At 44.0% G+C, this 144,179-nt stretch overlaps 1 protein-coding gene across 2 annotated transcripts; it reads right to left on the reverse strand.

Annotated features, from left to right (window-relative positions):
• Positions 1-7,626: 7,626 nt before the first annotated feature.
• On the reverse strand, positions 7,627-76,591 carry LOC122926676 (insulin-like growth factor III). Of its 2 annotated transcripts, XM_044278128.1 has the most exons (4): positions 76,371-76,581; positions 45,899-46,073; positions 9,296-9,424; positions 7,628-8,160 (listed from the first exon to the last, which is right to left on the reverse strand). In XM_044278128.1, exons 1-4 carry the CDS (start codon positions 76,419-76,421, stop codon positions 8,147-8,149), a joined length of 369 nt encoding a protein of 122 aa, XP_044134063.1. In that variant the 5' UTR covers positions 76,422-76,581; the 3' UTR covers positions 7,628-8,146. The 2 variants fall into 2 exon arrangements, with proteins under 2 accessions (XP_044134064.1, XP_044134063.1); XM_044278129.1 differs by lacking the exon at positions 45,899-46,073 and having other exon boundaries at positions 7,627-8,160; positions 76,371-76,591.
• Between the last annotated feature and the right edge of the window lie 67,588 nt (positions 76,592-144,179).

Below are 144,179 nucleotides of genomic sequence, written 5' to 3' on the forward strand. Positions count from 1 at the left end.
AATCCTGTGCACTATTCCTAATCCTCAGAACTCCTGTCTGTCTTGATCCCAAGGCCCGTATGCCCTAATGCTGGCTTTATCCTTGGTAGAAAACATCCTCAGGTATATATCCTTGCTTTAAGTAAAGTCCTTCTGCCCTTCAGCCTTCAGGGTGGCTGGTTCCTCTTCTGCTCTGCTCTGCACTTTGCTTTGGGAACTGCAGGTTTCTCAGGAGGTAAACTCTTCCCCTGGTGATCAGCTAGAAGCCTGGGCTGTCTAGCTGCATGTCAGAGTCTACACCTCAGCTCCACTCTGGCTAAAGTGTCCTCTTGCTTCTGACTCTGCACACAGACTAAATCTTCACTGTCTGGGCCTAACTATATGTATTGGGGGTTCCCTAGCTCCCTCTAGTGTCTAGGAGGGGGAACTACACCCTAACAGGCCTGATACAAAGATAAACAGGGGAAATGAACATAAAAACATATAAAAGTACACTAAAATGGACTGTTAAATACAATGCCACTGTTCCACAGGAGGTGGAGAACAACGTGGCCCAATTGACCCTTGTGTAGTGCCCACATTTACCTAGTGGGACACTACAATGACTCCTCTAGTAAACATGGTGGTAAAGCTTGGTAAAGCTTGTATGTTTATGACCATGGAGAGGGATAAACCACTGGCAGACATAAAATGATCATGTGTGTTGAAATTAAACTTATCCACCATCTTTGTTTGCATTGGCAGAAAACGTCAGGCTCCACTCCATGCACTATAGATCCCACCAAGATCTTTTTTTTTTTTTTTGCAAAAATCATTACATCAATAGAAATTCAAAGCTAAAACAAATGACTAACAGCCTCCACCCCTCCCTCCCATTACTGCTGCTGGACCATTCCAGCTAATAAGTCTCACATGGGAGCCCGATCTTGAAAGGTGACTACGCTATACACCAGAGAAAAAATCATCTAGCCTCCTCATGGCACTGCTCACCAGCTATGTCCTCATAGATCTTTAAAGTATTAAGGACTTGCATTCTAGCAAGGTAATAGTTTTTTTTCAGATCCCCAATATTTCACTATAAGTGCCTTTGGTGCCATAAAATACCTTAGACAGATCTTTCTGGATTGAATGGGTAGATTTGTGGTAGAGAAATTCCCCAGAATTGCTTGCACTAAATTTGGTTCCAATCCGATATTATGGATTTTTCGCAAATCTGTATAGATCCTGCACCAGAGGTTCCTGGATCCCCTGAGCAGTACCACAATCGATGTGTAAATCCGGCCCCCTCTCTGCGGCACTTCCAACATCTGTTGTTCATTCCTATTTTCGCTAGGAGAGCTGGAGAATAGTAAAGTCTGTATTTATACGAGTATGATGCTAATTTAATATTCTTGTATATCGTTCCCCAATTCATATTACATTCTTCCCCCAGTTCCTCTCTCCATTTTAATCTACTCCTGAACTCTGTGACCCTGGTTAGAGCTTGTCGGATCTTATCATATATCTGTAAAGGAGAAATCCTGGACCCATAACATTTAAAACAGAAATCAACAAAAATATTTTCCCTAATATCCAATACTTTCTTATCTACTGTGTGAATAAATGTGTGATAGATTTGTGCATATCTGAACTTACTTATAAAAGATACTTCAGTGCCGTGTATTAATTTATCTAATGGTAATATTTTCCCATTCTACTATAATGTGAGAAAGTCTATTATTCCCCTCGATTCCAGTATTCATAATCAGAAAATATTAAAAATTATTTTAAGTTCATATTGGGCCACAAGGGCGTATGTTGAGTAGAATAAGTGATCCTCAAAATACTTTTAATTTTATTCCAAACCTTGTGAAGTGTATTACTTAAAATGCAGTGCTTCCCTTTATTCCCTAAAAATCCTGTATCCAAAATAGTGAAGATATCCCTATATGGTCCCGGAAAGTCTCTCAAAATAAACAAAAGATGGTGGTCACTCCCATCGTCCATACACCAACGTATCCGAAATGCCAAGTAATATCCTTGAAAGAAGGGAGGGATTAATCCTCCATCCTTCTCCGGTAGCCATTGAAATTTTTGCTTAATTCTCACCCTTTTCCTCCCCCAAATCAAATCCTTTATCGTTCTTTCCAAAAGGTGAAACAAAGAATCATCTATCCATACCGGGCAGGCTGTAATTGTATACAGAACCATTGGGAGGACCACCATCTTCACTAGTGCTATCCTTTCTGCTTGTAAGATAGGCAACTTCTGTCAAATACACGTTTTTTCTCTAATACCGTTAATCATCGGGACGGTATTCAAAACATTATATTGTGTTAGGTCGACACTGATTTTAATTCTGAAATACCTTATTGAGTCATCAGGGGTAAGGATTTTGATTTTGAAGATGCAGCTGGGGGGCGGCCGGACCAGAGGTAAAAATTCTGACTTACTCCAATTAACTTTATATCCTGATGCCGAACAGCATGTCAGTATGATACTCATCACTGAGGGGAGCACTCTCCATCACTCCCTCAAAAATAAGAGAACGTCTTCAGCATATAAACAGAGTTTGTCTCCCAATCCCTTCCCTCCAAAACCCTTAATATTGTCATTCTGTCTAAGATTACATGCTAAAGGTTCCAATGCTAAAGTAAACAACAAAGGGGAAAGGGGGCAGCCATGTCTAGTTCCCCGATAAAGGGAGAACTGCTCCGAATCTATCCCACCAAGATCTTTAAGATCTGTGGCCGGTATCAGACAACACAGAGACTCAAGTGTTAATACTGGGTGTGATATTTTAGTCTTTTCAAAGCACCACCTCGGGAACAATGTCAGTTCCATGTACAATATTTGCTGTGGCTATTTTTATCTAAAACAAATTTTGCTGTGTGTGCAGTTTGACCGTTACCTCGAATCTTTGTACTGACCTGTCTGAGTAAATAAACCCTCGGCAGATACAAAAATGGTCTCAACGCTTATATATGATGGATTTCAGTGGCCTCAATACCTCAGTGTGGAGAGGTGCAAGCTGCTACTGGTTCAGTCATCCCAACAATTAAGTCTAAAATCATGTAACAGGTTAAGCCCCACCCCTATTGCTTAAAATGAATGGTCCTGCCACTTTCAAGTCCCAGTTTAAATGAAAGTTCCACCAACAACAAACAAAGCAAAAAAAGGATTGTTGGGAGGTATGCAACTTTGCAATATCAGAAAATAGAAATTTACCATAGTCTGTCTCCAAATTCGTAAAAAGCATTTCCCCTTAAAATAAGAAAATCACCAGTAAACAGTAATGGGAAAGTGATCAAAACTTGTTCAAAGGAAAAAAGAGAAGAGACGTTCCTCAACCAGTAGATTCAAGTTTTCGTTTCTCAATGGTCCCTTATAAGAAGTAATATGTACAGAATGTACACAGTTTAAGCCTCTGGATGGAAAGAAGAAGGCACCCATTCACTTACATCAAATTCAAAATCTGAAAACCTCACCAATCCTACACTGCAGCCATTCTAGGTCCACGTTGCCCTACGTTTCCCGGTCCCGGCCCATTGGTTGAGGCGAGTCAATGGTATGAGCAGAGATTGGTTGAGCAGGCATATCATGCAACTTCTTGTGTGTTGATCTGGGACCATGAAATTGCAAGCAGCAGGGACTTTGCTGAATAGCAGGGGATTGGTCAGACTAGTAGTGCTTCTTTTTTTAACCATTCAATTCTATATGTCAAAAATGTAATCCCCCTGTTCAGGGGCACAGATCTGGGCTCCAAGGCTGGACAACCCCTTTAAGGCCAAGTTCAGATAACAAAATACTTGAATGTTGCAATTCCTAACACAGCTACTTTTTTTATTAAAAACAACAGGCTCCACAGCCCCTTTCATCTGAAGTCCTGGTGGTCAGACCCCCAGTGATCAGATGCTGATGTAATATTTTGTTAATGTCATCAATGTCATGCCACAAAAAACTTAAAAGTAAACCTTTTAAGTACTAAAGAGTAGTTGACAGTGGACAATGATGTACAGGACATAGACCCGCATAATAGCTGGGCAGACATGTTGCATCCCTCTACCGTTATCTTAGGTGACAGTCGTGACCTTGCTGGCGTCAGGCTTTTCAGAAAAGTTAAACACGCAAGGACAATGATTACATAATAAGGCTGCAAATCTAAAAATTCTGGCCGCTTTCCAAAGTGTGGTGTAAGGATCACAGGTCACTGGGAATATATTTTCTGATGTTACAGTGATGTCTAAATGACTTACAAAACTTATGTGGTATTGTTAAAAATATCCAAATTTTCAACAGCAGTAAAACATGACATGAGAAAAAATGTGCTAAAATTATAGTGGATGCTATGTTTCCCCACCGAGGACTCCAAGGTTGCTGCTAATGCAATACTCCATGAACACCTGTCAGACCACAATGCAACAGCATTCTGCAAACACTGAATATATAAACTAATGCTATACTCACTCGATAAATGAATATGAGGTACTTAGCAAATATGCCTGAGCATTCACTTCATTTTACAGGATGTGCTGACTTAGTATTTTGGTTTTTGTAGTGCATTTGAGGCCAGTTGGCACAAGGAGAGCTATCATATAGAATGTGTTCTGTGTGCATGTGGAGCCTGCTCTCCCTGAATTAATTTGAGGTTAGTGGCACAAGGAGAGGTATCACATAGAGTAGGTTCCCATCTAAAAAAGGTCACCTTGCTGTGGTGGATAGGCACAAATGATTTTGATCAAAATATTTTCTAAGTACTTCACATGCATTTATATAGTTGGAGTATAGCATTAGTCCATATATCCTACCTTTGTAGAGTGCTGTTGTATTGTGTTGTTTTGTATTTTCAGCCATTCGCCTGTGCATTAACGTCATTTTACAGGATGTGCTTACTATATTTTGCAATGACCACTTGTCAATGTATTACATAAAAATAGTCACTAAGTAGTATTGTGGCCAGTCAAACATTTCCCCTGCAGTGGTCACAGCAGGAAAACATTAAGTATTAAACAGTGGCTATGCATTTCATAGATGGGCTGGGTCCACCAGTGCAGGAAAACTCCTTTAAAGGGGTGATCCACATTATTTGGTTATTGCATTATCAGTAAGTTCCCAATATAAAAGGTGTATTAGACGATTCTCAGTCATATCAATTCACAGAAAAAGTAAATATTCTGCTGCACCTACCTGATATCATGTGTTAGCTTTCCACCCCCTGTCCAGGGGAAGGACAGTTTCCCTAAAGGTCTTCTCCTTTTGGGTTTTTTTCCTCTGCTGAGTTTTGAAGGGTGACACTGCGAGTCAGGGGTCAGCAATCAAGAGGGCTATCACCCCTGCAGATAAGGTTTTGGCTTGGCTATAGTCTAAGTTATGTCTCAATGCTTGTTTAAAAGGTCAAACATTGACCTTATAGCAGGGATGCTCAACCTGCGTCCCTCCAGCTGCTGTAAAACTACAACTCCCACCTATGCCCTGCTGTAGGGCTGATAGCTGTAGGCTGTCCGAGTATTCTGGGAGTTGTAGTTTTGCAACAGCTGGAGGGCCGCGAGTTGAGCATCCCTGCCTTGCGAAATGTGATGCCAAAGGTAGAGCTTTCTTTTGCCTTGTTTTTTGGAAAGATAATTAATTTGCATGAGCATTATAAATAATGAATCTTTGTAGAACTTCTAGAGGGTTGTGAAACATATGCACATAGGTTATATCTGTGAGACTGGTGCCCTGCAATGACCAATAAGCACTTTCCCTTACTAGCGGGGAAGGCGCTCATTGGTTCTTACTGCTACCTGTCTACAGTTTCATGTGAATGGGTTGATAATAGCGATGGTTTTGGTTGGTGTGGGTGTTTTTTTCTTTTATTTGTATTTAATTTTTTTACCATTTTTTTACAAACATCATTATTGAAGATTTTTAAACATTTTATATAAGTAAGAGCCAACAGAGAATATGACAAAGTGAACTAGTAATGTGTGGTAAGAACAATTCTGTCCATCAGAGTATAACTATGAGGAGATAAAATCTGAAGGCACTAACAGTGCATAATGTCTCTTCACACTATGCGGCCAATCGAAAATGGTCATTATGGCCAACTAATGAAGAATAATGAAAAGAAACATGGATAACCGACAAATGTGACAAACAGGGGAAGTAGACAAGAGAAAAACTGAAGGGGATGGGAGGGCCTTCTGTCGGATTGCAGTCACCATGACTGGTATTTGGTTGATTGTAAGTTACAGTTTGCAGTATTCCATCACATGGCTCAGCCAATGAACTAATAGCAAAACAGTACTGAGGTAGTAGAATTATAGGCCTGTGTCCTACCATTACCACTATTTAATCATATTGGGGTGGTGCTGGACAAGCTGCAGGGGAGGGAAAGGGATCTCCCACGGCGTGGCAGACTCAAGGTAGGCACTCACCAACATGTATAGGTAGACAGCAGAGGTCTGTTAGGAGGAGCAGAAAGAGTTTTCCACTGAAGGTGCCCATATTTTTAAGAATTGATCATGGTGATCAGCTAAAATGGAGGTCAACTTTTCATTGACCATACAAAAATCTAGTCTACGCTACACTTCAGAGAAGTCCAGAGAGGGTTTTTGCCCAGCCTATCCAAATGTTTGCTTGGTGGACTGGAAAAAGAAACCTAATACCCAGCAGGAGAGCGGGGGATTCTCAGGTCCTTTCAAATATTATATCCTGTTACTGAGTTAATGAGGTTCTGATCCAATTTTCACCCAAGGGCTTGCTCACCAGATATGCAGTACGTCACCTAGAGATTAACAACCCCTCAAAAAGTTGGGAGAGTAGCCCGGATTTTTCCTTTTTTAAATTACGCTTTTTTAACTAATTTTTTTAATATATTTTTGAGACATAATGTGTCCTCCAAGTGGTCAGTGAAAGATCTCTGGGGACACCCTTTTTTTGTATTTTGCACCATTTCTACTGCAACTGGGGCATCCAAATGAACAGCCCCCTGTGGGGGTTTTGTACAAGGCAGAGCTCATCAGGGTCTATTAAGACCCTGCAGCTCTGCACCCAAGACACCCCTGAATCACTTGATTGTCGGGTCCAATAGAAGAAGCAGCATAGTCAATTCCTCTTTTCACTGCATAGCACTCTTTGACTGCTGTGCACCTATCTGAGATGAATGCAGAAGCGATAATAAGCCACTTCTCCTCAGGCTCCTGGCTGTCACTGACCAGAGTGCAGGAGCAGGATTTTTATTCCAGTGCTGTGCAGCGCTCTGGTCAGGAACACAGCTGATTACATGATCAGCTGTGCTTCTGTCCAGCAGAATGGGGGCTGCAAGCTATGGCTCTGCAGGCCACACGCAAGTCACTGGTTGTACACCCCTGGATTAACGGGTGAAAACCAGAGGACTGCCAAAATAGCACACTTAGGATTAGCCCAAAGTCAAATTGGCTGGTTGATGCTGGTTCCACACCCACTGATCATTATTACAGCAATGTGGCACTTTATCTCCTGTTAGCTCTCCTCGACTATCTCCAGGTGGCTGATGAAGGCCATTCTAGTGTTTCACTGCAGTGACTGGCAAGGTTCACATGAATCAGACACCAACTAGTCAACACTGGTGGTATATCTTAGCAATATGCCACCGAGGTCTGTGGTTAGCCAACTTCTAAGTACATGGGTGGGTATCAGTTAATTTCAACAGAAAAAAATCAAACATAATTTATGGAAAACCTAAATTTAATGGGAGCAGTTAAATGTATTTTGGGAATAGAAAGATACTATGGCAGAGGTTAAGAAGGGAGGGGTTAAAAGGCAGTTGCACCTTACAACATGACAAAATAATGGAGAACAATATTCTATAGAAATTCCATATATTAAACTAGGACAGTATAAGGAAGAACAATATTCCATAGACATTACACATATTAAACTAGGAAGGAAGCCAAATTTTATATGGGCTAGCCTAATAACTGGGGCACAGCCTACACATCACAAGTCCGTAGCAGCATTCATTATATTCACAGCATGGCCAACACATCTTCATCACACGGGGTGGCACGGGCTCAGGAGAATTCTCTTTTCCCTTTATTTTGTGAGATTTTCTTCCCAGTTGTTTCCCATTTATTGCACTTATCCGTGGCAGCTACAAGTCCCTATAGACTGGATTTCCATGATCATTCCGGAATCAATGTCAAATGCAAGGAAAACCAATAGGTCTTTAAGATTTTTGTTCTGCAAAACAGTAAAATAAAAACAAAAAAATAAATTAATAGGATTTAATTGAAGTCGTCTTGCGTCATATTCTGTAGAAATGTTGAAGTAGTTGTTTCGATTTTCCAAAAGTGACAACCACTAATAGATGTCCATTCTTAAAAGGTTTACGGACTTAGAGCTCATTCACACGACCATATAAATAAGTCCACATCCGGACCCATTCATTTAAAAAAATGCAGACAGCACATCATGTGCTGTTGCATCCGTAGTTCTGTTCCGCGGCCCCACAAAAAATATAAAGCATGTCCTAATCTTGTTCGCAATTGCGGACAAGAATAGGCATTTTCTATGATAGAGGTGGCCATGTGCGGTCCGCAAATTGCAGAAAGCACACGGACCAGTATCCGTGTATTGCGGATCCGCAATTTGCAGATGTGCAAAACACTACAGTTGTGTGAATGTAGCCTTAACATGCTCAAAACTGATCAGATGACCATCAATCGAACTGTCTAGTTTCGGCAGGACCTGCTGCTCAGCACCCGATATGTCCCAACTGCAAATGTTGAGGGAAAGAAGAATGTAAGGTGTATGCCCACCTTTATATTACTGGTGGTGGCAAAACTTTATCTTTGAATATTATTTTACAAATAAGAACCAGAGCATAGATCGAACATTGTGCCTTTGGACAGCCTGAAAATTCATCATTTGGCACATAGTGTTCAAATATGCTGTATAAATAATTACTTTGGTTTAACTTGGCAAGAGGCAACTAATATGTTATTCTGATCCAGGTGCCAAAGAGCAAACAGGTCTCAAGTAAATATATAAGTATAAGTATTGTTCTGGTTGTGATGCCATATTGCCGCATATGGTGCTATTTTGTCCCGAAAACCTGGTCATGCTGCTCTAAAATAGAGATATCTGATATACAGTCTGGGAGATGACAAGGATAAATTTGTTCTTACTTGAGTGGACCTCTCCCATTGTCAGACTATAGTTTCCAGCTCCTACTAGAGTTGGGTTTCTTTATTGTGACAAGCCTGAGCTCACTAGAGAATCCTCTTGTACTCTGGAGGGCCAATCCATCCCTGAACTCACATCAGTTCAGGGTGAGCCTACCTCCATCAAATTCATTATGGGATTGTAAACTAACCTTCTTTATTAGTAGTATTAGAAATGGGAGCAGCACAGTACGATTCCAGTATAGCAAAATTACACCCACAGAAGCAACATTCCTCCACTATCCCAGGCCGGGATCTGCTGCGGACTGTACCAGGTCTACCTAAAAAAAATTAGAAGATAAAATTAAACATAAAGTAATCAAACACAAGAGGTCATACATTAATGGTACAGCCAAATATGATCAGAACAACCTCATTCATTTTCAAGGCAGCCATTTTGTGATTGAAGTAAAACATATGCAAAAGCTGCTTTTAAAGGGCAATTTTTTTATGTTTGAATTTTACTTATGTTGGGTTAAAAATCATTTTTTATTAACATCATCTTTATTAAAAATATTGAACTGTTCTGTCGCAAAGGCTTAACTGTTTGTCTTGCTGTGTGAATGGTACTATTATTTTGTGCCAAAACCTTTTCTCTAACTTACTAAAAGGTCATAAACACTTATTTAAGCCACTTCCTTATCAATAAGATAAGAATTCAGCTGTAATAAGTCTTTAGGAGGTCAGAGATAGGGAGTCATCAGCTGCCTGATGGAACAGAGTCAAAAAATACAAAGCCTGCTACTAGAGAAACTCAAGGCTGCACTGAGACAAGGGGGTCAACATTTTTAATAAAGACCAATTGAAAAAAATATTTTTAGCTCAAAATGTGTACAATGCAATAATAAAAAAAAAATACCCACAAAGGTGTACATAGCTTTTAAATGGGTTTTCTGGGATCTCAACATTGATAACCTTTTCTCAGGATACACTGATGAGCAAAAGGGTAACAATGTTTTGAACTTTTGACTTTCAGGCTCCATATCTCACCATCCACTACAGCTTCAAACATGAGACTACCATCATTTTATAGACAATCATCTTGGCTATCTCATATAAAAATTGCAACTATTTAGCATATGATTAGTTATTCAGATTCTTGTCTTGTAACTGCATTGTTACTGTTTTGCTCCTGGTGGTGTAACCACTTTTTCTTCTTATAACAAAACAGAAATAGAGGGCTCAACACCCTGTCTCTTCCATCATAGATGGTCATAGGAAATATGGATTTTGAGAGTCTTATTTGCATTGTGTCTCTTACCAATTAGGTGCTAGAGCCGAGTTTTTGGTAACCAATTTTTTTTCCTACCAGCAGTTTATTTTGTCTGTCTTTTTGGCTAATCTATTCTGATTATTTTAAATATCTATTTTATTATGTACTTTTATTGCGCTTTGATTTGATAGTATTGTGCCTTTTTATAGACCGATTCTGTACTAATAAATAGTGTTCTGATCCAATACCAGTTACGAAAGGTGGTGTACCTGCCCATGTGTACAGTACAGACCAAAAGTTTGGACACACCTTCTCATTCAAAGAGTTTTCTTTATTTTCATGACTATGAAAATTGTAGATTCACACTGGAGGCATCAAAACTATGAATTAACACATTTGGAATTATATACATAACAAAAAAGTGTGAAACAACTGAAAATATGTAATATTCTAGGTTCTTCAAAGTAGCCACCTTTTGCTTTGATTACTGCTTTGCACACTCTTGGCATTCTCTTGATGAGCTTCAAGAGGTAGTCACCTGAAATGGTTTTCACTTCACAGGTGTGCCCTGTCAGGTTTAATAAGTAGGATTTCTTGCCTTATAAATGGGGTTGGGACCATCAGTTGCGTTGTGGAGAAGTCAGGTGGATACACAGCTGATAGTCCTACTGAATAGACTGTTAGAATTTGTATTATGGCAAGAAAAAATCAGCTAAGTAAAGAAAAACGAGTGGCCATCATTACTTTAAGAAATGAAGGTCAGTCAGTCCGAAAAATTGGAAAAACTTTGAAAGTGTCCCCAAGTGCAGTCACAAAAACCATCAAGCGCTACAAAGAAACTGGCTCACTGTCACGGAAGGTGTACAGGAAACTAGAAGACACAAAATGAAGATCCGACTGACTGGATCCAAAACTAAGGAACAAAAGGGAGAGCCCTGCATCAGACCTGGCTCTCTCCCTAACTGCTCAGCCTATGCGAAAATCCCAATGGTAGATGATCGCATATCCTCGTACCTCGACTGTATAACACCTGAACACCCTATAATAGTGAGGGGACACGACCACCAGCTCCCTACACTTGATACGGAGGGAGTCAGGGTCACCTGGGATCCAGAAAACAGGAAAACACAAATGAACGAACAAAACTTATCTGTAGAAGACTCAGTAGTAGCATCAGCATGCACACACTCCAGGAAGTAATATAAAACGCAAAGTGATGCAGTATGGGAAGGGATTTAAAGGGATGCAATCAGTGCAACTACATGACAGCTGAGAGAGGCTAACTAGATGAGAAAATGAAAGCAAAACAAAAGGAACCTCAAGGAGGAGGTTCTGAAGGATGTCTGTCAGAGCTTCTCAGATGTCTGGTGGTGACACTCACGTGCGGACCGCCCCAGGAAAGGAAGACCAAGAGTCACCTCTGCTGCGGAGGATAAGTTCATCCGAGTCACCAGCCTCAGAAATCGCAGGTTAACAGCAGCTCAGATTAGAGACCAAGTCAATGCCACACAGAGTTCTAGCAGCAGACACATCTCTAGAACAACTGTTAAGAGGAGACTCTGTGAATCAGGCCTTCATGGTAGAATATCTGCTAGGAAACCACTGCTAAGGACAGGCAACAAGCAGAAGAGACTTGTTTGGGCTAAAGAACACAAGGAATCATATTCCATCCGGTTTGCGTTTAGTTGGACCATCATTTATTTTTCAACAGGACAATGACCCCAAACACACCTCCAGGCTGTGTAAGGGCTATTTGACCATGAAGGAGAGTGATGGGGTGCTGTGCCAGATGACCTGGCCTCCACAGTCACCGTACCTGAACCCAATCGAGATAGTTTCGGGGTGAGCTGGACTGCAGAGTGAAGGCAAAAGGGCCAACAAGTGCTAAGCATCTCTGGGAACTCCTTCAAGACTGTTGGAAGACCATTTCAGGTGACTACCTCTTAAAGCTCATCAAGAGAATGCCAAGAGTGTGCAAAGCAGTAATCAAAGCAAAAGGTGACTACTTTGAAGAACCTAGAATATGACATATTTTCAGTTTTCACACTTTTTTGTTATGTATATAATTCCACATGTGTTAATTCATAGTTTTGCTGCCTTCAGTGGGAATCTACAATTATGTATATAATTCCACATGTGTTAATGCATAGTTTTGATGCCTTCAGTGTGAATCTACAATTTTCATAGTTATGAAAATAAAGAAGACTCTTGGAATGAGAAGGTGTGTCCAAACTTTTGGTCTGTACTGTATATTTAACTTTTTCTTCTTGTATACTACAAATTACAACCTGTTTGCAACCTACCATGAAGAAGATTTCCCAAGAAAAGAGAGACAACATCATCCAGCTCATCGATAGTGGTATCTCAGCCCAAAAAATTGCCAAACTGCATCATGTGTGTGCCATGACAGTTGGAAGAATACAAAATGAAGTCCATCAATCCATTCCAAAGCCAAGAGGTGGACGTCCAGGCAAAATATCAGATTCAACAAGTCAGCTTATTAAAGGTCTATCAGTTCTGGATCAACAACAAGGCAGTGGAAGTGGCTTGTATGATTCGTAATACTGAGATCACAGACATCCATGCAAGCACCATGCGACGCGCATTACAAAAGTCTGGAATGGTGGCCCGAAATAAGGTGAAAAAAGGTGAAGGAGACTTGACTTCAATATCATTATAAGAAGCGTTAGCTCAAGTTTGGAAAAAAAAAGTACGAATAGTGGACAGTAGAAGATTGGAAACGTGTGATTTGGAGCAATGAGACAAAATTGAATAGACTCGGCTCTGATGGGTCTGGAAGAAACAAGGGAAAAGGGGGCTAATGGATCGAGAAATTTAAGGAACTACCAAGTTCAGTGAAGGAAGCCTGATGATATGGGGTTGTTTTCACAGCCAAAGGCGTTGGATACTTGACCAGGATCGATGGTGGTCTCAATGCTGAGCTTGATGTGAATATCCTAGAAGGCAAGTTACTTTGTACTATGAAAAGGACGACATAGTGTTCTAGCAGGACAACCACCCAAAGCATACGTCACAATTGGCAAAGAAATTATTCAATGACAATGAAGTAGAGGTGCTGGATTGGTCCCCACAGTCCCCAGACCCCAACTCAATCGAATACTTGTGAGTAGAGTTGAAGAGAAAGCTGTATTCATACCCAAGTGAGTCGACCAGTATGCACCTACATTGGGAACGCGTAGAAGAGACCTAGGGACAGATTTTAGTCAAGACATGCTTGAATATGATCCAGAGCATGACCAGAAGAATTTAGGCAAGGTTGAGAGCCAAAGTTGGATTTACAAAATACTAACAAAATAATAAAAAAATTAATTTAGCATTTTAGGAGCAAAATATGCATAACTAATCATATGCTCAGTAGTTACAGGTCGAGTTTATATATGATATAGCCAATATGATTGTCTATAAAATGATGGTAGTCTCACGTTCAAAACTGTAGTGGATGGTGAGATATGGAGCCTGAAAGTCAAAAGTTTAAAACATTGTTACTAGGGATCGACCGATATAGATTTTTTTTTTTTTAGAGCCGATACCGATAATCTGTGAACTTTCAGGCCGATAGCTAATAATTTATACCGATATTTTATATCTCATAATATAGATTATATTAGTTGGTAGTCACTGAGGTGGTGGAAATCTGCATTTGGCTCTAGTATATTATAAATTTTAATTATAAATCAATAAAGCCCTTAGTTGGTAGTCAATTTATAATTTACATTTATAATATACTAGTGCCAAATGTCAATTTCCATACCATCCCCCCTCCTCACTGACTTTATTAACCCCATATCAGACCTCAGATCAGATCTTTATTAACCCCTATCATACCTCAGATCAGGCCTTTATTAACCCCTATCAGATCTCAGATCAGACCTTTATTAGCCCCCATCAGACCTCAGATCAGACCTTTATTAACCCCCATCAGACCTCAGATCAGACCATTATTAAAGGGCTTCTGTCACCCCCCAACCCCCAATTTTCAGTTTTTGACTTATTATATTTGTTAATGTAACCAGATTCCATATATGCCCCTCTTACCTCGGGCAGTGCAGTAATTACAGTAAAAATCATACTTTTATTATATGTAAATTTCTTCACTACCAGCAAGTTGGGCGGACTTTCTGGTAGCCGCCGCATCCTCTGTTTGAAAAAACGCCCCCTTCTCCACTTGATTGACAGGGCCAGCGAGCGCTCTCCTCCTCTCGCTGGCCCTGCCTGCAGCCTCAAATCCCGTGCCAGCGCCGTACCTGTCATCATTCGGCGCAGGTGCTCTGACAGAAGGACGGCCGCTCCTTTCTCAGTGCGCCTGGGGTTTGAGGCTGCAGGTAGGGCCAGCAAGAAAACTACAACTCCCATCATTCCAGGACAGCCTACAGCTATCAGCCTACAGAAGGGCATAGTGGGTGTTGTAGTTTTACAACAGCTGGAAGGCTGCAGGTTAAGCATCCCTGATCTAAAGTGATCGTTCATTGTTAAATTCCAACCAACAATTGTTTCTTTTGGTTGAAATCATCTATTTTGATCAAAGTTAGATTAATGTGTATGGCCACCTTAAAGGGGTTGGCCACTTTCAGGTTGCTGTTGGCCAATGTGTTTGTACGATGATTATATGGCACTTGCTAATATAGTCTAGTGTTAAAATTATGCACCATTTTCTATATTTCATAAGGTATGCCCCCTTGTTTGTCATATCTTTTGTGCTGTCCACACAGAGCTCCTGTCCATAAAATGTCTGCTGATGGAGGGTCATGTGACCAGGCAAATCATCTCCATGTGATTTCTCCTCCATTCAAACACACAGCACCTGCACTAAACTCCGAACAGAATAAGTACAGATGGCAGGTGCAGTGTACTTAAATGGAGGAGACATCACATGGAGGTGATTTGCCTGGTCACATGACCTCCATCAGCAGACATTTTATGGACAGGAGCTCTGTGTGGACAGCACAAAAGATATGGCAAATAAGAGGCCATATGGCTATACTAGCAAATCCAATATAATCATCTCACAAATACATTGGTCAACGATAACCATAAAGTGGCCAACCCCTTTAAGACTATCACTGACTGATGGCAGCCACTTATCTCTGCAGGAACAAGGGATCAAGCATGCTGGCTACCTGCAGCTGCCACTAGAGGGAGTTTACTACATAAGCTTCCTCCCCTATACAAGATATAGTGAAAGCTCTTACAGATGCACACCCAATATTACACTACAAATAGTCTTCTGGGTGAGTGGTCTTCTGAAAGAAGATGGCGATGGCCAGTATGCATATAAATATGATGGAACTGAAGATGTGTTACAAAAAATCTGGTCTGGATTAGGGGATGTTCTCAAAGAGATGGTCTTTGGAGAGGTTTCACTGTATATTAAAAAATTAAACAGCATAAAATTGTGAACCTACAAACCGGATTCCCAAAAAGTTGGGACACTATACAAATCGTGAATAAAAACTGAATGCAATGATGTGGAGGTGCCAACTTTTAATATTTTATTCAGAATAAAACATAAATCACAGAACAAAAGTTTAAACTGAGAAAAAGTACAATTTTAAGGGAAAAATATGTTGAATCAGAATTTCATGGTGTCAACAAATCCCAAAGAAGTTGGGACAAGGCCATTTTCACCACTGTGTGGCATCTCCTCTTCTTCTTACAACACTCAACAGACGTCTGGGGACCGAGGAGACCAGTTTCTCAAGTTTAGAAATAGGGATGCTCTCCCATTCTTGTCTAATACAGGCCTCTAACTGTTCAATCGTCTTGGGCCTTCTTTGTTGCACCTTCCTCTTTATGATGCGCTAAATGTTCTCTATAGGTGAAAGATCTGGACTGCAGACTGGCCATTTCCTTACCCGGATCCTTCTCCTACGCAGCCATGATGTTGTGATTGATGCAGAATGTGGTCTGGCATTATCTTGTTGAAAAATGCAGAGTCTTCCCTGAAAGAGATGACGTCTGGATGGGAGCATATGTTGTTCTAGAACCTGAATATATTTTTCTGCATTGATGGTGCCTTTCCAGACATGCAAGCTGCCCATGCCACACGCACTCATGCAACCCTTATACCATCAGAGATGCAGGCTTCTGAACTGAGCGTTGATAACAACTTGGGTTGTCCTTGTCCTCTTTGGTCCGGATGACATGGTGTCTCAGATTTCCAAAAAGAACTTTGAATCGTGACTCATCTGACCACAGAACAGTCTTCCATTTTGCCACACTCCATTTTAAATGATCCCTGGCCCAGTGAAAATGCCTGAGCTTCTGTATCTTGCTTAGAAATGGCTTCTTCTTTGCACTGTAGAGTTTCAGCTGGCAACGGCGGATGGCACGGTGGATTGTGTTCACTGACAATGGTTTCTGGAAGTATTCCTGAGCCCATTCTGTGATTTCCTTTACAGTAGCATTCCTGTTTGTGGTGCAGTGTTGTTTAAGGGCCCGGAGATCACGGGCATCCAGTATGGTTATACGGCCTTGACCCTTACGCACAGAGATTGTTCCAGATTCTCGGAATCTTCGTCTGATGTTTTGCACAGTTGATGATAGATGCAAAGTCTTTGCAATTTTTCGCTGGGTAACACCTTTCTGATATTGCTCCACTATCTTTCTGCGCAACATTGTGGGAATTGGTGATCCTCTACCCATCTTCTGGAAGACACTGCCACTCTGAGAAGCTCTTTTTATACCCAATCACCTTGCCAATTGACCTAATTAGTGTTAATTGGTCTTCCAGCTCTTCGGTATGCTCAAATTTACTTTTTCCAGCCTCTTATTGCTACTTGTCCCAACTTTTTCGGGATTTGTTGACACCGTGAAAATTTGAATCAACGTATTTTCCCTTTAAAATTATACATTTACTCGGATTAAACGTTTGATCTGTCATCTACGTTCTATTACAAATAAAATATTGACATTTGCCATCTCCACATCATTGCATTCAGTTTTTATTCACAATTTATTTAGTGTCCCAACTTTTTTGGAATCCGGTTTGTACATCCATTTTAAGCAGTGCTATCTACCTGAATATAATTATATATGTGTGAAGGCTGTGTACAGCCTGTAATTGTGGGAGGGGCTGCCTCCTCTACTTATAGCCAGCGGACGGGAGTCAGGGGGCAGTCGTTCTGTGCATTAGGTTCCTTCCGGTTTTGATCCCCCAGCGTGCAGCCCGGCGGTGAGTAAGGATTGCGGTGTCTCCTGTCTGCACCAACCTCCCCGTAGCTAAACGGCTGCATCGTTCCCCAGCTGGTTCGAGTCCGCGGCAGGACTCTCTGCGGCCTGGCAGGGGGCTCCCGACGCTGGACAGTCCGTCCCGGTCCAGCGCTCCCAAATATATATATCGTGGTTGGTGGTGCCTAGCACTAATAGCTATGTGAAATCTGCTATACCTACCTGTCTCAACATCTATTTGGTCCCACAATGTATATCATTGCCTCTAGCCTAGGTTCGGTTGCTCCCATTCCGCAGCCATTCACCATACTATTGTAGTGCCACTTGCTTGTTTTCCTTTCAAGACTCCTTGAAATACTGGTATCATGCCCTCATGGGAGCTTTATAGGCAGTCGTGTTGTCATCCAGTGCCTTAAAATAGCTAACTTAGGGACTTTGTTAGTGCCACTTGTTATTTGCTTTTAGGGTAAAAGTACTTTTCCCCAGAGACCTCCTGCTGCATGTTTTTATATAGGGCACGTGTTCATCCATTATGATGCGACGCACGGAGTCGCTCAGGTCAGGGCCATTTGCATCGCCCAGGCGTTCAGGTCATCATTTAGGTGTAACGTTGACTATTGACGTTCTCAAATCACGTATTGTTGCCTGGATCCCCCAGGTTATCCGCCTTACAGGCCAACGCATTTGTTTGTTTCGCTCACATTTGTCTTCCGGCAGGGGTTTGGTGGTTCCTAATGCCATTCATGCCAGGTGTCGGTCATGTCTGTTGCCTGATGCACGCAGTTGCAGGTTTTAAATGTCACGTTGAATCCTGATTAGCTCAGGCTATATGCAGTTGCCTGAATCGCTCAGGTCTTTTTCTTACAGGGTGACGCAGGCTCCGGTGCTCTAAGGTCAGGTAACAATTCCTTTTTGGTTGTTCAAATTCGCTCAGGTGGTCTGTTTCATTTGGTACATTCATTCTGGAGTTTCTCAGGTTTTATGTAATTGCCTGAAGCACTCAGGTTTCATGTAAATGGACTGAATCGCTCAGGGTTATGTCCTTGCTTGAATCGCTCCGGTTTTGGTAACTTCCTGAATCGCTCAGGCCTATTTTTTCCCGCAATGCCCTGTTGGTTCCTGGTTAACCAAATTCATGTATCCTCATGTACAATTACCTGAATCGCTTCGGTGCCGGACGATTTCAAGTCAGGGGCCTTTTGTTAGTTTGTCATAGCACCCAGGCTGCATTCTGGTCTCTGTGGGGCTGGTTCGGTTCCGTCAGGCCGCGCATTGCTGGCTTGGTCTTCCTGATCCTCAGGCCATACGGTTATCTTCATACGGTCATTTCTGTTACTATGCTCGCCTCTCCAGGTCACGTGTCAATGCAGCTTGTTTTTGTTTAAGCAGGTCCCCAGGCCCGGAAATCCCGGTCCAGCTTCATTCATTTTCGCGATATTTCTCCATTACCGATCATTCCTCGGTGTCAGGTTCCAAGTAAGTTTAGAAACTAGGTTACGGCATGCGGTCTCACCACGGCTTAGGGGTCTTTCCCCCTTTTTTCATCGCGAGCTTTCATTTCTAGGTCTCCGGTCCCATCAAAGAAATTAGTCAGGGCTGACTGTTGGTCCGGGTAGGTTTGTTTCATTTCTATGCCTCGTTTTTCCTGTTTTCCTCACCACACCCGCCCGGTCATTCTGTCACAACTCAAAAAATATATATAATTGTTATAAAAGGGGAAAAAATTAAATATGTATGTATATGCTTACCTCTTTCCTATGCAGCCTGAAAGATGTCTCAAGCGTCAGACGTGGATAACAACATGTCATTACCTGGTTCTTCAATGTCAGGACACGCCAGTAACCAATCCCTTCGCAACTGGACAATACCGAAACTTATTTCGGAGCTTAATAGGAGAGGAATCCATCACCCGCATCAGCAAGGAAGGCGGAGCTTTACCGGCTCCTGATGACGGAGTCGGGGGTGCAAACGAACAGCCCTCTCTCTCTTCCATCCAGCTGTCCCTGTTGCAGATGCAGTCCACCATCGGCAGCTTGGCCGGGTCGGTGGCCAATATTCAGTCCAGAATGGGGGAGTTGGAGTCTCGGCCGCAGGTGGCGCCACTGTCACCATCCCCGCCGCCTATCCCGTCCACTTCCCGCGACGCAGCTCCAGGTACGGCCTGTGCCAGCCCCCAGATCGCTCCTTCACATTTTATCCCGGAGAACTTAAAAAGGAATATCCTAGCAGGAAAGGATGTTAATCTAGCATCCATTCTCATTGCGTCCCAGGACGTTTCAGAGAACAAAATTATCAATTGTGGGGAGGTTTCGGTTGTGCTCAGAGCCAAGGACGCTCGCCTGAACCGAAAGCTGTCAATTCCGGAATTTGTCCTGGCGTTTAGCCTGTACAGGGACACTATTTGCTTGGTACAACCCCACAGGCGCAAGGAGTTGGATTCATATTTGTACCGCATCACGGACTTGGGTTACAAGTACGGTGGCACAAATTTTTACGACTATCATAGGTCGTTCTCGGCCAAGGCAGCCGCAGCACTCTCCCAGTTCCAGTTTATTACTGACTGGGCGAACCTCAACATGGAGCTCTTCTGTCGGCATTTCGCCGGTCTGAGGGCTCCTGCTTGTGCTGCTTGCCAGTCAATCTTACATACAGCAGACTGGTGCCCCAACCTGCCTACCCTGGCTCGGGAAGGGTCCCTCCCAGGCCCCTCTAGCGCCCAGCGGTACCAGGCCTCCACAGATAAGCTGGGGAGACCAATCACTTATCTGGGTCAGGGTCAAATCTGCAACAATTTCAATGCAGGGGGTTGCGGATTCAACAGTTGCAAAGCGTTGCATATCTGCTCCCTCTGTTTCAGGGCCCACCCTCACGCTAGCTGTCCTGAAAAACAACACAGGACGCTATGACTAGCCGACATCAACATTGAACTTTTAGGCGTTCTGTTGCAGGACCACCCTGATCGCCAAATGGTTCAGTTCCTTCTCTCGGGCTCGAGAGGGGTTTCCACACGGGTTTCATTGCCCTCCCTCAAGTTTCCTGGGAGGGAAGGAACTTGCTGTCGGCTACTCAGGAGCCAGCTGCAGTAGATACCCTGCTGCAGGCGGAGGTCCAGAAGGGTTTCCTGTTGGGTCCGTTCCGGTCGATCCCCTTCACAAATTGGAGGGTGAACCCGATTGGTCTGGTAACCAAGCAGTCCTCCAATAAAAAAAGGATTGATTTACGACTTGTCTGCTCCTCACATGGCAGCCATTCCCAGCTTAAATTCGTTAATTCCATCCGAAGAATTCGCCATGAGGTACTCATCCATCAATGAGGCTATCCAGTATATCTTGCAAGCCGGGGAAGGGGCTTGGTTGGCTAAGGCCGACATAGCAGATGCGTTCAAGTTGCTCCCTATTCTTCCCCAGTTGTGGAAGTACTACGGCTTGCAGTGGGCGCATATGTATTACTTTGCCAACCGGCTCACTTTTGGATCCATGGCTGTTTGATCGTCTTGCGTGGGCCTTGCACTGGATCCTGGTTCACCATGGGGGGCTGGACATGGTCATCCATTATCTCGATGACTTTCTCATCATCGAGAGCCCCCAGGGTGAACCTACGGGTTTAGGAAGTTTGCTGCAACTTTTTGCCAAGCTAGAGGTTCCCGTGGCTACTGCAAAGACTGAGGGGTCAGGTACCAGGTTTACCTTCTTGGGCATCATCCTTGATTCTGTCTGCATGGAGGCCAGCCTCCCCGCAGCAAAGCTTTCCAAGATTCAGGCCGCTGTCTCCTCTGCGGCTTTGTCCAGGGTCCTGTCCAAGTGGGAGCTCCAGTCCCTGTTAGGTTCCCTGAATTTCGCTTTTAGGATCATGCCCCAGGGTAGATCTTTCACGTCCAGGCTCCTCAGTCTCCTCCCTTCTGCGGCGGATCAGGATTCCGCCATCCAACTGGACAATCACGCTGTGGCCAACTTACAAATGTGTCAATCATTCCTTTCTAGGTGGAAAGGCATTTCTCTGTTTGTGCCTTCCCCGGATTCGGAGTCACCCACTGTCTTTACCGACGCCGCAGCCTCTCGCGGGTTTGCGGCGATTTTCCATCCCCACTGGTTTCGTTGGCAGTTGGCCAGGTGGAATTCCTCTCCGACGCCGGTTCTCTGAGGTCATCCCCATTATTAGAGCTGTACCCGATCGTGGCAGCCGCCCAAGTCTGGGGCTCTCTCTGGGCCAATAAATCTGTGATATTTAGGACAGACAGCCAGGTATTGGTAGATGTCGTCACGAAAGGGAGGGCAAAGTCCCAGAAAATCATGTCCCTCTTGCGTAAGTTAGTCTGGCTTTCCTTGCAGTTTAATTTTCATTTCTTTGCATTTCACATTCAGGGGGCTAAGAATGTCGCGGCGGATGCATTGTCCCGTTTTAATTACGCCATCTTTTTCCAGGAACTACCAGACGCAGACCCTGTCGGTTCTCCAGCTCCACCGTTCAGCTCCCTACTGATGGACTAGGGTCCCTGGTAGCCTCTGCACGGATCTTAGTTCAGCATTCTTTAGCAGCTAATACTGCCAGGAACTACAAAGCAGGATTTAAGATCTTTCTTCAGTTTGTAGACACCCATCCACAGGGTGACTTGGACGAGGTCACCTTCCTCATGGCTTTCATAGCTTATTCCCATTCTCATCGCCACCTTTCTTTCAATACCATCAAGCTGTATCTCGCAGGGATTCAGCACCATAGGATGCTCAGGAACCCCTCTGGCAAGTCCACCATGGCAAACCAGGCCATCAAAGCCACACTTAGGGGTATTCAAAAGAATAGCGTAGGTGTTCAGGTCCGCAGGCAACAGGTCTCAAGCAAACTGTTTTGAAAGTTGTCTCTAGCCCTGGACGGTCTTCCTTTTGGGCACTCAGCCAGCATCACCATCAAGGAGGCCATGTACCTCTGGTTCTATGGGTTTCTTAGTCCTGGGGAGTTCACCTGTGGCTCTCTCAGCCGTACCACTCTCCTCAAGCGGCATCTCATCTGGCATGACAACCATTTCACGCTATACATTCCATCCACCAAAACTAACCAGACGGGTCCTCCCACTGAGGTCGAGTTTTTCACCACGGCCAATTGCTGGTGTCCTGTCAAGGTTCTCAAGGAACTTCTTTCCCTTCCTCAGTCAGCTGCCTTAGACGGCCCGTTGCTCCCGTTAGATGGCAGGCCCCTTTCCTCTGCCCATTTCATCACTAACGGCCGCATACTCGCGGCAGGTTTGGGCTACAATCCTAGCTCAATATCCGGGCATTCCTTCAGAATAGGATCGGCTTCCGCAGCTTCCAGGCATCAGGTTCCGGCCCATGTGATGCGTAAGATGGGTCGCTGGCGGTCGTCATGTTACGCACGATATATTCCCAATCCACAGGTTGAAATATACAGAGCCTTTTGTTCTTTAGCTTTCTAAATCTTATTTTGGTCAATAAATTATTTGCACCCTTCACAGTGCCGGCTATCATCTTTTTGCCCACATAGTTAGGCCTTACCTCGTACCTGGCTCCGGGCACACTCCAGCCAGATAGGTCAGGGCAGTGTACAGGCATGCCTCTTCTGTCCCGCTCTCAGCTCGTACCACAAATATAAATATATATATATATAAATATATATATATACAGACGTGGACAAAATTGTTGGTACCCTTTGGTCAATGAAAGAAAAAGTCACAATGGTCACAGAAATAACTTTAATCTGACAAAAGTAATAATAAATTAAAATTCTATAAATGTTAACCAATGAAAGTCAGACATTGTTTTTCAACCATGCTTCAACAGAATTATGTAAAAAAATAAACTCATGAAACAGGCATGGACAAAAATGATGGTACCCCTAGAAAACACAGAACATAATGTGACCAAAGGGACATGTTAATTCAAGGTGTGTCCACTAATTAGCATCACAGGTGTCTACAACCTTGTAATCAGCCATTGGGCCTATATATATGGCTCCAGGTAATCACTGTGTTGTTTGGTGATATGGTGTGTACCACACTCGACATGGACCAGAGGAAGCAAAGGAAAGAGCTGTCTCAAGAGATCAGAAAGAAAATTATAGACAAGCATGTTAAAGGTAAAGGCTATAAGACCATCTCCAAGCAACTAGATGTTCCTGTGAGTACAGTTGCACATATTATTCATAAGTTTAAGATCCATGGGACTGTAGCCAACCTCCCTGGACGTGGCCGCAGGAGGAAAATTGATGACAAATCTAAGAGACGGATAATCCGAATGGTAACAAAAGAGCCTAGAAAGACTTCTAAAGAGATTCAAGGTGAACTTCATGCTCAAGGAACATCAGTGTCAGATCGCACCATCCGTCGTTGTTTGAGCCAAAGTGGACTACATGGGAGACGACCAAGGAGGACACCATTGTTGAAAACGAATCATAAAAAAGCAAGACTGGAATATGCCAAACTACATGTTGACAAGCCACAAAGCTTCTGGGAGAATGTCCTGTGGACAGATGAGACAAAAATCGAAGTTTTTGCCAAGGCACATCAGCTGTATGTTCACAGACGAAAAAATGAAGCATATCAAGAAAAGAACACTGTCCCTACTGTGAAACATGGAGGAGGCTCTGTTATGTTCTGGGGCTGCTTTGCTGCGTCTGGCACAGGGTGTCTTGAATCTGTGCAGGGTACAATGAAATCTCAAGACTATCAAGGAATTCTAGAGAGAAATGTACTAGCCAGTGTCAGAAAGCTTGGTCTCAGTCGCAGGTCATGGGTCTTGCAACAGGACAATGACCCAAAACACACCGCTAAAAACACCCAAGAATGGCTAAGAGGAAAAAATTGGACTATTCTAAAGTGGCCTTCTATGAGCCCTGACCTCAATCCTATTGAGCATCTTTGGAAGGAGCTGAAACATGCAGTCTGGAAAAGGCACCCTTCAAACCGGACACAACTGGAGCAGTTTGCTCATGAGGAGTGGGCCAAAATACCTGCTGAGAGGTGCAGATGTCTCATTGACAGTTACAGGAAGCGTTTGATTGCAGTGATTGCCTCAAAAGGTTGCGCAACAAAATATTAAGTTAGGGGTACCATCATTTTTGTCCATGCCTGTTTCATGAGTTTATTTTTTTACATAATTCTGTTGAAGCATGGTTGAAAAACAATGTCTGACTTTCATTGGTTAACATTTATAGAATTTTAATTTATTATTACTTTTGTCAGATTAAAGTTATTTCTGTGACCATTGTGACTTTTTCTTTCATTGACCAAAGGGTACCAACAATTTTGTCCACGTCTGTATATATATATATATATATATATATATATATATATATATACAGGGGTCAAGTCCTGGGAAAAAAAGTGTGGGAACTCACCCAAGATCCACTGCAACCCCCCCCCCCCCCTCCAAAAAATAAAAAAGCACAGAAAATCTAGCATGCTGTAATTTGTGTCGCTGCGGACTAAAAAATAAATTAAAAAAATAGCACTTTTAGAAAAGTTTGTCCTGGGATTCGATCTCATGACCTCTACACAGCAGAAGCAAGGCATATGCCCTCACAGCTATGAAAGCTGTCTAGCTTGCTACTTAAAAAAAAATATATATAAGACTTCTACTGTAGGTAACTTTGCCCACTGTGTATGGATGTAGCAGAGCTGGGTGTGTTGGGGCAGCTGTCATGTGTATGGTTGTACACTAGGTATCAGTACACTAGGTATAAGTAGAAGTCTTAGTTTTTTTTTTTTAAGCAACTACCTCAACAGCTTTTATGGCTGTGAGGGTAAATGCCTTGCCTGTAATGTGTAGAGGTCATGAGTTCGAATCCCAGGACAAACTAAAAGTGTTTTTTTTTCTTTTTCTGATACTTCTACTGATACCTTGTGTACTGATACCTAGTGTACAACCATACACATGACAGCTGCCCCAACACACCCAGCTCTGCTACATCCATACACAGTGGGCAGCTGTCATGTGTATGGTTGTACACTAGATATCAGTACACTAGGTATAATTAGAAGTCTTATATTTTTTTTTTTTAAGCATTTACCTAGACGGCTTTCATGGCTGTGAGGGTAAATGCCTTCCTCTGATGTGTAGAGGTCGTGAGTTCGAATCCCAGGACAAACTTTTCTAAAAGACATTCTAAATGATCTCGTAGTGAAGGAGATGATGTCATTAGGGGGCGGGGCGCCATGAGAGGAGTCGCAGGCAGCGGCACCGCACAGACAGCTTCCTCTCAACTGAAGCCGCCCCTCCTCCCTTAACCTGCCCTGCACAGTGCGCTCCGTCTCCCCCTGTGAATCTGATTCAGCTGTGTTCTCCTGGCTTGAGGCTGAAAGGGAACGGCGTTCCTGCCATGAAAAAAGTGCAGGAACGCCGTTCCCATGCGTTCCCCCTCCACTCGACCCCTGTATATATATATATAATTGACGGTACCCTTCCGTTAAAGAAAGAAAAACTCACAATGGTCACTGAAATAACTTGAAACTGACAATTGTCACTAAACTAATTAAAATCACACATTGCCTTTGAATTGTGGTTCAGAATAACTTTTAAAAACAAACTAATGAAAGTGGCCTGGACAAAAACAATTGTATCCCTAGGAAAAAATTTAAAATAATTTGATCATAGAGACACGTTAAACTAAGGTGTGACATCACAGGTGTCTTCAAACTTGTAATCAGTCTGCATATTTAAAGGATAAAAATTAGTCAATGTGTTGTTCTATATCATGGTGGGTACCACGCTGAACATGGACCAAAGAAAGCTAAGGAGAGAGTTGTCTCAGTAGATAAAAAAGAAAATTATAAACAAATATGTTAAAGGTAAAGGCTATAAGACCATCTCCAAACAGCTTGATGTTCCTGATACTACATTTGCACATATTATTCAAATGTTTAAGGTCTACAGGACTGTAGCCAATCTCCCTGGATGTGGCCGCAAGAGGAAAATTGTTAACAAATTAAGGAGGCAGATGATATGAATAGTAACCAAAGAGCCCAGAACAACTTCAAAAAGAGATTAGAGGTGAACTCCAAGGTCAAGGTACATCAGTGTCAGATTGCACCATCCATATTGATAAACCACAAAGGAGAATGTCCTTTGAACAGAAGAGACAAAACTGGAGCTTTTTGGCAAGTATCATCAGCTCTATGTTCACAGATGCAAAAATAAACCATAGAAAGAAAAGAACATTGTACCGACTGTGAAACATGCAAGAGGCTTGGTTATGTTTTAGGGCTGCTATGCTGCATATGGCACAGGGCGTCTTGAATCTGTGCAGGGTACAATGAAATCTCAAAAATATCAAGGCATTCTGGAGCCAAATGTGCTGCCCAGTGTCAGAAAGCTTGGTCTCAGTATAATGACCCAATACAGCTAAAAACTCAAAGCATTGGACTATTCTGAAGTGGCCGTCTTTGAGCCCTAATCTAAATCTTATTAAACATCTGTGGAAGGATCTGAAACATGCAGTGTGGAGAAGGCCCCCTTCAAACCTGAGACAGGTGGAGCAGTTTGCTCACCTCGGAATGAGACAAAATACCTGTGGACAGGTATAGGAATCTCATTGAGAGTTACAGAAATCGCTTGATTGCAGTGATTGCCTTAAAGGGAGTCTGTCACCTCTATATGGCCATATACAGTGTTTATATTGTCCCATAGCACACCTGTACATGAATGTAATAGTACCTTTGTCTTTTTCTTTACACTTGGAGAAGCTGGAAAAAAGAAGTTTAACTTATATGCAAATGAGCACTCGAAAGTGCCCAGGGGCGGCGTTCACTGTGTTGCAGCACAGACTGCGCTGCCTTTTTCATGTTTCCCTCTGCCTATGCCCGCCCTCCTATTCCCTTGCGTCATCTTTCGGTCCGGCTGAGAACCTGGGGTGGGGAAACAATGAAAAAAGGCAGAGCAGCCTGGGCTCCAACACAGTGAATGCCGCACCTGGGCACTTGCAAGTTCCCATTTGCATACGAATTAAACGTCGTTTTTCCAGCTTCTGCAAGTGTAAAGAAAAAGACAAAGGTACTATTACATTTATATATAGGTGTGCTATAGGACAATGTAAGCACTGTATATGGCCATATGGAGGTGACAGACTCCCTTTAAAAGGTTGTGCAACAAAATATTAAGCTGAAGGTACCATAATTTTTGTCCATGCCAGTTTCATTAGTTTGTTTTATAAATTATTTTGTTGAACTACAATTCAAAATCAATTTCTGATTTGTATTAGTTGATTTTCAGTAAATGTTTTATTTATTATTACTTTTGTCAGTTTCAAGTTATTTTAGTAACCACTGTGGGCTTTTCTTACTTTAACAGAAGGGTACCAACAATTTTGTCCACATGTGTATATATACGTATATCTATTAGATATTAATTATTCAATTATACAATATATCAGTGTCAGAGGTACAAAACATGTAGTAAAATCATACAAAATCTAAAAATATACACCTCTATACAGTATAAAGCATTAAAGAGGTTTTCCCAAGACAGATAAAACTGACCTACCCTCAGGATGGGTCATCAATATCAGATCAGTGGGGGTCTGACAACTATGGCACAGGGTGTCAATAAACTGGGGAGTTACTTAAATATTCTACCCAGTTTTTTTATATGAACTTAGGCTGGTTGAGGTGCTTTACACTGCTTATCTATATGTAGTGCAGTAAGTCTACTGAGTTATGTGCCACTTGTGCAGCAGATGGAAGACAAAGGGTTCACCTTGCTCAAGTGCCCTGCAGAGATTCAACTGTACCCCTGTGGGCCAGTCCAAGCCTGTTCAGAGGGACAGTCAGGGACAAGCTTACTCTTATAACAAGTACACACATACACATCTTATAAACACACAAATATACAGCCTTTACACACAAATAAAGTATATAGCATATACACTGTAGAAAGGCACAAGGGTCCTTCTTTGACGGAAGGTAAGTGTCACCGAGGTTCCTGGCCTCAGTAAGATAGGAAACTGTAATTTTGTGTATCAGCAGCAGCTAGTGCTGGCTGACACTGTTTTATTTAGTATGGATGAAAAGCCTATCTGGGCCGGTTCTTATTGGGAGCAGCCAATAAGCAGGGTGGGTGGCTGTTCCCCACGTTTCCAGGCCGGGTTTTGGGCTGGGCTATAAAAACCCAGCCAGCAGTCTCAGCTGGGTGGAATGTATCCTCCATCTGACAGTGGAGCTTGGTCAGGCTCTGTTTTGGGACCTAAACATTTGGTACTGTGCTGGAGTGACACTGCTGGGAAACAGGGGCCCTAAAGCCTGCTGTGGACGGCTGTGGACAAATCAGGCTGCCAGGTGACATCTTTGTTCTGTGGACTTTGTGCAGTGTGAATTAACACCAGGACTCTGCAAAGTGTTTGTGTAACTTTTCCTTTGGTGTGAATAAACACTGAACTTTTTTCTTTACTACCGTGTTCTTGCCTCTGTACTGCAACCGCTTACCCTGCCTACCAGAGCAAATCCCTACAACACATACAACATATACATACATACAGTACATATCGCATTTTACACACACAATATATACACAAATACATACAGCATATAAGCACACATCTAGCATATACACATACTGTGGAGGAGATTGCTACAGGAACTCTTCCTTCCTGACAATCGCTTGCAAAATTGGCTCATGTAAAGGGCCCTTTAATAACAAGTACTGATCACAATTCCATTATCACACCACACCCCAAATAAATGTAGATCACAGACCAAACCCTAAAGTGTGTTCAGACACAAACTGCAGCATAAATGCAGAGAGCAGACCCCCAAATCAGTATAATCATTAAAGGGGTATTCCCATTTGAGACAAGGGGGGCATATCACAGTGCCTGGTTTCCTCCAAACATGACGCTTAGGATTGAGGCCAAAAAAGTTCAATCTCGGTTTCATCATACCAAAGAATCTTGTTTCTCACAGTCTGAGGGTCCTTAAGGTGCTTTTTTGCACTTACATGTGTCTTACTGACCAAAGGCTTCTTTCTGACCACTCTGCCATCAAGCCCAGATTAGAATATGACAGTGATATGACCTTCTGGAGGTTTCTCCAGTCTTCACAAAGGACCTTTGGAGCTCATTTAGAGTGACCATTGGGTTCTTAGTAACCTCCCTTACCAAGGCCCTTTTCCCTGATTACTTCGTTTGGTGGGGCAGTCTGCACTGGGAAGGGTCCTGATTGTTCCAAAGTTCTTCCATTTAAAAATCATGGAGGCCACTGTACTGTTGGGAACTTTCAGTGGAGCACATAATTTTTTTGTACCCTTCTCCAGGTCTGTGCCTCTACACAATCCTGTCTCTACAGACAGTTCTTTCCACCTCGTGGCTGTTTTTTGCTCTGATATGCATTGTCAGCTGTGAGGCCCTGTATAGACAGGGGTGTGTCTTTCTAAATTATGTCCAATCAAATGAATTTACCACAGGTGGACTACAATCAAGGTGTAGAAACATCTCAAAGATGATCAAGAGAAATGGGAGGCCTCCATAGCAAAATGTGTAATATTATAGCAAAGTTTCTGAATATTTATGTGCATTCGAAATTTTAGTTTTCCCTTTTTAAGAAATTTGCTAACATTTCTGTTTTCACTTTTCCATTTTGGGGTATTGAGTGCAGACTGATGAGGGAAAACTTGATTTCATTTAAATTTTAACACAAGGCCGCAACATAATAAAATGTGGAAAAAGGGAAAGGGTCCATCAGGTGTAGAGCTGAGCAGGATAAGAGCTGACATACACACATTTATACACTTACAGGCTGCTGTTTCTCCATGCTTATCTCCATTACTCCCTTGAATCTTCTATTTTGATCATGTGATAATGTACAAAGATCGTCTAGCATCTCCTGATTGTAGTGATGTTGGGATTATTGTATATATAACTGTATTTAGGGCTGTGCAGTATTGCAGGGCTGTGGGTTAAATTTCTGCCCCCTGCAGTCCTAGCAGAGCACCTCCTCACTTTGGCTTATCAGTGGTGCTCTCCTGGCTCCCCCCATTCATTGTTCCAATTAGGCCGAATGCACATGGCCATGTTCCACAGCCGTGAGCGGTCTGTGGTAACCCGGCCTGGATTCCTGCTGAGAGCAGGCGCGCACGGTATCATTGGTTGCTATGACGCCGTGCGCTTCATGCCGTCGCTGAACTTCAGTAATACACTGAAGTTGACCAGTGAAATAATTATGGCCGAGTACCGGCTGTTTAGCTAACCATTGAAAAAATTATGAGTGAGGGCCTGCCTGTGAGCTGACCCTGTAAAACATTATGGTTGAGGGCATGCAAGTGAGCTGACCCTCAAAAGCATATATGCAAGGGCCTGCTGGTGAGCTGACCCTCTGAAAGATTGTAGGCGAGGGCCTTATGGTGAGCTGACCCTGTAAAACATTATAGTTGAGGGCCTGCTGGTGATCTGACCCTCTAAAACATTATATGCGAGGGCTTGTAGGTGAGCTGACCCTCTAAAAGATTGTAGGTGAGGGCCTGCTGGTGAGCTCATTCTGTAAAACATTATGGTTTAGGGCCTGCTGGTGATCTGACCCTCAAAAACATTATGTGCGAGGGCCTACAGGTTAGCTGACCCTCTAAAACATTACATGCGCGCGCTTGCAGGTGAGCTGACCCTCTAAAAGATTGTAGGTGAGGGCCTGCTGGTGAGCTGACCCTCTAAAACATTATATGCGAGGGCCTGCAGGTGAGCTGACCCTCTACAACATTAGGAGCAAGGGCAGACTAATAAGCATAAAATGTATATAGGGCGGCTCACTAAAGCCCTAAAAATTGAATAAGGTGCAAATCCAAACGGAGCGTACCCAGCGCTTGTTTTGAGAGTAAGAAGTGAAGGGATGGCACTCTGATCATAGGTAATGTATGGAATAGAATATTTATTATGGGATGGCTTGATAAGCCAAATAACAACAATGTAAAATAATAAGAGCAGGATTTAGAAATATAGATATTTAAATAGGGATATATAAATAAAAAGAATTAAAATATATGAAGAATGTAAGGATAAAAATGGTGATACTTCAATTGAATGGTAAATCCTAGGAAAATAAGGTATACATAATATTGTAGCAATAATATAGAAGTAGTTGAATAAATAAATAAATAAAAAGCCGCAGGTAGTGATATTATATAAGTCTTATGGACCTACTGGAGGTAGGTGTAAGTATCCAGTCCAATAGTATCCAGAAAATGAATAAATTGGGTAAGGGGTGGGTACCTCCTTTAGGGAGTTTGATAGCGTTCAGTTTAAATTGATTTGCCCTCTTAACCCAAAAAATAATAAATGAGATATCCAGAGGTTGGATTAGAGGTGGGTACCTATTGTATGAGGTATAATCACATCCGGTTATAATTTGCTTATTCTCATAATAATAGTCCAGTAATGGTAGGTTGTGATGTATAATACTGCTGTGTTAGCAGGTATGTTACCCTCCTGATGATCAGAGGTAGGCTGGTGAGCGGCTCCTGACAGGCGGACAGCGTCCACGTGTGGTGTTCCCGCTCGCAGGGCTGTTTGCTCTGCCTATTTGCTGCTGTTGCTTTTCGTCACTTCCGGTGACGTCACTTGTGTTCGCTGGCTCTCCCGCTCGATTTTCATCGGCATTCCACGTGGAGGCTGATGGCGGGAAAACGCAGCTGCTTTCAAAGAAATGAAGTTTGCTCCGGAGCTTTTTAACTTTGGGATCCTTTTGGTTTAGCTAGCTGGTTTGAGTATGGCTAACTCCGAGACTAATAAGCATGTTGATAAGATGGAAGAGGAGGAGGATGAGAAAAGGAAGTTTGAACCATATACCCTTTTTTGTGGTGGAAGGTGTGCATGGGAATACAGTGTATTCAGTACATTATAAAAAACACCTTTAAAGTGCCTTTATGTACAGCCACTTTCCTCGGGTGGAGTAGAGACGTCGGGGCAATCCAGGCCATTTTTAAAAGAGTCAACCTGTCAGCATTTTCAGTTGACAGTTCATGCCACGTGTCCAACTTGGACACCCAGTAATTGTAAGGCACAGAGGGATCATTGAGGACGCTGACACTGTCTGCTACATACTCCTTCACCTTCTTCCAAAAAATGTCCCTCCTTGTGACACTAGGCCACGCATCAGGGTGAGAGTGCTGTCCCAGGCTTTTAAGAGTGTTGCCCTGCCTATGTTGGAACTGCTGTGTGTTCCCCTCATCTCCCCTCCTCGGTTGCCCAAGGAACTACGTACTCTGCTGCCAGCGTTGTCAACTGGAAGTTTTTGGAGCAATTTTTCCACAAGGACCTTCTGGTATTGCACCATTTTGCTCGTCCTCTCCACCACAGGAATGAGAGATGAGAAGTTCTCTTTGTAGCGGGGGTCGAGAAGGGTGAACAACCAATAATCGGCGTTGTCCAAAATGCGTAAAATGTGTGGGTCACGGGAAAGGCAGCCTAACATAAAGTCAGCCATGCGTGCCAGAGTCCCAACAGGCAAGATTTCGTGGTCGTCATCAGGTGGATGACTCAATCTCCTCATCCTCTTCCTCCTCTTCTGCCCATCCACAGTGAACAGATGGAATTAAACTTCCATGGGTACTACCCTCTGTAGCGGAAGCAACCGTCTCCTGCTCCTCATCATCAATCATTATCATCCAATTTGCGCTGAGAAGACGAACTGAGGGTGGTCTGGCTATCACCCTGTGTAATGTCTTCCCCCATTTGCACCTCTTCCACATGCAAAGCGTCGGCCTTAATTGTGAGCAGCAAGCTTTTGAGTAGACACAGAAGTGGGATGGTGACGCTGATAATAGCGTTATCGCCACTCACCATCTGTGTTGATTCCTCAAAGTTTCTTAAAACATCACAGAGGTCAGACATCCATGCCCACTCCTCGCTTGTGAAGAGCGGAAGCTGACTGGAAAGGCGACGACCATGTTGCAGCTGGTATTCCACAACTGCCCTCTGCTGCTCACAAAGCCTGGCCAACATGTGGAACGTGGAGTTCCAGCGCGTGCTCACGTCGCACAACAGACGGTAAGCTGGCAATTGTAAGCGCTGCTGCAGCATTGACAGACCGGCGGAAGCTGTCGATGACTTGCGGAAATGGGCACACACGCAGTGCACCTTCACCAGTGGGTAAGGCAAATTGGGGTAGGTTTTGAGAAACCGCTAAAACACTAAGTTGAAGACGTGGGCTAGGCATGGGATGTGTGTGAGCTTGGTCTCCTATCCCCTGTCACAGCTCTGCGGTAGTGTGCTGTTTGTCACCTAAGCAGATCAGCTTAAGCACGGCCTGTTGACGCTTCCCCACTGCAGTGCTACACTGCTTACAGCTACCAACTGATGGCTCACTGGTGCTGCAATAGGATCATTCTAAGGTGGAAGTGGAGGAGGAGAAGTGGGGGTTGGAGTCACTAACAGTGGTGGTAGCGGTAGCACCTGTGCCATCCCAGGGTACGACTCGCTCAGTGATACAGTCCTAACCTCAGTATCTGAGGAAAGGGATTTAGGGGTCATTATTTCAGAAGACTTAAAGGTAGGCAGACAATGTCATAGAGCAGCAGGAAATGCTAGCAGAATGCTTGAGTGTATAGGGAGAGGCATTACTAGTAGAAAGAGGGAGGTGCTCATGCCGCTCTACAGAGCACTAGTGAGACCTAATTTGGAGTATTGTGCTCAGTACTGGAGACCATATCTCCAGAAGGATATTGATACTTTGGAGAGAGTTCAGAGAAGAGCTACTAAACTGGTACATGGATTGCAGGATAAAACTTATCAGGAAAGATTAAAGGACCTTAACATGTAAAGTTTGGAAGAAAGACGAGACAGAGGGGATATGATAGAAACTTTTAAATACATAAAGGGAATCAACAAGGTAAAAGAGGAGAGAATATTTAAAAGAAGAAAAACGGCTACAAGAGGACATAGTTTTAAAGGGATTCTGTCACCTCCCCTCAGCCAAAAAACGATTTAAAAGCAGCCATGCAGCACAGCTTACCTGGATTAAGCTGTGCTGTTTAATCTTGAAATCCGTCCAGCAGTTACTTTAAAAAACGACTTTGATCAATAAGGAAATGCGTCCTGAAGGTGCCCAGAGGGGCGTTTTTTTCTTCCTACTGAGCCCAGTACCGCCCCTCTTTCAGTGCCCAGCCCGCCTTCCTTGTATTTTCTAACTGCCGCCCCCAGCCTGCCACAGCCTCTCCTGCCTCTCCTCCCCCTCCCTCACGCCGAACGAAGTCTCGCACAGGCGCAGTACCCACTGAGGGCTGCGCCTGTGCGATCATCAGGAGACTGAGGGCGGCAGCTTCATCTTCGTCACTGGGCATGCGCCGAGCCCAGTGACGTCCGATGCTCGCTCTTCCCTCAGTCAGCAGGGAAGAGCAAGCATCGGACGTCACTGGGCTCTGCGCATGCCCAGTGACGAAGATGAAGCTGCCGCCCTCAGTCTCCTGATGATCGCACAGGCGCAGCCCTCAGTGGGTACTGCGCCTGTGCGAGACTTCGTTCGGCGTGAGGGAGGGGGAGGAGGGGGAGGAGAGGCTGTGGGAGGCTGGGGGCGGCAGTTAGAAAATACAAGGAAGGCGGGCTGGGCACTGAAAGAGGGGCGGTACTGGGCTCACTAGGAAGAAAAAAACGCCCCTCTGGGCACCTTCAGGACGCATTTCCTTATTGATCAAAGTCGTTTTTTAAAGTAACTGCTGGACGGATTTCAAGATTAAACAGCACAGCTTAATCCAGGTAAGCTGTGCTGCATGGCTGCTTTTAAATCGTTTTTTGGCTGAGGGGAGGTGACAGAATCCCTTTAAATTAGCGGGGCAAAGGTTTAAAAGTAATATCAGTAGGTATTACTTCACTGAGAGAGTAGTGGATGCATGGAATAGCCTTCCTGCAGAAGTGGTAGCTGCAAATACAGTGAAGGAGTTTAAGCATGCATGGGATAGGCATAAGGCCATCCTTCATATAAGATAGGGCCAGGGGCTAGCCGTAGTACTTAGTATATTGGGCAGACTAGATGGGAAAAATGGTTCTTATCTGCCGACACATTCTATGTTTCCCGGCCTCCACAACGTTCACCCAGTCTGCCGTCAGCAAAATTTGGCGTCCCTGGCTGAAAGCACTTGTCCATGGTGTCAGTGGTTAAGTGGACCTTCCCAGTAACTGCGTTGGTCAGGGCACGGGTGATGTTACTGGACACATGCTGGTGTAAGGCGGGCACAGCACACCGTGAAAAATAATGGTGGCTGGGGACTGCGAAATGAACGAATGGCCGCTGACATCAGGCTGCGGAAGGCCTCAGTGTCCACAAGCCTAAAAGGCAACATTTCCAGGGCCAGTAATTTGGAAAGTTGCGCATTTAGTGCTATGGCCTTTGAGTGGGTGACTAGGTAGTTGCGCTTGCGTTCAAATGCCTTGGTTAAGGACATTTGTACGCTGCGCTGGGACACGGAAGTGGATGTGGTCGCTGATTGTGCTTGCGAAGGGTCAGGTGCAGGGTGGGAGGGATCCGGGCCTGTGCCTTCCACAGGGGATTGGCCAGAACGTAACACAGGGGAAGAGGAGGCAGTGGTGTGACCAGCAGACACAGATTGTGGACCCAGGTGTTCGGCCCTTCTATTACTTGATGCTAATTTTTTCATGGCACAGGTTGCAAATTACAATTCTTTTGTCGTCCGCACTTTCCTAAAAAACACCTACCCCTTGGCAAGGAAGATTTCCACAAGGGTGTGCTCCGGGGAACAGTTGCAGGCCTGTTTGGTGTGGCCCACCTTCTCCCTTTTGCCACCCCACTGCCTCTTCCAGCCTGTTGCGGTACTGTGGATCCCTCCCCCTCTGTACTGCTGTCCCCGCTCGGCTTGCAACCTTCCCAAGTAGGGCCAGTGACTTCATCGTCACCACCTCCTCTTCCACTTTCTCACTCTGCTCATCCTCCTGACTTATTGACCTAACAACAACCTCAGTTATTGACAACTGTGTCTCATCCTCATCATCAGCCTCTTGAGACACTAATTGCGTTGACTTATTGGCAACTGTGTCTCATCATCATCCTCCACCTCGTTAAACACTAATTGCCGTTCCCCACCGTCACCTTTTTCTGACTGTTGATGCTCAAGAGTTTGGGAATCAGTGTGCAAGATCTCCTCATGTCCCTCTTCAAGCGGGCTTGGCAAGAGGGCCAAATCAAGGAATGGCGATGAAAAGAGCTCCTCGGAATATCCGAGTGTGGGATCACTTGTTAAGAATCTCCATGGTGGGAGGAAGGAGGATCAGGGTGAGGATTGTGTTGATCAGACTCTTGGCTACTGAGATTTGACTTGATGGAAGACATGGTGGTGCTTAACTGACTGGAAGCATTATCTGCTGCAATCCAACCGACCACCTGGTCGAACTGATCTGACTTCTAGAGCGTTGTCCTGCGCCGCCCTGCAAACTGGGACATGAAGCTTGGCATCGTGGATAATTGTTTTTCTTGTGCTCTGGCAGCAGGCACAGTTTCAACACACCCAGGGCCACAGCCTCTGAGTGCACAATCAGCATCACGGCCTCTTCCCTGTCCTTTACTGCTCGCCTTCTTCATATTAAATGTTATATATGCTTGAAAGTATATCACACGTACAGTAGCGTAGGATTTGTAAGTGTATGCGCAAAAAAATTTAAAAAGGTATTTGGGATGTGAAAACGTCACACAGGAGATATACCGCTGATAATGTCGCTGATGTCAGCAGCGGCTAAAATAAAATTGCAGGGAATGTCCCAGGTTTTTGGGAATCAGGGCACAAGATCTCATGTCCCTCTTTAAGCGGGCTTGTCGAGAGACCCAAATGAAGGAATGGCGCTGAAAAGAGCTCCTCGGAATATCTGAGTGTGGGATTGCTTGTTAGCCAAGACTCTCCATGGTAGGAGGAATGAGGATTGTGTTGACCAGACTCTTGGCTACTGACACTGGACTTGGTGGAAGACAGGGTGGTGCCTAACCGACTGGAAACATTATCTGCTGCAATCCAACTGACCACCTGGTCACACTGGTCTGACTTCGAGAGCGTTGTCCTGCACCGCCCTGCAAACTGGAACATTAAGCTAGGTATTGTGGATGATTGTTTTCCTTATGCTCTGGCAGCGGGCACAGTTTAAACGGGGGCAGGGTCACGGCCTGTGCGTGCACAATCAGCATCATGGCCACTTCGCTGTCCTTTACTGCTCACCTTCTTCATATTAAATGTTATATATGCTTGAAAGTATGTCACATGTACAGTGATGTATGATTTGTAAGTGTATGCGCAAAAAAAATTAAAAAAGGTATTTAGGATGTGGAAACGTCACACAGGAGATATACCGCAGATAATGTCGCTGATAGCAGCAGTGGCTAATATAAAATTACAGGGAATGTAACAGGTTTTTGGGAATCAGGGCACAAGATCTCATGTCCCTCTTCAAGCGGGCTTGTCGAGAGGCCCAAATGAATGAATGGTGCTGAAAAGAGCTCCTCGGAATAGGTATTTGGGATGTGGAAACGTTACACAGGAGAAATACCACAGATAATGTTGCTGATGTCAGCTGCGGCTAATATAAAATTACAGAGAATGTCACAGGTACTTGGGATGTGGAAACGTTAACAATTTTTATTTTTTGTTATTTACAGTGTTCATCTGACAGATGTGCTATTTTTAGATCATGTGGTATTTTTATAGACCAGGTTGTTACAGACGCAACAATACCAACTTTACATAATAAAGTATTTTGGAAAAAAAATATTTTTTAGTGTCTCCATATTCTGAAAGCCATAGTTTTCTTTTTTTGGGCGACTGTCTTATGTAGGGGCTCATTTTTTTCGGGATCAGATGTCTGTTTGATTGGTACTATTTTAGGGTGCATATGACTTTTTGACGGCTTGCTATTACACTTTTTGTGATGTAAGGTGACAAAAAATGGCTTTTTCTACACATTTTTTTTTACGATGTTCACCTGAGGGGTTAGTTCATGTGATATTTTTATACAACAGGTTCTTATGTACGCGGCGATACTTACTATGTATACCTTTTTTTAGTTATTTATGTTTTACACAATAACAGCATTTTTGAATAAAAAAAATTCATATTTCAGTGTCTCCATATTCTGAGAGGCATAGTTTTTTTTATTTTTTGGGGCGATTGTCTTAGGTAGGGTCTCAGTTTTTGCGGAATGAGATGATGGTTTGATTGGTACTATTTTGGGGTGCGTATTACTTTTTTATCGCTTGCTATTACACTTTTTGTGATTTAAGGTGAGAAAAAAATTGCTTTTTTGACACCGTTTTAATTTTTTTTTTTTTTACGGTGTTCACCTGAGGGGTTAGGTCATGTGATATTTTTATAGAGCAGGTCATTACGGATGTAGCAATACCTAATATGTATACTTTTTTCTATTATTTTTTTATTATTTATAATAAATAAAAATAAATCATGTTTTAGTGTCTCCATAGTCTGAGAGCCATAGTTTTTTCTGATTTTGGGAGATTGTCTTAGGTAGGGTATCATTTTTGCAGGATGAGATGACGGTTTGATTGGCACTATTTTGGGTTGCATATGACTTTTTGATCACTTGGTATTACACTTTTGTGATGTAAGGTGACAATTTTTTTTTTATTACACCGTTTCTATTTAAAAAAATTTACGCTGTTCACCCGAGGGGTTAGGTCATGTTGTATTTTTAGAGAGCAGATTGTTACGGAAGTGATGATACCTAATATGTCTACATATTTATATTTTTTTACATTTAACACAATAAAAGCATTTATGAAACAAAAATATAATGTCTCCATAGTCTGAGAGCCATAGTTATTTTTTTTTTTGGGGGGGGGGGCGATTGTCTTAGGTTGAGGCTCATTTTTTTTCGGGATGAGGTGACGGTTAGATTGCTACTATTATGGGGGGCATACGCCTTTTTGATCGCTTGGTGTTGCACTTTTATGGATGTAAGGTGACAAAAAAAAAATGTATTTTATTTTTTGGACGGTGTTCACCTGAGGGGTTAGGTCATGTGATATTTTTATAGAGCCGGTTGATACGGACGCAGCGATACCTAATATGTCTCCTTTTCTTTTTTTCTCTATTTTTTTTTTTTTTTTTACTTGACTTTGTGAAAAGGAAGTTTTTTTCTTTTTCCTTGAAACTTTAACTTTTTTTTTACTTTTTTTGTCCCACTCTGTAAATTCAACTTTTGGGGGTCTGATCCCCTTTACAATGCATCACAATACTTCTGTATTGTGATACATTGGCTGTAAGTGTATTACAGATTGTAATACACTTACAGCCTGCTTCCTGTGAGATCCAGGGTGCTGGATCTCACAGGCTTTCCCGGAAGGCAGCTACGATGCCTTCCCTGCCATGGGGTCCCTGTCACAGCAGCGCGGGCACCTCATAGACACCAGCACCCGTGAGGATATCGCATGTGTCGCGGTCAGCACTGACAGCGGCTGTGCAAGGGTTAATGCGCTGGAATCAGTGTTTTCACCGGTGCTGGGGCATACTGCAGGGGTCCGGCTATCAGTGACAGCTGGACCCATGCCACTGATCGAGCTGGTGTAGCTCCTGCACCCGCCCGATCAGCGCGCCGTACCTGCACTGCGCTGGGATTTCTGTCCCGCATTTCTGCGCCATACATGTACGGGGCTGGTATCCTAAGGGTTAATGGTGACAATAATTCCTTAAAGGAGACATTTGCATCGGATAGGAGTACTCACTCGTCGTAGAAAATAATTTTTTGCAGTTTTGCCTGTTTCTCTTTTCTGCAGCAGTATACCATTAAAATTTAAATACAAAATATTCTCCTTCTGTAGCAGTCAAAGCAGATGATAGACATGAAAACTTTTTCAGTTTACTGCTGCTGTGAGGGAAAAATGTTACCTGAAGGATTAGCCTCATTATGACAGTGGGTATAGAATTGGGATAAAATTATGACAGCTATGTTGCTCTCTTGATAGACCTAAATAAAGATGTCCACAGAGGAACATTGTATTGATTAGTGTAATGTAAAGTGTATCACTACGGGTGTGGACAGGGGCGATCTTTCTGGTCACATTAGTGGTCTGACCAAAAAGTTAAGCGAGACATGTCTGTTGCGCTAAAGGTTCAAACAAACATAGTAAGTTAGAGCTAAAACTAGGGGAGAAAATATAATACCAGTAAATAGAGTGATTTCACAAAATGATATCCAGAAAACCATCCACCCACAGATTAGTCACATATAGGTTGTTCATGTCTTAGTTATGTGTGACCTGTGCAGTTGTACAAGACGCATCCGCCATCCCTACTAAAGGGGGCACCACCATAAATCTTAATAATAATTGGATAATAGTACTATTTATTGTATAGCACCATTACATATTAGTGCCCCCACAATGTAGTTATACTCCCTTAGTGACCCGCACACAGTAGTTATGCTCCCTTTGTGCCCCCTCACAGTATTTATGCTCCCTTAGTGCCTCCACACAGTAGAGTGCCCTCTTATTGCCCCCACGCAGTGCCTCCTGATAGTGGTGCTGACTCCTCCTTAGTCATCCACTTACAGTAATGCTGGCCCCTCAGTGCTGCTCTTACAATAGTGAAGCCCCTGTAGTATTAATTAAGATTTTAAAAAGCACTGTGATACTCAACCAACCAAACACCCCTGATGAACGGAGCACATCATGCTCTCCTCAGCACCAGGTATGATGCCGTGATGTCATAGCGCCTTCTGAGCTGAGCAGGAGAATAGACAAGCCTGGTGGTAATACCCGTTGGATAACATCCAACAAGTCCTGATAACCCATCTCGACAGGGGCACTATTGACTATTGACAAAGAAACAGTATCCTATCTATCTAAAAAACACCCAATAACGCCAGGTACTGTACATATTACCAAAAGTCCACAAATGTCTTAACAAACCCCCGGGACGCCCTATAGTCTCATCCTCTGACTCCATCCTATCTCCCCTCTCGGAATTCCTAGAGAAGGTCCTTACACCCAAAGTTAAAACCACCAAGTCATTCCTTCTCGACACATCCACATTCCTACAACTCATAAGGGACATCAAACAGGTTCAGCCAGATTCCATTCTGGCCACCCTCGATGTAGTAAGCCTGTATACATCAATAACACACAGCAAGGGCCTAGCTGCCACTAAGAGATTCTTGAGACAACGGGCACCAAACCTGAAGTCTCATCACTATGCATGGACCTCCTCCACCTTGTCCTTACCCAAAACTACTTTTTGTTTGAAGACAACTTCTTCATTCAGAAACAAGGGACCGCGATGGGGGCACACATGGCGCCCCCTTGCGCTAATTGTTACATGGCCACGCTAGAAGAAGATTACATCTACACAAACACAGAGTTCCAACAACATGTAGTAACCTGGAAAAGATACATCGATGATGTTTTCTGCATATGGAACAGCACGATAGAATCACTACAAGATTTCCTCACCTACTTAAATTCCATTTGGCCTGAACTCCAATTCACCCTACACCACAGCAGCACATCAATAAATTTCCTCGACACCATAGTCTCTAAAGATCCAATGGCTATCTGCATACTGACCTATACACAAAGCCCACAGACCGCAATAGTCTACAACACTATTCTAGCTTTCACCCCACCAGCATGAAAAAGTCCCTCCCACGATCACAGTTCCAAAGAATATCCCGCATAGTTGACAACACGGAAACAAAGGAAATGAGATTAAACGAAATGTCCACACGATTTCTAAATAGGGGCTATCCTAACACTGTGATCAAAGAATGCCTACAACCCAGCCAGAAAGTCAGGGTTAAACAGGCCCAGAGGGTACCTTTCGTGCATACATTCCACCCCTTTGCTCACAAGATCCAACACATCTTACGTAAACACTGGCACCTCTTACACCAGGCGTACCCACATATCGAAGCATTCTCACTTCCCTACCTACCATGTAATAGACGCCCCAAGAACCTAAAAGATATGCTTGTAAGGGCAGATGTGGGCTCCAATATCAAGATACCAAGACAAATGCTCCTACAAACACAAAGTAAAGGCACATTTCCCTGCCTACATTGCACGCAATGTTCACATGTCACAAATGGTGACAAGATCTTCCACCCCCTAACAGGGAAAGGGATCCCAATACGGGTTTTTTTCACATGCGATTCCACCAATGTTATTTATGTCATCAAATGCCCTTGCGGCCTGACTTATGTGGGCGAAACAACACAGACCATTAGGGACAGAATATGTCAGCATAAGTCCAACATCCGCTGTGAAAACAATCACCTGCCCATTCCCGCACATTTCGCAGCTAAACGTCATACTATTGCCCAACTGCGATTCCAGGTAGTTGAACAGGTAACAGTTCCCAGAAGAGGCGGAGATTTATCACGCCTCCTCATGAACAGGGAAGCCATGTGGATCCACCGTCTACAAACGCTGGAACCCAAGGGACTCAACCGGGAATATGAAATAGGAGGCTTCATATAGCTCCTACTGTACAGCAACTGATTCCCCCCTTCTCTCCGTTCATAAAAGATACGATATTCACCCATATCCAAAATGGACACCGTCGGCGGATGATATGTACAATAATATATTTATAATATATTCAAAATCGAGTGCTTTTGAATTATGAGCGACGGTGACACTGGTGTCAACAGGCTTTCATTCAAATATAACATACAACATGTACATTTATTTCATGTTCCTGTATATATGACTTGTTTGAGTGTACATCAACCACATGTATTACTCTATGAGCAAGATTATAATTTGCAGATATTGACCATTTGCCATAACCAAAACAGTACTAACGGCACCTCTATTCCTATTCTAGAGCAGATATTGAATCTTATACAAGTCCCATCAAGAACTGAATAGATCATATCCTTTTTATGGCTCATTCCCCTGGTGGTCATCCTAGGTAAATATGGCAGATATTGCACCCTTAACTCTCCCAGTCTCAGCGCCTCCCCACCACCCTACTAGACAGCAACTGGCAGCAACAGCGAGCCCCGGCGCATGCGCAATCACACTTAGTGGTCAGACTCAACCGGCCGCTCCAACGCCCGCCCAGACGCTACGCGCGCATGCGCAATCTCTCCTGAAGAACTCCGGGCGCCATCTTGGTTCTCCCGGAAGTGCGTCAGCCAGTACCCGCCCCTCCAGCTACGCCGCTAAGCCGAGCCTCCTCATAAGGGGAACGGAGACACAACCACCACTATGGCAATCCGGAATACAGGCCTCAGCCTCCCGGACCGCATGCCAAACAGGGACATAGAGCCCACGTGAGAAGCAGCATTCCTGCCACCCACTGAGGGAACCTCATCCTTTATTCAGCTTTGCACTATATGCGGCCACAATCCGGGTAAGAACTAATCAGTTGTACTCCTTTACTCCTATGAGCCATGTTTTCTGATGCCACTATCACCAATGCCTCTCAGCCTGTACAATGTAATATCTTGACTGCAACCCATACTATACCGGACTCTGCACTTAGCCAGATCCCTAACTTGTCTGATGAAGTAACATGTTTTTGACTCCACAGCATGCGTGTTATAGATATTAGATAGTATACGCTATGTCATATTCCCTACTATTCATTCCTTAATTCCACCAACTGATGCCTTTTGCCCTACTTTAACCCCGGTGAAACACCAAAGTGATTCACTTCAGAATGAACCCACCACCTAAAGCCACCTACTTGCCGCAGACTACTCCGATGAAGATGATCCCACAGGGTCCCCAGATGACAGACGACGCTCTCTTAATGTGCCATATCGACACGTCTTCTTCTTCTGTATATAATTTAATCGATATGTCATGTGCTGTATGTCTATTGCGCACCTATTTGCAACACTATGTATACTGTACGACTATTCTATACCTATTGTGATACTTTAGATACCGTAAGATTTTTTTGTACACGTATTGTGACACTTTATATACCCAAGATTACTGTACATTTATTGTGATACTTTATATGCCTTTCCAGTTGAAGAAGGCTATTCAGACGAAAACGTTCTTTGACTGGAACCGCACAAAATAAAAGCTTTATACTGAAACTCAAGTGGAGTACAGGAGTCTTTCTAAATTGCATGTATCTGGTTTGGGAACCATCTCCTAACACCCACGCAATCCAATTGGAGAACTATCCAACCTTATATCACCAATACCCGGGGGATGTCACTGCATCACGTCTCCTGCTGGGAAGCACACTGGCTAGTGAATGGTGGAGTATGGAGCTGAAGTCTCCCTACTTCACCATTGCATACAATCGTATCTACATCCTCAGGATGCAGATATAATTGAAATGGGGATGTACTACAGCTCTCCCGAAACCACAGGACAGCCACCAGAGCCTGGGACTGTCCCACCATATATGAGACATTTGGGAGGTATGTCATAATTAGATTACTTTATGCCTGAAGCTGTTATTTGGTATTATTCATATGCCACTCTGTTGGTGCTGACAATTTACTTGTCCCATATACTAAACTGATAAAGAGCATGGAGGGGCTTAGTTATGAAGAAAGATAAAAATAACTAAATTAATTTAGTCTTGAGAAGAGACGTCTAAGGGGACCCTCCGCTGGACTTGGAGAGATAGTGTCGGCTTGTAGATGTCTCACAGCCGTCCTCTGGTTGGCGTCCCACGTATGCAAGATTCGCCGTCCCTTTCTTTGCTGCGCTGTCTGTAAGTCAGGGATGATCATCCACTATCATGATCGAGTTTCTATCTTGATGCATTATAGTAATACAGTTTACGGTATGTCCATAAATTTGTATACTGTCTTTATTTGTACCAAACGCGTTTTAGGACTACGTCCCTTCCTCAGTGGTAGACAGTATACTGATACTAATTCCTTTTTATAGTGAGGCTGATATTGAGGGGAGGTAAAACCTTGGAGGAACATAACATATGGAGGGGATTCCAATGGATCAGCTAAATTAATTTAGTCTTGAGAAGAGACGTCTAAGGGGGGACATGATTAACCTATACAAATATATAAATGGGCCATACATATAATACGGTGAAAAGCTGTTCCATGTAAAATGCGCTCAAAAGACAAGGGGGCACTGCCTCCGATTGGAGAAGAAAAAGTTCTCTGTCCGGAAGCGTCAAAGCTTCTATACTGTAAGAACTGTGAAGCTGTGCAATAGACTTCCTCAGGACGTTGTCACAGCAGGAACAGTGGACAGTTTTAAAAACGGTTTAGATGAATTCTTAATAGTAAATGACATAAATGCTTATGAAAACGTGTAGAAATCTGAGTCTCAATTCCTTCTGGTATTCGCGTCACCACCTTTCTCTTGGTTGAACTGTATTAACTATGTAACTAAATAGTTCCTAGTCATTTTAGCAACTACATAGATGCTTCAAGTTGCAGGTTTAACAATTAAATCAATCAATGTAGGTCATATCAAAGAAATACATACTGACATGGAAGCCTCTGGTATCACAGATGAATTGTAGCATGTCCACCAGTTCTGAGCCACAGAGCATCTCCCTAGAGCGAGGCCTTAAGCAACGAGCGTTGGCGGTTCCCACATACAGCGTAAACACCAGAGAAAGACAAAGTATCATCTGACTGATAGTGATCGGTGCTGCCTTCTAGGAAAGGTGAAAAAAGTCAATGTTATAGGCAAACATAATAAGGCAAAGGTTATCCAATAATTACTTTCATTGTCTTCATCATGTCGCTGACACTTGTCCTACTTATATTATTCACATTTGATACTAACATCAATGGTAGAGTGAATTTCACTCTGGTCATGCCTCAGGATGGACTACTTACACTAACTAATGCTCACATTTTATTTGACCTGTCAAAAGGTGTGAGGAAAGGAAATGACAACTGTTCTGGGTAGGGTTGAGCAAATTAGGTTTGGATTGCTGTATCCAAAGCCGATTCTTTTAAAAACTACTTTGTTACTGTATAGTATTTTATGCGAATAAACAAAGTGACACGTGAATCGAGACTAAGTTTCGCGATATTTGCTGAAACTTTAGAAAGATCTTCATGGAAGGCAATACATTTTACAGTAGGACAGAGCAGATACTCTTAACTAAGTTCTTAAAATAATCGGCTTCAGATACAGCAATCCGAACCAGATTCGCTCAACCCTAGTTCCGGGCACAATTATTTTGTTCAGTCAAAGTTTTGTCTTGATTTAATGCCATTGAGTCCTGGGACTGAAGCCCATAATTATGGCAGTGGATGTGGAAGCATTGTGGTTTTGGGTTATTCCTAAGGGCGTTATCTTGGCATTCCCCTGGTTTTCACCCTTTACAGAGATCTGGACTTTGCTGCAGGGGAACCGCCAGGTTGCTACCGCCTGGAGTAATGTGTGATTGACAGCTGACCCACAGGGGTCAGAGACACCAGTGTGTGGCACTAGGGGATCAATTTGTCAGGGACAGGCCAAGGTGAGAGTGTGCAGAAAACAAGCTATCTGATAAAGAGTCAGTATGACACAGATCAGGTCAGGCAGCAGAGGGGCAGAATCCAGGAAACTGCCAGAAGTCTGTACATGTGCAGACAAACAAATACATTAGCAGAGAAAAGTATGTCAAAAGACTGATGCAAAAAATGTATGAAAAATAATAAGACTTTATTGGACCATATATTAAAACCAAATAGAAATGAAGATTGGAGGGCACTCAAAATATCAGATCAAAAGGAGTTTTAGTACATTATATAACTATATTTATTATAAAAAAAATTGTATTAAAAGACACCCTAATAAAGTTACTAAAAATTGATAAGTCAATAAACCAGAAAAGTTAATATGATACAGTAGACTGCAGTCTCAATATGGTAATTCCTTCAGGGAGACTCTCCTGTGGATCCCTGTGTCAATGATCCATGTGGATATCAGTGCTCCGCCCCCTGTAATTAGGATAAGATTGTATTTATGGTGCTGAGCACTGTCTCCACCTAGGCCAGTGATGGCTAATCTCCGACACCCCAGCTGTGGTCAAACTACGACTCCCAGCATGCTCCATTCATTTCTATGGAGTTCTGAGAACAGCCAAGCAAGTGTACATCTTGGGAGTTGTAGCTTTACCACAGCTGGAGTGCCGGGGGTTAGCCATCACAGACCTAGGGCATCGACCCCCACTGGTAGAAACTATGAAATGATTGTAATGAAACAACAATAAAAATTGTGATTATAAAGGATGAGAGCCTCAGCAAAATACAGATATCAATTCAGGATCCCTCCCCAAAAAATCGGATAGATATAGGATCCTTCTAAAATACAGTACAATGGTCCACTTTATTGAGAATGTCAATCAGTGATCCTTGATTTTTCCAGATCAATACACAAGCCCCTTATCTGTTTTATCAATACAACCTTGATTGCTGCATTGACAAGGGTTTAGATGTGATATCCGGACCTCACTTGCGGTTACCTTATGTATTTCCGCAGTCAGCTTGTAGGGAATGCCGTTTTTAATGTAATGATCCGTTTGCAGACAATGCCATATTGAAACAGTATGTCTCTTTATCTAATTGATTGCCACAAGGGCTACATTACCCTCCGCTGGACTTGGAGAGATAGTGCCGGCTTGTAGATGTCTCACAGCCGTCCTCTGGTTGGCGTCCCACGTATGCAAGATTCGCCGTCCCTTTCTTTGCTGCGCTGTCTGTAAGTCAGGGATGATCATCCACTATCATGATCGAGTTTCTATCTTGATGCATTATAGTAATACAGTTTACGGTATGTCCATAAATTTGTATACTGTCTTTGGTTCGTATACTGTCTTTATTTGTACCAAACGCCTTTTAGGACTACGTCCCTTCCTCAGTGGTAGACAGTATACTGATACTAATTCCTTTTTATAGTGAGGCTGATATTGAGGGGAGGTAAAACCTTGGAGGAACCTAACATATGGAGTGGATTCCAATGGATCAGCAGATGGTGACACACTCCAGCAAGGTTATGCAGATACTGTGCGTCTCTCATACGATAGTAATTCAAGATGTGAAACATAATAAATAGACAAATACATAAATAGATACTTATATAGATCGACTTACTCCATATATTACATCCAGAAATAATAAAAAAATAATAAATAATATACTAAATAATATGAACTACATGAGGTGAATTCAAACTGAATATTACTATGGGACTATTTATGTCCCTGATTTCCTTATTTTTTATGGTACAAACTGATTTATACTATACAGAGGCAGAGCTATATCATATTACAAATAAAATGACCCTAATATAAATAATTAATTATAAAATGACCATACATTTGATAAGTATGAAAATGATTATACAATTGGTGACTAGAATACTTCCCTATGTCCTAAAATTAGCAGTGTAGTAAAATTGATAGTGTAATAAAATTGATAGTGTGATAAATGAATAAAATAAAATAAGATAGTCGTAGTCTAAGAGACGGGGGCCGATGAGGAAGAGGAGGTCGGGACGCTGGTAAACAGCCTGGCCCCGTTCCCCCATCCCCCACCGGCAGCCGCCCCACCAGGTAGAACTTAAATTACAGGAAACCGAATAATTCCATCTCCGCATTAAGGCCAAATTCATAAAACTTTCTTGCCTCTGCTCTGGACATTTTTGCAACAGAGTTCCCCCCTCGCCACGATCTTCTAATTTTCTCTAGGGCTGCAAACTTGAGTGTACTGGGATATTGATTATGGAATAGTTTGTAGTGTTGTGAGACCAAGTGATTTTCAAACCCTTTTTTGATATTATTAATATGCTTGGCTATACATTTTGTCAATGCTCTTTTTATCCGTCCGATGTACTGCTTTCTACATGGGCATTCCAAAATATAAATCCCTTCTGTCGTATTACATGACAAACTATCCTTAATTTTATGACAGAAAGAATTTTGAGTCGAGTGGATTTCCATGGTCTTTTTTGGGAAATTGGTAATTCTACAGTTGTTACAAACTCCACACTTGTGAAAACCTTTTAACAAAAGCCAATTCGAGTTGGCCCCTAATGTTGTTCTCTTCCTTATAGATGGTGCAACCAATAGGCCCAGATTCGGTGCCCTAGTATATGTTAGAAGTTGTTTAGGGGTCAATAGAGGGCCTACAACTTTTTCCCTCAATAGATGATACCACTGTTTATTTATAATCCTCTCTATTGTTTATATTGTGCATGAAATGGAAGTATAATTCTTGTGTGATAACCTTTTCTTTAGTTTTGAAGAAATTTTCTCTATCTAGACCTATCTCCTTGTTAAGTGACATCTCCACTAACTTTTCTGGATATTCTTTAGTTACAAACTGTTCTAAAGAATATCCAGAAAAGTTAGTGGAGACGTCACTTAACAAGGAGAGAGGTCTAGATAGAGAAAATTTCCTCAAAACTAAAGAAAAGGTTATCACACAAGATAGTGACTTAAGAATTATACTTCCATTTAATGCACAATATAAAACAATAGAGAGGATTATAAATAAACAGTGGCATCATCTATTGAGGGAAAAAGTTGTAGGCCCTCTATTGACCCCCAAACCACTTATAACATATACTAGGGCACCGAATCTGGACCTATTGGTCACACCATCTATAAGAAAGAGAACAACATTAGGGGCCAACTCGAATTGGCTTTTGTTAAAAGGTTTTCACAGGTGTGTGGAGTTTGTAACAACTGTAGAATTACCAATTTCTCGAAAAAGACCGTGGAAATCCACTTGACTCAAAATTCTTTCCGTTTTAAAATTAAGGCTAGTTTGTCATGTAATACGACAGAAGGGATTTATATTTTGGAATGCCCATGTAGAAAGCAGTACATCGGACGGACGAAAAGAACATTGAAAAAACATATTATTAATATCAAAAAAGTGTTTAAAAATCACTCGGTCTCACAACACTACAAACTATTCCATAATCAAGATCCCAGTACACTCAAGTTTGCAGCCCTAGAGAAAATTAGAAGATCGTGGCGAGGGGGGAACTCTGTTGCAAAAATGTCCAGAGCAGAGGCAAGGAAGATTTATGAATTTGATACATTATCCCCCACTGGCCTTAATGCAGAGATGGAATTATTCGGTTTCCTCTAATTTAAGTTCTACCTGGTGGGGCGGGTGACGGGAGATCGGGGCTAGGCTGTTTACCAGCGTCCCAACCTCCTCTTCCACATCGGCCCCAGTCTCTTAGACTACGACTATCTATTTTATTATTTTATAAATTTATCACACTATCAATTTTATTACACTATCAATTATACTACACTACCAATTTTAGGACATAGGGAAGTATTATAGTCACCAATTGTATAATCACTTTCATACTTATCAAATGTATGGTCATTTTATAATTAATTATTTATATTAGGGTCATTTTATTTGTAATATGATATACCTCCGCCTCTGTATAGTATAAATCAGTTTGTACCATAAAAAATAAGGAAATCAGGGACATAAATCGTCCCATAGTAGTAATCAGTTTGAATTCACCTCATGTAGTTCATAATATTTAGTATATTATTTATTGTTTTTTATTATTTCTGGATGTAAGGCATCTATTTATGTATTTATCAAATTATTTATTTGTCTATTTATTATGTTGCACATCTTGAATTACTATCGCATGAGAGACGCACAGTATCTGCATAACCTTGCTGGAGTGTGTCACCATCTGCTGATCCATTGGAATCCACTCCATATGTTATGTTCCTCCAAGGTTTTACCTCCCCGCAATATGAGCCTCACTATAAAACGGAATTACCGGTAGTATCAGTATACTGTCTACCACTGAGGAAGGGACCGTAGTCCGTTTGGTACAAATAAAGACAGTATACGTACCAAAGACAGTATATGAATTTATGGAAATACCGTAAACTGTATTACTGGAATGCATCAAGATAGAAACTCGATCATGATAGTGGATGATCATCCCTGACTTACAGATAGTGCAGCAAAGAAAGGGATGGTGATTCTTGCATTTGTGGGACGCCACATGGGACCCCAACCGGAGCGCAATCTTTCGGGATGGCTGTGAGACATCTACAAGCCGGCACGATCTCTCCAAGTCCAGCGGAGGGTAACGTAGCCCTTGTGGCAATCAATTAGATAAAGAGACATACTGTTTCAATATGGCATTGTCTGCAAATCGATCATTACATTAAAAACGGCATTCCCTGCAAGCTGACTGCGGAAATACATAAGGTAACCGCAAGTGAGGTCCGGATATCATATCTAAACCCTTGTCAATGCAGCAATCAAGGTTGTATTGATAAAACAGATAAGGGGCTTGTGTATTGATCGGGAAACATCACAATTTGTATTGTTGTTTTATTACAATCATTTCATAGTTTCTACCAGTGGGGGTTGATGCCCTAGGTGGAGACAGTGCTCAGCACCATAAATATGATCCTATCCTATATACAGGGGCAGAGCACTGATATCCACATGGATCCACAGGAGAGTCTCCCTGAAATAAGGAATAACCATATTGAGACTGCAGTCTACTGTATTATATTAACTTTTTCTGGTTTATTGACCTATCATTTTTTTGTAACTTTATCAGGGTGTCCTTTAATACAAATTTTATTATAATAAATATAGTTATAGAGTGTACTAAAACTCCTTTTGATCTCCTGATATTTTAAATTGCCCTCCAATCTTCATTTCTATTTGTCGCACAGTATCTATTTACGGGCTTGGGGTGTTGCCCTTGGAGCGAGCACTGTTTTCATGGTAGCACTTGCCGGTGAGCCACTGAAATTTTCATATTTTCCAATTCAATATATTAAAACCAATTAAAAACTTGGAAAATTGCTAGGAGCCGGTTGCACTCACCACAGCTCAGGTGAGCGGGTCGGCTCCCTGAAACAACTGATCGGTGGGGTCCTGAGGATAGGTCATCAGTATCTTTATCTGGATAACCCCTTTAATGTGACATCACATGAACAGAACACAATTCATATAAAGAAAGTGCCAGTGTTAGTGTCCAGGTAATAATAAGTCAGTATATCACAATACAACTTCATATGAAATAGAAGTACCTCTTGCAATGGGCTGTAGGACTAAACCCCAAGCATATTGCCAGCATGCAATATGCAGCTTCATTAGTAGTGCCCAAAAATAGGCTAGTGAGAATTAGGGTGCATTCACTAGCCCTTTGAGAGCCACGGGAGTAGTCAAGCTCCAGGGGTGGAGGAGAGGTGCCCAGCCAGCAAGCTTGCGGCCTGCAGCATCACAGACAGCATAGGAGCGCTGCAACTAAGAGGATTGCAAGTTCAGTAAGTGTTCTCTCCTCCCCTAATTTCCTTCTGCTTTCTACCCCATAAATAATGCTGGACCACTAATAACTAAGTGAGGCATAGCACAAGCATTATTAGACAGGACTATTTAGCCCTGTCAATTAAATAGGAGGGGAGAGTATACGGAACACTGAGGGGAATACTAGTGGTGCTCCAAGACCTACACCAGCCCCTCGGTACTCAAAATACCTAATTTGCATAAATATAAAATATAAGAGACTGCTGCATGACTTGGGGCTCAGACTGCTTTACTGATTTGCAAGGTGGTGAGGTGAAAGACAGATGCCCATGGGCGGAAGGTGCTAATTCTCCGCTTTCAGCTGGGGACCGGGTGGGAGACAATGTGAAGGAACTCGAGGCACTGTCAGCTACCCAATCTATTACCACCGCTACTTGTTCTGGCCTCACTGGTATTCTGGCCTACAAAATAATGCTGAAGTTTTTGTTGTGTACGTGCATCTACGTCTACGAGGAAGGTGTATCATTTGGGCTTGTAGCTGGCACAGATTGACCATGACCTCTCCCTGCAACAGGAGCTCCACCAACACCAGCAGCCGGGATCCAACAAGGCAAGTGTGAAAGTACCCTTACACAAAGAATGCTATCAATCACTGATAACACCTCCCCCTGTACAACTATCAGTGACTGACAGCTATCTATGTATATACACTTACACAAAGAATGCTATCAATCACTGACACCTCTGTGTACAACTGACTTGAAAAAAGCAGAGATTTAAAGAGGACCTTTCACCTGGAAAAACATTGTGAACCAAGTATCCTTACATATACAGCAGCGCCCAGGGATCTCACTGCACTTACTATTATCCCTGGGCGCCGCTCCGTTCTCCTGCTATGTCCTCCGGTATCATCGGTCAGTAAGTTATAGTAGGCGGAGTTTGCCCTTGTTCTGCTGGGCGTCTCCTCCTCCTAGGCTGTAGCACTGGCCAATCACAGCGCACAGCTCACAGCCTGGGAGAAAAAAAAAACTCCAAGGCTGTGGGCTGTGAGCTGTGCGCTGCGATTGGCCAGCACTACAGCCTAGGAGGAGGAGACGCCCAGCAGAACAAGGGCAGTCTCCGCCTACTATAACTTACTGAGCGAAGATACCGGAGGACATAACGGGAGAACGGAGCGGCGCCCAGGGATAATAGTAAGTGCAGTGAGATCCCTGGGCGCCGCTGTATATGTAAGGACACTTAGTACACAATGTTTTTCCAGGTGAAAGGTTCTCTTTAAAGGTATACATTTTACTGATTCTTTTCCCACAAAACTATATATCTATCTGCTCAGCTCCTCCTGCTCTATAACTTGCTGTCCAAAGAAGTTGTGCCAAGTTTGCAAGTCATCCTCGATCCTTAGGATAGGGGCTAACATTCTCTATGGAACTGACAGAAATAACTGAGTACAGCACTGAATTTAGCAAAACATGAAAATCTGTCCATGTTTGCCATAACCCATCACAATGCAGCTTTCATTTTTTCCACGGCAGTTTCACAATCAAAAACGCACCAAAGTGGCTCACTAGTTAGCACTGGTGCCTTGGGTCCAAATCTGACCAAGGTCAACATCTGCTTGGAGTTTATATGTTCCCTCTGTGTTTATGTAAGTTTCCTCCAGCTATTCTGTTTTACTCCCACACATAAAAAATACCAGATGTGACCCAACCCTAAGGCTAAATTCACATGGCAAAATCCGCAGCAGAAAAATCAGTAGCAGATCAGTAGCTTAAAACTGGTAATCTTTGGTGGCAGATTTCTAATTTGGTGGAGTATTACAGGTGTTTTAGAAGACTTTTTGGTTTAGAAAAGGTTTTAGAAAAGGTTTTCCCAGTGTATTTTTTTAATCCAGGATTACAGCCCTTGGTTGGGATAATTCAGAAACGTTCACTTGAAAGTTACTAGTGCTTCTTTCTGCTTCCCTATTGACTTAAATACAAAATCCACCAACAATCCGCTTCTAAGTAGTTATGTGCCTCTTCAGAAGTGGATCTCAATTTAGTGGTGGAAAAAATGCCACCATGTGCACGTGTTGACCTTTTTTCCACTGAAGTTAATAGAAAGCTGCTATTGGCTTTTTGATTGCAGATTTTGCGATGGAAAAGGATGCTCTTTAGTCTTCAGCCATATAAAGTACTGCAGATCTATTGCAACTAGCATCTGAATAGAAGGTGCCTTCCACCGCTATGGGAGTTCCAAACATAGCCAAATGCTGGCTCGGCCATTTTTGGGTGTACCATAGCGGTGAATGGAGAGAACACAGTGCAAGTGTGGTGTACTCTCCTTCACTTTGAGGGCCACGTTCTGGAGATAGGGGCGGGTCCTAGAGGTGAGACTCACACCTATTGGGAATTTGTGGCATATCCTAGACTTATGCCATCTACCTTAAGATGGGAAGACTATAGTCTTTTATATACAGTAGGAGTTATATATGGGGATTTTTTGCTTTATTTTCACACTAATTCAAAAACTTACCAAACATACCAAGAATCTAAACAGCTCTCATATCTTTGAAACTTACTTGTTGTTTTGCACTTGGTTAAAGGAGTTATCCAACGTGTAAAACATGCCCCTCAATGCCCAGGCACCTCATATAGATTATATTTACCCCGCTCCCTGGCACTCGCGTAGCTCCTGCACGGCCGCTGCTGCATCTCCGCTGTGCTAGGGAGGCTCGTCCCCGTCCCAGCCTGCTATTGCCTAACCCCACCCCACCCCCGTTGCCGGATGTTTTGATCCACGCAATTGGGAAATGCGGGGAGCAGGAACAATGCCTTTTACAAGCAGGGTAAGTATAATCTATATGTGGGTCCCGGGCATTGGGGGCATGTTTTACACATTGGATAACCCCTTTAATGCCTCACTAAAAACATGGTACTGAAAGATACAGCATGGCTGCCAGCGATGTGATATCCACGGCCAATCGACAATCTGCATCTCTTAGTCTCTAGACAAATATTGAAATGTTTGTTTGGCTGTGTGAGGAGTGGGAGTTATGGCTGCACAGCTGTTCATAGGTAGAGAAGACAAGATAATAGATCCTCAAACAGAGGTAAAAAAAAAAAAACTTTCAGCAGGCAGACCAAAACACAAACATTGGTGTGTCTATTACTTTTCTGAAAAAAAAACAAAAAAAACAAGGCAGCTGTAAAAGGTTCACATCACCAGTTAGTTTTCCGTTCTTCTGATCCATCAAACAGAAAAAGAAAAAAATATTTTTTTTAGCATCCGTTGTGCTCATTTTGCATTCATCTGAGGTCCGTTTTTTTTACTGGGGAGGGGAAGGGGGGCATTGGGGGCAGTGGTGAAGCCCTTAATGGAAGACTTTTCCTTCATCAAAAACAACAGATCTTAGAAGGAAATAACTAAAACAGATGTCAAATAAGCAAACGATGCTCAAAATAAAAAAATCTGTTTTTTTTCTGTTCTTCTGAGGGAGAAGAAAATTAAACAGTGATGTGAACCTAGCCTAACTCTCTGTAAACTTGTAGCTGGGCATTTCAATTGTGAAAACCATAACTGCATGATATATTAATTGGCCACTGCTAAAGGGCAAGATTGGAGAGAGACTTCTCTCCAATCACTTCTTCCGGTCTCCAGCCTGAACACATCCAGACAGGCTCAGGTTTACCGCTCCAGTCAATCACTGGCCTCAGTAGTGACTGGCAACAGTTGGCTGCCGAGTGCATGTAGCCCCTTCTGAAAGTTTACAAGCCAGGGACTGGAAGGAGCTGGACTGGACACTCAGCACTGGAACATAGTAGCGGTGAGCAGGTGACTTTTTTACTTTAGAACTTGAGCACTTTACTAGTCAAGCTGAAAATTTACATAAAATCTGGAATAAGTGATCGTTGTGGTCTGACTCCCTGCACTCACGCTGATCAGCTGTTTGGAGAGACCACAGCACTCCATAAGCGCCACAGCCTCTTCGTAGGCCTATAACGTCCCTTTCATCAATCGCATTGCGTAGGCACAGCTCAGTCCCATTCAATTGAATAGGGCTGAGCTGCAATACTAAGCAAATCCACTATCCAAAGGACACCGCTGTGCTTAGTAAGATGTGAGGAAGCCAGGGCGCTCACAGATGCACTGCAGACTCTTCAAACAGCTAATCAGGAGATACTGATGATCAATCCTGAGGATAGGTCATCAGTATTAAACACTCAGACAAATTCTTTAAGGTTAAATCATCCAACACCCAAATCACTCTTGTGAAAAAAGTAATTTCACAATTAATTTAAAGTTTTGGATTGGCCTACTGATATTCTTCTCAACCATACAGCTGTAGACATGTTTTTTTGTTTTAGATCATTGTCTAGCCCAGAAACCCAATTAAAGAGGATCTGTCACCACTCCTAACATGTCTATTTTAGTAAATACTAAACTATCATATCAATTCCGGAGCATTTTTTCTGAGAACTTTGTGCTGTGATTCTAATATTCCTCATGGAAATTAATACATTTAGTTGTTAGCATTCCCTTGTCAATGGAGTGTGTTCTTGCACACTCACAATCAGCACTTGCAGTTTATGGATACAGTCACACAGCTTTATGTCTCTTCAAATGCGATATGGTGCTCAAAAACCATTCCACATGTTGCTCCTTCCTTTCTGAGCCCTGTGGTATGCCCATACATGCCCACAGTTATAACCACATATGGGGTTCTGCCATATTCAGAATAAAATTTATAACAAATTGCGCAGTGACTTTTGACCTGGTGTCCTGTTGAAAAATCTTTGGCTAAAGCAGCATAAAAAATAAAAAAAAAGGAATTTTTCATTTTCACAGCCAAGTGTTTCTAAATTCTATGAAACGTCTGTGGGGTCAAAGCACTCATTGCACCCCTCAATAAATTCCTTGAAGGGTGTAGTTCTCAAAATGGGGTCACTTTTTTCTACTGTTTCTACTGTAGGGGTGCCTCAGAGTCTCTTCAAATAGGACAAGGCCCAGAAAACATTTCAGCAAAATGTGCCGTCCAAAAACAATATGGCGCTCCTTCCTTTCTGATTCATTCAGTGTACCCATACAGCAGTTTACAACCACATATGAAATGTTTCTGTAAACTGTATATTGAAGTTTGATTTATTGTTAACCCTTGCTGTGTTACAGGAAAAAAAATTATTAAAATTGAAAATTAGCAAAAAAGGGAAATCTTGAAATTTCTTGTGGAACACCTAAAGGGTTAACAAAGTTTTTTAAATAATTTGAGGTGTGTAGTTTCTAAAATGGTTTCTATTATAGAAGCCCCTTAGTCTAGTCAGCAAAGAAGGCAATATGGATAATATCAATACATTAGTAAGCGCATTGTATTAACTTTCTGTACATGATAAATGCTTATTTGCTGAAGTGAGACAACCCCTTAAAAGGGAATTTATCATCAGAAAATGACCTATTGCTTAAATTATGTTTTCATGTTAAATAAATATTTTAATAATTTTTGGTGTTTATTTTTTATTTTTCATGTCAATATGCAGTGAGCCCCTGAGGAGTCGGCACAGAGGATGGGAGCGGTAGTGGACATAATAATGATGTGTCACAGTGTACTCCCTCAGGCCATTGCTCACAGGGGTTGGTGCAGTGAAGGAGATGCACCTTTTTTCCCTCAGGATACACCCTGTTGTTGTGGGTTCCCTGCCTGTTGGTATTTCGGGGATGTCCTTGATGTTAAATGTCCATGTGGCTGCAGGGCAGGGCACATGATGGAAATGCAATGGCCACTATGTACTGTTAAGAGTCAGAGATCAGGCCAAGTTGAACTTAAAGAGGACCTTTAACCGATTATGACACTGTGAACTAAGAATACAGACATGGAGAGCTGCGCCCGGGGATCTCACTGCACTTACTATTATCCCTGGGCGCCGCTCCGTTCTCCCGGTATACGCTCCGGTATCTCTGGCCACTAAGTTATAGTAGGCAGAGATTTCAGTCACTAAGTTATGGTAGGCGGAGTCTGCCCTTGTTCTGCTCTAGCGCTGGCCAATCGCAGCGCAGAGCTCACAGCGTGGGAGGTTATTTTCTCCCAGGCTGTGAGCTCTGCAATGCGATTGGCCAGCACTACAGAAGAACAAGGGCAGACTCCGCCTACCATAACTTTGTGACCGGAGATACCGGAGGGCATAGCAGGAGAACGGAGCGGCGCCAGGGGATAATAGTAAGTGCAGTGAGATCCTCGGGCGCCGCTCTCCATGTCTGTATTCTTAGTTCACAGTGTCATAATCGGTGAAAGGTCCTCTTTAACAAAAGTTTGTTTTTAATATGTGCATAATAGGAGTTGTAGTACATCTAGCAATTATGTATACACAATGCACATTTTCTAGATGTCCAAGCATGAGCTAAACAGATGTTTACAGCAATTGCCCTCAGATTACTCTTTCTTTTTCTACAGTCTCTAGTACTGGGATCTCTGGTTAGCAACCACAATCTGTCAGAACGTCCACATTTCACATGATGGCATGTAGTTCCAATAATACAACTGGCCAAGATTGTACCTGAAGTGTGCATTATCCCTCCATGCAGAAGTCTGAAATGTTGTACGCTGATCACTTTGCTGACTAAAATGTTGCAGCCTCTATGTCCACTACTCTGGGATGCATAGGGTGTATTAACTTGTTCCCCCTTTGCTGAAGTAAAGTCTGTAATGCATTATACTGATTACCTTGCTGACACTCGTTGTAGCCATGCAAATTCTCCAAAATCTTTCTTCTCTGTCTTTGTGATGGTAGCAGAGGACACATGAGAATCTGTTAGCCTCTGGAAGTATTGAAGCTGAATGCCTGATAAGAGGAGCACATAATGTCTGATTCCTGCATCCTCCAGGCCTATCTTCACACTCTCTACTCCCATTAGCATCTCTTAGCTTTCAAATTTTGGGGGGGCACACTGGGGGCCAGGACAAAAGTATGGGGGGGGGGGGGGCAGCTCTAACAACGATACATTTACACAAGTATGCTTAGAAATGCTGTGAAACTTTACCCAATACCTAAAACCACAAAAAGGGAAGAAAAGTCCTGCTGTCTGTGGTTTAAAAAATAAATAAAAAAAATCACTCAGATTTCAACATGTCCTAGTTGCCTGTGGATGACACTTTTATAGGGAGGGGGATCTGTGGATGACACTGCTATGGGGGGGGGATCTGTGGATGACACATACCGTATATAGCATCTTATGCTATATGTGTCATCCACTGATCCACCCCATGACAGTGTCATCCCCATTTCCCCCTTCATAACAGTGTCATCCACAGATCCCCCTCCCTATAACAGTGTCATCCACAGATCCCCCTCCCTATAACGGTGTCATCCACAGATCCCCCTCCCTATAACGGTGTCATCCACAGATCCCCCTCCCTATAACGGTGTCATCCACAGATCCCCCTCCCCGCCTCTCACAGAAGTGTACATTTGACATTTCTAAACTGTAATCCATATCCTGCAGTAACATTAACTTTAAATCAGGATTAAGCGGCTGCTCATCTCTACTAGTACCTTAACCTTACACCACACGGCTAGCTTCAGTGACAGGGCCAGGCAACAGCCTACAGGCACTGCCTGTTAGTTGTTACCGAACGAGTGCTGATTTCTGCAGGTCAGAGGATACGGATTACAGTTTAGAAGAAATGTACAATACACTCCTGTGAGCGGTCCAGTGGCGGATCCAGAGCCTGGTCTCGGGAGGGGCACTTCCAGATAATTTTTGTCCGCCGCCACAGAACAAGGGTGCTTATAGAACAGACTCCACAGTGTAGAGGTATACTGTATATTGTGTGGCACAGTGTAGAGGTATACTCTATATTGTGGGGCACAGTGTAGAGGTATACTGTATATTGTGTGGCACAATGTAGAGGTATACTGTATATTGTGGGGCACAGTGTATGCTATATGTGTATAACAAACATATTTCACATGAAAACTTACAATTACTTGACTTGGCCCTTGGGGATCTCGGACACCACTTCAACACTTGGCCCCCCATCATGTGCCAGTAATAAGCCCCCCATCATAAGCCAGTAATAAGCCCTCCATCATCTGCCAGTAATAAGCCCTCCATCATCTGCCAGTAATAAGCCCTCCATCATGTGCCAGTAACAAGAGCCCCTCTAATGTGCCTGTAAAACTATTGTAAAAAAAACAAACAAAAAAAAACCACTTATACTTACCTCTATGTTAGCGATGCGACGCAGGCCTCTTCCAGCCTGTGTACAGCGCTGTACGGCTCAGGCGGCGCGATGATGCCTAGTGCCTGCAGCCTATCAAAGGAAGTGGAAGGGACACACCTCTCCCTCATCTGCCCCGCCGCAGCACAGGCAGATGACTATAGAGATGAGCGCAATGGAAGCGCTCATCTCCCTGTGCCTGGCTGCAGCCGCTCAGTTGGGGGGGCATTTTAGTTGGGGGGGGACAGCGTGATGTAGGGGGGCCGTGGCCCCCTCTGACCCCCCCCTTCCCCCCGGCGACGCCACTGCCTACTCCTAGCACAACTACAATCTCCTGGTACTAGGGGGTGTGGCCAGCCCACACCCTCAGCTCCAGAGTAGGCTGGGGCAAGATGTTAGTCCTAGCAACATCTAGCTCATGCTGTAACATTCTGAGCATACAGTGCATTAAATTACATGAAGTGCAGAACATTACCTTAACAGTACATTATCAAACAGTTGCAGATACGCCTGGTACTGGGGTACTGCAAATAATAGAAATAAAACAAAATCCTGCAGTTTTCACATTGGCCACTAAGTCTAAAACTGGTCAAACATTTTATACTTTTGTCAGCCGAACCCGCCGAGAACTAAGGTGTGTGGGGAGCTTCGGACTCTCCATTGACAGATGATGTTGGGGAAGAGAAGAATATGGCAAAATGAATATTTTCGCCTGATCCTTTTGTTCTCTGGGGAGATAAGCTGCTGCCAGAACTGCCTTGGAAGCTGTTTTTCTAGTATATGCAGACACGTTCAACTGAGCTGAGCATGTATATGTATGTTGCAGCCAGTAGGGAGACGGGAGTGATAGCTGTCTGCCAAAAATTCAGCCGAATGTGTATGGTCTGCTTTATAATAGGTGCAACTTCTTGGTCTGTACAGATCACTTTACTGCAGTTATCTGCTTAACATTACAAGCAGGATTAGAATGATATATATCACCTCTATATATACACAACACAGGATCCACCACTCACAACAGGTGATTGTCAAAGCTTATCTCCTCCCATCTGACTTCTGCACAGGTCATCGAGCAAGCCTAGAGAACTCTCCTATAGAAGTCAACGAGGTCCACTCCTGTACCTTGTGTTTATGGCTCATGGTTACTGTAAGACCCCTTGCAGACGAACGTCGTGGATTAGGTCCGGATGTGTTGCGGGTGCGTTCCGGGAAAATCGTGCGATTCTGAAAGCAAGTTCAGTGAGTTTTGTCTACGATTGCGTTCCGTTGTTCAGTTTTTTCTGCGCGAGTGCAATGCATTTTAATGTGTTTTGCACGCGCGTGATAAAAAAACTGAATGTATACAAACAACATCTCTTAGCAGATGCAATGCATTTTTCACACAGTCCTATTCACTTCTATGGGGTCAGCGTTGCGTTGCGTAAAAAATGTAGAATATAGAACATGCTGCGATTTTAATACAACGCACAAGTGATGCGTGAAAAACAACGCTCATGTACACAGCCCTATTGAAATGCATGGGTCAGGATTCAGTGTGGGTGCTATGTGTTCACGTCACGCATTGTACCTGCGCGGAAAACTTGCTCGTGTGAAAAGGGCCTAATGCAATTCTCTAAATGGTGACTATTTCTGAACATGATTATGGCAGTCCCCATAATCATGTTCAGGAAATTAAATAAAAAAATCTGCAATCAAAAAATGCTAAAAGATTATTTTAAAAAAGGATATGTGTCGCCATCTGGTTTTAACCTCTTCAGTGAAATTTATTTTAAAGAATCAGGGTTTGTTTTTTGTGGGGCAAGTTGTATTTTTAGTGTCACCATTTTAGGATACATCAAACATACTGGATTAAAAAACACTGCAATTCCGCCATTGTTTTAGGGGTTAATGTTGTTCACAGAACAGGAAAAATTTAGTTAAATTGGTTATCTAACCCCTAAAATGCCTCCCTAAATTCCCGGGCCCCTTACACAGGTTATACTTACCTCGCTCCCTGGCATCCACATTACTTCTGACACATGCAGGACTTTCGTCTCCGCTCAAAAATCATATTCTGAGCGGACACCGAACGGACCCCATTATAGTCTATGGGGTCTTTGGGCTCTGTTACGCTGAGTTGGGTTTCAGCTATCTGCAGAATCTGTCCTTTCCGTTCTCAGGCTCCTCAACGGAGCCGGAGAACGGAAAGGAGAAACGGTGATGTGAAAGGAGCCTAAGGCAGAAGAAACTTTATTGCTCTGATAAGGGTTAAAGACAAGCTACTGTATGTACAGTCGTGGCCAAAAGTTTTGAGAATGACACAAATATTAGTTTTCACAAAGTTTGCTGCTAAACTGCTTTTAGATCTTTGTTTCAGTTGTTTCTGTGATGTAGTGAAATATAATTACACGCACTTCATATGTTTCAAAGGCTTTTATCGACAATTACATGACATTTATGCAAAGAGTCAGTATTTGCAGTGTTGGCCCTTCTTTTTCAGGACCTCTGCAATTCGACTGGGCATGCTCTCAATCAACTTCTGGGCCAATTCCTGACTGATAGCAACCCATTCTTTCATAATCACTTCTTGGAGTTTGTCAGAATTAGTGGGTTTTTGTTTGTCCACCCGCCTCTTGAGGATTGACCACAAGTTCTCAATGAGATTAAGATCTGGGGAGTTTCCAGACCATGGACCCAAAATGTCAACGTTTTGGTCACTGTTGATCACCATTTGATCACCATTTTCCAGCACGGTGCTCCATCGTGCTGGAAAATGCATTGTTCTTCACCAAACTGTTGTTGGATTGTTGGAAGAAGTTGCTGTTGGAGGGTGTTTTGGTACCATTCTTTATTCATGGCTGTGTTTTTGGGTAAAATTGTGAGTGAGCCCACTCCCTTGGATGAGAAGCAACCCCACACATGAATGGTCTCAAGGTGCTTTACTGTTGGCATGACACAGGACTGATGGTAGCGCTCACCTTTTCTTCTCCAGACAAGCCTTTTTCCTTATGCCCCAAACAATCGGAAAGAGGCTTCATCGGAGAATATTACTTTGCCCCAGTCCTCAGCAGTCCATTCACCATATTTTATGCAGAAGATCAATCTGTCCCTGATGTTTTTTTTTGAAGAGAAGTGGCTTCTTTGCTGCCCTTCTTGACACCAGGCCCTCTTCCAAAAATCTTCGCCTCACTGTGCGTGCAGATGCGCTCACACCTGCCTGCTGCCATTCGCCTGAGCAAGCTCTGCACTGGTGGCACTCCGATCCCGCAGCTGAATCCTCTTTAGGAGAAGATCCTGGCGCTTGCTGGACTTTCTTGGACGCCCTGAAGCCTTCTTAACAAGAATTGAACCTCTTTCCTTGAAGTTCTTGATGATCCTATAAATTGTTGATTGATGTGCAATCTTAGTAGCCACAATATCCTTGCCTGTGAAGCCATTTTTATGCAACGCAATGATGGCTGCACGCGTTTCTTTGCAGGTCACTATGGTTAACAATGGAAGAACAATGATTTCAAGCATCACCCTCCTTTTAACAGGTCAAGTCTGCCACTTTAACCCAATCAGCCTGACATAATGATCTCCAGCTTTGTGCTTGTCAACATTCTCACCTGAGTTAACAAGACGATTACTGAAATGATCTCAGCAGGTCCTTTAATGACAGCAATGAGATGCAGTGGAAAGTTTTTTTTGGGATTAAGTTAATTTTCATGGCAAAGAAGGACTATGCAATTCATCTGATCACTCTTCATAACATTCTGGAGTATATGCAAATTGCTATTATAAAAACTTAAGCAGCAACTTTTCCAATTTCCAATATTTATGTAATTCTCAAAACGTTTGGCCACGACTGTACAAATCAGCAAACAGCAAACAGCAAACATTTTATTATTTGGAATTTTGGGTTCTAAAAATGTAGCAGTTACTAACGTTATTACCAAAAGAGTATTTAGTACCTTAGTAAGGTCACTTTGTTATTTGGTGATGCTAGGAAAGGGGGGGGGGGGGGGGACCATGATAACCTCGCTGCATTTCTGTTAAAAATAATTTTTGTACCTTTAGGGTATGTCCAAGTGTGACTGAACATACATTTGAAATATCTGTGCTTTTTGCATCAGTTCTGTGGCAAAAACCTCCACAAAAAACACAGCAAAAACTGCATGTATTTTATTCCACATGCATTCCATGTGACTTTCGCCAAATGGAGTTCATCCTCTGTATTGCAAACGGTGGAGATCTGCAGTCAATTTACGCTTTGAATTTTTTATGCAGCATGTGGAGGGGATTTTAAATGTCACCCACTTTGCTGGTACTAGGCAACACTGCAAATTTACTGCATGAAAATCAACAGCGTTTCAGTCACATGTGGACATACTCTCAGGGTCCCACTGTCATTACACTGGCATAGAGGGTAAAGCTGGCTGGATACAATTCTGCTGGTTTAAAGTGACACTTCTGTCAAAAAGGGGTATTTTTTGTAACTCAATGGGGTGGATTTATCCGACCCTGCATTCCAGCATTCTGTCTTCAAAAGGTCTCAAAATAGGGCTTTTGCGAGGCTACTTTCACACTAGCGTTTTGGCTTTCCGTTTGTGAGATTCATCTGATTTAGAAAATTGCACGTTGCACTGTTTGCCTACTGATACAAGACGATTGGTAAAAATTAACTTCACATTATAGTTGAATGTTGGCATTCCATGATATTTATTTCAGTAAAGTGGGAACAGCAGGTAAATGAGGCAATGGCCTGCTTTGTATAAATAAAATTTAACCTGTCTAAAAGTGTTCAGTGTGGCTAATTGATATATGTAGGATTTGGGGCTGTATGTATCACATTAGTAGAGCTGTAAAATGTCAGTGTTGCTAAGATACAGATATTTTTACTTTATGCAACATTTTAGGCATTGTGTGTAGAGATGAGTGAACTTCTTGAGATTTCGTCAAATATATATATATTTTTTTATCAGTTTGTGTCCGAACTGACTGTACATTAATCAAATATGCTCCAATTAGTCTGAAAATTGGTATACTATACTCGGAGGTCTCCTGGGACCCAGATTTTGTATATCTTTTTGTAATTTTTTTTTTTTACAAATTTTCAAAAAATTGGCCCTCATAGGAGGCAGATTGTGTTCAAATGCACACAGTGTTATCAGAAAAAAAAACAGTGGCTTGTTGGGACCAAGTGTAAAAAGTTGTGCCTTATTGGCGCAGATACCTGCCCTTGTTTATACACACACACACACATGTTAATGTCATAAGAAACAGTGGCTTGTTCTGCACAAGATTCTAAAAATTATGCATTAACGAGGCAGTATGCTTGTCCATATTTATACAAAAATGTGCTACTAGTCAGAAGAAACAGTGGTTTGTTCTGAAGTTGAACAAGCCTGGAAAATGTAGGGGTAATAGTCAGATATGTAGGGGAAATGGTAGTACCTGAGGGGTAATAGAAGTGACAGCAATAGCGTGATGGGACCGGCAATCAATAGCTGAGTAAATTTAATGCTGGCAATCAATAGCCATTGTCATCATCAGTGTGGAAATCCTCACGGATCCATGCCTGATTCATTTTGGCAAATGTGACGTTATGTATAATGGTGGAGGACAAGTTTGTTCATTTGAGTGTGATGACGCCACCTGCCAAGCAGAAACCCTCTCTAAGAGGATACTGGAAGCAGGACAAGACAGTAGACAAGCTGGACCAGTTCCACCCACTGTTCTAATCTGCCTGCCCAGAGGTCCATAGGGTTAGGAAAAAGGGCATGTATGGGGAAAAGACCACAATAATTTAGAAAATAATACAATTTTATATAATTTAAAAAAGAAAAGCTGGGCTGAAGTATAATTATCATACAGCAAAATTACATTTTGGTGAAGCGGCAGAACTGCAACATATTTCCATGATGACAATACAATTTTTATGGATGCCTGTTTGGCAAAAAGTCCAAACTGACGGCATAGAGAAGAATAAAATTTTAGAAAGGAATGAAATTTTGGGGAAGGAATGCAACTGCTCCACTACAGAACTTGGCCAAAAGTCTGACATGGGATATTGCAAAAACTGAGGCTGATGGCATAGAAAATAATTCAATTTTAGACAAGAACTACATTTTGGAAAGTTCTCATGGCCACACATTTCATTACAGATGTCTCATAATCGGGTGGAGGACAATGAGAAGTAGGAGTCTGAGCAGGAGACTTAGCAGCTGATGATGATACAAATTACATTACACTGCTTGGGGAAGTGGACCACAAAGAAGACTAGGAAAAGGAGGACAGACTTGTTCTGATTTGGAATGCTTGCTCATTCTATTTTCCCACAGGATCAGTTGATGGCACCTCATGTGCTGCAGTAGAGCCCTGTTACCTATGTTTGTGTCTGAATGCCCATCTTGCAGCTTTTGCATAGGGCTGTGGTTTTGTTTTCGATCTTGTACCCACCCTATCATCACCAGTTCACAACCTGATCACAATAGAAGCAGATCTGGCTTTTGCTTCTGCTCTTTATTGCCACCACATCCACCACCCTTCTTCTCTGATGTTTCCTTCTTTAGAACCTTGATCTGGCTCCCAGGTCCTGTCCAACATAGAGTCATTATCATAGTTCTCACCCTCCCTACCACTTTTATCAGACTGTGATATGTCATTGTGGGCTCCTTTGTCCCCTCCCAGTCCTTTGCTCTGTATTCCTCAGAGTGTCACTGTCGCTATCACTGTTCCTACTGCCACCACCATGGCTACAAGTGCCACTACTACTACTACCACCACCAACACAGCTATCTACCAACACAGCCTCTGCCTGGACTTCCTCCTCATTGCAGTCCAAATGCTGAAGCTTCTTACACATATCATCAACAGAAAGACTATATTGAGTATCTTCTATAGAACGTGGGGTTTTGTAGCCTCTTGTCAGAAAAAAAAAAAAAAAGCTCCCCACAAGGAGGGGGCAGGGAAGACAAAAGATGATGCAACTGAAAGGCTTTTCTGGAGCCGCAAGGAGAAGGACCAGGAGGAATGCTATGAACCCTGTCTCCAAGGCACGGTGTCAGACTCAAAGCAGGATGATGTGGATGTCACTTCTGAGAGGAGTGATCTATCCAGTCCACAGGTTTGGTGCACAGATTATTAAATTGTACTAGCAAAATTGCAAGTGTTTTTGCTGTAATTAAAAAACAGGGGCACAATGAAATGCTCTCCCACCTTCCACAAACACAATGCACACTGGTATTGACAATTTCCAGTGGTAACAATAAAGCTTTTGCAGTAACATGAATTTGCTATATAACACTTGGAATCTTGCAGTAATATGCAATGTGTTTAATAACATGTGTATAATATTGGCATTATTGCAGTAAAATGTGTTTACTGTAATGCTGAAAGTTATCTTGCAGTGATATGCAAATGCACTAAATAACAAGGGTATAATGCACTGAAATGCCAAATTACAAACAGTAAATGAAAACCATTTTTTAGAAAAAGGGACAATTCCTCAGTGTTTGCAGAAGATTATATGCCGTTGGGGTGCTGGCAATAAGTCTATGAACTGTAGAAACTTTTTTTTTTACAAAACAAAATGCTGTCTTATTGTTCATATAATAAAAAAAAAATATAAGAGTTTCTTGCAGGATTTTGTTATACAAAAGTTTCCAACAAGCTCTATGAAACACCTTGGGTTGTGACCAGTACCTCACGCTTTCCCTGATAAAACCCTAAAATCTTCACAATTATATTTCCATATGCTCTCCCTATAGTGTCCCTAGTAACTGGCTTGTTTTTGCAATTGTCTTTTGCCAGACATTGCCATACTTTTACAAGTCTAGCTTGGAACAGAATGGTGCTTCCTGCTTCTGAGCAGAAGGACCCCCTGATTGGCTAATTAGGCTGTCTGCCAGCATGTAAGCAAATCAGGGCAAGCTCCCCCACTTCCTCCCACTTGTTTTCCCTGCCAATTTGCACTGGGGCCATTTGTACGCGATTTGTCTGAAACTAATCACCCACTCCCAGACCAGGCCATTTACCCCCTTTCCTAGCCAAATCTAATTTTGTGAAACTAACATGTGTCACTTTATATGGTAATAACTTTGGAATGCTAAGATTGTTTATTTGTGACACATTGTTAATGGTAAATTTGGTAAATTTGAGTCAGCATGTTTTATCTTTATGTATAAAAAAAATCCAAAATTTACCAAAACTTTGGAAAAATGTACTATTTTCTAAATTTGAACCTCTTTTAAGGCATGTAGTGATATCTCATAAAATAGTTATCAATTTACATTCATATGTGATAAATTTAGATTTTGATGGAATGGTATTTGGGCAACATGTTGCATTTAAAGAGATCTACAATGGAAACCTCCAAAAAGTTACCACACTTTGGAAACTACACCACCCAATTAATTTTTAAGGGGTGGAGTGAGCACTTTGACCCAACAGGCGTTTCATAGAATTCATAACATTTGGCTGTGAAACTGAAAAATGACATTTGCTAAGAAAGTGGAACTTTAGGCCAAAACTTTCTTTCTCACAAGGGATAACAGGAGAATATCACCCCACAATGTGCTATCCGTTTTTTCCAGAATATTGTAACACCAATTTGTTGTCGTAAACTGCTGTTTGGGGATACACCAGTGTTCAGAAGGGAAGGAGCATCATCTGGATTTTCTAACATGGAATTTGCTGAAATGGTTTTTAAGACCCATAACTTTTTTATTTTTTGTTGACTTTGCTCTGTGAGGGCTTTTTTTTTGTGGGACAAACTGTAGTTTTTATTGGCACCATTTGGATTTCTGATCACTTTTTATCAAATTTTTTTAGTTTTAGTTTTTATGAGGTTTATCATCTGGTATATATGATAACTTTATTCTGCATGTGAATATGATTATGGCGATAAATTTATATAGATTTTTTCATGTTTTACTACTTTTGCATAATAAAATCACTCTTTATTAAAAATATGTTATATTTGGCATTGCATTATACTAACATCCATAACGTTTTTATTTTTCTGCCAACATAGATATCTGAGGGATTCCCTTTTACAGGACAGACTGTACTTTTTATCAATACAATATTGGGGTACATAAAACTTTTTGATGACTTGATATAATGTATTGTGGGAGCCGAGGTGACAAAAAAAGCTGTTTTGGCATAATTTTTATTTACTTTTTTTACGGCATTCACCTGATAGTATAGATCAGGGGTAGGCAACCTCCGTCTCCCAGATGTTGTGAAACTACAACTCCCAGTATGCATACTTGCTCTGCTCTTCTAAGAACTCTCATAGAAATGAATGGAGCATGCTGGGAATTGTAGTTTCACAACAGCTGGGAGCCAGAGGTTGCCTACCCCTGGTATAGATCTTATGATATTTTTACAGAGCCATTCGTTACGGACGCAACACTACCAAATATGTCAATTCTTTTCTATTTTTAACAATTTTTTAATTACTTAATGGGGAAATGGGAGCTTTTCATATACAGTATGTGAAACCTTTTTATTTTTATCCATTTTTTTATACTTTTATTTTACACTTTGTGTCCCCCATAAGGTCATATAAGACCTCTGGGGGATATTTAACATCAATTTTTTTTTATGTTGATCTCTACAGTAACTCAGGCTGTCAGGGGAAATGCAATCACCACAAAGGCTGTACAGCCTCACTGCAGGGCTGATTGGGGTCTCAGGAAGTCCTGGCAGCTGCTGTAGTCTTGCGGCCCCGGCAGTCACATGACCGTCGGGCCAGAACAGAAAGTGGCATATCGCTTCCTCAGCTGTACATACAGTGCTCATTCAGCGCTGTGTAAACGTTTCTTTGTGTTCTTATCCTCTCTATGGGTTGCCCTGCTGCCACTGACAGCAGTCCCCCCACTCAGCATCTGTATGAGTATGCAGCTGCAATTTTGAACCCCTAGGATGCTTATAGTCTATGGGTGGTCAGCAACAGGTTAAAAAAAACTTTGTATTCTTTTGGCAGACTAATTTTTGTGAAATTCGTAACAAATCTAATTAATTTAAGTGTGCTCAGTTTTAACTTTCTTTTTGAAAAATGGATTTATTTGAGGAGTGTGATTCATTCTGAGCCTGATTTATGAAGTAGATTCATTCTGCATCTCTTTTTTTAATAATCACATCTAACAAAATTATAACACCAAATTACCAATGCCATATTATATACAGTTTTCTCCACACAATGTAGGGTTTATGTGCAGTCATTTTAGCTTTTTATCCTTTTTTATTTAGCCTTTTATCCTTTTGTAGGCCTGTAGTGTTTGTGATAAATGTTTCTTACATTTATTTCAGTGAAAAAAAAGAAAATGTTACCGAAAAAAAAGGTAAATAATTTTATTTGGTTTTGAAACAGTAGAATCAAATTTTCTCGATACTAGTTCCTTGAAGGGGTTGTCCGGGTTCAGAGCTGAACCCAGACATAACCCCTTCTGCCCCCATTCAGCCCCTCTCCGTTTTTAAGGCTACTTTCACACTAGTATTTTTTTGCGGATCCATCATGGATCTGCAAAAATGCTTTTGTTACAATAATAAAACCGCATGCATCCGTCATGAACGGATCCGGTTGTATTATGTCTTACAGTTGCAAGAAAAAGTATGTGAACCCTTTGGAATTATATGGATTTCTTCACAAATTGGTCATAAAATGTGATCTGATCTTCATCTAAGTCACAACAATAGACAATCACAAGTCTGCTTAAACTAATAACACATAAAGAATTACATGTTACCATGTTTTTATTGAACACACCATGTAAACATTCACAGTGTAGGTGGAAAAAGTATGTGAACCCCTAGACTAATGACATCTCAAAGAGCTAATTGGAGTGAGGTGTCAGCCAACTGGAGTCTAATCGATGAGATGAGATTGGAGGTGTTGGTTACAGCTGCCCTGCCCTATAAAAAAAACACACACCAGTTCTGGGTTTGCTTTTCACAAAAAGCATTGCCTGATGTGAATTATGCCTCGCACAAAAGAGCTCTCAGAAGACTTACGATAAAAAATTGTTGACTTGCATAAAGCTGGAAAGCGTTATAAAAGTATCTCCAAAAGCCTTGCTGTTCATCAGTCCATGGTAAGAAAAATTGTCTACAAATGGAGAAAGTTCAGCACTGCTGCTACTCTCCCTAGGAATGTCTGTCCTGTAAAGATGACTGCAAGAGCACAGCGCAGACTGCTCAATGAGGTAAAGAAGAATCCTAGAGTATCAGCTAAAGACTTACAAAAGTCTCTGGTATAGGCTAACTTCCCTATTAGCAAATCTACGATACGTAAAACACTAAACAAGAATGGATTTCATGGGAGGATACCACAGAGGAAGCCACTGCTGTCCAAAAAACCATTGCTGCACGTTTACAGTTTGCACAAGAGCACCTGGATGTTCCACAGAAGTACTGGCAAAATATTCTGTGGACAGATGAAACCAAAGTTGAGTTGTTTGGAAGAAACACACAACACTATGTGTGGAGAAAAGGAAGCACAGCACACCAACATGAAAACCTCATCCCAACTGTGAAGTATGGTGGTGGGGGCATCATGGTTTGGGGCTGCTTTGCTGCATCAGGGCCTGGAAGGATTGCTATCATCAAAGGAAAAATGAATTCTCAAGTTTATCAAGACATTTTGCAGGAGAACTTAAGGCCATCTGTCCACCAGCTGAAGATCAACAGAAGATGGGTGTTGCAACAGGACAACGACCCAAAGCATAGAAGTAAATCAACAATATAATGGCTTAAACAGAAGAAAATACGCCTTCTGGAGTGGCCCAGTCAGAGTCCTGACCTCAACTGGATTGAGATGCTGTGGCATGACCTCAAGAAAGCGATTCACAGCAGACATCCCAAGAATATTGCTGAACTGAAACAGTTCTGTAAAGAGGAATGGTCAAGAATAACTCCTGACCATTGTGCACGTCTGATCTGCAACTACAGGAAACGTTTGGTTGAAGTTATTGCTGCCAAAGGAGGTTCAACCAGTTATTAAATCCAAGGGTTCACATACTTTTTCCACCTGCACTGTGAATGTTTACATGGTGTGTTCAATAAAAACATGGTAACATGTAATTCTTTGTGTGTTATTAGTTTAAGCAGACTGTGATTGTCTATTGTTGTGACTTAGATGAAGATCAGATCACAATTTATGACCAATTTGTGCAGAAATCCATATCATTCCAAAGGGTTCACATACTTTTTATTGCAACTGTATATAGCCATGACGGATCCGTCTTGAACACCATTGAAAGTCAGCGGGGGATGGATCAGTTTTGACTTCCCCATTGACTTACATTGTGTGTCAGGGCGGATCTGTCTTGCTCCGCACCGCATCGCAGCGATTTTCTGTCTGCAATGGGGACGCAACCGAGTGGAACGAAATACATTTTGGTGCATTCCGTTTCGTTCAGTTTTGTCCCCATTGACAATGAATGGGGACAAAACTGAAGCGTTTTCTTTCGCTATTGAGATCCTATGGCGGATCTCAATAGCGAAAGAAAACGTTAGTGTGAAAGTAGCCTAAGACAGGTAGTGATATCTCATAAAATAGTTAGCAATTTACATTTACCATATGTGATAGATTTAGATTTTGCTGGAATGGTCTTTGGGCAACATGTTGCATTTGAAGAGATCCTGAGGTACTCCTACGATGGAAACCTTCAAAAAGTGACCACATTTTGGAAACTACACCATGCTCCGATGCTCTCCCTTGCCCTGCGTTGTATAGCATAGGGCAAGAGCTTTTTCTTAAGATCCGATGATGTACCAGGCTATGCTAGACTGAGGCTTCCGCCTAGCAGTTAGCCCGGTGACATCACCGGCACTAATGGGTGGTCTTTAGTGCTGCCCTCTGCCTAATAGTGTAAAAAGGTAAACAAACATCCCTTGCCCTGGGAAATGCAGTGCAGGGCAAGGGGGAGCATGAAATGCTCCAATGCTTCAATCAGAGGGGCTGAGTAGGGGAAGAAGGGGTTATGTCCAGGTTCAGCTCTGAACCTGGACAACCCCTTTAAAAAGGTATGCCCAGCACTATTCTGATTTTTACATCAGGGGCATAGCAAAACCAGGCAGCTGGGACACCAGCCCCAGCTTAGGTAGAGCTGTCAAGATATAGTGCTGCCTTCTATCTCCATCCTCTGTCTTTACTACAAAACGTTACAAAAGCTAATGCTTCATAACGGCTGCTGTAACCTGACAGGGGAAGCGGCTCTGTCAAGACTGACTCATTGCAGCACAGGCCTTGAAAAGAGTCAAATCTACCTGAGAAGAGTAATGGTTATTTATAATCTCCTGCACTCTCAAACATCTGCTGATGAGAAAGGGAGAAAACTAGGTAGAAGCCTGTCAATCATCATCAGGTGGGCAGGGAGAGCAGGAATTCATGGATAACCAGGACTCTTCTCAGGTAGATTCAACTCTTTTCAAGGTCTGTGCTGCAATGATTATGATGCTGGTTCTCGGTAGTGATGAGCGGCAATATTTCACAAATATTTTGTAGAATATTCGTCATATATTCGCGAATTTTGAGAATTCGAGATTATTTTATTAAATGCGAAAAATCGGCAATGTAAAAATCGCGTAATGCAAATTCATAACGTGAAATACAGGCGTGGGTCACTTTGGCTACATTTTTCAAGCTGGTATAAGTTTCCTGAGACTGGAGAAAATGGTTGGCACGGCAGAACATTACAATAGCTTTATATGCAGATAGAGTCAAGTGTTCCAATATATTCGCGGTTGCGTTAATCGGCAGTGATTAGAATATTTTTTCGCACTACGAGCCACTTCACATTTTAGCAGGTCTGACCACAGATTTCTGATTGGTGCACTAAGTATGGTTGTGAACTTGACATTGCTTCCTTTTCATTGGCCCACAAGCAAGAAGCAGAGAGGAATCATGTGTTCAGATGGGAAACAAATGTTGAATATTCGATATAACAAACATATAGCACTATATTCTAAATATTCACGAATTCTCGAAGTGGCGATATTCGCGATAAGAATTTGCTATTCGAATATTCGTGCTCAACACTAGTTCTCGGCAACCACTTACTTTTAGCTCATGAGTGACACCACTGAAATCAGCATTTTAGTCACTACTTTATACGGTCAGCATAAAGTTGATTACAGGTTCCCTTTAAGAAGGAAAAAGGCTCTGCTCTGCGTACCACGGCCCTTCTGCAGGAGAGGTAGGTATGTATAATATGTGTATGGAATGTGTTTGTACCTGTGTTGTGTGTATCTGCATGTAGATATTATAAATATTTGTTAGTGTCATTTGTGTTATGTCTATGTATGTGTGTAATATTTATGTATGCACAATATGTATGTGTTGAGTAACATTGTATTGGAGGATCTCATTGAATTTTGGGCGAAGAAACCCCTAGCTACAGCTTTGTTTACAATAAAATAAAACTTACATAAAAGTTGAGCAACTTTATAAATGTACTGCATTGCCAATCTCAGATTTTTCTATATTCTCAAGCTGCAGTCACAGTTTTGCATTTTTCTAGTGAAAAGTCAGCAAGCTAGTCAGAAACATCCCTAAGAGCTTAAAGGGTTACGTCAGGATTAGAAAAAGATGGCAGCTTTCTTCCAAAAACAGCACCACACCTGTCAATAGGTTGGGTGTGGTATTACAGCTCTGAAGGTAAAGTGAGGTGCTGGAATAAAGGAACCATATTTTTCTAATCCTGGACGACCCCTTTAAGCATCACAAGAGTTTGATCTTTCTACATCAAATTACTGTACTATACCTGGTATATGGATAGCACCTTTATAATGTATATCATGATAGAAAGATTATAATGCAAACGGTAATTTAGTTCAGTTCAGTACAAGATAGGTAAAGTAAAATATTTACAAAGTTGTTCAATGTTTTATGCAGATTAATTCTATAAAACTGTAAAAAGTCGACATATACTATTATTTATAAAAATAAAGTAAAAATAATAAAATACGTTATAATAAAATATTGCCTACAAAATAACATGGCAGACTGTTTTTGCTGCAGTTTTCTTTTTCTTTCTTCAACAATTAATGACTAAAGCGTTGAATAATATATAAAATGAAAAAGAACAAGATATGAAACTACAACTCTTAGCATCCAAGTTTCCTGAGAATCGTAGTTTCTGGGATTCTTGTGCAGTAAAACAAAATTCTAGCTCTTTGAAAGTCAATATTAGTCACACGGCAAAAAAATAAAATACAAAACCTATGCAGTATAAAATAATATCCTATATAGCACCCTGGCAGTCATTTTCATGTAGTTTTCTAAGCAGCTCACAATGCAGCTGATACATGGCATTAGTTAACCGTGCCAATGCCAACAGTGCCTGGAGTGCAGCAAGGGTTTGCATGGGTTAAACATGTGCAGTGTCCAGGTCCAGACAGTTTTCTTTTACCCTATATAAGTATATGACTGACTTTTCTTTGCAAAAATCAGAACCAGTGGAATAGCTTAGCAAGCAAACAGGGTGAAAGGTCAATGTAGAGGAGGACAAAGAAATGGGAAGTAAAATGAAGTTACCTTTCTTGTCAGGTCTGGCCTTTTTGGGTTTCTGCAGTCTTGGAGATACATGACTGTCAGTGGCCTGTATTATCGACTGTATGAAGGCATGCAAATGTTTTAACAGCTCACAGGGCTGCTGACAGGACTTTGCACTGTGGGATCTCTCAGACCATGTAACAGCCAGTTCTGATGTCCAGGAGCTGTTTGTCTGGGAGAGAGAGAAGTCCATGAGAAGGAGAGGGCAACTCAGCAATATATGGATTTGAAAGGTGGAGGAGGTTCCTTAGTAGCTGTCCAGCTGGGAGAGACAAAGGGGGGAGGGTATTCCTAAACCTAAAGCTCAGTGCAAAACCCAAATATTGCCTTCTCCTCCCTTCCCCGAGATTCTTTCAAGTATTATTCCTGGTGGAGGATAGAGTAACTGAAAACCAGTAATGGTCAACGTTTTAGTAGACACTAATGTGAATATAGGCATATACAGTATATACCATACATACATATAAAGAGTCAAAGTCAAGAAGCACCATACCTTAAAGAGATGTTGATGGCAGGTTACAACATGGCGGAGGGGTAGGGTAAAATTCACTATAGGAACATCCATTTGTGTGATACAATGTTCCCCAGCCTGTGGGTCTCCAGTTGGTGCAAAGCAACAACTCTCATCATGCCCTGACAGACTGCTGCTATCTGGGCATGACAGGAGTTGTAGAACTGCAACAGCAGGAACAGGTTTCAAATCAATGACAATGATGAGATCTATACAGCCTTGCAGATCCTTTGGCGGTGGAGTGGTTATAATTACAGATATTAATTTAAGCATCGGATTACCTGAGCTCTACACCATGTAATCCTCTTTCTTGGACCCAGAATCCTTCTATGTAAAGACACATACAGAATTTATACAGGAATGATATGGCCCTAAAGGTTAATGTGGCCCTAAGGTAAAGGTTCTCAATGAAAGTTTAATTGGACCCGTGTCTCTTTGTGAGATCTCATGAATTAAGGTTTTTCTTAAATATTCCATCTTTCTCTTGCTCAACATTCATAATCTCATGATTATTAAGACGTCTGCCACGCTATCAATTTTGGAGTTGATTATCTCATGCTTTTTAGGGCTTTTTTGATAGGATTTAAAATCTATATTCTGCTCTTTTTTTAAACAAAGGGAATTACGGAGAAATACTCATATGTGAATGAGCCCTTCAGAATGGCCACTTAACTGTACATTGATGTTATCCAATATTATCACTAACAAAGCAAGAGTTCAATATGAGCCTAACCTCCCCTGACAGTACACCAAACAGCACCTAATGTGGGTTCACAACATAATATCTCATCATTAAATCCTATAAACCAGAAGAGTAGTTTGTACCATCTAGACCCCATGTCAAATTCTCTAAAGGGATCTGATTTATTTATAGTGCTGGTCTTTTCATATGTACTAATCACGCTGGCTGCACAATCCGCACAATGAAAAGGGGCCACACACAATAGGGAACTTGTTATTTTTAGGATGTCACTGTGCGTTGCCCCTTTTCCACTGTGTGGCCAGTGCGATTAGGGTGAGTTCACATCACGTTTTATTCCTCCGTTTGACATATGTGTTAAAAAAAAAAGATACAAAAATGCAGCACACTGCGTTCTTGTATCTTGCACAGTCCGGTAAAAAAAAAGTATACATTTTTTTTTTTTTACAATGGAACTCTATGGTGAACAGATGCCACTGTATGGCATTAGTCTGAGGCATCTGTTTAAGGTATACGTTTTTTGTATACCTTAAAACTATAGGCCAATAAGTTTAACATCTGTTGTGGGTAAACTGTTTGAAGGTTTTCTAAGAGATGCTATCTTGGAGGATCTCAATGAAAATAAGCAAATAACGCCATTTCAGCATGGCTTCATGAGGGATCGGTCATTTCAAACTAATTTAATCAGTTTCTATGAGGAGGTAAGTTCTAGACTTGACCGCGGCGAATCAATGGATGTCGTATATCTGGACTTCTCCAAAACATTTGACACTGTACCACATAAAAGGTTAGTATATAAAATGAGAATCCTCGGACTGGGAGAAAACGTCTGTATGTGGGTAAGTAACTGGCTCAATGAGAGGGTGGTTATTAACGGTACACACTCAGATTGGGTCACTGTCACTAGTGGGGTACCTCAGGGGTCAGTATTGGGCCATATTCTCTTCAATATATTTATTAATGATCTTGTAGAAGGCTTGCACAGTAAAATATACATTTTTGCAGATGACACTAAACTGTGTAAAGTAATTAACATTGAAGAGTACAGTATACTACTACAGAGCGATCTGGATAGACTGGAGGCTTGGGCAGATAAGTGGCAGATGAGGTTTAACACTGACAAATGTAAGGTTATGCACATGGGAAGGAATAATGCAAGTCACCCGTACATACTATATGGTAAAACACTGGGTAACGCTGACATGGAAAAGAACCTAGGAATTGTAATAAACAGCAAACTAAGCAGTAAAAAAACAATGTCAGGCGGCTGCTGCCAAGGCCAATAAGATAATGGGTTGCATCAAAAGGGGCATAGATGCCCGTGATGAGAACATAGTCCTACCATTTTATACATCACTAGTCAGACCAGGGGGGACTTGGATGAATTTCTGGAGTGTAATAATATTACAGGCTATAGCAACTAGAGAGGGAATGTTGATCCAGAGAGTTATTCTGATTGCCTTATTCTGATTTCCTTAAGTGGGGAAAATTGGCTTGTACCTCACTGGGGTTTTTCGCCTTTCTTTGGATCAACTTGCAGGATAACAGGCCGAACTGGATGGACATATGTCTTTTTTCAGCCTTATATACTATGTTACTATGTTAAAAGGATGTGACCCCACCCTTAGTGCTGCTCTCAATGGGATCATCAGTCCAAAACATTGACAATGGCTACTCTTATTATCTCAATCAGTACAGTGAGGCCTATGAATAAAGTAAATGAATTGCTTGCATCAAGTCTGGATTCTCTGTTCTTGGATTTAACTGGTCTCTTGGCAGCTGATGAATTGAACAGGCACACATCAGACAATCAACTGATTGGTGAGAAAATTGTGACCTCTACAAATTCATATGGGGTGAGGGGACCTTTTAGGCCCATTAAGGTTATTGGTCCTGGGGCTACTGAAACCACTGCACTTCCTTTTAGTTACAACCCTATTATAGACAATACATTGTGTTGCACACATGCAGTATATTTAATATACACTGTTAAGCCCTGCCAAATTTTCTAAAGCGGCTTGCATGGCAGAAGATCTCAAAAAGTTGCAAATTTTCAATTTCTGTACAGCCGTTTTGCTGTAGTACATGTGGCCCATGGGCTTGAGTGCAATGTAGGACCTGCTAAAACATCAGGTAAAAATCATGGATGATTCAACCTAAACCAAGAGCTAACTGATCTGCGGTTCTATTGTTGCTTCTGGTTATCATTGTGCAGCAATATCACAGTGTGGTACATACCTATGCTATGTAGAGTTATAGATGTAAATAACTGAATCAGGCTGAGAACTCTAAATAAAAGCATTTACAGAACCAACCTTCAACCACTATTTGGGGACAGACAGCAGCACAGTTCAAGCTTCAGATGAGAAAGCAGTTGTGTTTGGAACACAGATGAGCAACTTTGCACAAGTCACTGATGCATCCAAGTCAAAGTTACTGAAGAAAATAAATAGCAGTGTTCCTCGTGAATCAACAGTTTTGGAGCACCTTTTCTTAGAACCTTGCATTTTGCCATCCTCTGGACAGACCCGAGTCTGTCCCTACACAGTCTTACACTGTCAACATTGATTGGACAGCGTTAGAGTATGTAGAACACGCCTCATTGCCAAGTGGAATGGTAAAAACAATTTTTTTTATAACAAAGGAACAATACAACACAGAGGTCTAAAAAATTTATTATGAAAAATTATTTTATGTGGAATATACATATTTATAAAAATAGACATTAGAAGAGCTACCAGCTCTTCTCGAATTAAACTGATTTAGGCAGTACAGAATCAATTTTGACCAAAAATAGAAGAAGTCTGAGGTTCAGAGACCAGGATGCAGTAGCTGGCACCCCACTGCATAAAGGGTTAAAAACATCCTTATTTTATGTGATATATTTGGTTTACCTTAGAGGTTAAAGATAGGTTTAAGAGTTGCTAGGGATGGTCCACCCTCCCTCGTAGGGGGTATTTAGGATTTAGGAAGATATTTTTCATCTCCCTTGTACCAGAACAATGGCTTTAAAAAGTTGCAAAATTGCAAGCTCCTTTTTACACCACCCTCAACATTTTTCCAAAAGAAGAGTGGCAAGGGTGGGAACGGGGCATGGCTAACACAGACAAATTTATCTTCATTTACACCAGTTTTCTAGCACAAATAAAGCCAGAAATCTACAGCAGCTGTATTCTGCTTAGGCGCACAGACTGCCAGAGGATGTGCCTAATTTATGATGAGGCCTGCGCTTCATCATAAATTAGGTGGACCTTTCAGCAGTGCAGGGGATATCAATACAATTGAACGTGCCAGTCTTGATAAATCTCTCCCATAGTGTGTGTAGTGTTGTTGCAATTGAGACAAAGACAGTGAGAGAAGATGAAGCAAGATGTAGCCATGGGCAGAAACCAGCCAGCAAGGGAAATTGACAGATCTCAAAACAGTCTCTGAGGAAGCCAGTAAGCATTATCTTGGAGTGTGTAGCAAACATTGAGAAGAGGTGCATAATAAAGACTGTGGACATAACCTGTATAATACTTCCGGAGTCCATAGCACACTGGTCTGGGAGAATAGAAAGCTTTGAGAATTCAGGCATAGTTTGGAGATAGACTCAGATCTGCTAAGAGACTACAACCATGCCTGTCTACCATATTTGTAGCCTCTAGGGCAGTGAAAACTGTGTGATAAAATCTATGACTGCTACAATCAGGATGTGTATTTGAACTGTTCCACAATTATCGATGGCTCCTATCTACCTGCCTTGCACCCACAAAAATTTCAGACACCAATGGCATCCCAAACCACCACCAAGAAGGAGAGCCTTCAAACCAGGGTGTGCTCTGAAGGGAAGAAAGAGTGCACCACTCCCTTCACTCTGCCCTCAGCCCTCGGGGACAGCCTTAGCAGGATTGCCACCATGAGTACTACAACCACCATCCTCGTCTCAGCCACCACTCCCATCCTCTCTGTTTCATGGCTGCTGCAAGGACACACCAGCACAAGAGCTTGGCGGAAGCAAGGAAATGCTGATTGTTATATGGACATTGTGATTGGCGATAACTGGGCATAGTAGACCACATTTACTAATACCAGTGCAGCCACTGCATTGTACAATCCCATGAAGTTATACGTCTTACAGCTGTCTAGACAGAAAGAATGCATTCTCCCAAGTAATCCTGCTCTCCAGTTACTGACCTGGAACTGATGGACACAGGTGCAACACTGGGCATTTATCAAGCTCAGACAAAATGATAAATAGCATTGTCCCAGCACGGAAGTCAAATGACAAAAACAAATACACAAAAATCTAAGGAAAAAATAATTTCCAATTCTCAATTTACTAAATAGTAAGAATAATTGTAATCATGTATAAGTAATTCCAATGTCGTGTATAAGAGGCCTTATAAAATATAGTGCAGCCGAAAAAATTTGCAGTCTAATAGGTTTCTATGGGTGGCTTGTCCACATTTCATTTGCAGTCGTTTTTCATACATTTCCCTGATGATATGTAACCAAAACCAGAAATACCTCTGTGAAAAATGAAGAACCAGCTTTGGAGCTACTTTACAGAATTACAGTTTGATCAATTCTCTGACATACACCTGTTATCCAAACTGCTCCCTTCATATGTCGGAGTACTTTGGGTAATAGAGGAGGACGAATGCAGGGAATACAAATACACAGCAGCTGCTCTGGCAGTCTTGTAAGCTGTAGGTGCTGCTTACATTGCCTGTATTTTTTGCATGGAGAAAGTATGTTTATTCATCTTGAAAATCTTTTTTAAAGTTTTTAGTGATCTTTTAGACATCTTCCGGTCACATGCTCTATTAGGGACCCTAATGGGCTCCCCAACAATGGACCTCTTTTATTAGCTAAATCTGAGATGAGTATCCCTAAAAGCTATCAAAACCAGTATAAAAGTCCAAGTGGATGGTACAGGACACCAATTTATTTAAAGTCTATGGGGGTCATTTATTAAGACGGGTGTTTTAGAAGCATGTCTTAATAACCCTGCACTGGCGCTTAATGCACCTAAGTTACGTAGAGGCGCCAGCCTCTTCATAACTTAGGCGTATCCACCGCCAGCCTAAATCTATGCCAGCTTCCTTGCTGTCATAGATTTAGATCATTTTGTACACCTAAAACAGGCGTAGGAAATGATAAAAGAGACTGGCCGGCCCGCCTCCTTCCCTGCTACCGCCACACCCACTATATATTTATAAAAGTATCCATAGGTCTCCTGCTTTGAGCGCTGCAGTGTCCTCCGTCATGGGCTCAGTTCACAGACCAGGTAAACAAATAAATAATGGATCCCCGCAGCTCAAAGCAGTGGTGAAACCCGGGTCGGGCAAGCTGCAACCATGTGATTTTCTGAGATATGTGTGATTTTCTGAGATATGTGAAGTTCCTTGTTTTTACCTACTATTGCGAGTATAATAAATCTGTTGGTTTTATCCTGGTGTTTTTGGTACTTCACTATCTTGCCCCCCATTGTGTGGTGGCAAACTTGTTGGAGCTTCTAAACGGTGATTGATTATGTGGATGAAAACTGAGATCTACAGATTTTTTCCTCTTTTTGATGTATTTCAATTGGCTGAAAGGAAGGAGCAATATGGATCTATTATTTGTAAGTAAATTTATTTCAATAGGTGTTTTGTCCTCTTTCATGGAAACAAGAATTTACAAGATGGCACCTCTTATGAAAATAGGTCTGGCATGTAGAAACATTGAGCCAGATTTATCAAAAATTGTCTTGTTGCCCATAACAAAAAATTATAATGCACTTTCACATACTGTAAATATGAAAACGTGGTTGCTATAGACAATTTTTGCTAAATTAGACCCCTTGTAGTAAAAGGGTTGTATGAAATTAGAATAAGGTTCTACTTTAATTGGCAAAACAACAATAGGCTCAAAGCCTTAAAGGAGCTTTTCAGGATTTTAATATTGAAGACTAGAGATGAGCGAAAAATTTGATTTGGCAACTTCCCAAAAGTTATCCAAGAAATTCAATTAGTCACAAATAATTTGTTGCAAATTGCTATAAATCATGTATACCCAAGCTACTCTGCCTTAGGCCTCCTGCACACGACCGTATGGCTTTTTCAGTGTTTTGCTGTCCTTTTTTCACGGACCTGTTGTTCAGTTTTTTGTTTCCGTTCCGTTTTTCCGCTCTGTTGTTCCGTATGGCATATACAGTATACAGTAATTACATAGAAAAAATTGGGCTGGGCATAAAATTTTCAATAGATGGTTCCGCAAAAACGGAATGGATACGGAAGACATACAGATGCATTTCCATATGTGTTCCGTTTTTGGGCGGATCCGTTGACTTAAATGGAGCCACGTAACGAGATTTGTGGGCAATAATAGGACAAGTGCGGATGCGGTGTGATTCTCACGCACGGTTGCTAGGAGACGATCGGGATGGGGACCCGATCATTATTATTTTCCCTTAAGGGAAAATAATAGCATTCTGAATACAGAATGCATAGTACAATAGGGCTGGAGGGGTTAAAAAAATAAATAAAATAATTTAACTCACCTTAATCCACTTGTTCGCGCAGCCCGGCTTCTCTTCTGTCTTCATCTTTGCTGTGCACAGGAAAAGGACCTGTGGTGACGTCACTACGCTCATCACATGGTCCGTCACATGATCCATCACCATGTTAAAAGATCATGTGATGGACCATGTGATGAGCGCAGTGACGTCATCAAAGTTCCTATTCCTCAAAGAAGAACACAGCAGAGAAGCCGGGCTGCGTGAACAAGTGGATTAAAGAGGACCTTTCACCGATTATTACAATGTGAACTAAGTATACAAACATGTAGAGCGGCGCCCGGGGATCTCACTGCACTTAATATTATCCCCGGGCGCCGCTCCGTTCTCCTGCTATGCCCTCCGGTATCTCCGCTCACTAAGTTATAGTAGGCGGAGATTTCAGTCACTAAGTTATGGTAGGCGGAGTCTGTCCTTGTTCTGCTCTAGCGCTGGCCAATCGCAGCGCAGAGCTCACAGCCTGGGAGGTTATTTTCTCCCAGGCTGTGAGCTCTGCAATGCGATTGGCCAGCGCTACAGAAGAACAAGGGCAGACTCTGCCTACTATAAATTAGTGAGCGGAGATACCGGAGGGCATAGCAGGAGAATGGAGCGGCGCCAGGGGATAATAGTAAGTGCAGTGAGATCCCCTGGCGCCGCTCTACATGTCTGTATACTTAGTTCACAGTGTAATATTCGGTGAAAGGTCCTCTTTAAGGTGAGTTAAATATTTTTTTATTTTTTTAACCCCTCCAGCCCTATTGTACTTAGCATTCTGTATTAAGAATGCTATTATTTTCCCTTATAACTATGTTATAAGAGAAAATAATACAATCTACACAACACGTAACCCAAACCCGAACTTCTGTGAAGAAGTTTGGGTTTGGGTACCAAACATGCATATTTTTTTCACAGGCGTGCAAAACGCATTACAATGTTTTGCACTTGCGCGGAAAAATCACCCATTTTCCCTCAATGCACCTGCATCTTATCCGGGCCAAAAACATGAATTCCGTGTGAAAGAGGCCTAAGGGTACAGCCAGACACAGCAGCCTTTTCATAATGGAGACCGCACTGTGTAGTCCTTCTTCACTGTTAATGGGCCGCGCAGCACTTTTAAACAGGGGCTGTTGCGGGTATGGGGTTTGGCTGGTTAGTTGGGGGCACAATATGGATATTATTGCTGTTCTTGCCTGCAATCTCCTGCAGGTTATTTGACAGTAAACACACAATATTAATCAGCTCTGGCATATCCACTTCTCCAACCCCAGCGCTCTCCTGTCCTACAGGTGGGAGCTCTTCTTCTGCCATCTGCTTTTCCTCCTTTTTCACATCATCTAATATCGATGAGAATATGTCATCAGGAACATTCAGCTCCTCCTCTCTCTGCCTCTTGCTGACTTTTACAGGACATGGAGACTTTAAAGGATGATTTGGAAAAGTAAAGCAATTAAAAGATGAGGATTGGTTGGAGACAAGGGATTATGGGTGATCTCACATTCCCTGGCTTCTTACATTCACTTTGTAACATGTGCAGCCGCCATTTTAGGAAACACTAATTCGTTACTACGAAGTGGAAGGAAATTCGTATTATTTGCGAATCAAAGTTTTCCTAAACTTCAGACCGAATTCGGCTTTGAATGCTGCGCCTTGCTCAACACTATTGATGATCTATTCCTAGAAAATTTAATAGGAGCAGCATTGCTGTAAGCAGCTTCACCTACTACACAATGGAAAGAGTTTTGTACTTCCGAAGCTGACTTCTGGCACCAGAGTTACTCTGAAACAGCTTATTGGCAGGGGTGCACTGTTTTGGACCTCTACGCATCAGATATTGATAATCTGAGGGGAGGTCATCAATATTAATATCCCAGAAGACCTCTAAACTAAACTGGAGGGGGGCAGTTTTAAAAAAACATGACTTCCTAATACTTGAGTACAATGAAAAATGATCAGCCAAACTGGTTACCATATACATGTAGTTTCAGATGACCATGGACTAAATTTTCCAACCTGGCCAATAACATTTTGGCAGCCAATTTTCTGCCTTCAACTGTTGCTACTTTCTCAAACAATGGTTGGCAAAATTGGCCATTTTAATGACTTTAAGCTCAAGGTACTCTAAGCATGTGTATGATGGGATTTAGCTTAGATCCTAATCCAATACGGCTGTGATGTAATATCCTACCCAACCAGACATAACAGCTGAAACATCCCTTCACCAATTCAGAATTACCTTCTGGTGATGCTGTGGTTTGGTTTGCAGATAATGTCAGTGCCTTAGACTTACAGATCCTAATGATCTGTTTTTTTCACACACAACAGCTAAAATCCCTGCAGTCTCAAGCCACAAATTCCCAGGGTCTTGGATTCCAAATAGGAGTTTGTTTTTCACCTAGAAGCTATTGAAGAAGACCTGAGAAGATGAATATGCTTGCACCTATTTGTTTGAGTATGGGCCTGTGCAGTGACATGGTATTATCAGCAGTGGAATGAGGTTGCATTTCCTTTCCCTTTCTATTGACTTTAGGGCTAGCAGCTCACACAATAAATTGGACAAACAAGTTCCATCTGGTTAACAGTACACCCCCTAGGTAAACAAGCACTTGTTTTGGAAGAGGGTCCTCCAATGACAGCCTACTGACTGCCGATGAAGTGAGGGGGTTAGAGGGAAGATTACATTTTTTACATAGCAACAGCCTAGACAGCACTGAACAGCTGGACTGGGATTGTGTGTTCCTTTTACTAGAGACTAAATCATTTCATATATTTGCTTATGGTGGACTCCAATATTAAGTGCCCCCCCAGAGTTTATAATATACACTTATTGACAAACAAAATAATGCACCAAGAAGGAGTTGTTGGAATGGAATAAAACTTTCTATGCAGGGGCGCAGCTAAAGGCTCATGGGCCCTGGTGCAAGAGTTCCGCTTGCCCCCCCCCCCCCCTTCACTCAGCGCTGGTCCACCTAGATTTTCTGCTGCCCAAGGAAAATATTGAAATGCCCCCCCCCCCTTTCCCTCCAGTCCTACTGTTAAAGGGGTTGTCCTCTTTTTACTACATGATGACCTATCCTCAGGATAGGTCAGCCGGGGTCCTCTCGCACCCCCGACGATCAGCTATTTGAAGAGAGGGCAGCGCTCATATGAGAGCTGCTTTCTCTGTTCTGTTTACCTGCTCACCGTAGCATTTGCTGTGATGAGCAGGTAAACATAGCAGAGAAAGCAGTGCTCATACAGAAAAAAAAAAATAAGTGGACAACGCCTTTAAAGACATACTTGGAAAACATTACATACAGTGCTACAGAACATACAGGATAATACAGCACCACATATGTACCTCTTACATCCAGTGACTTCTCTTCTCTGATGTAGATATTCTCTTTCCTCTTCTTCTCCTGTCAGACCAGACCGCCATGGCACCTCGTCTCTGCAGAGTTTAACAAACAGACATCTTACTTTCCTACTTTTCCATCCTCCTCCTCACCTGATCCTGCCACCCCCAATACTGTGTCCACTGTGCTCCCCAATAATTTCCTGCAGAAACAGTCCCCCTGAAAATACTGGTACCACACAGACCCCTATAAAAACCCTAAATGAGATCCCCCCATCTCAGACCAAAACCCCTTTAGTCCTCTATGTCAGACCTCATATAAGACCCCAGTTTTATACCTCAGATCAGACCCCCATTAGACCTTCATGTAAGACCCCGACCCAATATCATACCTCAGATAAGACCCCCATTAGACCTCCAGACACCCATATGAGACCCCCATTAAACCTCCAGACCCCCCATTAGATCTCCAGACTCCCATATCAGACCTCCAAACCCCCATATCAGACCTCTAGACCCCCATTAGACCTCCAGACTCCCAATAGACCTCCATACTGCCATATCTGACCCCCATTAGACCTCCAGACCCTCAATCAGACCTCCAGACCCCCAATCAGACCCCCATTAGACCTCCAGACCCCCCTTAGACCTCCAGCCCCCAATCAGACCCCAATTAGACCCAGGCCCCCGGTCAGACATCTCCAGACTCCCCCCGCCAGACCTCTGCAGACCCCCCAGTCAGACCTCCATATCCCCCCATTAGACCACTTCAGACCCCCAGTCAGACCTCCAGACCCCCCATAGACCACTACAGACCCCAATTAGACCTCTCAAGACCCCCAGTGAGACCTCTCTAGATCCCCCTATTAGATCTCCATATCAGAGCTCAGATCAGACTGTAAAATAATAAAGTAACTTACCTCTCCTACCGCCACTCTCCTTGTCCTGACTTCTCTTCTCAGGGCCCATGCTGCAGTCAGCTGACATCCTGCAGCGTCAGGTCAGAGTGCGCTCTGTATGTCCTGATGCTGTAGGCAGCCAGGACACAGCAGCGCGGGACCTGAGAAGAGCAAGCAGGAGGAGGGGTAAGTACTGTACAGCGCTCACAGCAATTCTCTCCCCCTCTTCCTGAAGACTAGTGAGCGCTTCCATTATGGAAGCGCTCGCTAGTATTCCCTTTATAAGATGCACTGCATCTTATAAAGGAAAGAGTACAGTACCACTGGCAAGGGGGGCCCTCTGGCAGCGACCGCTGCGACCCCTATAGTTACGCCAGTGTTTCTATGTGTGAATGTACTGATGATATATGTAAGTGAATACAGTATTAGACCACAAGGATATGTTAATTGGGGAAAACTGTACAACTGAAAAGAGGCTCTAGTATCCTGTTGGGCCACCTCTAGCCCAAGATGAGGTACGGTTGATCATGGAGGCATACAGGTTCCATATGGTATACTGCAGCCAGGAGCCTACATAGAAGTGACTGGGCCCCATACCAAAGATACAAATTAGGCCCCCATGCCCCATTCATAGCCCCTCCCACTACCGGTTCCTGGCCGGCAGTGTACTATGTGAGGTATGAGGTATAAATTACATCTTGTAACTCACATATCTGTATACTGCTGTATATACTTTATATCTGTACACAGTGGGGTACATAGAGAAGCAAGGGCCCCATAGCAAGGATCAAACCAGGCCCCCCACACAGGACAGAAGTGTTCTGTGTTCTGTCCCCACATGAAGGCAAATGAAGGTGTAACTGATGATGACCTTGTCCTACCTTCGTATCCAAGCAGTGGAGCAGACCGGACCGGCAGATGCTCAGGTTAGATGGATCCAGACGTAGACATGAGGATGCAATCAAACGTGGTTTTATTTGATCCAGAGCAGTGACATACGGTGGTGCAATACAGGAATGCAGTAGATGCTGTGATGTGGATGTCTTTCCTGAGGCTAACTGCTGAGGCAGCTGCTGGTCAAAAACTGATGCCTTCACAAGCCAAGGTGTGAGTCTCCAGACACAAGGAGTGCAGCACTGAAAATGGCTACAGGAAGTGACAAGGACCAAGGCTGCTAAAACCACGCCCAGCGGAGAAAAACTTTATAGACAAGAAACAAGGCGTGCAGCATACAAATTCCGGCCAGCAGATGACAGCAGAGAACAATACATAGAAACAACATAGTAAAAGGAGACAATAATGCAGTACAGGAATTAAATTTGGGACATTTTTCCACTGCCTGATTTGCCAAAAGTTGTTCCTTTAGAGGGTAGAGTCCTGACCAAGTTTTTACCTCCAGTAGCAGAGGATACAATCACAACTAAGACTGGGACCCCACTTGCCCTGGGCCCCATATCATTTGCGTGGTCTGCCGCTATGGTAGTTACACCCCTGTCTGTACACACTGTATCTATTATACCTCGTACCTAACATATCTGTACACTGCTGTATATACTATATAACTGTACACGCTGCATCTTTTATACCTCATACCTCACAAATAAGTACACTGCTGTATATACTATATATCTGCACACACTGCATCTATTATTGTCACCACCAGACGTCTGAGAAGCTCTGACAGACGTCCTTCAGAACCTCCTCCTTGAGGTTCCTTTTGTTTTGCTTTCATTTTCTCATCTCGTTAGCCTCTCTCAGCTGTCATGTAGTTGCACTGATTGCATCCCTTTAAATCCCTCCCCATACTGCATCACTTTGCGGTTTATATTACTTCCTTGAGTGTGTGCATGCTGATGCTACTACTGAGTCTTCTACAGATAAGTTTTGTTCGTTCATTTGTGTTTTCCTGTTTGCTGGATCCCAGGTGACCCTGATTCCCTCCGTATCAAGTGTAGGGAGCCGGTGGTCGTGTCCCCTCACTATTATAGGGTGTTCAGGTGTTATACAGTCAAGGTACGAGGATATGCGATCATCTACCATTGGGATTTTCGCATAGGCTGAGCAGTTAGGGAGAGAGCCAGGTCTGATGCAGGGCTCTCCCTTTTGTTCCTTAGTTTTTGGATCCAGTTAGTCGGATCTTCATTTTGTGTCTTCTGGTTTTCTGTACACCTTCCGTGACATTATAAACCGCCAAAACCGTCTCAAGCATGGATCCGGTTTCACTTTTGACTGAACACATGCAGGGTCTTTCATTGGAGGTAGCAGATCTCCGTGAGACTCTTTCTCAGCTTCAGGTGACCGGTTCAGCTTGCGTTCATGGAGTTTGTTCTGAGCCTAAGATCTCGCTCCCGGATACGTTCTCCGGGGGTAGTGAGAATTTTGTTCGTTTTAGAGAGGCTTGCAAACTCCATTTTCACCTACTTCCCCATTCCTCTGGTGATGAGGAGCGGAGGGTGGGGATCATCATCTCGCTGCTCAGGGATAACGCTCAGTCCTGGGCCTTTTCGTTGCCGGTGGGGGCACGGCCCCTCCGTTCAGTGGATGATTTTTTTTTAGCCCTGGGTCAGATATATGATGATCCGGATCGTATTGCTCTGGCTGAGTCTAGACTACGTCTTTTATGCCAGGGTAAACAGTCCGCAGAGATATACTGTTCAGAATTTTGGAGATGGGCAGCTGATACTGGTTGGAATGATGCTGCACTCCGAAGTCAATTTTGCCATGGTCTTTCAGAGGGATTGAAAGATGCATTTGACTTTCATGAGAGACCTACCTCCTTGGACTCTGCCATGTCTCGGGCCGTTCGTATTGACAGGCGTCTTAGAGAGAGAGGAGAGATCACTCCTTCCTGTCATACTCAGTCCAAGGACAGTGCGGTGGTCTCATTCAGTGCACAGGGGTCTCAGTCGCTCTCAATCCCTTCTGAGCAGGAGCCCATGCAGCTGGGTTTGATTGCCTCTGACAATAGAAGATTCAGCCCTCATAGGAAGGTTTGTTTCTGTTGTGGGGGTATAAATCATTTGGCAAATGTTTGTCCCTCTAGGAGATTCAGGCAGTTTTTTGAGAGTAATAAAGTAACAAAAAGAAAAAAATCCTCTAAATACTTTCCATCTGTTACTATTGGCAAGGTTGATGCGGAAATTGAAGGTTTTCCGTTTGCTTGTAGTTCCCGTTTTGTCCTACCTGCCAGGGTGGCGCTAGAGAGCAAGAACATTTTTTGTGAGATTTTTGTAGATAGTGGAGCAGCTGTCAATCTCATTGATAATCAATTTGCTATAACTCATGGTTTCCAGGTATGCACTTTGGGAAAGGATATACCTGTTTTTGCTATTGATTCCGTTCCACTTTCTCAGAAATCGTTAAAGGGCATAGTTCCCAATATCCGTTTGATTGTAAGTGATACTCATGTTTAGGATGTGTCATGTTTCGTCCTAAGCGGGTTGCCTACTCCTCTAGTGTTGGGGCTACCCTGGCTCACTAAACATAACCCCACCATTGATTGGCAAGCGAGGCAAATAAATGGTTGGAGTGACTTTTGCAGAGAGAATTGCCTCACGACATCTGTTTCTGAGGTTTCTACTAAGACTGTACCATCTTTTCTCTCAGAATTTTCGGATGTGTTCTCTGAGAGTGGTGTTCAGGACTTGCCCCCGCACAGGGAGTACGATTGTAGGATTAATCTCACCCCAGGCGCCAAGCTGCCTAAATCTCGTTTATACAATCTCTCCCAACCTGAAAGGGTTGCTATGCGTGCTTATATCTCTGAGAGTCTGAGAAAGGGACACATACGACCCTCGAAGTCATCTGTTGCCGCAGTTTTTTTCTTTGTTAAGAAAAAAGATGGTTCTTTAAGACCATGTCTGGATTTCAGGGAGCTGAACAGTATCACAATTCGCGACCCTTATCAGCTTCCTCTGATCCCGGACCTGTTTAACCAGATTGTTGGGGCTAAAGGTTTTTCCAAGTTGGATCTAAGAGGGGCATACAACCTGGTCAGGGTCAGAGAAGGAGACGAATGGAAGACGGCCTTCAATACCCCTGAGGGCCATTTTGAGAATTTGGTTATGCCTTTTGGTTTGATGAATGCTCCAGCCGTCTTTCAGCATTTTGTGAACAGCATTTTTTATCATTTAATGGGGAAATTTGTATTAGTGTATCTAGATGACATTTTGATTTTTTCTCCTGATTTCAAAACTCATAAGGAACACTTACGTCAGGTCTTGCTCATCCTGCGGGAGAATAAATTGTACGCTAAACTGGAAAAATGTGTGTTTGCGGTTCCAGAAATTCAATTTCTGGGGTTTCTTCTCTCCGCTTCTGGTTTTCGCACGGACCCCGAGAAGGTCCGCGCTGTGCTTGAGTGGGAGCTTCCTGATAATCAGAAGGCGCTGATGCGTTTTTTGGGTTTTGCCAATTATTACAGGAAGTTTATTTTGAATTACTCCTCTGTTGTTAAACCACTCACTGATATGACTAGAAAGGGGGTAGATTTTTCCTCCTGGTCGGTAGAGGCGCGTAAGGCCTTTTCTAATATAAAGGAGAGTTTTGCTTCTGCTCCCATCTTGGTACAACCTGATGTTTCTCTACCCTTCATAGTTGAGGTTGATGCTTCTGAGGTGGGTGTGGGTGCGTCTTGTCTCAGGGTCCCTCTCCTGCCAAATGGCGACCGTGTGCCTTTTTCTCGAAGAAACTCTCCTCTGCAGAGAGAAATTACGATGTGGGAGATAGGGAGTTGTTGGCCATCAAGTTGGCTTTTGAGGAATGACGCCATTGGCTAGAGGGAGCCAGACACCCTATTACCGTGTTTACTGACCATAAGAATCTGGCCTACTTGGAGTCAGCCAAGCGTCTGAACCCGAGACAGGCCAGATGGTCTTTGTTCTTTTCAAGGTTTAATTTTGTTGTCACGTTCCGCCCTGGGGTTAAGAATGTGAAGGCGGATGCCCTGTCACGTTGTTTTCCGGGAGGTGGGAATTTTGAAGACCCGGGTCCCATTTTGGCTGCAGGTGTGGTGGTCTCTGCTCTTTATCCTGAATTGGAGGCAGAGGTTCAGGTAGCCCAGTCAGAGGCTCCTGATCTTTGTCCTCCTGGGAGGTTGTTAGTGCCTCTCGCTTGAAGACACAAGATTTTTAAGGAACACCACGATACTGTCCTTGCTGGGCACCCGGGGGCAAGAGCCACACTGGATCTCATCGCTCGGAGATTCTGGTGGCCGGCGCTTCGTAAGTCAGTTGAGTGTTTTGTGGCAGCCTGCGAGACCTGCGCTTGTGCCAAGGTCCCTCATTCACGGCCATCAGGTCCTCTCCTTCCGTTACCCATTCCTTCCCGTCCTTGGACACATCTGTCCATGGACTTCATTACGGACCTGCCTCGTTCCTCGGGGAAGACTGTGATTCTGGTGGTGGTGGACCGTTTTAGCAAAATGGTGCATTTCATTCCTTTTCCTGGCTTGCCCAATGCTAAGACGCTGGCGCAGGCATTTATTGATCACATTGTCAAATTGCATGGTATTCCTTCAGACATAGTCTCTGATAGGGGCACACAGTTTGTTTCCAGATTCTGGAAGGCTTTCTGTTCTCGCTTGGGGGTTCGGTTGTCATTCTCTTCTGCTTTCCACCTGCAGTCGAATGGTCAGACAGAGCGCGTCAATCAGAATCTGGAGACATATCTGCGCTGTTTTGTGGCAGAGAATCAGGAGGATTGTTGTTCTTTTTTGTCCCGTGCTGAGTTTGCTTTAAATAACCGTCGTCAGGAGTCCTCTGATAAGTCACCATTTTTTGGTGCATATGGGTTTCATCCGCAGTTTGGGACATTCTCTGGAGAGGGGTCTTCTGGTTTACCTGATGAGGACAGATTCTCCTCGTCTTTGTCATCTATTTGGCAAAAGATTCAGGATAATCTAAAGAGCATGAGTGAGAGATATAAGCGTGTGGCGGATAAGAGACGTGTGCCTGGTCCGGACCTGAATGTTGGTGATCTGGTGTGGTTGTCTACTAAGAATATCAAATTGAAGGTTCCCTCCTGGAAGTTGGGTCCTAAGTTTATTGGGCCTTACAAAATCTTGTCCGTCATCAATCCTGTTGCCTACCGTCTTGATCTTCCTCAGACTTGGAAAATCCATAATGTTTTTCATAAGTCCTTATTAAAACCTTATGTTCAACCCATTGTACCCTCGTCTTTGCCTCCTCCTCCAATTGTGGCTGATGGTAATCTTGAATTTCAGGTCTCTAGGATTGTGGATTCTCGTGTTGTCCGCGGTTCTCTCTAGTACCTCGTTCATTGGGAGGGTTATGGTCCTGAGGAGAGGATGTGGGTCCCAGTGACGGACATTAAGGCCACTCGTCTCATCAGGGCTTTCCATAGGTCCCATCCTGAGAAGGTGGGCTCTGAGTGTCCGGAGTCCACTCGTAGAAGGAGGGGTACTGTCACCACCAGACATCTGAGAAGCTCTGACAGACGTCCTTCAGAACCTCCTCCTTGAGGTTCCTTTTGTTTTGCTTTCATTTTCTCATCTCGTTAGCCTCTCTCAGCTGTCATGTAGTTGCATTGATTGCATCCCTTTAACCTGCTCACGACCGCCGTACGCAGGATTGCGTCTTCGCGGCAGTCGTGCTGCTCTGGGTGGACGCGCCGGTGCGTCCTCTCGCGAGACGCGAGATTTCGGGGAAAGCCGGCCCGCGCATGCGCATCGCGGGCCGGCAAAATTCAAAGGACAAGTTCGTCATCAACCTGCCAGCCACGATCATTGGCTGGCAGGTTGATGATTTTCAAAAAAACGAATCAGCAGCCAGATACCACATCATATTAGTAAATATGATGTGGTTATATGGCTGCTGTGCTCCTCTGCTCCTTCTTTTGGTCGGTTGGTTCCAGCGGAGGAGCAGAGGAGCACACATCACTGTGAGTACCCACTACACCACACTTAGCCCCCAGATCACCTCCCAGCACCCCAATTAACCCTTTGATCACCCCTACTTGCCCCTGTCAATCACTAGTGAAAAGGAAAAAAGTGATCAGTCCCTTATTCGCTGATTAGCGTATCGCTAATCAGCATTTGTACTTTTATAGTATCTGGAAGTGATCAAAACTGATCACGGTCAGATCTATAATTGTATTAGTGTCACTTTAGTTCGCCCTCCACCCAAAACGCAGTGTGTGCCCGATCAGGCCTGATCGGTCGCCCACACATGCGTTCACCCACGCCCGCCCCACCGCAGTGACAAAAAAATATATATTTTTTGATCACTGCACATTCACTTTACACGCACTGCGGCGATAAAAAAAATCTGTTTTGATATTTTTTATCAACCGCAGCGGCCTCCGGTACTTCGCTAGCCTCCCCTTTGTAAGACAGGCTTGCTTTTTTTTCTTGGGTAGTCTCAGGGAATACCCCTAAATTTAGTTGCCCAAATGTCAAACAGGGGGTATTCTTCTGAAGAGGCCTGCAGGCTTCTGACCCAGTCGGATGAGGAATGGGAACCCTCATCTGACGAATCTAGCGGGCCAGAATACAAACCTGTAGAAAGCAGTGGCGTTCTGACCCAAAGTTCGGACGAGGAGGCTGAGGTCCCTGATAGCACCAGGCGTACCCGGCCCCGTGTCGCTAGACCGCAGGTTGCGCAGGATCCGCTTCAAGAGCAGCAGAGTGGGGCTGGTGCTGTCGGATTACGTGGTGAGGCATACACCAGCAGCCCAGCCCTTCCTGGACCTAGTACCAGCACTGCCGTACAACCTGGTGAATTGGCGAGCACCAGAAGGGCAGTTGAAGCTGGTACGGTGGCACGAGCAGTAGTGACCCCGTCGCAGCCACCGCAAAGACGTGCCCGTAGAGCCCCTAGAATCCCTGAGGTGCTGGCAAACCCTGATTGGCAGTCCCCAACTTCAGCCGCACCTGTAGTTTTCCATTTCACTGCCCAGTCTGGAGTTCGGGTTGAGACAGCTCAGATCGGTTCGGCCCTGGGATTTTTTGAGCTGTTCTTGACTGCGGAGCTCTTGGACTTAGTCGTGGCCGAAACAAATCGGTATGCCACACAATTTATATCCGCCAACCCGGGAGGCTCTTATGCCCAGTCTTTCCGGTGGAAACCAGTCCAAGTTTCCAAAATTAAAACTTTTCTGGGCCTCCTCCTCAACATGGGTCTAACTAAAAAGCATGAATTGCGGTCATATTGGTCCACGAACCCAATTCATCACATGCCCATGTTCTCTGCTGCTATGTCCAGGACACGATTTGAGACTATCCTGCGTTTCCTGCACTTTAGTGATAACAGCACCTCCCGTCCCAGAGGCCACCCTGCTTTTGACCGGCTCCAGAAAATTCGGCCCCTCATAGACCATTTCAACCTGAAATTTGCAGATTTGTATACCCCTGAGCAAAACATCTGCGTAGACGAGTCCCTGATACATTTTACTGGGCGCCTTGGCTTCAAACAATACATCCCAAGCAAGCGCGCCCGGTATGGGGTCAAATTGTATAAGCTCTGTGAAAGGGCCACAGGCTATACCCACAAATTTCGGATCTATGAGGGAAAAGATCAGACCCTGGAGCCGGTCGGTTGCCCTGACTACCTGGGGAGCAGTGGGAAGACAGTCTGGGACTTGGTGTCACCCTTATTCGGCAAGGGGTACCATCTTTATGTGGACAATTTTTACACAAGTGTGGCCCTCTTTAGGCATTTGTTTCTAGAACGGATTGGCGCCTGTGGCACCGCGCAAACTAGTCGCGCGGACTTCCCCCAACGGCTCGTTACCACCCGTCTTGCAAGGGGGCAGAGGGCCGCACTGTGTAACGAAGAACTGCTCGCGGTGAAATGGAGAGACAAGCGTGACGTTTACATGCTCTCCTCCATTCACGCAGACACGACAATCCAAATTGAGCGAGCAACCCGTGTCATTGAAAAGCCCCTCTCAGTCCACGACTATAATTTGCTCATGGGAGGGGTGGACTTCAATGACCAGATGTTGGCTACGTATTTAGTGTCCCGCAGAACCAGACGCTGGTATAGGAAGGTGTCTGTATATTTAATTCAATTGGCTCTGTATAATAGTTTTGTTCTCTACAGTAAGGCTGGGAGAACTGGATCCTTCCTCAAATTTCAGGAAGAGATCATCGCGAACCTCCTGTACCCAGGAGGTTCTGTGGCCCCATCCACCAGTGTAGTTAGCCGTCTACACGAGCGACATTTCCCCAGTGTCGTTCCTGGTACCTCAAACCGACCGCCACCCCGAAAAAAATGTCGTGTCTGTAGCAGGAGTGGAATAAGGCGTGACACCCGCTATTTCTGTCCTGACTGTCCTGACCACCTACCCTATGCTTTGGAGAGTGTTTCCGGAAGTACCACTCACAGGTACACTATTAGCATAGGGATCATCTCACCAGGACAGGCACACAGGGCTATTAGGGCCCATTCACTCACACAGCTGCTGCAAACGTCTCCTTTCACCTGGGACAAAGTGCATAACGCACTTCGCCACATCTTTGGGCGATTTGCGCTTTGCACATTGACCCATGGGGAAGAAGAGGTTTGTTCTATAAAGGTAAAAAAAAAAAAAAAAACACCAGTAAGCAAAAAGGTTAATGTTTAGTTCAAAAAGTTAAAGTTTATGTATTCTGTTCCAAAGTTAATAAAATTATTGCGTTGTGGCCTGTTTTTTTTTTTTTTTTTTTTTTACCTTCCAGGTGGACCAACCGATCTACTAGCTGCAGCACTGATGTGCATTCTGACAGAAGCATTGCGCTGCTGTCAGATTACACGCAAGTCGGTGTATGCGGCGCTGCAAGACGAGATTTCTCCTCTGCAGTAACAGATACGTTTGCCGAGGCATACGAGCTGAGGAGGAGGCGGCGTTCCTATGCTTTGGCAAACACTTTGTATATAAAAAAAATTAAAAAAAATCCCAGCAATGATTTATTCATCCACATCGATTGATGTGAATGGAGAAATCTGGTTTGCCAGGGCATACGAGCTAAGTGGGTATGGATGTTGGGCGGAGCTCCTATGTCCTGGCAGACGCCTTTCCCCTCCTTTTTTTTATTTTTTTTTTGGCAGAGATTTTTTCATCCACATTGATCGATGCGAATGAAGAAATCTGTGCCGTTCATTTTTTTCTTTCAGCCCAGAGGCTGAACGGAAAAAAAAATCTCATTACCTGTATGCTCAATATAAGGAGAAAAGCAGAAACTCCTAATGCTGGCCATACATGTAATGATTGCGGAGACCCTCAAATGCCAGGGCAGTACAAACACCCCACAACTGACCCCATTTTGGAAAGAAGACACCCCAAGGTATTCGCTGAGGGGCATATTGAGTCCATGAAAGATTTAAATTTTTGTCCTAAGCAGAAAGTGAGACTTTGTGAGAAAAAAAAAAAAAAAAAAAATTTCCGCTAACTTATGCCAAAAAATACATTTCTATGAACTCGCCATGCCCCTCATTGAATACCTTGGGGTGTCTTCTTTCCAAAGTGGGGTCACATGTGGGGTATTTATACTGCCCTGGCTTTTTAGGGGCCCTAAAGCATGAGAAGAAGTCTGGGATCTAAATGTCTAAAAATGCCCTCCTAAAAGGAATTTGGGCACTTTTGCAGCCTAGATGCGCAAAAGTGTCACACATCTGGTATCGCCGTACTCAGGAGAAGCTGGGGAATGTGTTTTGGGGTGTCATTTTACATATACCCATGCTGGGTGAGATAAATATCTTGGTCAAATGCCAACTTTGTATAAAAAAAATGGAAAAGTTGTCTTTTGCCGAGTTATTTATCTCACCCAGCATGGGTATATGTAAAAAGACACCCCAAAACACATTGCCCTACTTCTTCTGAGTACGGCGATACCAGATGTGTGACACTTTTTTGCAGCCAAGGTGGGCAAATGGGCCCACATTCCAAAGAGCACCTTTCGGATTTCACAGGCCATTTTTTACAGATTTTGATTTCAAACTACTTCGCACGCATTAGGGCCCCTAAAATGCCAGGGCAGTATAACTACCCCACAAGTGACCCCATTTTGGAAATAAGACACCCCAAGGTATTCCGTGAGGGGCATAGTGAGTTCATGGAAGTTTTTATTTTTTCACTGTTAAAGGGGCAATCAATGTTAAAGGGGAGGGCATTGTGGAGGTCATTGTTAAAGAGGCGGGCACTGTGTAGCTCAATGTTAAAGGGGCAGTCACTGTTAAAGGGGCGGGTACAGTGGAGGTCTCTGCTAAAGGGGCGGGCACTGTGGAGGTCATTGTTTAAGAGGCGGGCACTGTGGAGCTCACTGTTAAAGGGGCAGGCACTGTGGAGGTCACTATTAAATGGGCAGACACTATGGAGGTCACTGTTAAAGGGGCAGGCACTGCAGAGGTCACTGTTAAAGGGACGGGCACTGTGGAATTCACTGTTAAAGGAGCGGGTACTGTGAAAGTCACTGGTAAAGGGGCATGCATTGTGGAATTCAATGTTAAAGGGGAAGGTACTGTGCAGGTCACTGTTAAAGGGGCGGACACTATGAAGGTCACTGTTAAAGGGGTGGTCAATGTTAAAGGGGCGGGCACTGTGGAGGTCACTGTTAAAGGACCAGGTACTGTGGATGTCAATGTTAAAGGGGTGGACACTATAAAGGTCAGTGTTAAAGGGGCAAGCACTGTGCAGTTCTCTGTTAAAGGGGCGGGCACTGTGGAAGTCACTGTTAAAGAGGCAGGCACTGTGGGTATTACTGTTAAAGGGGCGGCCATTATGAAGGTCACTGTTAAAGGGGTGGTCAATGTTAAAGGGGCGGCCACTGTGCAGGTCACTGTTAAAGATGCTTTCATTGTTAAAGTGGCAGGCACTGTGGAGGTCACTGTTAAAGGGGCAGGCACTGTGGAGGTCACTGTTAAATGGACGGGCACTGTGGAGGTCAATGTTAAAGGGACGGCCACTGTGGAGGTCACTGTTAAAAGGGCGGGCACTGTGGAGGTCACTGTTAAAGGGGAAGACACTTTGGAGATCACTGTTAAAGGGTCAGGCACTGCAGAAGTCACTGTTAAAGAGGTGGGCACTGTGGAAGTCACTGTTAAAGGGACAGGCAATGTGGAAGTCACTGTTAAAGGGACAGGCAATGTGGAGGTCACTGTTAAAGGGGCAGGTACTGTGGAGGTTACTGTTAAAGAAGCGGACACTGTAAAGGTCACTGTTAAAGTGGCAGGCACTGTAGAGGTCACTGTTAAAAGGGCGGGAGATGTGGAGGTCACTGTTAAAGGGGCGGTCAATGTTAAAGGGGTGGGCATTGTGGAGGTAACTGTTAAAGGGACGGACACTGTGGAGGTCCCTATTAAAGGGGCGGGCACAGTGAAGGTGACTGTTAAAAGGGCGGAAGAAGTGGAGGTCAATGTTAAAAGGGCGGGAGATGTGGAGGTCACTGTTAAAGGGGCGGTCAATGTTAAAGGGGCGGGCATTTTGGAGGTCACTGTTAAAGGGGCGGACACTGTGGAGGTCACTATTAAAGGGGAGGCCACTATGAAGGCCACTGTTAAATGGGTGGTCAATGTTAAAGGGGCGGGCATTGTGGAGGTCATTGTTAAAGGGGCAGACACTGTGGAGGTCACTATTAAACATGCGGGCACTGTGAAGGTCACTGTTAAAGGGGTAGTCAATGTTAAAGGGACGGTTACTGTGGAGGTCACTGTTAAAGAGGCGGGTACTGTGCAAGTCACTGTTAAAGGGGCGGGCATTGTGAAGGTCACTGTTAAAGGGCCGGCCACTATGAAGGTTTTTTTAATGGGGTGGTCAATATTAAAGAGGCGGGCACTGTAGAGGTCACTGTTAAAGGGACAGGTACTGTGGAGGTCACTGTTAAAGGGGCGGACAGTGTGGAGGTCACTGTTAAAGAGATGGGCACTGTGGAGGTCACTGTTAAAGAGAAGGTCACTATGAAGATCACTGTTAAAGGGGTGGTCAATGTTAAAAGGGCAGGCACTATGGAGGTCACTGTTAAAGGGGCGAGCACTGTGGAGATCACTGTTAAAGGGGCGGGCACTGTGGAGGTCACTGTTAAAGAGGTGGGCACTATGGAGGTCACTGTTAAAGTGGCGGGCACTGTGGAAGTCACTGTTAAAGGGGCAGGTAGTGTGGAGGGCACTGTTAAAGTAGCGGCAACTATGAAGGTCACTATTAAAGGTGTAATTACTGTTAAAGGGTCGGGCACTGTGGAGGTCACTGTTAAAGGGGCGGACACTGTGGAGGTCACTGTTGAAGAGAAGGTCACTATGAAGATCACTGTTAAAGGGGTGGTCAATGTTAAAAGGGCAGGCACTATGGAGGTCACTGTTAAAGGGGCGAGCACTGTGGAGATCACTGTTAAAGGGGCGGGCACTGTGGAGGTCACTGTTAAAGAGGTGGGCACTGTGGAGGTCACTGTTAAAGCTGGCGGGCACTATGGAAGTCACTGTTAAAGGGGCAGGTAGTGTGGAGGGCACTGTTAAAGTAGCAGCAACTATGAAGGTCACTATTAAAGGTGTGATCACTGTTAAAGGGTCGGGCACTGTTGAGGTCACTGTTAAAGGGGCAGGCACTGTGGAATTCACTGTTAAAGTTGCGGGCACTATGGAAGTCACTGTTAAATGGGCAGCCACTATGAAGGTCACTGTTAAAGGGGTGGTCAATGTTAAAGGGGCGGGCACTGTGGAGCTTACTGTTAAAGGGGTGGGCACTGTTAAAGGGACAGGCACTGTGGAGGTCACTGTAAAAGGGGTGGGCACTGTGGAGGTCGGTGTTAAAGGGACGGCCACTGTGGAGGTCAATGTTAACCACCTCCCGACCGCTGTACGCACCGATGCGTCCGGGAGGTGGTTGTTTAGTTCCTCCTGGACGCATCGGCGCGTCCTCTCGCGAGACGCGAGATTACGTCACAGCCGGCCCGCGCATGCGCATCGCGGGCCGGCATTTCGCAGAAGACTATTTCGTCAGCAGCCTGCCGGCCACGATCATTGGCTGGCAGGCTGCTGATTTTTTAAAAATCCAATCAGCAGCCATATAACCCCACATATTAGTAAATATGATGGGGTTATATGGCTGCTGTGCTCCTCTGCTCCTTCTTTTGGTCGGTTGGTTCCAGCAGAGGAGCAGAGGAGCACATCTTTACTGTGAGTACCCACCACACCACATTTAGCCCCCAGATCACCCCAATTAACCCTTTGATCACCCCTTTTATCCCCCCCTGTCAATCACTAGTGAAAGGAAAAAAGTGATCAGTGCAAACTGTCACTTTTTTTTTTCACTGTTATTGACCGTTAGGTTTTAGGTATAGTTTAGGTCCCTTGGTTAGGTAGTTAGCGATCAGTTAGCGCCCAGCCCACCGCACCGCAGTCCGTTATTCGCTGATTAGCGTATCGCTAATCAGCATTTGTACTTTTATAGTATCTGAAAGTGATCAAAACTGATCACGGTCAGATCTATAATAGTACTAGTGTCACTTTAGTTCGCCCTCCACCCAAAACGCAGTGTTTGCCCGATCAGGCCTGATCGGTCGCCCACACGTGCGTTCGCCCACACCCGCCCCACCGCAGTGACAAAAATTTTTTATTTTTTTAAAACACTGCACATTCACTTTACACGCACTGCGGCGATAAAAAAATCAGTTTTGATATTTTTTATCAACCGCAGCAGCCTCCGGTACTTCGCTAGCCTCCCCTTTGTAAGACAGGCTTGCTTTTTTTTTCTTGGGTAGTCTCAGGGAATACCCCTAAATTTAGTTGCCCACATGTCAAACAGGGGGTATTCCTCTGAAGAGGCCTACAGGCTTCTGACCCAGTCGGATGAGGAGTGGGAACCCTCATCTGATGAATCCAGCGGGTCAGAATACGAACCTGTAGAAAGCAGTGGCTCTCTGACCCAAAGTTCGGACGAGGAGGCTGAGGTCCCTGATAGCACCAGGCGTACCCGGCCCCGTGTCGCTAGACCGCAGGTTGCGCAGGATCCGCTTCAAGAGCAGCAGAGTGGGGCTGGTGCTGTCGGATTACGTGGTGAGGCATACACCAGCAGCCCAGCCCTTCCTGGACCTAGTACCAGCACTGCCGTACAACCTGGTGAAGTAGCGAGCACCAGAAGGGCAGTTGAAGCTGGTACGGTGGCACGTGCAGTAGTGACCCCGTCGCAGCCACCGCAAAGACGTGCCCGTAGAGCCCCTAGAATCCCAGAGGTGCTGGCAAACCCTGATTGGCAGTCCCCAACTTCAGCCGCACCCGTAGTTTTCCCTTTCACCGCCCAGTCTGGAGTTCGGGTTGAGACGGCTCAGATCGGTTCGGCCCTGGGATTTTTTGAGCTGTTCTTGACTGCGGAGCTTTTAGACTTAGTCGTGGCAGAGACAAACCGGTATGCCACACAATTTATCACCGCTAACCCGGAAAGCTTTTATGCCCAGCCTTTCCGGTGGAAACCAGTCCAAGTTTCCGAATTTAAAACTTTTCTGGGCCTCCTCCTCAACATGGGCCTGACAAAAAAACATGAATTGCGGTCATATTGGTCCACGAACCCAATTCATCACATGCCCATGTTCTCTGCTGCTATGTCCAGGACACGATTTGAGGTCATCCTGCGTTTCCTGCACTTTAGCGACAACACCGCCTCCCGTCCCAGGGGCCACCCTGCTTTTGACCGGCTCCACAAAATTCGGCCCCTCATAGACCATTTCAACCAGAAATTTGCAGATTTGTATACCCCTGAGCAAAACATCTGCATAGACGAGTCCCTAATACATTTTACCGGGCGCCTTGGCTTCAAACAATACATCCCAAGCAAGCGCGCCCGGTATGGGGTCAAATTGTATAAGCTCTGTGAAAGGGCCACAGGCTATACCCACAAATTTCGGGTCTATGAGGGAAAAGATCAGACCCTGGAGCCGGTCGGTTGCCCTGACTACCTGGGGAGCAGTGGGAAGACAGTTTGGGACTTGGTGTCACCCTTATTCGGCAAGGGGTACCATCTTTATGTGGACAATTTTTACACAAGTGTGGCCCTCTTTAGGCATTTGTTTCTAGAACGGATTGGCGCCTGTGGTACCGCGCGAACTAGTCGCGCGGGCTTCCCCCAACGGCTCGTTACCACCCGTCTTGCAAGGGGGCAGAGGGCCGCACTGTGTAACGAAGAACTGCTCGCGGTGAAATGGAGAGACAAGCGTGACGTTTACATGCTCTCCTCCATTCACGCAGACACGACAATCCAAATTGAGCGAGCAACCCGTGTCATTGAAAAGCCCCTCTCAGTCCACGACTATAACCTCCACATGGGAGGGGTCGACTTCAATGACCAGATGTTGGCTCCGTATTTAGTTTCCCGACGCACCAGACGCTGGTATAAGAAGGTGTCTGTATATTTAATTCAATTGGCTCTGTACAATAGTTTTGTTCTCTACAGTAAGGCTGGGAGAACTGGATCCTTCCTCAAATTTCAGGAAGAGATCATCGCGAACCTCCTGTATCCAGGAGGTTCCGTGGCCCCATCCACCAGTGTAGTTAGCCGTCTACACGAGCGACACTTCCCCAGTGTCGTTGCTGGTACCTCAAACCGACCGCCACCCCGAAAAAAATGTCGTGTCTGTAGCAGGAGTGGAATAAGGCGTGACACCCGTTATTTCTGTCCTGACTGTCCCGACCACCCTGCCCTATGCTTAGGGGAGTGTTTCCGAAAGTACCACACACAGGTACACCTAGCATAGGGATCACATCTCACCAGGATAGGCACACAGGGCTATTAGGGCCCATTCACTCACAGCTGCTGCAAACGTCTCCTTTCACATGGGACAAAGTGCATAACGCACTTCGCCACATCTTTGGGCGATTTGCGCTTTGCACATTGACCCATGGGGAAGGAGAGGTTTGTTCTATAAAGGTAAAAAAAAAAAAAAAAAAAACAGGTAAGCAAACAGGTTAATGTTTAGTTCCAAAAGTTAAAGTTACATGTTCTGTTCCAAAGTTAATAAAATTATTGCGTTGTGGCCTGGTTTTTTCATTTTTTTTTTTTTTTTGTCTTTTTACCTTCCAGGTGGACCAACCGATCTACTAGCTGCAGCACCGATGTGCATTCTGACAGAAGCATTGCGCTGCTGTCAGATTACACGCAAGTCGGTGTATGCGGCGCTGCAAGACGGGATTTTCTCCTCTGCAGTGACAGATACGTTTGCCAAGGCATACGAGCTGAGGAGGAGGCGGCGTTCCTATGCTTTGGCAAGCATTTTGTATATATATATATATATAAAAAAAAAAAAATCCCGGCAATGATTTATTCATCCACATCGATTGATGCGAATGGAGAAATCTGGTTTGCCAGGGCATACGAGCTAAGTGGGTATGGATGTAGGGCGGAGCTCCTATGTCCTGGCAGACGCCTTTCCCCTCCATTTTTTTTTTTTGGCAGAGATTTTTTCATCCACATTGATCGATGCGAATGAAGAAATCTGTGCCGTTCATTTTTTTCTTTCAGCCCAGAGGCTGAACGGAAAAAAAAATCTCATTACCTGTATGCTCAATATAAGGAGAATAGCAGAAACTCCTAATGCTGGCCATACATGTAATGATTGCGGAGACCCTCAAATGCCAGGGCAGTACAAACACCCCACAACTGACCCCATTTTGGAAAGAAGACACCCCAAGGTATTTGCTGAGGGGCATATTGAGTCCATGAAAGATTGAAATTTTTGTCCTAAGTTAGCGGAAAGTGAGACTTTGTGAGAAAAAACAAAAAAAAATCAATTTCCGCTAACTTATGCGAAAAAAAAAAAAATTCTATGAACTTGCCAGGCCCCTCATTGGATACCTTGGGGTGTCTTCTTTCCAAAGTGGGGTCACATGTGGGGTATTTATACTGCCCTGGCTTTTTAGGGGCCCTAAAGCGTGAGAAGAAGTCTGGGATCCAAATGTCTAAAAATGCCCTCCTAAAAGGAATTTGGGCCCCTTTGCGCATCTAGGCTGCAAAAAAGTGTGACACATCTGGTATCGCCGTACTCAGAAGAAGTTGGGGAATGTGTTTTGGGGTGTCATTTTACATATACCCATGCTGGGTGAGAAAAATATCTTGGTCAAATGCCAACTTTGTATAAAAAAATGGGAAAAGTTGTCGTTTGCCAAGATATTTCTCTCACCCAGCATGGGTATATGTAAAATGACACCCCAAAACACATTCCCCAACTTCTCCTGAGTACGGCGATACCAGATGTGTGACACTTTTTTGATGCCAAGGTGGGCAAAGGGGCGCATATTCCAAAGTGCACCTTTCGTATTTCACCGGTCATTTTTTACAGATTTTGATTGCAAAGTACTTCTCACACATATGGGCCCCTAAATTGCCAGGGCAGTATAACTACGCCACAAGTGACCCCATTTTGGAAAGAAGACACCCCAAGGTATTCCGTGAGGGGCATGGCGAGTTCCTAGAATTTTTTATTTTTTGTCGCAAGTTAGTGGAATATGAGACTTTGTAAGGAAAAAAGAGAAAAAAAAAAAAATCATCATTTTCCGCTAACTTGTGACAAAAAATAAAAAATTCTAGGAACTCGCCGTGCCCTTCACGGAATACCTTGGGGTGTCTTCTTTCCAAAATGGGGTCACTTGTGGCGTAGTTATACTGCCCTGGCAATTTAGGGGCCCAAATGTGTGAGAAGTACCTTGCAATCAAAATGTGTAAAAAATGCCCTGCAAAATCCGAAAGGTGCACTTTGGAATATGTGCCCCTTTGCCCACCTTGGCAGCAAAAAAGTGTGACACATCTGGTATCGCCGTACTCAGGAGAAGTTGGGGAATGTGTTTTGGGGTGTCATTTTACATATACCCATGCTGGGTGAGAAAAATATCTTGGTCAAATGCCAACTTTGTATAAAAAAATGGGAAAAGTTGTCGTTTGCCAAGATATTTCTCTCACCCAGCATGGGTATATGTAAAATGACACCCCAAAACACATTCCCCAACTTCTCCTGAGTACGGCGATACCACATGTGTGACACTTTTTTGCTGCCAAGGTGGGCAAAGGGGCGCATATTCCAAAGTGCACCTTTCGGATTTCACCGGTCATTTCTTACACATTTTGATTGCAAAGTTCTTCTCACACATTTGGGCCCCTAAATTGCCAGGGCAGTATAACTACGCCACAAGTGACCCCATTTTGGAAAGAAGACACCCCAAGGTATTCTGTGAGGGGCATGGCGAGTTCCTAGAATTTTTTATTTTTTGTCGCAAGTTAGTGGAATATGAGACTTTGTAAGAAAAAAATAAAATAAAAAATCATCATCATTTTCCGCTAACTTGTGACAAAAAATTAAAAGTTCTATGAACTCACTATGCCCATCAGCGAATACCTTAGGGTGTCTACTTTCCGAAATGGGGTCATTTGTGGGGTAGTTATACTGTTTGGGCATTGTAGAACCTCAGGAAACATGACAGGTGCTCAGAAAATCAGAGCCGTTTCAAAAAGCGGAAATTCACATTTTTGTACCATAGTTTGTAAATGCTATAACTTTTACCCAAACCATTTTTTTTTTGCCCAAACATTTTTTTTTTATCAAAGACATGTAGAACTATAAATTTAGCGAAAAATTTATATATGGATGTCGTTTTTTTTGCAAAATTTCACAGCTGAAAGTGAAAAATGTCATTTTTTTGCAAAAAAAATCGTTATATTTTGATTAATAACAAAAAAAGTAAAAATGTCAGCAGCAATAAAATACCACCAAATGAAAGCTCCATTAGTGAGAAGAAAAGGAGGTAAAATTCATTTGGGTGGTAAGTTGCATGACCGAGCGATAAACGGTGAAAGGAGTGTAGTGCCGAAGTGTAAAAAGTGGCCTGGTCATGAAGGGGGTTTCACCTAGCGGGGCTGAAGTGGTTAAAGGGACGGCCACTGTGGAAGTCACTGTTAAAGGGCAGGTAGTGTGGAGGGCACTGTAAAAGTAGCGGCCACTATGAAGGTCACTATTAAAAGTGTGAACAATGTTAAAGGGGCGGGCACTGTGGAGGTCACTGTTAAAGGGGCAGGCACTGTGGAAGTCACTGTTAAAGTTGCGGGCACTATGGAAGTCACTGTTAAATGGGCAGCCACTATGAAGGTCACTGTTAAAGGGGTGGTCAATGTTAAAGGGGCGGGCACTGTGGAGCTCACTGTTAAAGGGGTGGGCACTGTTAAAGGGACAGGCACTGTGGAGGTCACTGTTAAAGGGGCGGGCACTGTGGAGGTCACTGTTAAAGGGGCAAACACTGTGGCGGTCACTGTAAATGGGGCGTGCACTGTGGAGGTCACGTCATGTGTTGTTCCGATCACTGCCGCCAGGTGCCTGCTCAAATCATTGAGCAGGCACCTAGGCTAAATGCACGGGGGGGTCCCGGGGCACCCCCCAATGTCTGCAGTCGCAACAAACCGCAGGTCAATTCAGACCTGCGGTTTGATGCACTTTTTGCAGTTTCTGATCCCCGCGGTCCCTGACCGTGGGGATCAGAAACTTTATAATGCCCAAAATATATATGTTTCCCCCCCTGAATGATTTTATGGTGGCGGGAGGTGCAGGGGGAGGGTTGCGGGCGGTGCCGCCTCCCCTTGAATAATCGTTAGTGGTTAGTGGGTATACCAGGGTGTCAGCACATTGCTGACACCCTGGTATAAACGGCTGACATCTGTGATGCGATGTCAGCCGTTTAACCCTTTCCAAACCGCGGTCCGTACGGACCGCTGTATGAAAAAGGTTAACAGCTCAGGGAGCTCCCTCCCTCTCCGATCGGGGGGCTGCTGTGCCTTTGCAGCCCCCCGATGGAGAGGGAGAGAGCCCCCAGACAGTCTTAGACGATGGAAACACTAAAACATGATTTTTTTTGTTTAAAAAATGAAATCATTATGTAAAACTTACAGAAATTAAAAAAAGTATACATATTAGGTATCGCCGCATCCATTTCGACCGACTCTATAAAAATATCACATGATCTAACCCCTCAGATGACCACCATAAAAAAATAAAAATAAAAACGGTGTAAAAAAAGCCATTTTTTGTCATCTTACGTCACAAAAAGTGTAATAGCAAGCGATCAAAAAGTCATATGCACGCCAGAATAATGCCAATCAAACCGTCATCTCATCTCGCAAAAAATTAGACCCTACTTAAGATAATCGCCCAAAAACTGAAAAAAACCATGGCTCTTAGACTATGGAGACACTAAAACAATTTTTTTGTTTTCAAAATGAAATCATTGTGTAAAACTTACATAAATAAAAAAAAGTATACATATTAGGTATCGCTGCATCCGTGACAACCTGCTCTATAAAATTGAATGTTGTAAATAACAAAAAAACTGTGCCAAAAAAGCTATTTCTTGTTACCTTGCCTCACAAAAAGTGTAATATAGAGCAACCAAAAATCATATGTACCCTAAACTAGTACCAACAAAACTGCCACCCTATCCCGTAGTTTCTAAAATGGGGTCACTTTTTGGGAGTTTCTACTCTAGGGGTGCTTCAGGGGGGCTTCAAATGGGACATTGTGTCAAAAAAAACAGTCCAGCAAAATCTGCCTTCCAAAAACCGTATGGCATTCCTTTCCTTCTGCGCCCTGCTGTGTGCCCGTACAGCAGTTTACGACCACATATGGGGTGTTTCTGTAAACTACAGAAGCAGGGCCATAAATAATGAGTTTTGTTTGGCTGTTAACCCTTGCTTTGTAACTGGAAAAAAAATATTAAAATGGAAAATCTGCCCAAAAAGTGAAATTTTGAAATTGTAACTCTATTTTCCATTAAATCTTGTGCATCACCTAAAGGGTTAACAAAGTTTGTAAAATCAGTTTTGAATACCTTGAGGGGTGTAGTTTCTTAGATGGGGTCACTTTTATGGAGTTTCTACTCTAGGGGTGCATCAGGGGGGCTTCAAATGGGACATGGTGTAAATAAACCAGTCCAGCAAAATCTGTCTTCCAAAAACCAAACGGCGCACCTTTCACTCTACGCCCCGCTGTGTGGCCGTACAGTAGTTTACGGCCACATATGGGGTGTTTCTGTAAACGGCAGAGTCAGGGCAATAAAGATACAGTCTTGTTTGGCTGTTAACCCTTGCTTTGTTAGTGGAAAAAATGGGTTAAAATGGAAAATTAGGCAAAAAAAATGTAAATTCTCAAATTTCATCCCCATTTGCCAATAACTCTTGTGCAACACCTAAAGGGTTAACGATGTTTGTAAAATCAGTTTTGAATACCTTGAGGGGTGTAGTTTATAGAATGGGGTCATTTTTGGGTGGTTTCTATTATGTAAGCCTCGCAAAGTGACCTCAGACCTGTAGTGGTCCCTAAAAATTGGATTTCTGAAAAATTTCAAGATTTGCTTCTAAACTTCTAAGCCTTGTAACATCCCCAAAAAATAAAATATAATTCCCAAAATAATTCAAACATGAAGTAGACATATGGGGAATGTAAAGTCATCACAATTTTTGGGGGTATTACTATGTATTACAGAAGTAGAGAAACTGAAACGTTGAAATTAGCAAATTTTTCCAAAATTTTTGTAAATTAGGTATTTTTTTATGCAAAAAAAGAATTTTTGGGGACTTCATTTTTCCAGTGTCATGAAGTATAATATGTGATGAAAAAACAATCTCAGAATGGCCTGGATAAGTCAAAGCGTTTTAAAGTTATCACCACTTAAAGTGACACTGGTCAGATTTGCAAAAAATGGCCTGGTCCTTAAGGTGAAATAAGGCTGTGTCCCTATAGGGTTAAAGGGGCGGAAACTGTGGAGGTCAATGTTAAAGGGGCAGCCACTATGAAGGTCACTGTTAAAGGGGTGGTCAATGTTAAAGGGGCGGGCACTGTGGAGGTCACTGTTAAAGGGGCATGCACTGTGGAGGTCACTGTTATAGGGGCGGGCACTGTGGAGGTCACTGTTAAATGGGGGTCACTGTTAAAGGGCTGGGCACTGTGGAGGTCACTGTTAAATGGGAAGGCACTGTGTAGGTCACTGTTAAAGATGCGGTCATTGTTAAAGGGGCGGGAACTGTGGAGGTCACTGTTAAAGGGGCAGGCACTGTGGAGGTCAGTGTTAAAGGGGCGGCCACTGTGGAGGTCAATGTTAAAGGGGCGGCCACTGTGGAGGTCAATGTTAAAGGGGCGGCCACTGTGGAGGTCAATGTTAAAGGGGCGGCCACTGTGCAGGTCACTGTTAAAGATGCTTTCATTGTTAAAGTGGCAGGCACTGTGGAGCACACTGTTAAAGGGGCAGGCACTGTGGAGGTCACTGTTAAATAGGCGGGCACTGTGGTGGTCAATGTTAAAGGGACGGCCACTGTGGAGGTCACTGTTAAAAGGGCGGGCACTGTAGAGGTCACTGTTAAAAGGGCGGGCACTGTGGAGGTCACTGTTAAAGGGTCAGGCACTGTGGAGGTCATTGTTAAAGGAGCGGGTATTGTAGAGGTCACTGTTATAGGGGATACTGTTGATATCTTTTTATGACACACGAAAACATGAAATGAAATAAATGAAATATACCCGTGCAAAGCCGGGTCCTTCTGCTAGTATATATATTAGTATTGACAATCTATGATGAACAGATCACATGCGCAAAAAATTAAGCATGCACAGCATGAACAGTTTAAGAGAATTCTAATACTCGATAGTTGATAAAGTCCAAGGGCAAATTAATGGTCCATTCTGGTAGTCCTCAGCAGGATGAGGACAAACAGCAGTAGCAGATAATAGGGTATAGTATAAGGCCTACACCTAATTAGACTCAGCAGGAGCAGGTCAGGCTGCAGCAGGTAAATGCTGTAGTGTAAAGCATACACAGAGCTGTGTCTAACTCAGCAGGAACAGAACAGACAGCAGCAGGGAAATCGGTAACGCTTTAGTATAGGGCATACACATAGCTGGGCCAAACTCAGCAATATCAGGACAGATAGCAGCAGCTGGGAAATGGTAACGCTGTAGTGTCAGGCATACACATAGCTGGAACAAAATCACAGAAATCTGTGATTTTGCTTTATATGTATTGAATGTGCCTTCACCTGGCATTTAAATATTCTTTTTCACCTGGTAACCTCCATCACACAGTCTGATATGGGTGTGGCTTACAGTCTTGCTTTATTCACATTGCATTAGTTGTCCTGCTATGCGGTTGTGTGGAAGCTTGGCTGCGAGCTGGATTTCATCACCTTCAGACTGTGTTCACACCATAGTTAGCGTAGTGGTGGGACCCTTACCATGCTGAGAGACCGTGACGTGGTGCATGGTGGGCTTCAATGTATTCCTGACAGGAATATATTGGCAAAAGTCTCAGCTTTTAATATCTGCTTGTATGACTAGCTAGTATAGTCAGTGGCATATCTGTTTGGTGCATTTTTTCTGTGATTTATACACATAGCTGGGCCTAACTCAGCAGAAACAGAACAGACAGCAGCAGGGAAATGGTACCGCTGTAGTATAAGGCATACACATAGCTGGCCCTAACTCAGCAGGAACAGAACAGACAGCAGCAGGGAAATGGTAATGTTATAGGAAAAAGCAGATACATAACTCATCAAGATCAGGACAGACATCAGCAGCAGATAAAAGTAACAGTGAAATATAAGGCCTACACATAAGTCAACATGCTCAGGAAAGACAGCAACAGCAGGTACATGTTAATGGTTGAGGCTAAGGCCTACCCATAGCTCGGCCTAACTCAGCAGAAAATGACAGCAGCAGGTTCTTTGTTTACACCATGAATGTGTTCCCAGGTCCCTGGCTGCTGGCGGGGTCCTCGAAGGCTGCCTACAGTGTGCAGCCTGGATCATCGATCACAGGTCATGCTGCATAATAGGCCTTTAGCTGCAAGGCTTGGCTACAGACCGGGGGGTAGTGTCACACAGACCAGGGCAGACTTCACCAGGAAGGGGATGACAGGCACTGGGGAGCACCAGGGCCGGCGCTTCCATAGAGGCAAGGGGGGCAATTGCCCCCGGGCCCCCAAGTCCTTAGGGGCCCCCCGCGCCGGCCCGCAACTAACTATAGGCAGGGACGGCGTCGGCGCTTCCATAGAGGAGGGGGCGGGCTCTCTCCCTCCCCCCTGTGCTGCTGCTGTCGCCTCCGCCAATAAGAAGAGACATGGGAGGAGAAGGGGAGGGGAGGGGCTGTGGCCACTGCGCCACCAATGATGAAAACTGACCTGTAATACAAATACAGGAGTCGGGTGCCGGAATCAAATAGCCGGCACCCGACTTCTATGACAGGGAGCGGCACCTTAGGGTTAACTGCCGCTGATCGCAGCCCCCTATCATAGAGGTCGGGTGCCGGCTATTTCACTCCGGCACCCACCTCCTGCATTTGTATTAACATTGGTGGCGCAGTGCGCCCCCCCCCCCCAGTATAATATACATTGAGTGGGGCCCCCCCCAGTATAATAAACATTGAGTGCGGCCCCCCCCAGTTTAATAAACATTGAGTGAGGCCCCCCCCCCCCAGTATAATAAACATTGGTGGCGCAGTGGGCAGTGCCAATGAGGGTTAAAAAAATAAATAAAAAATTAACTCACCTCCACCAATTGATCGCGCAGCTGCCGGTCTCCTGGTCTTGCTTCAGGACCTGTGGTGATGTCACTGAGCTAATCACATGGTCCAATACCATGGTGATGGATCATATGATGTACCATGTGATGACCACAGTGATGTCACCACAGGTCCTTTGACAGGTCCTAAAGAAAGAACAGGAGACCAGCAGCTGCGCGATCAATTGGTGGAGGTGAGTTAATTTTTTATTTATTTTTTTAACCCTCATTGGCACTGCCAACTGTGCCACCAATGTATATTATACTGGGGGGGGGGGCACTGAATGTTTATTATTGTCATGGAACCATGAACCTAGACGTACAACAAGAGATAAGCGGAAATAAGAAGGCTTTATTGAAAATCAAGCTGTGAGGCAAAAGTCCAAACGGATGGCTAAACCGAAGCAGGGTCTTGCGAAGCCAGAGGTCAGGAACCAGAAGGGTAGTCAGACGAAGCCAGAGGTCAGGAACCAGAAGGGTAGTCAGACGAAGCCTGGATCAGGAACCAGCAGGGTAGTCAGACGAAGCCTGGATCAGGAACCAGCAGCAGCAGCAGTCTTAGAAGCATGTGAACACAGGAGGACCAAGCAAGGAACTGAAGCCACAGACCTCCTATATATATGAGCTAGGCATCCAGCTCCTCCCAGTGGGAAGGAGAAGCCGCAGGGTGGGAGGCTACAAGAAACCCAGAAACCAAGATGGCCGCCAGCACATGTCAAACGAAGGAGAACAGCAAGAAGGTAAGACCATGACAGTACCTCCCCCTCAAGGGCCCCTCCTCCGCGGAGTAAAGAACGGTTTCTGAGGGAAGCGTGCGTGGAAGGCTCGGAGCAAGGCAGGAGCATGGACATCTGCGGAGGGAACCCAGGAACGCTCCTCTGGACCATAACCACGCCAATGGACCAAAAACTGCACCCGACCGCGGACCAGGCGTGAGTCCAGGATATTGCTCACCTCATACTCCTCACGATTGCCCACTTGGACCGGACGAGGCCGAGGAACCGAGGAAGTGAAACGATTACACACCAGTGGCTTCAACAGGGAGACATGAAACACGTTGGAGATCCGCATGCCAGAAGGAAGCGCAAGGGCATAGGCTACCGGGTTTACCCTGCGAAGCACTCGGAAGGGACCAACAAAGCGAGGCGCCAGCTTGGGAGTGGGCACTCGAAGGTTGAGGTTGCGGGTGGACAACCATACGCGGTCTCCGACCTGGTAGGAAGGAGCGGGCGCTCGTCTGCGATCAGCCTGGAGTCTCTGGCGCTGCGCAGAGACCTCAAGGGACCTCTGGATCTGTACCCAAGAAGCACGTAGGACGGAAAGGTGATCCTCCACAGCCGGAATATCCTGGGGAGAGAATACCTCCGGTAACACGGCAGGTTGGAACCCATAATTGGCCATGAAGGGAGACGTCCCAGAGGAAGAGTTCACCGCCGTGTTCCTGGCAAACTCAGCCCAAGGCAGGAGGTCAACCCAATTGTCTTGGTGATCGGAGACATAGCAACGAAGGAATTGCTCCAAGGCCTGATTGGATCGTTCTGCGGCCCCATTGGACTGAGGGTGGTAGGCCGAGGAGAAAGAGAGATGAATCCCCAACTGGGAGCAAAAGGAGCGCCAGAACCTGGACACAAACTGACTCCCCCGATCCGACACAATCTCCTTGGGCAAACCGTGCAACCGGAAGACCTCCCTGGCAAAAATCGTGGCCAACTCTCGTGCAGAGGGTAACTTCTTGAGAGGAACACAGTGGCACATTTTGGAAAACCGATCCACAATCATGAGAATAACCGTATGGCCTCGGGATGCAGGGAGGTCCACAATGAAATCCATCCCCAGGTGTGACCATGGACGCTCCCCGGTGGCTATGGGTTGCAAAAGGCCCAACGGACGGTGCCGAGGGGATTTACTCTGGGCACAAACGGAGCATGCCGCTACATATGCGGCGATGTCGGAACGTAGAGAAGGCCACCAGAACAGACGTGAAACAGCCCATGGCAGCTGATTCTTTCCAGGATGCCCCGCGGCCTTGGAGTTATGGTAGGTTCGCAACAACCGAGTGCGCAACTCCTCAGGCACAAAACATCTGCCGTTGGGTCTCCCAGAGGGAGCACCAGATTGAGCCGCCAAAATCTGCTCACCCAGGGGAGAGGTCAGGCTGGTGCGAATGGCGGCCAGGATCTGATTCGGAGGTATGACCGAAGTCGGAATCGACTCCTCCCCGGACAGCTCGGAGTACTGCCGTGATAAGGCATCCGCTCTGATGTTCTTGGAACCGGGTAGGTAGGAGACCACGTAATTAAAACGTGACAAGAACAGAGCCCATCTGGCCTGACGTGGTGTCAATCTCTTGGCCTCAGAGAGGTAGGTCAGATTCTTGTGGTCCGTCAGGATGAGAACCGGAACCACCGAGCCCTCGAGCAAGTGCCTCCATTCTTTAAGGGCCTGCACGATGGCCAATAACTCCCTGTCACCAATCTGATAGTTGCACTCCGCGGAAGACAGTTTCCGGGAGTAAAACCCACAAGGAAGCAGAGGACCCTCTGGTGTTCTACGCTGAGACAGAAGGGCGCCTACTCCCGTCTCAGACGCGTCCACCTCGAGGACAAAAGGCAACCCAGGGTTGGGATGCGACAGAATCGGAGCCGACACAAAGGCGGACTTTAGAGCCTCAAAAGCTCGGATGGCCTCGAGCGGCCAGACCTGGGGATTACTGCCCTTCCTGGTCAGATCCGTGAGAGGCTTGGCTAGCATGGAAAAGTCCCTGATGAACTTCCGATAATAATTGGCGAAGCCCAAAAAGCGCTGCAGGGCACGAAGACCACTGGGCTGGGGCCACTGTAAGACAGCCGAAACCTTCTCAGGATCCATGGAGAACCCCTCAGCGGAAATGATGTAACCTAAGAAGGTTACCTGGGATCGGTGAAATTCGCATTTCTCAAGCTTACCGAACAGCTTGTTCTCTCGTAACCGTTGCAACACTCGTCTGACATCCAGAATGTGGGCCTCCATGGATTCAGAATATACCAAGATGTCATCCAAATAGACCACCACACACTGCTGCAACAGGTCACGGAAAACATCGTTGATGAATTCCTGGAAGACTGCGGGCGCATTGCACAACCCAAAGGGCATAACCAAGGATTCATAATGACCGGTCCTGGTGTTAAACGCGGTCTTCCACTCATCGCCCGCCTTGATCCTTACCAGGTTATATGCCGCCCTCAGGTCGAGTTTGGTAAAGACCGTGGCCCCTTTGAGGCGATCGAACAGCTCGGAAATCAAGGGTATCGGGTAAGCGTTCTTGATCGTGATGCGATTGAGACCCCTGTAATCGATGCAAGGCCTCAACTCACCGCCCTTCTTTTTCACAAAGAAAAATCCAGCCCCTGCCGGGGACGAGGATTTGCGAATGTGTCCGCGTGAAAGCGCCTCCCTCACGTACTCCTCCATGGCCTCATTCTCCGCTACCGACAGTGGATAGACTTTGCCACGAGGAGGAACGGCACCAGATTGTAACTCTATGGCACAATCGTATGGGCGGTGCGGAGGTAGGGCAACCGCACGCACCTTATCGAATACATCCCGGTACTCCTCGTATTCAGGAGGCAACAGAGAGTCCGAGGAAGTACACAGCAACTTGACAGGCCCATGGATGCAACTAGCCCCACACTGCGGTGACCACGAGAGGATCTCGGCCGATCTCCAATCGAAAGTCGGATTATGCTTCTGGAGCCAGGGGTACCCCAAGACCACCGAGTAGTGTGGAGACGAAATAACCTGGAGACAGACCGACTCTCTGTGAACGGCACCAATGGCCATCCCCACTGGAAGGGTCTCATGAGTCACGTGTGGCGGCAGAAGGGGTCTGCCGTCTATCGCCTCAAGAGCCAGTGGGGAACCTCGAGGCTGCAGAGGAATGGAATTGGCGGCAGCGAACACACTATCAATGAACAAACCACCAGCACCAGAGTCCACCAACGCCTGGGTCGTCACCGAGCCCCCGACCCAGGAGAGGACAACAGTAATCAGTGGTTTGTCAACACGGGAAACCGGGGACGAGGAGACTCCACCCAAGATCTGCCCCCGACAGGATCTCAGGTGCGAGCGTTTCCCGGACGGTTCGGGCATGCCAACCGAAAATGCCCACCGAGACCACAGTACATGCATCGGCCCTCGCGTCTCCGGAGTGCCCTCTCCCCCTCGGACAGGCGAGCAAACCCCAGCTGCATGGGTTCACCCCCAGACAAGTCATCCCCAGGAGGCGTGGGAGGAGAGGGAGGCACGGGTGGGACAGCAAACGTAGGCGCCAATCTGTTAGAAGACCTCCGCAGGCTCTCCTTAAAGGAAGGTCTCTCCCTGAGTCTGGTGTCAATCAAAATCAGGAAAGAAATAAGAGACTCGAGCTCCACTGGTAGGTCCTTAGCTGCAACCTCATCCCTCAAGGCATCCGAGAGACCATGAGAGAAAGCAGCGACCAGAGCCTCATTATTCCAGCCCACCTCTGCTGCCAGGGTACGAAACTCAATGGCGTATTCAGCTACGGATCGTGAACCCTGTCTGATGGACATAAGGAGCTTCGCAGCAGAGGCAGCACGAGCCGGCACATCGAATACCTTCCGAAGAGAAGCAACAAAACCGGAAAACTCGGCAACCACCGGATTGTTGTTCTCCCATAAAGGGCTGGCCCAGGCCAAGGCCTTGTCCGAGAGCAGCGAGATCAAGAAGCCCACCTTTGATCTCTCAGTAGGAAAGGCATGTGGCAGCAACTCGAAATAAATGCCCACCTGGTTAAGGAAACCTCGGCACTGAGTTGGCTCTCCCCCAAAGCGCTGTGGAAGGGGGGCAGAACCGGTCATACCCCGAAACACCGCAGGCGCAGCAACAGGTGTCGGGGTAGACTCTGGCGCAACAACCGGAGCGGCAGTAGGAGCGGGCCCAGGAGCGACAACCGACCCATCGGCAACGGAAGCTAAATGAGCCGTGCGTTCAAGCAGGGTTTGCAACGCCACAGCGAACCGACCCAACAGGTGATCCTGCTGATCAAGTTTGGCAACCAGCGTAGGTAGCGAGGATGGCCCTGTACCGTCAGAATTCATGGCTTGGTCCTAATGTCATGGAACCATGAACCAGACGTACAACAAGAGATAAGCGGAAATAAGAAGGCTTTATTGAAAATCAAGCTGTGAGGCAAAAGTCCAAACGGATGGCTAAACCGAAGCAGGGTCTTGCGAAGCCAGAGGTCAGGAACCAGAAGGGTAGTCAGACGAAGCCAGAGGTCAGGAACCAGAAGGGTAGTCAGACGAAGCCTGGATCAGGAACCAGCAGGGTAGTCAGACGAAGCCTGGATCAGGAACCAGCAGCAGCAGCAGTCTTAGAAGCATGTGAACACAGGAGGACCAAGCAAGGAACTGAAGCCACAGACCTCCTATATATATGAGCTAGGCATCCAGCTCCTCCCAGTGGGAAGGAGAAGCCGCAGGGTGGGAGGCTACAAGAAACCCAGAAACCAAGATGGCCGCCAGCATATGTCAAACGAAGGAGAACAGCAAGAAGGTAAGACCATGACAATTATACTGGGGGGGCACTCAATGTTTATTATACTGGGGGGGCACTCAATGTTTATTATACGGGGGGGGCACTCAATGTTTATTATACTGGGGGGCACTCAATGTTTATTATACTGGGGGGGCACTCAATGTTTATTATACTGGGGGGGCGCTCAATGTTTATTATACTGGGGGGGCGCTCAATGTTTATTATACTGGGGGGCACTCAATGTTTATTATACTGGGGGGCACTCAATGTTTATTATACTGGGGGGGCGCTTAATGTTTATTATACTGGGGGGGCGCTCAATGTTTATTATACTGGGGGGGCGCTCTCAATGTTTATTATACTGGGGGGGCGCTCTCAATGTTTATTATACTGGGGGGCGCACTCAATGTTTATTATACTGGGGGGGCGCACTCAATGTTTATTATACTGGGGGGGCACTCAATGTTTATTATACTGGGGGGGCACTCAATGTTTATTATACTGGGGGGCGCTCAATGTTTATTATACTGGGGGGCGCTCAATGTTTATTATACTGGGGGGGCACTCAATGTTTATTAATCTGGGGGGGCACTCAATGTTTATTATACTGGGGGGGCACTCAATGTTTATTATACTGGGGGGGCACTCAATGTTTATTATACTGGGGGGCACTCAATGTTTATTATACTGGGGGGGCGCTCAATGTTTATTATACTGGGGGGGCGCTCAATGTTTATTATACTGGGGGGCGCTCTCAATGTTTATTATACTGGGGGGGGGGCGCTCTCAATGTTTATTATACTGGGGGGCGCTCTCAATGTTTATTATACTGGGGGGCGCACTCAATGTTTATTATACTGGGGGGCGCACTCAATGTTTATTATACTGGGGGGCACTCAATGTTTATTATACTGGGGGGGCACTCAATGTTTATTATACTGGGGGGGTGCTCAATGTTTATTATACTGGGGGGCGCTCAATGTTTATTATACTGGGGGGCACTCAATGTTTATTATACTGGGGGGGCACTCAATGTTTATTATACTGGGGGGGGCACTCAATGTTTATTATACTGGGGGGGGCACTCAATGTTTATTATACTGGGGGGGCACTCAATGTTTATTATACTGGGGGGGCACTCAATGTTTATTATACTGGGGGGGGCACTCAATGTTTATTATACTGGGGGGGGCGCACTCAATGTTTATTATACTGGGGGGGGCGCACTGTGAAAGGGGCCTAACGGTGAATAGGACAAGGGTTCCAGCCCCTAAGGGGGCTAATAGTAAGTAAAAATAAAACACAAACACTAAGGCTACTTTCACACTTGCAGTAGTGTGATCCGGCAAGCAGTTCCGTCGTTGGAACTGCCTGCCAGATCCGCCGATCTTGATGTGACTGAAAGCATTTATGAGATGCATCCGGATGCGGATCCGTCTCACAAATGCATTGCAAGAATGAATCCATGTCTCCGCTTGTCATGCGGACAGACGGATCCACCTTGTATCTTTTTACCGGCATGCGCAGACCGGAAGGACGGATCCTGCATTCCGGTATTTTGAATGCCGGATCTGGCACTAATACATTCCTATGGGAAAAATGCCAGATCCGGCATTCAGGCAAGTCTTCAGTTTTTTTCGCCGGAGATAAAACCGTAGCATGCTGCAGTTTTATCTTTTGCCTGATCAGTCAAAATTACTGAACTGAAGACATCCTGATGCATCCTGGACGGATTGCTCTCCATTCAGAATGCATGGGGATATGCCTGATCAGTTCTTTTCCGGTATAGAGCCCCTGTGACGGAACTCTATGCCGGAAAAGAAAACCGCTAGTGTGAAAGTACTCTAAAATATTAAGTTTAAATCCCCCCTTTCCCAATTTTACATATAAAAAATATATACAATAAATAAACATATTACATAGCGCTGCGTCCGAAAAGTCCAAACTATTAAATTATTAAGAAATATCTCCTATGTGGTGAGCATTCGCCATTTTTTAGTCACCTTGTCACCCCAAAAAATAGGATAGGACTGGGCCGAACATTTCATAAAATGCAAAATGCACATGGCTTTTTTGCGTGGTATTGAGTATCGCAATACTTTTTTATGGTGACGAAAGCTAATCAAAATTTTGGTATTGAAACAACCCTACGCCGATCTGACCGGCGTAGCGTTGTCACGATACCAAAATTTTCACTCGGTTTCAATTTGGCGACTAAAAATTTAATTTGGCTTCTAAATTTTTCAGTTCAGGAGCCAATGGCTACTAGGTATTTTTTTTAGTCTGGAGCCCTGCTATCAGAGGCCGGCGCAGGCGGCGCGATGACGTCATCGCGCCGCCTGAGCCCTGAGCCGTGCATAGCGCGGGACACAGGCCGGAAGAGGCCTGCATCGCATCGCTGCCAAGGAGGTAAGTATAGGGGTTTTTTCCTTTTTTTTTTTTTTTTTTTTTTTCTGTACAATACTGATGGCTACTGGCAAATGATAGGGGGGCCCTATGGCTAGTGGCACATGATAGGGGGGCCGCCTATGGCTACTGGCACATGTTCATGGGGGGCCGCCTATGGCTACTGGCACATGATAGGGGGGCCCTATGGATACTGGCACATGATAGGGGCGCGCCTATGGCTACTGGCACATGTTAATGGGGGGCTGAGGCTACTGGCACATGATTAAGGAGCATCTATGAGGGCACATTTCACTGGCACATTATTGGGGGACATCTATGGGGGGACTTCTTACTGGCACATTATTGGTGGCACTATAGGCGCATCTACTGAGGCCACAAAGAACGGTTATTTTATATGGGGGCTCTGTATAGGGGCATTTTATACTGGGACACATTGTGGTAGGTACTATGGGGAAGGGGGGAGAGGACTACTACAGGGGCACTGAGAAGGGGTATTTTATGCTTACAAATTATGGGGGACACTGAGGGCATCTACTGGCGCACTATATATCAGGCATTTTATACTGGTACATTTTGGGGGGCACTAGGGGGGAGAGGAGCACTATGGGGGCATTTACTGGGGTCACTATATAGGGGTATTTTATAATGGCACATTATGGGGACATTAGCTCAACTGGGGGCATTACAGGGGGGTATTTTTTGCACTGACACATTATAAGGAGAATTATTTCTACTGGGGGGGGGACATTATGGTGGGCTTTATTACCCCCCCCCCCCCCCCCCCATGGTATGACCCCCTAGTAGCAGCACCGGCCTCTCCCTGCTCTGCGACCCCTCTGCCCCTTCTCCAAATCCTTATTATGAAATCTTTCTCATTAGGATAAAACACAACATCAGCTCCACCTAGCCCCCGGCCAAAGTGTGGAAGTGGTGTCCGAGACCCACAAGGGCTAAGCCAAGTAATTGTAAGTTTTCATGTAAAATATGTTTGTTATACAGTATACCGCTACACCGTGCCACACAATATACAGTATACCTCTACACTGTGCCACACAATATACAGTATACCGCTACACTGTGCCCCACAATGTACAGTATACCGCTACACTGTGCCCCACAATGTACAGTATACCACTACACTGTGCCCCACAATGTACAGTATACCGCTACACTGTGCCCCACAATTTACAGTATACCTCTACACTGTGCCACACAATATACAGTATACCGCTACACTGTGCCCCACAATATACAGTATACCGCTACACTGTGCCCCACAATATACAGTATACCGCTACACTGTGCCCCACAATATACAGTATACTTCTACACTGTGCCACACAATATACAGTATACCGCTACACTGTGCCACACAATATACAGTATACCGCTACACTGTGCCACACAATATACAGTATACCGCTACATTGTGCCCCACAATATACAGTATACCTCTACACTGTGCCCCACAATATACAGTATACCTCTACACTGTGCCACACAATATACAGTATACCTCTACACTGTGCCACACAATATACAGTATACCTCTCTACACTGTGCCCCACAATGTACAGTATACCGCTACACTGTGCCACACAATATACAGTATACCTCTACACTGTGCCACACAATATACAGTATACCGCTACACTGTGCCACACAGTATACCGCTACACTGTGCCACACAATATACAGTATACCTCTACACTGTACCCCACAATATACAGTATACCGCTACACTGTGCCACACAATATACAGTATACCGCTACACTGTGCCACACAATATACAGTATACCTCTACACTGTACCCCACAATATACAGTATACCTCTACACTGTGCCCCACAATATACAGTATACCGCTACACTGTGCCCCACAATATACAGTATACCGCTACACTGTGCCACACAATATACAGTATACCTCTACACTGTGCCCCAAAATATACAGTTTCTTCTGTAAAAATCATCAAGTGTCATGGGGGGGGGGGCCCTTATTGTTTTTAGCCCCAGAGCCCCATTTCACCTAGAACCGGCCCTGGGGAGCACATCCAGCTGAGCAGAGTTTGTAGTCTGTTTTGAAGGCACCATGTGTTCTGGAGTTACATCGAACAGCCAGTAAACTTACCTCACAAAACAAATGCAGTTTTGCTTCATCTTTGTGGACTTGACATAGAAATAAAAATAGAAATAAATATTCCTTTATGTTCATGAAAAACGTACAGTAATCCAGTCCTATACAATGCAGATGTCTGGAGGGGAAAAATAATGCAGGGCCTCCAGGAAGATATAGGGTAGATAGATATATACATGTTGTCCATCATGCTATAATCTATCTATCTACCCCTTCTCTCCCTGTAAGCCCTGAAATGTTCTCCCCCTCCAGACATCTGCATTGTAGAGGACCGGATTACTGTACGTTTTTCGGGAACCTACAGGATCTGATTTTCTATGTCAAGTCCACAAAAGATGAAGCACAGCTGCATTTGTTTTGTGGGGTAAGTTCACCGGCAGTTCTATGTAACTCCAGAACACATGTTGCCTTCAAAACAGACTACAAACTCCGCTCAGATGGATGACAGTGTAGGTGCTCCCTGGTGCTTGTCAGCCCCTTTCTGGTGAAGTCTGCCCCGGGCTGTGTGATACTACCCCCCGTGTGTAGCCAAGCCTCGCAGCTAAAGACTTATTCTGCAGCATGACATGCGATCGATGATCCGGGCTGCGCACTGGAGGCATCCGTCGAGGACCCCGCCAGCACCCGGGGACCGTGACAGAGTCATCACTGAGGGGAGGGGAAATGATCCCGAAGGCAGAGCCAGGGAGACTTCCACACCCGGGCCGAGGCAAGCTGGTTCCTCACTGGCTTCTATGCTCAGACGAGTAGAGGACAGCTGGGTGCTGCCGATAGCCAGAGCCCAGCGTGTGTGTGGCGCTGATCACTTATAGGTCGTGTTAGTGTCAGTAACCATGACTCTTCACAGACGAAAGGAGGATGACAGAGCCGTGGTTCTGCTGCCCTCTGGCTTGGAGGAATCAGCACACGGCGCGGCAGGCTGCATTACTGCAGTGTTCTTCTCCAGACTCCATGTGCCCGATATGGAAACTGAGAGCAGACCGCTGCGGGCAGCGGGTGGAGCGCTGTGTGCCAATTGGTATCTGAGAGGTCTATTTTCCAATATGGTTTAAGTATGGAGGGCAGCGTCTAGAAATCACACAGAGGAATAAGGGTTACACTATACTAGGGCTGAAATGAATAATCAATTGAATCGAGCTGTTCAAACACAAAGAGCCAATGTGGTAAAGTTCCCTTGCCATTTAAGATATAATGTTGCTAATAATGTTTATGCACTACTGTTCTAGTGCCCATTATTCAAACTGGCTTTAATTAGTTAAATTAATGAATAAATAAATAAGAGGTTTAATAAATTAATTAAAAAAAAGATAAATAAAAACAAATTGGTCGCCAAAAAATATGTAAAGAAATTCAACAATAGAGAAATATATACAGTCGTCAATAAATAAATAAATTCATCAATAAATACATTCATCAATAAATACATAAATACATTCATCAATACATAAATATATAAAGTTAGCAATAAATATATTACATTTTTTATCCCTAAATAAATAAATAATTAAAATCATCAAGAAATATATACAGAAGTTAAAAAAACAATGAAGTTTGGGAGGGAGAGCCAAGGAGAGGGATTGACAAGGGACCCTTCAGCGCCCAGAACCGATGGCGGGGGCCAAGAAGTCGCTGCCGATCCAGGACTCGTTCATTTTGATAAATGTCAGTCTGTCAATGGAGTCAGTGGACAGACGGGTCCGCTTGTCGGTGACCACCCCACCTGCCATGTTGAATGTCCGCTCAGACAATACGCGGGAGGGGGGCAAGACAGTACTTCCAGCGCATACTGAGTGAGCTCACGGCAGGTGTCCAGCCTGGCAACCCAGTACTTAATGAGGTCGTCGGTGCTCATGCTGTCAAAAGCACCAACGGACCCCATGTAGTCTGCCACCATGCGAGCCAGCCGCTGGTGGTGATCGCTTCTGCTGGATCGTGCAGGCTGGTAGAACAGCCTCATGTCACCCATAAGATTATCTGCTCGGCTGGAGGTGTTTGGGCTAGCCACCTGCTGGGTGAGATGGGCGGGGAGAACTGGAGCGTGAGGCCGAGGGTTTGCCTGCTCCAGCCGGAGGAGCAGACAGGCCCGCAGGTTTTGCATATGGGCCTCCCTCCGGCTGGCTGGGATGAACTGCTCCAGTTTCCACTTGCAGCGAGGGTCTAAAAGGGTGGCCAACAAAAACTCCTTCTTAATTTTCCTGATTTGGGGTTCTCTCCTGAGGCATCGCAGCCTGTTGGCAGCCATGGGCAAGAGGATAGCCCGCTGTGACTCTTCTCGGTTGCCCGGGACCATGACATCTTGGTCCTCCTGCCTCCCTGTCGGAGCCGCCCCACCCCCGGACTAATGGTGCCCCCCGCACCGGCTCTCCCTCCTGACCAGGCCCAGACTCCTGGACATCGGCAAACTCCTCAACAAATTCTTCCTCCTCCTTGTCCTGGGCCTGGTCTTGGTGGAGCATTGTTGCCTCTTCTTGCTCCACCAAGGCACTCTCCCCAGCCTCAAGCAGGCGATCTAGTGTCCTGTCCAGCAGGAACACTATGGGGTGCACGTCATTAAGGCTGACATGCTCCTAGCTGACCATCTTGGTTGCATGCTCGAATGGGGCCAACACGTGGCAGACCTGGTGTATCTGCCCCCACTCCACATTGGTGATGTAGGGGAGTGGGTGTGATGGCCCAGAAGTGCCTTGGTCCAGCAGGTAGTCTTTCACTGCCCGTCCCTGCTCCCACAACCTCTCCAGCATGTGGAGGGTGGAGTTCCAACACATCACACTGTCCACAATCAGCTTGTGAGGTGGAAGACTGTTGTCCTGCTTCAGTTTGGACAGAGATGCAGTGGCGGTTGGGGAGTGCCAGAAGTGCCTGGCAATCCTACGTACCCTTGGCACGATGTCGCTCAACCTTGGGTATGTGCGTAGGAACTTCTGTCCCACAAGGTTGAGGACATGTGCCATGCAGGGCATGTGTGTGAGACTGCCAGCATGGAGGGCAGCGAGGAGGTTGCTGCCATTGTCACAGACAACCATACCTGCCTGGAGCCTTTGGGGTGTCAGCCACTGTGGACCTGAGCCTGGAGGGTGGCCAGAACATCAGGTCCAGTGTGTCTCCGTTCCCCTAAGCTCACAATCTGGAGCACGGCCTGGCAGCGGATGTGCCCCACACTTGCATAGCTACGAGGACGCTTGCTGGGGGGGCTCAGCAGCGGTGGAGACAGTAGATTGAGGGAGAGGAGTAGTTCTCCCATGGACACCCTGGAGCGGCACCACAAACTGAGATGCCGTCACATCTGATGATCCCTCCTCGGCGCCTCGGAGGGACACCCAATGGGCAGTAAAGCTTATGTATCATCCCTGCCCATGTCTGCTGGTCCAGGCATCCATTGTCAGATGTACCCTGTTGCTGACTGCGTGATCCAGCGACATGGATACATTCTGCACAATGTGCTGGTGTAGGGCAGGGACGCCGGTCCTGGCAAAAAAATGTCGGCTGCTGACACGCCATCTCGGTTGGGCCTGCTCCAACATCTGCCAGAATGGATTGCAGTCCACAATACTGAAGGGCAGCAAACGTTGGGTGATAACCCTTGCCAGGAGCCCATTGAGTAAATGCACGCGTCGGACCCCGTGGGGCGAAGGCCGCGGTGCGTTCAAATGCGTCAGCTACTGACAGCTGGCGCCGAACGACAGTGGAGGGAGTGGAGTGCAGAGAAGGCAGAAATCTGGCTGCCTGTACCAGTACCTCTAGGAGAGGGAGTGGGGGAGTGGGAATGCATTGTTGGAAGGGGTCGGGGTGGCTGCAGGACAGTGGCAGGAGCTGCTGTCCCCTGCGCACTGCTGCTGGTGCTGCTACGACCACCCTGCATCTGTTCCCACTCCCGCCAATGGTTGACTTTCAGGTGCTGAGTAAGGGCAGTGGTACCTAGCCGAGCAACAGACCTCCCTCTCCTCACCCTGGCATGGCATAGCTGACAGATGGCAATTGTCACATCGTCTGCTCCCAGGGTGAAGTAAGCCCAAACAGGTGACTTACACACCGACCTCCTGTCAGATGGGGTGGTGCTGGCTTGCGCCCGTTCGGGCTTGGTGCGCACAGGTGGAGCCGGAGCCATCCCCTGCCACTGGGCTCCCTGGTGACCTGGCGCACCATTTTCCTCAGGTGCCTACCTTCCACATCAGTGCTGCTGTCACCTGACAAGGGAGGTTGCACCCATTCAGAATCACCCTCCTCTTCATCGCCTGTAATGTCAGACCCAAGGTCGACCAGTGGTTGACTGAGGGGAGCAGCAGATGTGGAGCCCTTGACCTGGCTCCGCTGTCCCCTCGCTGATGCCTGGGTCTGAACAGGTGCGGGGGCTCTGTGGCTGAAACCACCCGCACCAGTTGGAAAGGATGTCACTGGGGTACTCACGGGGGCGGTACCCCCCCCTCCTCCTCCATCCCTTCCAAAAGGTCCTGACCATCAGGACCAAGCTCGAACTCACTCTCCTGCATTACCACCCCCAAGATGTCCCTCTCACTGTCGCTGTCAAACAGCATCAGGGTCGATTCTTGGGGGCTGGTCCTGCAGGAGGTGGAGAGCTGCTGCTGCTCAGAGCAGGGCAGAGGACTCTGTGCCACTGGCTTGGGTCACAAATGACACCACTGCCTCGGCGTCCTGAGATGAAATGGGGAGACTGCCACGCCCAAAAAAAATCACGGATCAGGCGGACGCCCCTGCCACCTGCGCCCGCCCCTCCATGGGTAGAGAAGCGGCTCTGTGCTGGCAGCGTTTCAGCACTGGAACCAACTCCCCTACCACGGCTGCCGGCACGACCACATCCACTCATTATTTCACCAAATGAGTGATTTAAACAGAAAAAAAAATATAGAAAGAAAATCATCAGGGAGTTTGGGCAAACTTTATTGGGTTGGGGACAATGGGACAAAAAAGTAAGAAAATAGATACGAAACCCTAAAGCAATAACACTAATACAGAGGCAAAGACTTTTTATTTTGTTTTGTTTTTTTTTTTTCACAGAAAAAAGACACAGACAATAATTCCTCCCTAACAAACGAAACCCTAAGACTGTTACACTAAAACACTACTGTGCATAAAGGAGGAATAATTACTATATGGTTGCATTTAGGGGACTGGGTGGGATTAGGTATTTAGTTATGTATTGGGCAGAGTTAGAGGCATGACCTAGTGCTGAGAAAACTGTGCCATAAACCTATCTCTGGTGGAACCACAGATTTTCTGTTCCTTGACTAAGTTACGCAATTGTTGTTTGAAAACTAAACAGCCACTAAAGCCCTCAATCTCATTCCTGAGGGTAGTCCCAATTACTCAAAGGTGTTAGAGCACTTTTTTACAGAGTGGCACAGACACGTTTTCTGATGATAAGCTGATCGTCAGGGATCTGGCATCTAAAAACCCAGATGATCAGATGTTATGTCCAGAAGAAGCTATAAGTCTGCAGGGGAAACTAGTATATATTTGAATTTGAGTCACTAGAAGATGGGAGTAGATGACCTACTGTGAATGGATTATCCAGTGTTATCTATATATAGGTGATGTCTGTCACTCTAAACCCACCTGTAATGATAAGCTGATGACTGCAGTAATATGATCTGTACAGACAAAGAAGCGGCGCCAATTAGGCCTAGTGGCCAGTGCAAAAACTGCATGATTTTATGTTTTCTTTTTAGATACTGACGCGGAAAATAAAAAATAACCTAAAATGTTTAAAATATATATGATTTGTCATTTTCTAATGATGCATTCCCTTTATAGTGGACAAACACACAGGTGTAGATAAAAAAAACATCACTTTCAGGCTTTCCTGTAATGTTCTTCTTGGATATATTCTAGTCTGATGTGTATGCTTTGTTCAATTTCCATTCAAACACCATTGGGTTGATAGTCTTGTCACAAAGATCAGGTCTTGCAGTAGGTCTGGAGGTCATACAAGGTGCAGGACTGATGGCAACACTTTTCCACAATTCCAACTTTCCTCTTGTTCCGTTCTGTGAACCGGTGTGAAGGACTGGGAGCTGGACCTGAAGAGATATATTTGTAGACTTTATATGATTGAACATAGCAAGGATTCATGCTTGAAATAATATTTAGTAGAAAAGGGCTTAGAGCTCATGCAAACAACCATATGTTCAGTCTGAATCCGATCCACATTTTCCTAAAATAAAAGGCGGCATGCTCACAGCCGGAACCATGTTTTGCGAATCCGTGATTTGCAGACAGCAAAACACTGATGGCTGTGTGCATGAGCCCTTAGCTGAACAATCTGTTGTGGTCCCATCATCCAATAACTAAATCCCTGGCTTGTTACACAGTATTTCCAGGAGGTAATATACAAATATAGTTGTCTAATCTGAAACTACCCAGCTTTTTTGACTATTCAGGCGAAGGGTCAGATTCCATTTGAGATCCAACCAAATTTTACAGAATCAGATATTGATTGGGAACCATGTGTTGAAATCGAGCACACTTATATTTCAGGCAAAACACAAAACAAATCCTGCTGGTCTGACACTTACTAAACAGTATTACCCTGACTGTCCTAGGTACGGCACTGTCAGCACTGAAGTAAACCATAGCAAGCTACTCACAAGCACCTGGGATATCATCCAGCTCTCAGGCCCAGACTCTGCCTGGGTTCTCTTTATGCATCTGATGCAGGGGAAGCTAATCAGGCAGCAGGCTACATCTCTACCAGAAGTGGACTACGGATTGGGACCCCGCCCAACTCTTCCCCAATCCAAAACTCCAGGCCCTATACCGGCTTTTCCACAAAGCCACCTCAGGGAAGATTGGGCTTTCCACTACATACTGGGCATTCCCTGGAGCTTAAGCTGCATATGACAGGATTCTGGGGGAAAAGTACCTGTCATCAATCACTCTTCCTGTCACTCTCTCACATACTCTTCCCCCTCTGTTCGAACCTGTGGGGTCAGACACTTTTAGCTATCAGACAATGTGTCCTGGATCAGAGCTTCCTCCAACCCCAACTGTGAAGTGGAGGCTACACCAAGAACCCAGGCTGTTACTAGCAGCTGTTTTTTAGCACTGGAGTGTTCCTGCAGCCTTTAAGCCCCCTCAACTACAGCAACGCAAAAGACATTGCTGCCGACTGAGGGCCTGCATCACCTCCATCAAAAGACAGTGGGAAGATGTTAAAGGATCATTGTTAATTATACTTAAAGGGAGTCTGTCACCAACTTTTCATGTTCTACACTGCTTATATTGCCTTCTTGCGCACACACACACACACACATGATCATAACGGTACCTTTGTTGTTTTAGTTGTATTTTCTAAAGCTGCAAAAACAAGGTTTTAATGGTATGCAAATGAGGGCTCGCAAGTGCCCAGGGGTGGCGTTCTGGCTGTAAGTGCCCAGGCCCCTCGGTATGTCTCGTGGTCCCACAGATCTTGAAGAAGCCGTGAGGCAGGGTATGGCTACATGATTTTATGCTTAAGGCCTTTTTTAATCCTACATTCTGTAAGTAGTGAAATAAAAAAGAAGTGTGTCTTTTTAACTGACAGTTCTACCTATGGTGAACTTTATTTCTCCTGAGTTTCCACCAAGAAAAATCCTTTCGGAGAGGAGAGAGGGAGAAGCACTGGAAAGGCCCCTCCATTATGAAGGGAAACTGCTAACATCAGCTGCTGATCCAGTTGCTAACAAAGATTGTGTTCTTCAGCCACTGACAGAGACATGGAAACCTGGGTGTGGTTCAGGCCTGACTTCACTTGGAGTCAAGGCTCATCAGGAAAAGATGTTAATACTGACCCTGGGAGTGGTGAGAAATAGATGCATACTAAACGCATAATAGATGCAAAAACAGTTTTGGCCACTCCAAGTCTTATATATATATATGTTTTTTTATGTTTTATCCTTTGTGACACAGAGTCAGGGGAATGGTCTGGGAAAACAGGTATTTTCCTCCCAGCGTGTGTTGATGGGTTGATTTGCAGTCAGGTGGGTTCAAATACCGGACTGGATTTTAATTGCCGGTCTGGGTTTTTGGCAGCACCTGGCTGTCCTTAAATAGGCAGCTGGGCTCAGCAGCAGTATTTCTGTGTTGGGATCTGAGGCTTGGTGCCAGGTTAGAGGGCTGAGACGCATGGGCTGAGGAAACAGGTGCCATGAATCCTGCCATGGACTGCTGGAGGCAGAACTGACATCAAGATGACTTGTCTTATATGAACTTTCTAATTTGTGTGAACACCAAGTTGTACTTTTCATTGTGTGTGAAGTAAACACCAAGACTGCAAAGTAACGCAATTTTTGGCGAATTTGCCTCAAGTGTGAATAAACACTGAAGTTTTGCGTTAAGAACTTGTTTTTTGGTACTGCGTCCGCTTACCCTATCTACCAGAGCGAAACCCCACATCTTTATCACAGAAAGGTTTTTAGAAGACTTGTATTTAGAGTGTGAATATCTGCTCTGTGCGATATATATATTTTCTACATTTATTTGCTTTTTTTTTTACTCAAAAGGTGACATATGCAACTATATGAGATGCAGTTATAAACGTTCAGGTTACAGGTTTAGCATCTTTAGCCTATGCATTGGGTGAATTTTAAACAGTTTGAACAGGGTCTATATTTTCAGTAAGTTTATTTACATCAGACTGCACCAACCTTACACCCCACACCCCACCCCACCCCTCTGCCTTCTCACCTAGGGAAGAAAAAAACATCAAAGCTCTTCTATTCTCTGAGTGGTCAAACAAATTGAGGAGCAAATACTTGACAATGTGACAGTGACTAACAACCTCAATTTACAAACAATGGGAAGAGAGGAGATTCACTAACCCAGATAACAGACACCAGTGTGAGCTAACTGATCTTTCTGGATGCTTCACTGCTAAAACCCATAATAGACTTACATGCAGAGTACTCCACATTTTGGGTTTGGGGGAAGAAAATCACTACTAATGTGTCCAATAACACTCATTGCAATGGTTTTTAGAGTACCGCACACTCAAATAATTAACAGCAGAGTATCCCCAAGGCTATGGGATGGTGCAAAGGGTCTGGACATGACATAAGGGATCATTAATAAATCCGTTCACATATGTTCTATGGCTGTATCGCGCAGGGCAAGGCCTGTTTGTTTATATTTGTTTTAATGCTAGGCAGTTTTACAGGCTAGGGCAGTGCTAAAGCCTGCCCATTAGTGCCAGTGACATCACCGGGCTCACTACTAGGTGGAAGCCTCCGCCTAGAATTCCCACTCACAGAACCAAAACGTCCCCAGATCTGCTGAAAAAGCAAGGGAGAGCATAGGGGCATTATCAGAGGGGCTGCCTGGGTTAAAAAGGGTATATGTCAGGGTTTAGCTCTGAACCTGGACAACCTCTTTAATGACAGAAGCCAGAACATCACACTGGACCACTTTATGAAGGATCAGAATGGTCCCAGAGGCATCCCATTGATTTGCAGTTCTACTCAGGTTCTCATTGTTCTGCAAATCATATTAGTTTACAGCCCCAGAAATTATAATTGTTAGAACCAACGAGAAATGTTTCATAATCTATACCTGGAGCGCCGCAACTTCCTAAAACAGCTGATCGACAAGGCTCCTGGGTATCAGACCCCACCAATCAGATACTGATGACCTATCCAGAGTCAACTCCCATGGAGTTAAATAGAGCTGGAGTGTGGATGTCCTGCCCTTACTCCATATAACTCCTGCCCAGTAGATGATTTAGTATAGTAATGAGATCCCAATTTTGCTTCCTAAATACTGCATTTTCACATGATTAGGTTTAGTTCTGTCACTTAGCCAAGCACTGGTGGCGGGCTGGTGCTCTTTTTCTAGGTTTGAGGGCTCATTAGTAAGAATGACATTGAAAATTATCTGAGTTTATATAAGTAGTTTTAGGATATTTACATAAACCTAAGAGAAACTGGATGACGTTTTCAATAGAAGTGATTTCCATGTCAATTGATCGCTAAACCAATCAAACAAACAAGTAATCAATCATTCAGTCAATCCGATCTTTTCTTTCATTTGCTAATGACCTACATTAGAAAAGGGTGCCTAAAATATGGAGGCTGAATGTATTCTCTTTAGGTCATATACAGTTCGATTTTATGCATAGTCTGAGTTACAGAATGGTAATGATATAGCTACAGTAATTTTCATAACCACACCCCCTTTCCTATAGGGACACAGCTATGAATATTATAGATCTCCCTATAGCAGCTAAAGCTTTGGTGACATATGCCCTCTTCATACCCCTACGTCCAGCCTAAGCCAATGTTTTAGATTTGACACCACTACATTTTTTATATAACTAAATTAAGGACAACCCTAATTGAATTTGGCAATCAGCTACGGAGACAGAGATTAAAGGGGTTGTCCAGCCAGAAGAGCCCAGCTTAGAATGTTCTAAATTAAAGAATAAAATGAAGTAATAATCATTTTACTCATAATCTGCCACTCCTGTCCTGATGCTTCCTGAGTCTACTGCCAGTCTATATTTCCTGCTCCCTGTCGACATGGACATTTGGGCACAGTAGTGAATGGCTACCGTGAGTCATGAGGGAGAAAAAAGCTGAGACTGGTAGGGGATATCGTAAGCTTTGGAATAAAATTGGCAAAGAAATTGTTAGGTGAGAATTATTTTTTTGTTATTTTAGAATATTCTAAAGCTGGCTATGCGCAAGATAACTTACATAGTTACATAGTTGATACGATTGAAAAAAGACACAAGTCCATCAAGTTCAACCGAGGGATAGGTGGGGACGCAAATCCAAGAAGGAAGTGAGACTCAGATTTCTACATGTTTTCATAAACATTAATGTTGTTTACTTTTAGGAAATCATCTAAACCCTTTTAAACCCTTATAACTGTCACATAAACACTTGTTTGGCCAACAGCTATCTCTCCCGATCATCAGACTGGCCCACTACATTATCAGAGGAACCTCCAGTAGACCCAGGTTGAAACACACATGAACAAGCTTCTCTTAAAAGGATTTCACCGAGGCAGCCCCACTAACATTTCATGCTCCAATGCTCCCCTTTGCCTTGCGCTGAATCGCGCATGGCAAAGGCATTTTATGGTGTTCCGGTGACTTACCGGGCTCTCCATAGGGACTGCCAGGCAGAGACTTGCGCCCAGAAGTGAGCCTGGCGACGTCACCGGCACTGATGGGCACGCTGTAGCCTGTAAAATTGCTATGGCAGCGCTAAAGCCAGCCCATCAGAGCCAGTGACGTCACCGAATACACTGCTGGGTGGAAGAAAGCAAACAAGCCCTTGAAATGCTCCAATGCTCATATCACAGGGGCCGGAGGGGTGAAAATGTGGGTATGTCTGGGTTCAACTCTGAACCTGAACAACCCATTTAAAACAGCGTCCCAGAGGTCTATCAGAAAACAACCCCATTTGGATCTGACATTGACACTGTATAGCTATAGGGTATGCTCTTGGAATCATTTGTCCAGGTGGATCAAGGAACCATAGGTTCAGGAATGTACAACATATCATATGAATAAGATGACCCATGCTTAGCTTTACCTTTGAAGTTTTCGTAATTGAGCCCTTTGCCTTCACACACCAACAGAAGAGTCTCCACAAGATGAACGCCACAGAGATGATGAACACTAGCACCTTGAGTTTCTGTCATACAATACATTAATATTACAAATATTGCAGCTATCCTCCACTCTTCTCGACCCATACTCCTTAAGAGTATAACGTGGAAGTGCTGGACCTGCAAATAGGATCACATTGTATGAATGCTGTAATTCATAGGAAACATACATATCTGTTATGATAGTAATTGCTAACTTCTATGTACAAATTTTAGCTAGCTATATTTCTGAATAAAAAATAAATTAATATAAAATAATTTAATAATGTCCCAATTTGTAATTGTATCTGTTTCACTGAAGAATAATTACTTTAGAAGTCAGTGGGAGAAATCTATTAAAGGGGTTGCCCAATGTATACATAATTTGTAAAAAATAAATAAAAAATAATGCCATAAACCCTACCATTTCACGCATGTAAGCATAACTGATTTTGTACTCAACCCCAACTATAAAGGTGAAGTTCCCTGGATGACCAGCAATGTAAGCACAGCAAGCTGGAATCCTCCAAAAGATGCAAGATGGAGGTGGCCATATAACTTGTTCACGTGACCAATTCCTTAGGCTGTTCCTTGCTTCCAACACTATGGTGTAGGCGTTGAATGGTAACTGGCCACATCCTACGAATGTACACATACAGACAGTTGTATCTGCACATACGCTGGACACATATAGTTGCTGTTCAGCAACTGAGCCATGATGGACCAAGCCAGGAACAGCTTGAGACAGCAGTCACGTGAACAAGTGACATGACCACCACCATCTTGCATCCTATGGATGTAGAAGATTCCAGATTCCAGTGGGGATCCAAGAACTCAAGTGAAAGCTAGAACAAAGAGGCTGGAGCTGACTGCTTCCACTCTCCTGTCAAAACTATGAGAAGTTTATGGTACATTTTAACTGGTGATTATTATTATTTATATTGTATTATTCACTTGCTTACCACCCATCTTACATTAAACATACGGGTGTTCAGCATATAACTCTGCAAGAACTTTCCTGAACATCCTTTAAAAGTTGGCAGCTGCATGCTAATTTTCTAGCTGTGGGGGTAGAGAACCCTTTGTCATTGACAGCAGGGCTCCCTATCCAGAAGGCAGCAATGTTTTTTTTACCATCCCTACCCTCTCCATCACTGTATACACATGTAATACACCAGAGTCGCATTACCACCTCTTTTGTACCCCCACTACCTTCATTGGTGCATCATGTGTCATCTCCTATATTTAATGCCATTTCCTGCAATGTGTGTATTCATATTTCCTTAAAAAAACTAATGTTAAAGTGTAGTGTGCCTGGTTCACCAGCAGGTGGTGGCAATCTATGCAGAGCGAGTTTCCCTGGAGAGGAACCTTCTAGTTTTATTCTGGCCCTCTTTAGAGAGGGAGGAGTTTATTCAGAGTTAGTCAGTCTAGCCTACCCCCTCATGGGGAAAGGTTGTGTGTTGGCTAGCAGAGCACTGTCTGCTCTGCTAGGTCCACAGGCCCTGCCTGTGAAGTCTATATGGTTGCTTGTCCCCTCCTGCATTACCACAAGCTAAGTAAGCTTGAAGCCAGGAATAATTTCCTAGGATTAAAGTAAGAGACAAAGTACAGACAGCAATGTTCCATCAGAAGAGGAAGAGTTTCCAATTTACTCCAGCCAACATAGCAGAGATGAGAAAGCTACAGCATAGCAGAGTTGAGATTGCTGCAGAAGTGTTTGCCTGCCAGAGTTAAGCCAATACCTGCTGATGACCAAGATAAAGTCTGGAAAATGTTTGGATTACCGTTTATGCCAAGTAAAGCTGTGTTCAATGTTACTACCAAGTCTGGACTCTGTTTATTCAACTTATTCATCACTCAAGTTCAAGTTTTGCACTTGCTTCGGACTACACCACATCTGGGATCCGTACCAACACTACCATCTACAAAGGGGACTCCATGTCTTCGTTGCTTAACTGTAACTGGCGTCACGTTTACTTGCTCTAAAAGAGGGGCATATTTCGTAGAAACCTCCTAAGGGGTAAGGGAAACCCCAGACGCTGGCAATAGGCTGCTGCACACAGTGCTCAGTGAACATTATATATATACACTCAGAATTATTAGGAACACCATACTAATATGGTGTTGGACCCCCTTTTGCCTTCAGAACTGCCTTAATTATACGTGGCATTGATTTAACAAGGTGCTGATAGCATTCTTTAGAAATGTTGGCACATATTGATAGGATAGCATCTTGCAGTTGATGGAGATTTGAGGGATGCACATCCAGGACACGAAGCTCCCATTCCACCACATCCCAAAGATGCTCTATTGGGTTGATATCTGGTGACTGTGGGGGCCATTTTAGTACAGTGAACTCATTGTCATGTTCAAGAAACCAATTTGAAATGATTCGAGCTTTGTGACATGGTGCATTATCCTGCTGGAAGTAGCCATCAGAGGATGGGTACATGGTGGTCATGAAGGGATGGACATGGTCAGAAACAATGCTAAGGTGGCCTGTGGCATTTAAACTATGGCCAATTGGCACTAAGGGGCCTAAAGTGTGCCCAGAAAACATCCCCCACACCATTACACCACCACCAGCCTGCACAGTGGTAACAAGGCATGATGGATACATGTTCTCATTCTGTTTACGCCAAATTCGGACTCTACCATTTGAATGTCTCAACAGAAATCGAGACTCATCAGATCAGGCAACATTTCTCCGGTCTTCAACAGTCCAATTTTGGTGAGCTCGTGCAAATTGTAGCCTCTTTTTCCTATTTGTAGTGGTACCCGGTGGGGTCTTCTGCTGTTGTAGCCCATCCGCCTCAAGGTTGTGCATGTTGTGGCTTCACAAATGCTTTGCTGCATACCTCGGTTGTAACGAGTGTTTTTTTCAGTCAACGTTGTTCTTCTATCAGCTTGAATCAGTCGGCCCATTCTCCTCTGACCTCTAGCATTAACAAAGCATTTTCGCCCACAGGACTGCCGCATACTGGATGTTTTTCCTTTTTCACACCATTCTTTGTAAACCCTAGAAATGGTTGTGCGTGAAAATTCCAGTAACTGAGCAGATTGTGAAATACTCAGACCGGCCCGTCTGGCACCAACAACCATGCCACGCTCAAAATTGCTTAAATCACCTTTCTATCCCATTCTGACATTCAGTTTGGAGTTCAGGAGATTGTCTTGACCAGGACCACAACCCTACATGCATTGAAGCAACTGCCATGTGATTGGTTGACTAGATAATCGCATTAATGTGAAATAGAACAGGTGTTCCTAATAATTCTTTAGGTGAGTGTATATGTATATATATATATATTTATATATATATATGAAAAAAGTAGGATGGATCCAGCTTCCCATAAAAAATCAGTTTCTTTATTCTTGTTGCGGTAAAATGACATACATGGACATCACAGTCTATGCGTTTCGGACAAAATAAATCTTAGTCCTTTTTCATGACAGAGCAAAGTGTAAATGAAAACCTTTTCTTTATAAAGGAAAAAAGACCCAATTCCTATGCTGATTACCTATTCCCAATACCTGAGTGAAGGGAGTAGGAAAAAAACAGCCAGGGAGACACCCAGTTTGTGCATACATATATGAAAACATGTTAAAAAGCATGAAAAACTTGCTATTTGTATTGTAAAACCAAATCTTGTTTTTTATTTAAACCATTAGGTGCGCAGCTCCCCAAACTAAACATTCAAAATGCTTCTCTACTTGGATTTGTGGTCACCACCCCTGATGGGGCGTGATACTATTTCGATTCCCTGGACAGAAAAAGCCGCAGTACTTTATGAACTATCGCAAAATGCGAACTTCCAGCAGATATATTTCTTGTCCTAAAATAGGGAATGTCAGATAAATGTTTGCGTATCCTTGCTTTAATCTGTTTCGTTGTACAACCCACATATTGTAATCGACATTCCTTGCATGTTATAACATAAACCGCAAATTCTGTATTGCAGTTAATAAGCTGTTTTATGTTGTGTGATTTACCATTAGCTGTTGAAAGGACACTCTTGCTGGTCTCCATATATCTACAGCAAATGCACCTATTGCTGCCACATCTGTAGTTACCATTATAGGATAACTAAGTCTGCTGTGGTTTTGTGTGTTCAGAGAATAGGCTCGGGCTGATTTTCTGCCCCAATGTGGACTCCAGAGGACCCTATACCATTCCATCCCTGATCACGATTAAGTACAGGAAAATGTCCTCTAATAATTTTGCAGACCTCAAAATATTCTTCACTATAACTTGGGACAAAGGTGATTGGTTTTATCCTGTTTACCAGCTGCTTCTAAAGCCTTTCTTATTTTTTAGTTTTTTTGGTTGATATGAGCTGTCAGCTGGGTATTGGGAAATACAAGATTCTGTCTGTCAAGAGACAGTACTGTTTTAGTAGCCCTCTTTATGCCGGTAATGTTATAATGTCTAGCCTGTAGTCTCATTTCTATTTTTTGTGCCTCCCTCATAAATCCAGAATCGTATATGGAGACCAGTAAGAGTGTCATTTCAACAGCTAATGGTAAATCACACAAAATAAAACAGCTTATTAACTGCAATACAGAATTTGTGGTTTATGTTATAACATGCAAGGAATGTCAGCTACAATATGTGGCTTGTACAACGAAACAGATTAAAGCAAGGATACGCAAACATTTATCTGACATTCTCCATTTTAAAACAAGAAATATATCTGCCGCAAGTTCGCATTTTGCGATAGTTCATAAAGAAAGTACTGCAGCTTTTTTTTGTCCAGGGAATCGAAAGCGTATCACGCCCCATCAGGGGTGGTGACCACAAAGCCAAGCTTCTGAGTAGAGAAGCATTTTGGATGTTTAGTTTGGGGAGCTGCGCACTTAATGGTTTAAATAAAAACATGATTTGGTTTTACAATACAAATAGCAAGTTTTTCATGCTTTTTAACATGTTTTCATATATGTATGCACAAACTGGGTGTGTCCCTGGCTGTTTTTTTTCCTCCTCCCTTCACTCAGGTGTCGGGAATAGGGAATCAGCATGGGGGTTGGGTCTTTTTTGCTTTAAAAAGAAAAGCTTTTCATTTACACTTTTCTCTGTCAGGAATAAGGACTAAGATTTATTTTGTCCGAAATGCGTAGACTGTGATGTCCATGTATGTCATATTACCACAACAAGAATAAAGAAACAGTTTTTTATGGGAAGCTGGATCCATCCTTCTTTTTTCACATTTTCAAGTCGGGGCCGGGCTTTTATCCGTGCCGCCCAATATGAATAAAAGGATCCCACTATTTTCACCTACTGGAAGTGCTGCGGTGTATTATTATTTTTTTAAATATATCAGGAATCGGCTTTCTGCTCCAGTTCTAGTGATCCTGGACCCAGACCAGCTCTGCACTAATGCTCCACATCCTTGTTAAAGTGTGCAGGAGCTGAATTCCCCCTTTGACAAGAGGTAATATGTCAACCCCAGTTACAGGAGAAATCAGCAAATAAATATAATGGTAAATGTCCCCCAAAGGTGTTATATGACCTTATAGGGGGCACAAAGAGAAAAATTGCTACTAGCCTCACCCCTGGCGAACATGACCCATGCATCTGCTATATCAAAACTGCTGTTAAGGATAGGGGACATAACTTAAAAAAAAAGTATTTTACTTGCAGCTTTGCTACTAAAATTTTTTTTTTTTTCTTTAATGTGAAAAACAGGCTATGTATGTATCACCAAAAAGGGTGCATAAAATATTTACATAACCAAACAGAAACTGAAGGCTGTTTAGAAATTAGCTGTGCTTGACATTGTAGCTCAGCCCCATCCACTTGAATAGGACTGAGCTGCATCTAGGCCATGTGACCAATGAATATGACTTCAAGCAGCTGATTGGCAGGGGTGCCGGAAGTCAGACCTCCACTGATCATAAGGATAGGTCATCAATATAAAAATCTCAGACAACCCTTTCAAACTTCATGTTTTTGATCTTGTGAACAGATATATCACTTACTATAATTTTTATAGTGGACCTAATTAAAAAGTTTTTTTTTTAAATAAGAATGAATAAATAAATCTGTTCATTTACATAACGAAACTGTCATGGTAACCATCATTTTGAAAACATTAATTAGGGACTAAAGTGTATATTAACACGAATCCTGTTGCCTCAGAAAGACCTACAGTGCAATGTGTCATAGCATGGAATCGTTTCCAATTTATTTTAATTTCCAAATGTATTTAAAAAATTTCCAAATAAAAACAGATTTTATGTTGCAGATTTCCAATCTCCTAAGGCCATTTTCACACAATCATTATTTGGTCAGTATTTTTCATCAGTATCTGTAAGCCAAAAGTGGGTTACAAATACTGGGCACAAATTTTTCAATTATACTTTTTCTCTGGTTTTGGCTTATAAATACAGCTGAAAAGTACTAACCAAATACTGACCGTTTGAAAGTTGCCTTATAATATGTAATGCCTCCCTTACCTTTCCTTCCTGAAGTGATGCACAGGTTCTGATGGTGATTTTCCTAACGTTGTCTGATGGAAGTAAGATCTTCTGGAAATGATCCATAACATCTCAGCAATGGCCTCTTATACTGCAGTCCTGCCCCTACTTCTATGAATATAAATGACCCTCTGGACAGGTGAGCAATCAGAAACAACTGAGATACAGCTTATCTCCACACTGTTGGAGGTAATGGAACACATAGGCGATAAAACTCTCCAGGATAAGAGACATTTCCATATGTTACTTTAAAGAGTGCTACAATTTCACCGGGTATTTACTGAAACATATTGTTGTCCATCAACCTAAAGATTGCCTGTATAGACAGAAACTCTTTGCTCTCCAAAGATGGCCATACAAGTTACCTAAGGCTACATTCACACAATACACGGTAAAATGGTCTGTTTTTAACCTCCTTTTTTTCATTGATGCCATTCTGAGAAACGTACCCTTGAATTCATTGGGGGCTGTCGGTCCTATTTTTTGACAGCCGTTATTCACGGGACATCAATGCAATGGCCTGGTAAAAAACTCCATACACTAACACTGTTCTCATAATGGTGGTGTGACAGCTGTTAAAAAAAAGCCCATCACACACAGGGGCAGACTGGGAAATGAAAGTGGTCCTGGAAAAAAAAATTAAAATTGTCCCCATGCTGATGCGGGTCCAAATTGACAGAAGGTGGGGCAATACAAGAAGCCGAGGTCAGGAATACCATAACGCAAAATACTTTCCTGTTAGAACCATATACCAAAGTGCATAACAATATATTGCCCCAAAAACCATCCCTGTGCGGTGGCCATAAATTCCTGCCATTTATTGTCCTCCTTCTCCAGTTGTATCTAAATATGGAGCAGGGGGCTTATAGGAGATGAAATGTGGGCCACAACAGTTGAATTCAGGAGGGCGTTTGTGGTCGCTGTCCAGGTACATAAGAACCTGATTCCCACAGCCAGCGGCAGAGAGGAGGGTATGGTGGCCCTCTGGGCATGGCCCACCGGGAAATTTCCCCGTAGAGTCTATCGCTAATCCGCCCCTGATTACATGTCTGTGAATGTAGCCTAACTGAATGAGCTGGATAGATTATCTTTTTTGTCAACTTTATCTATTTATGCCATCATATTAATTTAGAATTCAATTATTTAATTCATTTTTATAATGTAATTTTTTTTTGGGGTAGAATGTATCTTTGAGGATTTATGAGTTTCTGACTGTAACTGAAACTAATGAAGCTGAAGTTCTAATTACAGGGCATATCAGCCATATTAGATTATGAGGACTGTCCTGGGTAGCTCCATCTGATCATTACATGATGTGATCACCTGGTCCAATAGAAACACATTTTATTTTTCTATTTTTTTTTTAACTGCTCCAATTAACTGCTATGCTTTATCTGTGCACTTTTTCTTCAATATGATCAGGTATTTTTTAACTCTACCTTCTTGGTACACAATATATATCAGTCACTTTACAAGGTATGTTTCTTGCTTCATTGTCTTCCATAAGTGACAAGCTCTAATAACCTTGTGTGTCATCACCCAGGTTTCCTAGACACCTAAATGACAAACCTACCAATTAAGGCTCAGTTCACATCTCAGTTATTTGGTCAGTTATTTCTATCAGTTATTGTGAGCTAAAACCAGTAGTGAAGCCTACTCAGAGATCAGGTGTAATGGAAAGATCTGTACCTGTTCTGTGCTTTTGACATGTACCTAGTTTTGGCTCAAAATCACTGATGGAAATAACTGAAGTTTGAATTCAGCCTAAGGGTCCATTCACACGTCTGTAACTGTTTTGTGATCCTCAAATTGTGGATCCCCAAAACATGGATACCGGCCATGTGTGTTCTGCATTTTGCGGACCGCACATGGCCGGCCCTATGATAGAAATGCCTATTCTTGTCTGTGATTGCGGACAAGAATAGGACATGCTCTATCTTTTTTTGCGAACCGCAGAATGGAACCACTGATGAATCTTTTGCGTGCCCATTGAAATTAATGGGTCCGCACCCATTCTGGAAAATTGCAGAACGGATGAGGACCCAGAACTATGGACCTGTGAATGGACCCTAATGCAGTGTTACTTTGACAATCCCATTCAAAAGTCTGAGGAAACATGGGTGATGTGGGAACCATAATGTCCTTGGAACTGCAAAACCAATTCCCAAAAACTTGGGGCGCTGTCT

This window comes from Bufo gargarizans, chromosome 2 (assembly GCF_014858855.1).
Source record: "Bufo gargarizans isolate SCDJY-AF-19 chromosome 2, ASM1485885v1, whole genome shotgun sequence".
In the NCBI taxonomy this organism is placed as follows: domain Eukaryota; kingdom Metazoa; phylum Chordata; class Amphibia; order Anura; family Bufonidae; genus Bufo; species Bufo gargarizans.

Bases quoted from the DNA above. Each gene is read 5' to 3' on its own strand.
- LOC122926676 (XM_044278128.1), bottom strand. From the start codon at position 76,421: ATGTATCTCCAAGACTGCAGAAACCCAAAAAGGCCAGACCTGACAAGA. The intron at 46,074-76,370 runs GTAACTTCATTT...CACCTTTCCTAG, and splicing joins GGCCAGACCTGACAAGAAAG to AAGGCAGCACCGATCACTAT. The intron at 9,425-45,898 runs GTATGTATTTCT...AATTTTTTTTAG, and splicing joins TACCAGAGGCTTCCATGTCA to GTAGACCTGGTACAGTCCGC.